The 106,848-nt window shown below is 39.1% G+C and overlaps 6 protein-coding genes across 6 annotated transcripts; 3 read left to right on the top strand and 3 right to left on the bottom strand.

The window, feature by feature from the left end:
• Positions 1–5,362: 5,362 nt before the first annotated feature.
• On the bottom strand, positions 5,363–7,654 carry LOC306772550 (homeobox protein six1b). The gene is made up of 2 exons (XM_079262075.1): positions 6,816–7,654; positions 5,363–6,049 (listed from the first exon to the last, which is right to left on the bottom strand). The coding sequence occupies exons 1-2, from the start codon at positions 7,373–7,375 to the stop codon at positions 5,755–5,757; spliced, it is 855 nt and encodes a 284-aa protein (XP_079118201.1). The 5' UTR covers positions 7,376–7,654; the 3' UTR covers positions 5,363–5,754.
• Positions 7,655–13,163: 5,509 nt separating this feature from the next.
• six4a (SIX homeobox 4a) lies at positions 13,164–20,375 on the bottom strand. The gene is made up of 3 exons (XM_079262095.1): positions 19,507–20,375; positions 17,273–17,964; positions 13,164–15,519 (listed from the first exon to the last, which is right to left on the bottom strand). Exons 1-3 carry the CDS (start codon positions 20,238–20,240, stop codon positions 14,900–14,902), a joined length of 2,046 nt encoding a protein of 681 aa, XP_079118221.1. The 5' UTR covers positions 20,241–20,375; the 3' UTR covers positions 13,164–14,899.
• Positions 20,234–55,136, top strand: mnat1 (MNAT1 component of CDK activating kinase). The gene is made up of 9 exons (XM_079262096.1): positions 20,234–20,333; positions 21,925–22,021; positions 27,039–27,191; positions 27,587–27,660; positions 28,216–28,319; positions 28,510–28,650; positions 30,867–30,998; positions 40,271–40,392; positions 54,969–55,136. Exons 2-9 carry the CDS (start codon positions 21,933–21,935, stop codon positions 55,087–55,089), a joined length of 936 nt encoding a protein of 311 aa, XP_079118222.1. The 5' UTR covers positions 20,234–20,333; positions 21,925–21,932; the 3' UTR covers positions 55,090–55,136.
• A 336-nt stretch (positions 55,137–55,472) lies between these two features.
• trmt5 (tRNA methyltransferase 5) lies at positions 55,473–60,038 on the bottom strand. The gene is made up of 5 exons (XM_079261837.1): positions 60,019–60,038; positions 58,869–59,455; positions 58,359–58,483; positions 56,700–57,339; positions 55,473–55,540 (listed from the first exon to the last, which is right to left on the bottom strand). The coding sequence occupies exons 1-5, from the start codon at positions 60,024–60,026 to the stop codon at positions 55,479–55,481; spliced, it is 1,422 nt and encodes a 473-aa protein (XP_079117963.1). The 5' UTR covers positions 60,027–60,038; the 3' UTR covers positions 55,473–55,478.
• Positions 60,039–60,340: 302 nt separating this feature from the next.
• slc38a6 (solute carrier family 38 member 6) lies at positions 60,341–70,816 on the top strand (the record flags this gene model as incomplete). Its single annotated transcript, XM_079261595.1, has 16 exons — positions 60,341–60,430; positions 61,980–62,110; positions 62,761–62,834; positions 63,196–63,248; positions 63,367–63,406; positions 65,301–65,379; positions 67,250–67,335; positions 67,427–67,485; positions 67,564–67,635; positions 69,122–69,178; positions 69,657–69,736; positions 69,836–69,936; positions 70,017–70,141; positions 70,236–70,380; positions 70,566–70,660; positions 70,736–70,816. 16 exons carry the CDS (start codon positions 60,341–60,343, stop codon positions 70,814–70,816), a joined length of 1,368 nt encoding a protein of 455 aa, XP_079117721.1.
• Positions 70,817–79,766: 8,950 nt separating this feature from the next.
• prkcha (protein kinase C, eta, a) lies at positions 79,767–103,977 on the top strand (the record flags this gene model as incomplete). The annotated part of the gene is made up of 14 exons (XM_079262351.1): positions 79,767–80,117; positions 84,843–84,906; positions 88,781–88,934; positions 89,028–89,062; positions 89,143–89,225; positions 89,825–89,954; positions 90,058–90,191; positions 90,277–90,414; positions 92,200–92,373; positions 94,579–94,733; positions 98,522–98,660; positions 100,435–100,623; positions 103,572–103,718; positions 103,828–103,977. The coding sequence occupies 14 exons, from the start codon at positions 79,767–79,769 to the stop codon at positions 103,975–103,977; spliced, it is 2,043 nt and encodes a 680-aa protein (XP_079118477.1).
• Between the last annotated feature and the right edge of the window lie 2,871 nt (positions 103,978–106,848).

Below are 106,848 nucleotides of genomic sequence, written 5' to 3' on the forward strand. Positions count from 1 at the left end.
GCATCTTGCAAAATACTTGTTCGGTGAGAAGCAGCAACAGAAGAAGGGAGCCTCTGAATAACCCCAGCAATTTTATTTTATTATGATTTTTGACTCATAAATAGGTGCTGAGTTTCTTACATATGTGCTTGTTTTGTTTTTCTGCTCGTTGTGTCTCCCACATATGTTTTGTGACTATTGTTTTTGAACGTCTGTGGCACAAACTTGAAGGGGTTAGTGGTTTCTTGTGGTAGAAATTGCTGTTTATTTTCTCCATCTGAAGCTCTGCCATGACTTTTTCTTCTGTACTGGTGACATATGTTCATCAATTAATTGAAATTTGTCTGCTGGTGAATGGTGACATCAACTTAGCTCTGTGTTGCTGTTTCTGTTTAAAAAAAATAAAAAAATAAAAAAAAATAAAAAAAAAAGATCCATCACTCCATTGGACCTTCTGCTTCTCTTCCTTAAAGGTGGAGTATGTAAGATTTTCAATATCTTAAAAATAAATTAACTAATAAATTAACTACAATCATAATTAGAAAGTTTTTTGAACATGTAGGTTCCAGTCTGTTCATATTGGATGCGTTATTAAATTACAAGTTTAATTAATGACAAATGCCAAAAAGCACTTTTTTTTTTACTGGTAGGCAAACATTTAAGAAGGGTCTTTGTCATTAATTAAACTTGTAATTTAAAAACACATCAAATATGAACAGACTGGAACCTACATGTTTAAAAAAACTATCTAATTATGATTGTAAGGATGGCTTCCTGACAACCACCCTTCTATGGAGACCATTTCTACATCTGTGAGCAGTAGATGGATTGACTGAAATGTCAGATGTGTCTCTCAGGTCTTATTAAGAAATTTCCTTTATTTTTTTTTTCCCTTTTAGGGACATGATTTTCAGAGTGATTTTCTAATTTTGCCATCCATCCATCCATCCATTCATCCATCCATCCTTCCAGTTCCTGTAGCTATATGTGAGAGGTGGGATACATCCTGGTTAGGTTGCAGTTTGTCCAGCTTCTTCAAATTGATCAAAAACTACTGTATATCACAGCTTACTGGTACTAATTTTCTATTTAATCTCTTACAAACTGTTCTTTCTCATTGTTAATAGACAAAACTAAACAAAAACAATATTTATATATATCTTCATAACATGTAAAGTAGCAAAGTGCCAAAAGAATTTAAAAATCTGTTAAATTTCTAAGCTGACTGTTATATGTCGATACGACACTCTTATCTCTTTATTTGGTGTGATCATTTCATGGATCACCGCTCAACGAATGTCCAGTTAAACCAGACAAGACTGAAAACTACTTAAAAAAAACTTTCAGTTTCTTCTTTTTTTCAAAACTTGATTTTATCCTTTGTTTCCTTGGAAGTGATTTGCAAATAAATGAAAGGCTTCTGCACAGAGCATGTAGGACAACAACTTTGAAGTAAATCCACTGTACTAGATCCTCCCACAGTCCACTGGCACTAGTGTACCAGTAGAGTCATGGAACAATGAGAAACCAGCTAATAACATTTCAGTACTTTCACTGGATTTGTTTAAAAAAAACAGCAGTTTTGTTTTTTAAGTTTTCAGTGTTAGAGCAAATACTGCTTCATTTTCCAGAGTTTGACTTTTTAATTTAGTTAAATCAATATTTCCTCATTTTTCCTTACGTTATACATATATGTATATATGTGTGTGTACATGTACACATTCATTCTCAAATATGACGTTGTTGAGCATCATAAAATCAAATATTAATCAAATACTAATCATGTTTCAGTTTGTTTCCCTGTAAACCTCCTTCCCATAACTTATTCAACATTTCTGAAAATGACAGTAAGCCCTCACAAAAATTTTCCAAAAACACCCCAGACTGAAGTCACTCTTCTGATCAAACACATGAGACTAATGCTACTATCATATTACTCTCCAAGCTCCAAAAATATAGATATCTGATTCTCAGCAACCAGAGCTGGGCTTTGTCTGAGGGAGAGTTTGTTATGTGAGCTTGTGCCTCCTGGCCACATTTTTTCTATACAAGTCCTTCATGGACAGTTCATGCAGGTCTTATCTTGTCTTCTGTTTTTTCCTCTTATTACACATTACAACATTTCCTCCCTTCATCAGGTAACGTATATGATGCTGGCCTTCATTTGACACATAACATGCTATTTAACACTGTAGTAGTTAGGGGTTGTATGCAGAGTCTCCCCCTCCTCCTCTTCATGTCTGAACTCCGGGTCATGCATCACTCAGAGGACTGGAAGAAAGAGATAAATATTTCTTTCAGCTCTGTCACATAGAAGCTTCCTGAATGGCTTCCTGTTCCTGAGAATGGAAGCTGTCTTTGGCTTGCAGCCCCTTACATCAGTGTAATTAACTTTTTTTTTTTCCATAAAGCCGTGTAATCTCTTTATTCATGTAAATGTAGAAGCATTTTAATATTAAAACTTTATTTTCTGTAAAACATATTGGTATGTGTATTTATGCACACACAAACACATGCACCACCTGTATGTGCCCCTGGGTTTGGCCAGGCAAGAGCATTGTCAGATCCATGCATCATTGGTAAGAAAATCTCTCTGCTCCCCCACCCTCCACCCCTCTAAGGCAGACCTGAAAAGATCCTTTTGTCCCTCATCACCCGCCTAACGCCCACCCCACCCCTCTCCCAATCGTCTCCCCTCTCCTCTTGAACACACCCCTCATGCAGCTTGTGGTCATGGATACCTGGGACAGTCTCGCACACGGCTCACATGTGCAGTAAAGCTACCTGCAGGCACCAGACCATGCCGAGAGGCAATTCAACCCAAAATCCCCCAGCTTTGGATTTTGTCCTCAAACAAGATTTTTGCAGACTCTTATGCCAGAGAAAACATTAACTCAGCTGAGGCAGACAGGGCAGACTCATGCGGGCTACTCTCCACGTTTATTTGAACACGTCAGGGCCCTTCCTGCTGTTGATTTAGAGCCACTGCCACTTATGCCTCTGACAAACGAAATACCCTTTTGATGACTCGCACACTGTTTGCCATCAGCAGCTGTTGTTACTGGCACCGGGCTGCTGTTACCCCCAGCTTTTGTAGTCTGGTCTATAGGCTGGAGCACGCTTTCCACTTGCACTTGTTGTATGGCTGATAAGATAAAAGCAATGAGGTTGGCTGAGCAGACAGAAGTATGAACCCAGATTTTGTCCCTACTCATTTTGAAGCAAAGGATTCGAGCTTGATTTAGAGAACTGCAAGAGTTTCCGTGTGGGATTGATTTTAGTCTCTTGTACATCCTGAAGGCGACTCTTATTGCCTCTGCCTGTCATGTGGCGCAGAGCCTGTTTAATCCCTGCAGTGTGTACTCTGCTGGCCATGTTGTCATTAGATTAACAGGTATGTGGAGTCTCTTTGTTGGCTTTGTGATCACCTGTTTGTTAATTTGTGAATTTTTTGTTGCACAATAAGCCAAGAGTGAAGGGTGCATGCTATTCTCAGAATGCTATATAATATGCAGAACTTCTTCTCTCTGCTGATGTCTACTGGAGTTTAAATACGGGCAAAACTGAGGAATAAATAGGTTCTGTACATTAACCCATATTTACTATGAAAGCTAAACAATTGCTATATGTTTTTACTTTCAACACACCAGCTTGCCTTACAGAGCCAAGAAAACAGCTCTATTGGAAAAACATTATGACGCATATACTTCAATTCCAGATATTACATCTTTATTTTTGCTGTCAATCATTGTTTTTGTTTCGACTGTTTCTCTACAAATTATGGTATACATTTTTGTTAATAAATGATGTGGATGTTTTTCACTTAAACTGAAAATTATAACTAGTTTTGGAACCATAATGAAGCAACTCAAGTACTTTGGGGGAAAAATTATTAGTTAGCTTTTTTTATGATCAAGTACAGCCTTGTATGTTTTCTGTCCCTGATTTTCATGGGTATTTTGTCACAGATTTTTGTTATACAGAAGAATTTCTTGTCCAATTTTGATATGTTTCACCTTTACTTTCTATTATAATTATAAGACAAGTTTATCTCATTAAAAATGGTATACAACTATTAGTTCTAGATATTTCATTAATAGAAACAATTTGATAGATTGGTAAAATGTGATGCACTGTCACGTGCACCAGTGATTCTTCCAATGATATTTAATGAAACCTGATGGAAAGTCTGCAAGGGACATCTTTTCAACTCTAAGCCATAAACTGTGGACGATGAGGCAGTGGTTGGTTCTAACATGATAAGTTAGGAGAGCAAAGAAGAAGAAAACTAGAGGCCTCTGAGATGCGGAATACCTCAAGGTCCTGCGCTGAAGCTGCGGGTGATGCAGCCCCTGCAGCCCTGCAATCTTCGCAATCAGACAGTAATGCAAGCAGCGACTGTTTCAGATTATGCTCAGGAAATCCTCGGTGCTCTCTGCTCAAAACAATTTACCCTGACATGAGCTGAAGAAAGCGTGGTGGGGGGTGGGGAACAAGCAAGAGGGCTGCCCGCCCCACAGTCCTATTCCCAGGTTTTAATAATAATAATATTAATAATAATAATAATAATAATAATAATAATTATTATAATAATAATAATGATAATAATAATAATAATAATAATAATAGTGAAATATTTACTTTTTATAGTTTTTAAATGTATTAACTTAATGTTTTTTTCTATTTTATTGGGATACATGAATATCATAACTCAGTAACCTTTTTTATGGGATGTTTGGTCATATTTTTCCTTGAAAATCCTGAGCTGGTAAAGGTTGAGTGGTGGCTCTTTCCCATGGCCCGGAACCAACAGAACAAACTCGGAGAGAGGAAAGAAAACATGAAAAGCCAATGATCCGCAGCATAAGGCTGAAAATGATGAAAAAAAAAAAAAAGGGGGGGGGGGGGGGGGGTCGCTTTAGTCAAATATATATTTCACAGACGATTTTACGTGGAGGACAGACTGGTTCTTGTGTACACAAAGCAGTCCTGATGGACAGCTGCTGATGTTGACTTTCGTTTGAATAAATCAACGTTTCTCTTTCTGACTTTTGGTTTATTGTTCATAAGCAAAGAACCCATATTGGATTTAATCTCTCCTACAAAAATAAAACATCAGGCCATTCAGATTCCCATAACTGGATTTGTTTACTTCTTTGCTTTTCCTCCATATAAATTCTATATTTTTGGAGCTCGATCAAGTCAAAACCAACATTTTCAGGAGAATAAATTTGATACAAAAAAAATCTTTATCCCTAAATGCTGGTTATAATTTTGTGATAATCCTTTAATTCATCTGGTTTGCAGAAGTATAGCGCCAGAACAATATGTTGCAGTATTACTGTTCCCCTTTGTTAATAGAAATAACACAAAGACAAATGCATCACCTTTTTTTTTTTATTGGAAACTAATTACCATGACTAATGAAAATGCTACCTCTTAGTTTCCATCGCAGTAGGTTGCTATTTTTTCGTATCTTAACAAAATATCATAAATTAAGCAAATGTATAGTCCTGTTAAGTGTTTTTGTCGAGTTAAGAGTTTCAAGAAGGTCCTGTTTGTGTGTTTTCATGTGCAGGAGATCAGAAAGTCCTCCTGTTCGAGGGGTTATGGATTAAGCGCATCAAGAGTTTTGTTCTAACCAAATTTAACGACAGACAAGTCAGTCTATTTTATAAGGTAGGCTACTATAGTGTTATTTCATACACATATTCAATCGGGTACACTTATCAGTCCTCGTCGTTTCTCTGGGATCGTAATAATCTGGCAGCTTCTTTAAGAGCCCAAATCCACAAGACTGGAGGTTAGAGGTCCCAACAAGGAGTCCTGCAGTTGGTGTGGATGTCCATGCATGCCGTGCACCGGCTGTGGGGCCCCCAACCCGGACATGGGGTAAGCGGAGGCCCCGGGATGGCTCATGTTGCCCTGAAGCAAAAGCGTTGAGTTCTGGTCTGGACTCTGGGGTGGAGAAAACTCGTCCTCCGAGCTGGACATAAGAGATTTTCCTCCATCCAAAGGAGACAGCTGGTTCTGTTTGTTGCCGCCTGCATTGTTGTTTTCACTATTCTCTCTACAAAAAGACAACAAAAAGGAGATATTAGAAGAAATACGGTCAGATAAGCATACGTTTATTAAATTTAAAAAATCTGAAAAACCGTCGAGAAAAACCTGACAATTTTTTCTTTTACAGCATAAATAATCCAAATTGACATAAAAAAAAAACAACTCCTCGTCTCTTTTGCATAAATATTCTTTAATGCCTCGCTTTGAATTCCTATTTGATAAATTCCCTGAAATTAATGTTTGGCTTTGTGCGTTTTTATTTTGCTGTAATATAAATACACATTGAAGAAACGTCTCAAATACACAGTTTTTACAAATGGGGAGGAGGTGGGATGTCAGTTAAACAGTCTTTCTCATCACTTATATCATCAACTTATTTTGGTTTTGTTGTGTTTAATTCCACAGTTTAGGTTTAATCATATTCTGCTGAAGGGTTTCCATCATTTGACATCAAGCTGCAATATCTTAACCACCTTCACTTTTCACAGGACAATACAAGACTGTTCTGAAAATGTCCACAATTAATAAAATTCAAAAGCTTCTGTTTGAAATGTATATTGTTCCATTTATCTCCTCAATTTGCTTTTAAGATGCTGTCACAATACTCCTTATTAAACTTTTTGTGTTCTTATTGCTTGTTGACGCGTTGAAAAAAATGTTCACATGACAACCCTTAATTTGCCATTAAATATGAAAAAATAAAAATAAACAACGAACTAAATTGTTGGCACTAGATTCCAAGCACCGCGTAAGGCCGTGACATCTGAACGTACCTCTCCTTCGCCTCTGCGGCTCTGTCTCTCTGCCGTCTGTTTTTGAACCAGTTGCTGACCTGCGTGGTGGTCAGTCCTGTGGCCTCGGCCAGCTCCCTTTTTTCCCGTGGGGACGGATACGGGTTATGCGTGTACCACTCTCTGAGAACACCTCTGGACTTCTCCTTAAAGCAGTAGCTGGTTTCCTCTCCGTCCCATATCGTGCGGGGAAGCGGGAATTTCCTCCGCACCCGGTACTTCCCTACAGCTCCGAGCGGCCGGCCGCGCAGCTTCTCCGCCTCCACGTAGTGCGCCTTCAGCCACAGCTGCTGAAGCTTCGGGTGGTTATGAGGTGAAAACTGGTGACTTTCCAGGATCTTATACAGCTCTCTGAAATTCCCCCGATGAAAGGCCACCACTGCCTTGGCTTTCAGGACGCTTTCGTTCTTATGGAGATGATCACAAGCGGGTAGAGACCACAAGAAGCGACCGAGCCTCTCCAGGTTTCCTCCTTGCTGCAGTACCTCGCAAACGCACGCCACTTGCTCCTGCGTAAAACCGAAGGACGGTAATATTGACATGATGTCCAAAACTCACTCCACCACCCAAAACTCTAATATCCAAACAGATCGCTGTCCGTTTATTGTGTGTATAATAGTTTTATAGCTTCTTGTCTTGGTCCAATCCAGCGCAACTCGTCCGCGTTGTAAAGGCCTATAAGCTATCCACTCCTCTCCAAGTCCTGATGCGCGCTTCAGATTGGGATGTTGATTGTTGGGACAATTTGTTCCTGTTGGAGATATGTCAGGCTTAAAGGGAGCCTGTGCGTTTCGGTGATTGGCTCTCCCTCTGCCCTGCACCCTGTACAGCATAGCAGGACTGAGTTTGCAGCTCCGTTTCCTCCCCAGAGGCAGTGCGTCAGGGGCTGAAATAGGAGCGCTCCCACCTCCCGCCCCCACAGTCCCTCTCCTGCTTCAGCTGAGGGAGCAGAGCAGCACCTAAACACTAATCAATTATTACAGAGCTCTTAAAATGCAGTATTAACATGGTCTAAATATCTTCTCAGAATGGCGACAACAGACTTCCCATGCGGGGTGAATCATGCATATACATAATATACAAAAGACAAGATCATTCACACAAAAAGAGTTCAGGCATACTTAGAACAGGAATTAAAAACCAGTCAGCTGAAATATAAGATACAGATAAAAACAACAAAATGAACAAAAAACGTAATACTCCGATCTTTTTCCCCATTGCAATCGCTATAACACGCCTGCTTGTTGTCTTACAGCACCACATGCATAATTACATGCAGATTTCAGTTTCTGTTGTATTCCCACCTTTGATAGTCCTTTAATTAGAGAAAGCGTTTATTTTATGAGGTGATATAATTTAATAAGTTCCTATGATAGTTTGGTCCATTATGTGCCATTACGCACTTATTTATGAGCAACCTATGGTACCTGCCAAACTTGTTATGGGCCATAGACCACCAGTAGGAAACCGGTCGCTTAAGTGTGTGTATGTGTGCACACGTGAGTGTGTGTTTGTGAGAAAAAGAGAGGGAGAGAAGTCTGATATGAAATGCCACATGGTTTAAGACAAATATTGAAATCGCCAAATATCTTCAGGACTTGGAACAGAATTTAAATGACCACAAATGTGGCAGCAAACAAAGCCAGCATTTAGTTGTGACTAAATCTGCTAAATTAACAAGTTTCAGAAAGTAAGAATACCCAAATATATAGACTCTGAATGCCAAGCTGTAATTCTGCTGTACCATGTAGATCTGAACATTAATCAGCTGCCGGGACAAATAATTTTGGCATGATTTTTCAGTTTATTTCTTATTTCTCCATGCTGTGTTTTTAAGGAGCTTCTTTCCGGCTTGTTATTCACATTTATATTTCAGAGATTAGACCGGCACCGTACTGGCTCCAGCGTTTTCTGTGGGGTGAAACACTAAACCAATCCATTAGTAAATGAGTTTTGTGTCACACTAGTTCTTGGTGGTGCAGTTGTCGGTTTGAGCCTCATAGATCACATTTGTCTGAGTCTGAAACTAAACTTCGCCTAAATGCGTTAAAAAATTTTGCTTAGAAAACGATTTCCAGTGTCAAACAGAAGATATCTTCTTTCCTAAAGCGTTTAACACACACACAAAAAAAAAAACCAACATGTTTTTGTGCTGCAGTACCTGAAAAACAGATACAAAAATGATCTTTTCTTGCATTTTTAATTCATTCGGTCAAAATATGAAGAAGAAAACTAAATACATTTTAAAAATTTTTTTTTAATGTTCCTAAATGTAGAACAAGGTAAACTAAAATCAGTATAAACAGAGCTGATGATGAGGATCAGTGTGGTTTTAGAAACCTGTCGTCTCTCTTTATTGGATTCGATAAAATAGCAGATATACATATTTCAAAAAGAAAGAAAGAAAGGAAAACACACCTTCAGACTAATCTTTAGCATATGCATAAACTTCTTTTGATTGTATTAATTCATATAAAGTTAATTTCTTCCTGAATGTGTTCCAGGCATCTTGTTATGTTAAAGCTGCAGGGGGAAAAAAATCACATAATTGCTTGAAATATACCTTAAAATCATCTTAAAATCAAATAATTTCGATTTATTTTTCCTAAATAAGGTCACTGCAGAGGAAGAGGTTTTCCACTTAAAAAGTGAGGAAAATATCACACTCATTAATTACAAGTTAATCAACTTAATTTCTATGTTTTCGGGGGGTTAGTAAGAGCTTAAAGATGGAGAGCGCTAAAAACTGAATTTCCATGTTGAAGTGGACACACAGATTGGGTGTATGGCTGTTCCTGGTGCTGTGTAAAACCTCAGTGCTTCAGTAAATGAGCTGTCTGATGAGCGGCTCTCGGGTTTCTCTAATATCTCTACCACATTGCGCCGCACCTCCTCCTTTAACCCGAGCAGCCCGGGGGGCCAGATTATTTCAAGATGTGGACCCTCCGCCTCCGCCTCTGTCACGGCCAGTGCTGGGCTCCTCATAACCCGACAAGAAATGCAATACTTAGGCAGGCGATCATTCGTTACTCGTTTAAAAAGGGACTTCCATGCAAAAAGGATTTTTTTTCCCCCTTTCCAGTCTTGGGTTCTTTATTAACTCCAAAAATCCCACAATGTCCACACTTGTACGATCAGGACTGCTGACCATGCTCATGTTCAGTTTCAGTGAGTTTCAGCATTTATTTAGGTTTTTAGGGGGGTCAGAATTCCAAGGCTTCCTTAAGCCCATCGAGAGGAATAATTTCTACATTGCTGGAGCAATATTTATTTTCACAATTAGGTTAAAAAGATTAAATATGAAGATGACACTCACTTCTCGAGACACACACAAAAAAGAAAAAAAAATTAAAATAAAGGTAGAAAGCACTCAATAAAAATGTCATAATCAAAAAGACTGTTTCCAGTTCCGTTTTGTTTTTTAGATAGATTGAAACACTAATTGATTCATTGAACAGATGGTTTTCCCTTTATCAGAATCTAAAGCACTATTTCAGCTGGATGGACTGGAATAAACCCGTCACTGGATAATAAGTGAGACATGTAAGATGGGTTTTCTCCAGCTGCTTCCAGAAAATAATTGCTATTTCCAAATCCCAAAATGAAGAAGTTTAAGATACACTTAATTAGCAAATCAGGCTTTCTGTTTATTGCTTTTAGACTTAATAAAAACGAATACATAATATTACTTACAGTGGAGGTGGCACTTTTTCCTGAAAGAAAAACCAAACAAACTTGCAGACAATGAATATAATTAAGTCTTTGTCACCGCCTTAGAGTTTGTGGTTAATTCAAGATGTCTTCAATGTGCGTTTGATTATTAAACTGCTGCGCGGTTTGTTGGGCGGTGAACGACAGTGAGAAAAAAGGCAGCTCCTTCTCCCAAAACAAAACACAACTGTTGACATGAGTGAGTTAAATGAAATTGGAGCTGCAATTATCAGCTTAACAGAGTTTCCTGTCATGTTGGAAAATTAGACTTGGTACAAGTGCGCTGGGGTTAGCTCTGCCCCCCCACACCAAAATCATTACGCATTTCCTCAGAGGACCACCTCCACAAATATGCAATTAAGGCCTCGGCTTTTACAGTGTTCTGCTCGGTAAACACACCCCGGGTGTATAGATGAGGACATTTGTTTTAAAGAGTCTTTTTTCTGGCTGCGGGACTTGGACAAATAAACAAACGAGGCAGCAGACAAACACATAAACAAAGAGAACTATGTGCAGTTACCATGTGTGCTTTCTGGCAGGGAGGGGGCGCCATGACAAAGCTGTCATACAAGTCAGAATGTAGCTTCTGAGAAGATGAGTTGTTTGCGTTTTAGACGTTGCACAGTTGTGCAGCAGCTGTGTGTGTGTGTGTGTGTGTGTGTGTGTGTGTGTGTGTGTGTGTGTGTGTGTGTGTGTCCATGATCTTCACTGGTCATTTCACTCCTCGCATACTCTGCTCATGTTACACCATGGTGTTTTTCTCTTTGGGAAATACCTTTGACCACTATAGCGTGGACTGGATGCTTCCTCCCAGCTGCTTCCTCTATGCCTGTGTGTCACAGTCAGAGTCACACATGCCCTCTTAAACTGTCCTCATGGGTTATGTTTTCTGTCCATGTCCAACAGAACAAACTATTGAAGCAAGCTTGTTGCATTTCCCCCTGAATGATGGGCAACAGCAGTCATGCACAGACCTCCTGCTCTACCAAGCAACACTCAAATTATGTCTCTTCTATTTTACATAAAGACTGCTACTGATTATTTCTTACCCACTGAGAGCAAACAGACTCAATTTCTGCTTGGACCCAGCTTGACCAGTAGTGGTGGGTCTAAAGCAGGCTGGTACCCACTGACCCCTGCCCTCTCATTAGTGGGATGTAGAGTGGTGGAGTACCGTGCTCCTCAGGTCATGTTACATATGGCTTGCAGTCTGCTGCACCGCATTAAATGTCAGCTTTGAAACCATCTGAAAGATCAGAGGTCAATGTTTTTAATAAGGCCAAAGTTCTGGGGGAGTCCCTTCTTATTTTTTGTCCTTTTTACTGCACAACAACGTTTTATTTTGCATGTCTTAACTCATGGGCAAAACGATCCACTGATACATAAAAACGGGGATAACTTGGTTTAAATACATAAACAAGGTAGTAAAACTTTTACATTTCTCAACTTTGTGTTGGAGTAGTTCTTATAAAAAACTTGCAGCATATCTGTGTCGGAGCAGTTGGGCTCCTTTTCTGTCTAATTCATAGGCACAATACACAAAGGTGGAATTTGTAGTCTTCTCTGGCCCCCACCTCGTGAGATCCACAGAGCATAGGCTCTTTCTGCAAATGGGATATTGTTCTGGGCTCCAACAAAGCTGTTTTCACCCTCTTCAATATTACAGGAGGAGTTACCCGATACCTAACAATCAGCTAATCCACTGCCCATGGCAACGAGGTCACCTGTGCACAGGTAACTTTATCCTGGTTGCCCGCCTCTCCCTCCCCTTTCCCGTTAGTCTGCCATTTTCCCCTCTTTTTTTCTCTTTGCCTCAACACTGAGCACAGACAAACAGCCTCTGTTTATTTAGGTCATCAGCTGGATCATATATAAGTCCTGTAACCAGCATCCACAGAGAAGACGACTCTTATAACCCAACGCAGACATGCTGTGGATAAAGTAATATCCCCCGCCGTTCATTCATATGTCAAACTTGGCTTCCATCTTATCTCCTCACTGGTTTGGTCAGCTGCCCACTAAGTGTTCAAGCATTGGATACAAAGTCACAAGTTTACAGAGAATCTTCTCAAGCTGAGGAACTAAGGCTCTTTTCTGAACTGAGTGACAGCCTCTCAGATTCATTCTTCCACATGTTGAAATAGCGGGGTGGTGGGATTTGGCCTTCGTTTGAGAGGAAAGGCCTTTGGATTGGACTGAGCTGTGGGGAGCTTCAAGCCCCCCACCCAAGAAGAGCTTTACCTCTGGAAATCTCATTGCTGTTTATTTGAATTACAGGGGCTGAGATGAGAAAAGGAGGCCTAATGAACTCCAGGTTGTCAGGCATGTGCAAACGATCACTGCAGGTTTGCAGAGAGCTGCAGCAGGCTTGCTGGATTACAGCTTGCAGTTTCCCCCCTCTATTCTTACAATTTGGCTACATGGGGCTTTTAAATGTTGGGAGGACATGTGCTTCATGTCTGTCATAAACCAACAGTCATTACAGGCAATAAAACTGTGTCACCAAAATCTCGGAAAAGATGGCTCTATAATGATGTCTGTCATCTTAAAAGTGAATTTTCTGTAAAGAATTAAAAATGTCTGTTTTATGTTTTTATAAATATAAACTTTTATTGCAGTAAGGAGATTTAGAAAAATACATTCACATAATTTCAGATAACAATCATATAATTCAAACTAAGATAAAAAAAAAAAAAAAAAGCAAACAAAAGTTGAATCTTTTCTAATAGTTTTTGCTTTATGACAATAAAAAAAACTAAGGATACGTTCACTGACAGGTCCATTCAAATATTCTGACCAAGAGAAGCTTCACAAGTCCACCGGTATACATGTGATAGATCGATTAATGTAAATAGTGTGAGCTGGCTGTAAGGTGTGCTGCTATGGTCATGTATGACGGCAAGAACCTTAACTCTCATGAAAAGTGCCAGACACCACATGACAAATGGGCTCCATGCTCTCTTTGTCTGACACCCAACAAATGTGCCAACAGGGGCGACGGTGGTAAATCTCAGAGGCTGCCTTCTGTGCACTGATGCAAGAGCTGCAGCTGAGCTTACTTTTAATGTTATTCACAAAAGACAAATAAAAGGCACTCATGTCCCAAAATGTTGTAATGCCGTGCAAAGAGAAACTGTTTTAATCTCTCTCTGTTTTATTGGCGACGCTGTTAGAAAATTCCCTCAGTTGCAATTGTTCCTTTGACTTTCAAGACATACACACTGTGGTTGTTTGCATCTGGCTTTATAGAAAAATATCATTCATGATCACTGACATTTGAGGAGACATATTAAAACATGATATATTACAGTATCATCACATCTAGTTAACATACTATGAGTTGCAGCGTTTTAAACAACATATGATGAAGGACATAAGAGGTTGCGACCATGGCTTATGTCTTGGCCTCACAGGTCGATGATGAGATTTGAAATTGGAGCCATTGCTGCGATAGTGTGCACTTGTTGGGGTGTGTCATGCATGACAAACCCTCCAACACAGAGGCTATTTGAAACATTATAATGTCATCATGGTAGTGCAAATGCCAAAACAAACCAATGCCATTGTGTATTTTAAGTAGCAGAAAGGCACATTTGTCTTTGCTTTTATTCCCCCACATTATACACCCCTTAATTTTTTTTTTTTTTTAATATATATATGATATAAAGCACAAAAGCAGCATTTTGCAATGACTTGAGAGGCATTCAGAGAATTTAAAGTGCTTACTGAAGGACACTTTTTCCTAAATCAGCAGCTTTTCTGTGTTAATGACCTATTCTCCGCACGTGTGTGCAGTCCTTCAGTAAAGCTGTTTAACTGACAACTTTTCATAGAGGCTCTCTCCCTCTTCTCCCTCCAGAATGACCTTTTTGGTTTGACCCACATGACGCATTTAGTTTGGAGGAACATCCTGGTCACATGACTTGAGGCATCCCAGCACCTGCTTCTGCAAATCAAATCCACTCAACAGGAAATAGCAGGTGTTGTCTATAAAAATGCATATTTAAACAAGGCTCAAACACATACAGCCACTTCTTCTGTTAGCTCATAACAGTCACAATGTTTCGTCTCACGAACGGGGGCTTTTTAAAACATGTTGCAGGTTGGTTTTTTTCTTCTCATTTTCATGACAATCTAATGAAGCCCACCCACAGGGCTTCTTTCTGACTAGAGTGCATTGAAAAAAGTCAAATGAACGCAAATAATTTAAAAGAAATTAATGCTTTTAAAAAACACACATACACACACATACACACACACACACACACACACACACACACACAAAGAATAAAAAGATTCATCATGTCGCTGCTCAGGTGGACATGAGTGCTTCTTTGAGGGGTGAGGTTATGAGGCTAGAGGTCGGCCATGTCCTCATCCATCTGCACTGTCTGTAGTTTGGCCAGCTCCTTCCCATCTGCAGCTTCCATCTCTCCGCACATTGCCCGTACCATTTCATTCATGCCTCCTGACCCCGAGCCGTCCACTTTATTCTCTGATAGGTTGATGTAGTTGTTGTTCATACCGGGACCCATCAGGTGTGAAGATGGGGCTACTCGTGGCACCTCATGGGTCCCGAGGTATTCTGAGGGCTGGAGGTGGTGGTTGTTTGGGTCTGTTTGAGCAATCAGTGGTGCACTGACGGTGAGGGTAGTGTAAACCTCTGGCTCGGGACTGGATGAGGTGACCACAGTGACCTCAGTGGTGGGGGTGGCACCATGGCTGGAGGAGATTTCCTCTGAGTTTGGGGTGGTGTAGCTGATCTGACCGCTGGGGTCAAGATGGAGCCCGTGATGGTATGAGGAATACATTCCCCCTTCCAAAGGCTCCTTCTTGATGGCAGCCTGACCGGTGTTGCTCATGCTGTAGAGGACGGTACTGTGGTGCAGAGATGTCATGGTTAGCTTGTCCTGCTGCTGCTGGAATGAGTTATCACTGGAGGAGCTCACTGCTACATTATTCAGAGGCATGTTACCTGTGGAGATGGAACAATAGATCAATAAATGTACTACAGCAGATCTCATTGTGATTGTTTGGACCCCGACCACTCATTTTCAGCAGACCTCAAAATTTCTTTATTTCTCACACACTTTTATTTATTTATTTGGTATAGTATAAGTAAATAAAGCATAAAAGAAATACAGAAAAGACAGCAGAAACCCAGAAGGGTGTGGGCAGAAGCCCATAGCTTATAAAGTGGCAAACCATTGCCAATGAAAACAGAGTTACAACAAGAGTAACTTTAAATAAAGAAGAAAAATGAACATCACCGCCATTGACAGAACAACTTATTAATTCATTATTATGTCATATCTATACTGTCCTTTAAATTATTTTTATAGTAGAGCTTGTTTTATGTAAGCAGATCAACTGTTCCAGTTTGATACCAGTGAGCTACACAATGGATCTTAGTGTTTGTCTGGACCTTTGGTTTGCGAAACGTTGGATTTCCTCTGAGCTGAAAACACTTTCCCTCTTCTCAAACAGCCTGGATACAGAATGACAATTAGTTATTATTAACTTTTCACATAATTTGAATTGAGCAGGTTTTGTGTTGTTTAGGCTTGACCCCAGCGTGTCCCTCAGAACTCACAAGAAAGCATATATTTAATATATATTTATAATGTATAGATTATTCTTCATTGTGGACAAGATTCTGTTTGATGTCAAATGAGATCCTGTAATGGTTTTTTCCCATGTTGACGCTTTTCATAGCTGCTAATAGTGAAAAATGTTTTCCTTTCCTGTCCTGAGATGAAGAGTGTAATGATGATGAGTGATGGTAACTTCAGGATTTGTTTTTATTCATCTCCAGGGCTCTAAAAGGACCACTACTTCTATAAATATACACATATGACCACCAGAAATGTGCAACATTGCACTAAAACCTTCAAGGGGTGCAAAGGGCAAAAACTAACCTGTTGTTATAAGACTGTAAAATCTATTATGTGATGTACTGCTACAGTAAATTAAACTAATTTGTTATGATAAAAATACGTTTTTTATTGTCATTTTAAGATAATTAAAGTTGCAATGATATTCTGGCAGCTTTTCATTGATGGAAATAGAACATTTGTATTTTATAACAAAAGCATCTTGGTAAATCTCTGATCTTATGTTTCTTTTTCTCAATAATTTACTTAAAGCTCCAAAAACGTATCATTCTTGAGTGCAACAGGGTCAATGCAGAGCTTGTAAAGCGGTCCTTTAAATTCAAATTCATTTTCAAAAACTTAGTGTATTTGTTATTTTTATAGATTTCAATCTATTTTAATCCCTCCTAAAAGAAATAGTGTGGATTAGGTAAATGAGTGGATTTCATTTGAAGTTACTTTGATCATGTTTATGCATAAGATTTTATATTTAATGTTTTAGTTTCTCTTCTCATTATGCTGTACTTGTCTTTAACATGTTTTTGTTGTGTTCATTTGTTAGGGCATCATCAAAAATGGATAAATAAAGATTACAGAAGAATAGAAGAATAAAAGACTGACAGAAAAAATAGAGCAGTAAAGCTTTAAGTATGCATCTTAATTATTGATGAACACTTTTAATATTTTAGAAAGAATTAAAGTTAAGTTATTCTTTTAAAATATGAAACTACCGTGTTGTTATTGCTCATTTAAATGCTGCATGGTTCATCTACTATAATCACATGTGGTTATCATAGTAAGTTTTTAAAATAAGCATTTTTTTTTTAAATATTGGAAATCATTTCCTGGACCAACCTTGTGTAATTGTTGAAGAAGAGGATGCAGAGGAGAGCTGCAGGGGAGGAAGACCTACATCGCTGTTGAGTAATGAGCTGCCATCACTGTCAGAGACTCCACTTGGTACCTGGACCAGACTGTAACCACCCAGCTGCAGAGCACCTGATGGTGAGGTGAACGTTAGCACAGACGAGCCTCCGTTCTGGCCAGCCATGGTGTGAACCCCTTCCAGCTTCACCTCTGCTCCATTCACACATCCTGAGTAGGGAGTGTACTGCAGAGTGGACTCATCAGGACTACCCAGTCCTTTGTCCTGTCCTGTCTGCATTTGCATGTCTGCTCCAGATCCTCCGAGCAACACCCCCCCAGGCGGCCTCAAAGGGTTGAACGCCAAAGGCTGGATGCCCAAATTGAGCCCATTGAACAGGATGTTTCCAGGTGAGTGGAGGTAAGAACCATTATGAAACACGGGGGTGGGCGTGTTACTAGTAGCTAAACTTTCATTGTAGAGGCCACCACTGCTGGATCCGGAGGACATTTTGACATCCCCAATCTGTTGGATTACGACTCCACTGTCCAGAGGTCCTGTTTGAATGGGAAGACTCCCATGTGTTATCACTCCATCTGAAGAATTGGAGAGAGGGCGAGGAGACAGTTCTTCCTGGCCTTTACTGGACTCATCCTCTGTGCTGTGGTTGCCATCAGACTCACTGCACAGAAAAAGGCAGAGAAAGAGGACAAATGGATTTTCATCAAATGATGGAAAACTAAACAGAAATATTTGTAACTAATGGCTGTTTTAATACGGCTTCAGAAAACCTCGCTATTAAACATCCTTCTACATTTCTGCAAAGGTATAAATTCAGTATAATTGTTTATATTAAAGACAAACTACGCAAATAAGAGGACATAAACTTATGGCTCCCATGTAATTTAATTTCCATGTAGCTGTCTTGCAAGGAGAGCTGCCAGTCCTACGTTTATTGCTGTTTTTACCCAGCTTTGAAGATCAGGCTGTGTTTTTGAACGACCTTTCTTGCCTCTTGGAAAGCTGCTCTGACAACAACCAATCATCAACAACAACCGTGTGACCATTTGGCGCAATAAATTCTGGTGTGACAAAATTCCAGTATGGCGACCTGGCAGAACAAATGGATTACGAGTCTGTGTTTGTTTCAGATTCTACTTTCTAATTTCTACTTTTAAATATGACGTTTGAATCCTTTTTAAATGATTATTTTCATTAAAAAAAACAAGCTTAAAAAACTTTTGCAGCTCTGTTTCGCTTGTTTTATTTATACATAAGCTCAATTTTGAAGACAGATTGAAACAGCTGCACCCACATACGCGCACCCGCGTGCGCGCAGACATATCTCAACCCACACTTCCAGTAAATATGACTATAAAAAAGCACCATTAATAAAGGAATTTCACGAGTTATACGAATACTATATCATTGTTGAACATTATTTCTCTTTGTTATAAAGTCCTATATAAAATGCGTGTGTGCGTACGTGCATGTGTTTGAAAGAGAGGAACCGAGGGGTCACCTCCACCAGGTGCGTGTCATCTTTGTTCACACAGAGAGAAACATGAAACAGCCTTCACATCTCAGGCTGTTTGTGTGGAGGATTAAAACATGAAGTGCGGGAGCAGATCCTCGCGCTAAGATTCCTTTTTAGATCCAGATGAGAGAGAAAAAAAAACTGTGATCATGAAAATGATCTATGTGCTCGTCTGTGGACACACGCACGTGCTTGTGTGTCCATGCCCTCAAAACTACAGATAGATAAGAAGAAAGTCAAGACCCCCTTTCAAGTCATCTTTTTGAACTTTATGCTATGAAAGTTGCCCCTTCTTGTGTCTAACAAAGCGCTGGTGTTTGTAATGCATTTTGTTGCCAATGGTTTCCACGACTCTTCAGCTCCGCTCTGCTTGAAACCGGATCTGAATGGCAACAGCTTCATATTTCAAAACATTAAAAGCGTGCTCCAAAGCTCCTTTAAAAACATTTTCTCACCAGAAACAGTTAATGGTTTATACTGTTGAGTCCTACTGTTTAAAATCAACAGACTTTGTTAAATACAGACACAGGAAATATTTTAATGGAATAAAAAAGTGGTTCCAGTTTATCAGAAAAGTTACAAATTTTAGGTTATTTGATTAAACGCGCCTTTTGAGGCAATATTTGCCATATTTTTATAGTTTTGGTACGACTTAAAAGTGTGCAGCGCGCCACTTTGTGTCCTCACCTTTTTGATTGTGCTTCCGACGGGTTTCTGTCTCTCTGTCTCCTGTTTTTGAACCAGTTGCTGACCTGGGTCAAGGAGAGTCCTGTTATCTTGGCTAGATTTCTTTTTTCAGCTGGAGAGGGGTACCTATTCTGATTATACAGATCCTTCAGTGCGTTTCGCGACCTCTCCTTGAAACAATAAACAGTCTCCTCCCCGTCCCAGATAGTCCTCGGAAGAGGGTATTTTCTCCGGATCCGGTACTTGTCCACGGCGCCCAGGGGTCTCCCACGCGCCTTCTCCGCTTCGGTATACCGAGCCTTGTACCAGAGATCTTGCAGAAAGGTGTGATTGGACGCACTGAAACTGTGGTTCTCCAAAATACTATACAGCTCCTGATAACGAGCCTGGTGGAAAGCAACGAGGGCTTGAGCTTTGAGGATGCTTTCGTTGCCCCGTAGCAGGTCGCTCTGTGGCAGGGACCATAGGAACCTGGCTAGCCGGTCCACATTCCCCCCCTGCTGCAACGCCTCGCAGACGCACGCTACTTGCTCCGGGGAGAAAGCCAGAGAGGAAGCGGCGCTCACCAACAGCTCAGTGCGCACCGCGTCAGTGTTGGGAGTCGTGCGCTCCATGGACAACTCCGCCGCTTCCAGCGCCACAAGCTTGATGCACTCCCGCGTATCCACCTCCTTCACATTTTCCCTCTTGATGTCATTTACTGTTGTGACCTCTCCGGCAGAAGAAGAAGACATTTTTTTCAAGCCTTCCTTGGCAGAGTCACTCCTCCCAGCTCGATCAGGTTACCTCCTCGCCATGCGAACGCGATCGGATATCTAACAGCAGCTGTAAGTAGATATCTCTCTCTCCCCTTTTCCTTCCAACGTGACTTTTACTCTGCGGGGACTGGAGCTGGAGGGAGACACGCTGGGATCTATCTGCATGAGAGCCACGCTATTGGCCGCTGAGGGCCCCCATAAGGGAGGAGCCAGCGGGACTCAAACGCGAATGTTTAGTTTCCAGCTGTCAGTCATGTAACTTCCAGTAGGTAATATTCCCTTGGTTCACCTGTGCAAGGTGAGAGCTTTTGTGATCGTGGGAACGGGAAATCATTGTTGTCTTGTATTGTCAGGAGCTGCACCGCATGTAGGTATTCGCCCAAGTGGTTTTATTCCCACATGGATGCAGGTATATCCAAGTGGAAAGTGATTCTGTAGTGCAGGTCATTATATCTCAAAACGATTACGTTAGATTTAAAAATCATTTATCAGATTTTTTCACTCAATAACATTTCAAATGCAAAATCCAACACTCTTTATGTTCACTCCTCTTATTTTCCCACAATTCCTTTATATACTTTAAAATCCAAAAGGCTGCCTTAAAAATCTATTTATTCTTTACAGGTGATTGTACTGATTTTAAGATGATCATAAACCACACACCAAACAGATCACGCCAAACTGAGCACATTTAGGCCTAATTCCTCTCGCAATGTCAAAAAGATTCCTACATTTAAAACGAATATATCCTTGAAATAACAAGAAAACGTCTTCTCATTTTACACTAAATTATAATTTTAATCAATGCGGCAGGCAAGATGTCTGCAGACTTTACAAAACTCCAATAATAAATTTGTTGAATAAGTTTCATAAAGCAGATGGTAGGCTATGAATCAATTGCCAGTGGTCATTTTATTATTTTTTCTTCTAATTAAAAAATGTATAATGAAAACGCCCATTTAGATTATGTTTGTAACTTTGATTATGGAACTAGAGTTGAACACCTTTACCATTCGCTTATTGGGCACCGTTTTAAATTATTATATTAATTTAACAAACAGAATCAGGGGTAATTAGCTGCACTTTGAAAAGGCGGCATGTTACACAAAACGAATAACCCAAACTGTCTCATGTTAAGGTATCCATAAAGTCTAATACCACTAAAATTAAAATCTGCCTTTACAGTTAAATCACCCTGAACGATACATTCAGAATTCATGGGTAATTATTTTCCTCCAAACCATCTACCCAGAAACTGTAGATGTCAGAAGCCCTTTACCAGGGAACAACATCTGGATTGATTTTGGTTTTAATTATGTTTCAGGTCAGACTTCAGTTCATGGAATATATGAAAGTGCAGCAAAAGCTATAATCAAAAACAGATATTTTAAACATTCTTTTTAAATGCAACCTTTGTGCGAAAATAAACTATTCAGCTTTTTTACCTCATACTCCCTGGGACTGTCCAGGGGCGATGGTGTGTGCCTTCACCGTTGCGCGCTCACTGGCCGTAGAAGCAGCCATTAAATAGGAACTAGCCTTATTAAACGCGTTTCCTGTCGGACCGCAATATGTGTGACACAGTGGTTCTCCGCTTTGAAAGTGACAGGAGAGCTGCAAGTTGATTTTTTTCTTAAGCGTGTTTTATTTTTTCTGGCAGAGACAGAAATGGACGACCAGGGGTGTCCGAGATGCAAAACAACCAAATACAGGAACCCGTCGCTGAAGTTAATGGTGAACGTCTGCGGTCACACGTTGTGAGTACTTAGATTTGACAGCTGAAAACAAAACAGTCAGGCTTATTTTCCCACATAAACGACGGTGGTTTGGCTTCAAAGTGCACAATACGACTCTGAATAACAGAAAAGTTCAAACCCAGAGCTTATGATTAACTTCAGAAAAGTCCACTTGCTTACATTTTGAGTATTGGTTAAACGTCACTCATAACAGAGGAGGTTTAATTTAGGATCCATAATCATTAAGCTAACCAGCTAATATGCTCAAGATGGGTTACATCTGATGCCACACTGACCTAACTAATATCATACTGACCTAACTAATATCATATAATCTATTTACAAGTCAAAATTAATGTAAAATCTACACTGACAACACTGAAGGCTGTAAAGCATGGCAGTCAGTTTAACATTACACTGAAAACATGAGCCTTTAAGGAAAATAAATATTCAGGAAGCCAGCGTTAAAAGTGATTAATACTGACAAATGTATTTGTCTGTTTGTATCAAGTACATTATGATTTATTAACTGTAATAATTAGTGATCATTAAAATGGCTAACCTCACTGTCTAATCAGATGCTCTCCAAACTGGTTCCAGTTGCAGCATGTGGTACTTTTAAAGAACACCGTCTAACATGTTGGTCTCAAATCTCCCATTGGTACTCAAATTGGTGAAGACTTAGTTTGATTACATGATTCTCATGGTTTTGATATTTTTAAAAGCATACCAGGATCCTGATGAAAAATAGATTACTGCAACCATTGTAGAAGAGTTAAATGTATTTCATTTTAGATACATGTGATCACGTAGAAAAACTTTGTATTGATTTCTGGTGACCCAATCTTGTAAGGGGGCAAACACAACCAAACCATGCCAGCAAAATACTGCATACAACAGAAACCCCCCCCTGGATCCTCTTACTGTAAAGGTCAGTGGGTTTTTTCTTTTGTTATATTTCACCCACTTGTAAAACCATATACATATACATATACATTATCCTTTTCTCTTTGTTTAAAGTTCTGTGGTTGGTTCAGTGTGGTCAGTATTTTACTCATGAAGGATTTGTGGTTTTGACGAAGGACAGAAAATATAAATCACACATCAACATACACTAAAGTAATGTTTAAGGCTTTTGATGTATGTTACATTAAAATTTGTTTTGATCAAACTATATTCACCATGTAATAATGCATTTCTGTCACTTAAGTGATAATTATTATTGTCTTCATTCAGCCACAGACATGACTGCATCATCTTTATGTCACCAGTTGGTAAAACTTGTCAGGTGTGCATTTTTTATTTATTTATTTTTAAATATTTAACCTTGTCATTTACTGAAAATCCTGGACAGTTAAACGAAGGGGACATGGTCTCCATGAGAATTTTGCAGTGACGGCGGTAGCCTGATGAGTGCATCTTTTTCGACCCTGTCTGTTTATTGACCGTACCATCAGGAAGTGGTCGTGCTTTGTCATCAGGTCAGCAAGCTCATAACTCACTGCCTCTGTCTGGATACACAGCTACACACAGAAAATTAAAATGATTCTGCAATGAAGCAATTTGGAGTGATGTCCTAGCCTAGGTCACCTTGAGTTTGTTCCTGAGAGCTGGTGCGACAGTGAATTTATGCCTCACTAGGAAACTGCTGTACTCACAAACTGTATTAGTCTTTTCATCGCTGATGTTGTGTGGCATTTGATTTGGGAGGAATCTTATTGAATATCTGAAGGTTTTGGTTCTTGTAGTTGAAAGTAGTTCTTGCAGTTTGAAAATGTGTTTCAATTTCACAGAGATTTCTTATTTGTGCAGTCAACAAGTATTGGCTAGCAAAAATCTAAAAGATAACAGCTGTGGGAAGCTGCATAACATATCAAATTTATTCCTCTCAGTCATGCAGTTAAAACAATACTGGCTTGGTTTGTTGTTTACTTTCACTATTGATCTGATAGTACAGCATTTAAATGTAAGATTAACACTCACCACTTTTTTTTTCTGTCTGAAAACGGCTGTAAAGTAGATTGTCTTTGTTTTGAATTCTTTGCAAGACAAAAAAAAAACAATATTTTGAAATTGAGGCACACACTTATGGGAAGCTTTTTTTATTTAACATTTCCTAAATAAGGGTTAAGCAAGCCATCATCTGATTCTCATTCAATTTAGCATTTATTCATACATTGTAATAACTAAGTATGTCTCTTCTATGGTGTGGTTGGATGTCTGAGTTGAAGAACCCAGATTATTACATCATTTTATCAAGCTTCTCTTTGCATCTAAATTTAAACTCCCACACAGCACATTTTGTATGCCTGTTACCAGTGGCATTTTATGCACATTATTTATTACCTTTGCAGAATGATGCTGGCCCCATGGCATTTAACACAGGACACAGGCAGCCAAAGACAAACAGGCTTAGGTGGCGATTACAGCATGAGCATAGTCAAGCTGACAGGATGGACAAACTTCAATAAATAGAAATGAAATTCCTAGACAACTTGCTCTTGTTAATATACTCGTTTTGTCATATTTTCTAGCAAATGAACAAGGCAAAGATTCACGCAGTGTCCCTAAAAGGTGGCGTATTAGTGGGAGAATGTCTTTGCTGAGCTAGGACCCTGTTTACCTTCCTATTAGCACCCGCTTCTCTGACCTGCTGACAGTTGCAGATGAAGAGATAGGAGCCTGGAGCTTTGAGCTGGACAGGTGAGAGAGGGAGGAGTCAGAAGCACTCAGTCAGCGGCAACAGCCTTGGGACAAAGAAATGGCAAGCTGTTAGTCATCTGTCTATTCACTTAAAGGACTTTTCTATAAACCAAGTAATGTACCGTAGCCATGGCAAGAAGTCTATGAGACCCCTTTTGATTACAGATCTTCACAGACACACATTTTGAAAGCTGGCACAATTCATGAGATGGAAAATTGACTCAAAGTCTCCTCCCTCCCTTTTAGATGATCACCCCTTTGCTCTACAGTTACACAGGATTTCCCCTTTGGAGAGTTCTGTTGTGTGGTCCATTTATGGGGCAGGGGGCAAGCTACGCCCCACTCCTTGCCCAGTGTTGATGAATGGGCTCTTTGTGGGCCTGTGGAAACAAGCTGAATCCCTCCATCTACCTCCATATGGCAAGGTCTATAGATCTCCTGTAGCCTGAGGCCACAGCGAACATCTGCCTCTTCCAGGGTGCACTTGAGTGGGGGCTCCTTATAGTTTTGAAGCGCCAACTGGACAGCATTCATGCTTCTGTTTGTCGTTCGCCTTTCACTTTTGATATTACTGCTTCATCAAAGTCAAGCTAAATCGACATATGATCGCAGTAGTGCTTTATGTCACTTTGTATCACATCAGATTTGGCAGGTTGAGCTTGTTTGCCCATATCTGAGACGCTAGGTGTAAACAGCCAAACTTCATGTCTCTGCAGTTTCATATTTAGCTTTTTGCTTTTGGTCTCGCTGACAAAGTGAAATGTCTTGCAAGATGATTCTGTGATGACTGTTCTAATAGGCTTGTTTTCTGGGAAACGTTCAGCTTGGCTCCAGTGATTTTTTTTTTTTTCTGAAAAGAAATGACTCAACCAAACCATTAATGCTAAAAAATCTGCCTTTTTCCCCTCATCTTTGCCATATTTATTGTGAATAGTGTCAGTGTTCAAAAGCAGAATTTGCCATTTGGAAACCAGATGTCTGTTTTTAAGGTGGTCACAAGTAGGAAGGTGGATTCCTGAGGAAATAAAGCTCCGCAGAGACTTGATTAAAAGAGTGCACTCCGCAAACGTTTATCCAGGCTCTCCACCCAATCAGGGCAGATAAAGGGACATTCCCATTGTCTGCAGTGTCCAGTCTTCAACTGACTGTGACTGATGGGTAAACGCCCACCTGCATAAAGGTGTAATTGATGACTAAGCTCAGGACAATGCCCTTAGGTAGACCTACTGGTGGGTTGCCACAGAGTTTACCAGGCAAACCTTCCAGTTTAAATGTGTACTTAATCTGAAATTCATAATCTTTTTGTTCTGAATCCATCCCTGCTGGAGAATCAGGGTTCACATGAGGAGCTAAAAGCCACCTGTAGAACTCATCATGAATGTGCCTCATATTTTGTCTTGGAAATCCATTAAATAGATTTATATAAAATATTTTAATCAATAACAGCCTAGATTTCCACATTATTTCAAATGAGAGCTTAATCTCTCCATAACACATGTTCTCTTTTTTCATCCAGGGGACTATGTCAGAAAGGATCTTTTATTTCAGATAGAGGAGAAAGGCTGAAATAACACATGGACTCATTGTTGCCTTTATTAAATGGTAAAATTCATAATAACTTAAAGTTTTAAGTACAAATGACTAGTTTTTTTGAACAATGGAAAATACAAAACTAGATTTCCATTTTCGTCCCACTTGATTTGCACAAGATGTAGTCTATTCTTGAAGGGAGACTGTGCAGTGACTCTCTGATCTGGATTTTTTCTCAATATGCAACATGGCAGATTAGCTGAGGTTTGTTGAAATAACAATAAAGCAAATCTTTGTCTAGTGCAGACAGACACTCCACTGATGGGGTGTCAGACTAATTTCCTCTTGTCTGAGAGTGGGAGGCAGCCTAATCGACATTCCAATCATAATCCAGCTATCTTTGAGCACTCAGAGGAAATATTCTCATGCCCCATTATCACCCATTGTGCCTGATGATGGCTTACATCAGGGTTGCTCATTCCAGCGGGTTTTCAACGTATTTGTGTGTCAACGCACCTGAATCAAACAGCCTATCAAGTTCTGCACAGTAACTCATTAGTTTGAGTCGATTGTGTTGAAACAGGGACTCATGGAAAACCTGCTGGATCGCGGCACTCATAGGACCGGGATGAGCCACCGTGGCTTACAGGCATAACAATAACACAAAATGCACTTTAAAGAAAATTGTATCTCAGCACTGCACACACTTGTACATGCATGATTTGTGGGGATGTTTGCAGTGGATCACCTCTCTAACATCCAGCATCGCTGAATTGTCATTTTTTTGTTGTTGTTTTCTGCACAGATGCGAGAACTGCGTAGAGATGCTGTTTGTGCGGGGCTCAGGAAACTGTGTGCAGTGCAACACACCTCTGAGGAAGAGCAACTTTCGTGTGCAGCTCTTTGAAGACCCTACCGTAGATAAAGAGGTGGAGATCCGCAAGAAGGTGATGAAAATGTGAGTGAAGAGAAACCATGAAGGTTAGGGGTGTGGCTCCATGTGTTTATGTGTCATACCATGCCTCCTCCCACTTCTTAAGCGGCCTTTGTCTTTCTCATTACACTGTTTGTTTTGTAGACAATGAATGTCCCCGGGGGGGCTCAAATGGGAAGGCTCTTTCTCTGCCAGATTTTTACTTCGCTGCCCCTCCCTGCCCTCTTTCTCTCCCTCTTATCTGTGTTTTTAATAGCCCCTAATTGACATCTAAAGTGTGTCTATGAGGAAGTATGCAGACCTGGTATTATAAAATGGTTGATTTAATGGATGCTATTAATGTTAGTGTGTATTTGTTCTCATCAAGTTTTGCTCTTTACACCATCATTTTCTTTTACTTCTTATTTATTTCTCTGCAGTTATAACAAGAGAGATTTTGACTTCCCCAGCTTAAGAGAATACAATGATTATCTGGAGCAAGTGGAGGACATAGGTAGGTGCACTAGAGTCAATTTGAGAGAAGTGTTATCGTTTCTGCTCAACTGGGTGTTTTCCAGGCATTAGTACAAACCAGGCGCATTGATTAGGAATACTTTCAACAGTGTGCAAGCCTTGGAGGACTTTCAGCTTGAGCGTATTAGTAGAGCAGGACGCGGTGTATTTAGCCCCCCTCGATGTTGATTTGATGTGCCTCCTTGATTTGATCTGATGATGATGATTTGAGATTTGCAAAATTTTCTCATGCATTCTTTGCACTTCTTAACCATTTAAAAGTATAATTAAATTCTACTTTAAGGTCTATGAAGTTGGATACTTTTTCACAATGGTGGTAGCATTATACTGTAACTCATATTACATCATTATTGAAATATGAATTTGAGTGTGGAGAAAAATCTTCCACTGTATTAAGGAAAAACATGTAAGACCCATATGAATAAACTTGGAATAAATGGTTACGCTTCAAAAAGTATTTATGAAAAATATAACAAATTTTAATGCATCTGTCCAGTTAAAAATGTTAACCTTGGCTGTTGTCTCTTCTATATAGTGTACAACTTGACAAACAACATTGATGTGGAGAACACCAAGCTGAGAATGGAGCAGTACCAGAAAGAAAACAGAGATGTCATACAGAGAAATAAAGCAAAACTTGTATGTACTTTAAGTGTGTACATGGCATGGTATACATGGCATTCGCAATAATATTTATTCTCTAAAATACAAATAAAATTCTTAAACTTCAAGACAGTTTTTTATGCATTTCAGCACTGCTAGAGTATACAGCCTTGTGGTCACTGCTTGACCAGTATTTAGCAATATTTTGTTTCTTTCTAATCCTCAGACACGAGAACAGGAAGAACTGGAAGAGCTGCTACTGCTGGAACAGCAGAGCAATGAGCAGCGGAGACTGGAGGTGCTGCAGGAGGAGCAGAGGCAGCTGCAGGCCAAGAGGAAGAGCAAACAGTCTCTCTTGGATGAACTGGTGAGATGCAAAATTTTGGCTGGTATTGTATTTGTGTGTGTGTGTGTGTATATATATATATATATATATATATATATATATATATATATATATATATATATATATATATAATATATAAATAAATACGTTAAGCTTTAAGGGTTCAAAGTGGGGAGATCATTAAGAGTTTATTACCAGTCATTGTGCTGTTGGGTGCATTGTTCTTCTGCTGTGATTCCAAAGCCTATAGGCTCCATTGTGTTTAGCTGTGGGCTTTGGAGGTTATTGTTCCTGCAGAGCAGCCTGCTGAAGGACCATCACAGATAGCAGGCTAAGCTGTGTGTTTGTTTGTTTAAGGCACATGGCCTGTTAACTGTAGGCAGATGAGATCAGCTCTAACCCCCCTTTGGGGAAACTCTCCTGAGCTCTGACATCTGTAGTCCTGTGGCCTGAAAGCATAAAGGGAATTCATGCTTTCTCTATCCATGTGCACTAACGGATTGGGACTGCAGACCCACATGTAGTCCTATACATACTATACATACATACATACATAGTCCTATACATACATACTATACATACATTTGAGGCAGCTATGCTGACACCTCCCATGGGTAGAGATGTAATCAGTCTACAGTTCGTTGTGAAGATGTGGATAACACAGATAAAGTTTATCCTCAAAACAGGTGTCCTTGTTGGTTCATGCCTCATTTGCCAGATATGTTGCCATTTGTACTAATGGAGACTAATGGACCTGGGTGGATGTGCGATCATTGTGCTGTTACGAATAATTAACAATTAATTTTTTGTTATCATTCTCACAGTCACACATAACATTTATCCACACATACTTTAGATTCCATATTTGCCTGTCAACATCACTGGGGACATTGAACACAACAGACTTTTTCTAATGAAAGTTTAAAATGATATAAATTGAATCACAATGATTTACCTCCAGTTGTGCTTTACTTTTGTATGAATTAGTGACAGCTATCTAGACTTGCATTGAGATTAGAATGTGTTATCCTGTGGATCTATTAAATAAATTTTGGTTCACTTTGAATTGCTTTTGATAAAACAAGCAACAAACTAGAAGCACTCACAGAGCAACCTCTACCAATTTCCATTGATCGTGCACATTATACTTTTCATTAGAAACTCAACTGGCAAAATTATCCCTATCTCTCCATGTGCAGCGGCAAACTCTCACAACACAGTGGTCACAAGTCTCAGTAGTTGGCCCATAATAAAATGGGTAGCTTCATGGTTTTAACTTTTCTCCATCAGTCTTTAATGGAAAATTATCCAAAACATCAAATAGTTATTAATACCCTTCATGTCAAAACTAAAAAAAAGATATGAAGCAGTAGGATTAAATGAGTGCCTTTATGTCTATCTTGAGAACCTCACAAAAGTTACCTATAGCCAATTCATTTCAGAGCTACTGGAACCAGCTATTTCATGGTCTTTGTAGCATCTATACTAAAACAGCCTTACATTAAAAAAAAGTAACATCATAATAATTGTTCAACTCACTATAAAAAATCAAACGCTATTCTATGAGGATCGACACAGAAAATCCAGTGGTGTTAACGCTTTAGCAGCCTGTTGTTTTCACTGCTGAGAGCCTAGATGTGAGAAAGTTCACAGATGTTCCTGTTTGTTTGTGCCTGTAAAGAATCCCCCCCCCCCAAAAAAAATGTAATTGCTTGTTCTTTATTCCATTTAAGGGATTTCCTGAAAATTTAATCAAAATCTGTTCTTTATGCTTTGAGTTATGTTGCAAACAGACAGAAGAACCAATGTCACTGAAAACATAACCTCTGACCTGGCAGAGGTGAAAAAAAGGACAGAACTTAGATATTGTGTCACCATTACTCTCCAACCCATTTAAAATGTCCTACCTTCTCAACTTTTTAAGCCTGTGTTCTTAGACCTCTGTCCTTGGCAACACTCCATTGAAGAAATTGAAACGTCTGACCTTGCATTTAATGGAGGTGAAGGCGGTACAGTGCACTTGAAGCAACCTCCCCTGCAGTGCCACAATTTTGTTAATATGACTCCTTCAGTTCTGTGCCAGCTTGCATGAAAGCATCATTTTCTGATGGTTATCTAGTTACAGACATGAAGGGTTTTTTTGCTTCTGTTCTCCTGTGAGGTAAAAGTTCTTAATGAGGCACTTTATTACATGTATCTAAATCTCATAAAATCCCAAATTCCATGTTTTTCTCCAGGAACAGTCTCGGCTTCCTGCTGCCATCTTACTTGCCCAACACAAGGCCCGTGCTGCCCAGCTGGAGACTGAAATAGAGCAGCAGAAACAGACTGCAAAGCCTGCCAGTAAATTTTCTACGGGAATCCATATGGTAAGTGGAAACACCAAAAGAATGATAGCTTTCTGACATCTTTTCACTGTCTGGCTGAGCAATTATTTCCTCAAGCTTTCTTGTGGAGTTTTGTCATAGAGAACTAAGAAATCTCACTATGATGGCTTCTTGTTTGTAGAACTATAAAAAAAATAAAAAAATAAAAACACTTTTTGCCCTCCATTGTAGCTGGACAGCTCTTTGTAGAGACCAGTACTTTTTTAAATACCCTCAAAGGGCCTGTTGCATGTTGGCATGCGTTCATCAGACTGGGTGTTGTTGCTTCTAATGAATTTAGATTTCGTACCAACTCAAGTAACCTTCCCAGTTCATATCCTGAATTATCATAAATGTCTAAATTTATACAATTGAGGAAAAAGCAAAAAAAAAACCCTCAAATTTTCTTTTAAGTTTGAACTGACATTGCTAAATTATTTTTGCAATAAATTATTTGTCAAAGTCTGGATTTGTTTTAGATCTTTCCAGAATATCTATCTATACCACAAAAACTTCTGTCACCAAAAGTTTAACCAATGAAATGCTATGACAACTAACAATTATTAGAAGTTGAGGAAAACACATATGTTCTTGTGTTTTTTGCTGCAAATGTTATTTAATGTTGTGTTAATATAGTTTTCTCATATGGCTTCTACATTTAGCTTTACAGCTGAAAACCATTTTTTAAAGGATTATTTTACTATAAGTTTATGAATCCTTGAACCCCTTTTTTTTTTAAAACAATTTTTATTGAAGGAAAGATGTACTATCATTGCATCATCATGCAATAATTTGTTGACAAATTCATCGATGCGAAATTTCATTGTCGACGTGTCGCGTTAACGCCCATAACGATTTTGCTCATGAAATGCTGCGCCAGCCAACTTAACGCCATTCACCAACCACGGCTTTTCAGACAGTTTCACGCTAAACCGAGTGTCAAACAGGTGAAATGTGTAGTCTGCCACACAGAGTTGGCATACCATGGCAGCACGACACTCATGCATGTGCATCTGAAACAAAAACAAAATGAGATGTTAAAAAAAATTTTTGTTTGTTTTCCTTTTGAGGCAAATTCTGAACAGCTTGGATATGACACTATAGTTTGAATGTTTCAAAATAAATTAATAGTAAGCTGTTAAGCTTAAATTTAATATTCAACCTGACTGACTGGGAATCAGGATGACGTTCATATGATGCAAATGAAGAGAGTGGGGTAAAACATACTGGAGACTGTAAAAAGAGCTGCGTCAACTGGAAGCACAGATGGTGGGCGGGACAGAAATAATCGTGACTAATCCAAAAAATGATTTACAGTCGACTATTGAAATAATAGTCAGTTGCAGCCCTACTGTTTAATCATTTGCAGTAAACATTTATTATTCTTCCTCATGTTTGATACATATATTTCTCTTGATAAGCACATGAATTATGTTGTCCTCAAGTTCTGTTTTTGTGAACTGACCGCATTCACCGGGCACTTTATGCTCACAACATATCGAACGATTGTGGTATGGTTAGCTCTTATTCATAACTTATAATCACAAAGGTATCTGCTGGGAGAGTGAATCTATCAGGGCCACTTCTGAAGTTTAGTGCAATCACATACACCAGCTTTTCCAAAGCTCCTACATTTTCAGCTTTGTTTATGTTGTTAAAAAGGTTTGAAGTTTTGTCAAACATTAGTTTTTTTCCCCTCTGCTCCAGAAAATCCATATCTATATTGCCATGTGTAGGTGAACTGGTTTGGATTAACACATAAATGAGAATATGGTTGGATTAGTTAAAGTGATGTCGATATTATACAGCTGTTCCCGAGTGCTAAAAGAGCAAGGGTTCTTTATATGATCATTTTCATTAAGTGTTTACTTGCACAAGCAAACTAAATTTAGTTTTTCAATTAGAACCTGGAGTGCAACAGAAAACTAAATAATATAGTAAACATAATAAAATATGAGCATTATAATAAAATAATGAATCAGATAAAAACCAAACAACTGTTGAAACAAAATGTTCCTTTGTGAACTGTGGTTTACTTCTCATTTTAACTTTATGTGGGTCGTTTGTTCAATGACTCAGACCTTCAAACGGAGCATCTTCCTTTGTTTCTGGCACTTACACAGCATGGAAACATACCCTGACTCCTTAAGTCATGTCGTCACATTCCTCTGAGGAAGCAGTGGGTCCCAAACAGATAAAGCATGAGGGCTCAGGGTTTTGGCTGCTCTGTTTGCAGCTCTATGAACATCATGTCTAGGGAGACATTCTGCTTGGCTGTTGTTCTGGTTTCCAGTCGTTTATTTTCATTTTACTGTGATGAGATAGGCTGTGTCATCATTCCCAACTCTTCCACAGCAACCCCCATAAGGTATGCTTGTCTTCTAACAGTTCAGTGGTGCGTGAGACAGATATCTGCTCCATGCTCACCTAAAGCTTAAAACTAGGTATTGACATACTCTTACACCACCACTGTAAAAGCACTGAATCGACTGAGATGAAGAATATTATGCTTTGACTTTCACCCTCTTGATATACGCTGTGAAGTTGAATTTGCTGATGGAGAGAGAAACAGCATGATTATGTTGCTTTTGGCTTATTCTGTGGCTGTTTTTCTTCACTTCTTTTTTTTTTTCTCTCCAATTTTTCTTAATCTTCCCATTTGAGCTGCTGTTGGTGGAGCAGAGCTCTCACCATACATCTGCACAGTTGGACCGAGAGACTTGAGTCAGGGGAACGTGTGGGTTTGGATTTCCCTTCACCTCAAAGTCCAGAAGAATTACTTCTGTTTGACTTGGAGGGGGTTTCAGCACAGAGCAGTAGATTCCTGCAGATTGCTGGAATTCATTTATCTGCTAGGTTGCAGTCTTTTGTGGCAAGCAGGGTTTTCTGTTTTTCTTCTGCAGAAATTAGGAGAGCAAATGAGAATTGAAATCAGAATTGAAATAGTAATAATAATTAAACACATAGATAAAGCTCGAATACACTTAGTTGATATTACTTTACAGCAAGTCATTATTGTCTTTATTAAGCAAATATTAATCGAGTAACTTTAGATTTTTCCTTTATCATTAAAAGGAAATATCTTTGGGATTTTTGCTTGATTTTATGAACCAAAATAATTTTGGGACCAACAGCATGTTTGGTAAATGAATCTTGTGGAGTCCAAAGTGTTTTTTGTCAAGCATGTTTGAGTACGTTTATTTCAGGTGTTGTTATTTTTGCATCTGGGTCCTTTGACTTGTAGAAATTCAAAAGTGTCAGAAGCTGAATTTTAGGAGCATGTGACTTCCCCTTCCCCACACCACAGCCTCCACTTCACTTTACAGCACTTCAGTCAGCTGCTTCACCCCAGGCCAAGGTGAGCACACACTAGCAGAATGACATGTCTGCTTGTCTTTAAGACATCCAGTCCATGGAACATGAGGACACCAATTCTTCCTCCGCTTCCCACGCATTCTAGACTTTAAAGAGTGATCTTATGTTGCATCTACTCGTCATATGTAGTCTGCTTTGAACATGAGAGGGGACTTCTCAGCCATGCTGGCACCGCTCAGTGCCAGAGTGGTTTTTATCTGAACTGCTTATGGGGACTCCAGAACAGGCCCAGATATTTCTGGCTGTGTGTTAACATTGGTGTTGAATGGACTGTAGAGGAAGTTGGCCAATCCCAAAAGAAAGTAGTCTTCGTCCAGGTGTGATGGGAGGTGGGATAGGCCTGGTCTTGCCTCAGGAATGGTTTGGAACCACTCAGTAATCCTTCACTTTGTAGGCTCTCTATTGAACCCAGAGAGACATACCTGTGTGCGGGTGCATGCACACACATAAATAGAACCCCCCCCCCCCCCCACCCACACACACACACACACACCCAGTCTAAGTACACATCCTTTGAAGAAAAAAGTGTCTTTTTAAAATGGATGTCCACTGATATCAAAAGAAAACTCTGTGTGGGAGGGAAGCAACGATTCACTGTTTAAACAGGTTGCTTGTTATTTTCTGACACAAGAGCAGCGTCACATCCAAGTATGATGGCAAGAGTCATGGTGACATGTCACCATATTTGCCACCTGCTTTGACCAAAATAGATATAAGATAAATAAAATCAGCATATGAATTAGGTGTAGTTTAAAAATGTTACTGACTGTGTCAGCTCCAGTGGTAAATGTGTCTGTGAAAAACAAGTCTTTATAATTTTCCGTCTAAAGAGTGTGTTTATGCCGTCGGGGATTATTCTCACTTGCTGCTGTGTTCCATTCCTGAAAGCAGTTGACCGATGGGGAATCTTTCCACCTTGGGAGAGCTTTCAGCGCCATCTTAAATGAAAGGTCCCAGGGTCCAGCACTGCTGGGGCCCAATCCACTACTCACAGCCGACAGAGCAGCTGACATACCTGACGAGGCCGGCGCGGGCATTGAATGAAAGCAGAAGGCAAATGTGCACATGAACAAAGTGCAATTTACACACACACACACAATCAGCCAGATGAGGGTGGAAAGTGTATCCCTAAACAATGATATGAAGCTGGCTGAAAACCCCCCGGGTTCTCTGGCTATAATCCGTTCTACACTTAGGCAGTTGAATTTGACTACCACTGAAAACACAAATGCATGTACACGCACACACATGCTGTAAGCTTATTTGCACAGACCTCTTTTTTTGTACTTGGTTCAGTCCTCTACAATGTGACCTCTGCTCAGTACATGCACTCAGGCAAGTTTTGCTTCACTTTGTTGTAGCAGACTCGCCTAACCTGTTTTACCGAGGAGTTTGTTGCTGTATACTCACTGCAACCCCCACTGACTCCTCTTCAGCTTTATCTTCATATCTCTTTAAAAAAGTAATGAACAGACACACAAAAACATCTCAAATCCAAAAGAAAGAGAACGGACATCCTTATTTGATGTCTTTTCCTTTTTATTGGTGTGCTACCATGCAGGTTGATGGCTGAAAAGGGTTTGGAAAGAGAGGCTAACCTGAATGTGGATAAAGAGAACTGTGAGCCTTGATTGGCATCGGCACATGTGGGCATTCACACCTCTGTCCCTGGCTCTGTCCGATTTAGATTGGCCTCAGCAAACCTTGCACACATGCAGGCTGGCCTAGCGGAAAAAGGAGTTGTCAGCTTTGGGGGCTTTGCACTATGGCAGCTGCCACTGGTCAGGCAGTTATATTTAAACTTGTAAGGCATAGAGAGGCAGCAGTTTTTACACTTGCTACTTGCTGTTCAGTGGGTCAGTCAGTGGCTCAAAGGTCTTTATCCATACAGAAGCACTCACAGTGTCGGAGCAAAAGAAGAAAGTTACGGGTGAGAATGGGGAGGTACTAGCTTAGCTCCTAAGTTTGCTTATCATTTTTACCTTGTATACAATGATACAATTCCCCTTTCCATTGTTCTGGTGATCAGTTTACACAGTAGTGAAGAGGGCCCCAGTCAATCCTGAGCAGTGACTCCCTAAACCCTTGGGAACCAAGCGGATGTGTGAGATTGTGTTTGTGTGCCTGTGTATGTTGTGGGGAGGTGCTGATGGAGAGGTTGGTCTCTGCAACCTTGATGTGTCCTGCTGAGCTGCAAAGTTAGAGGAGAGGTAGGGGTGCTGGAGTAGGCTGGTATTTGTCCTGTGTGTGGAGCATGTTTTTCCAGTGTAATTTTGAATAGTAACCCACGATAGAGTTATCAAAACTGACATTTTAAACACTGAGTAAGAGCTTTTTGTTTGACCAATTTAATCTGATATTATTTACTATTAAGCACTGAAAAATGCTTCATTTGGTAATAAATTGAAAAAAATCTAATTTTAGTTGATTTTCCAATTCAACTTATGTTATAGCACAGCCTAAAGAAGCATGACAATTTGATGGTACAAAGCATCAATGATTATTGGCAGGTAATGAGGGTATCGCATCTACAGAACTCAGTTTATACAAGTTAATGGACTCAGGCTTGCCGTGTCGATTAATACATTTGTAAGTTCCTTTTGAACAGACCTGGGCACTGCTGATTTTTGTTGCAGATTTGGCACAGTCATTGGGCTACAAGAGGGACAACCTCTTGTAGCCTGAAATTAATCTGACTTTTATTAGACCTCTGTTCCATAAAAGGTTGCTTGAATGTCTCTCACATCATTTAGTCAGATGTGCAAACCATGTTGCTTTCCCATGTGCTAGTAAGATGAACAACAGGATGAATAGATAGTAGTGTTATTGTGAATCACACCCAAATCCAGTCCAAGAGGCATAGAACAGTTTATTGAACCAGCACGCCTGCTGCCTTTCCTCCAACAAATGGAGTATGGGCACCTGTGACTGTTTCATTTGACCTGTTATAGCAGGCCTGTTTCTTGAAAGTGATATGGTGTTACCAGAATACTATAAATGTCTGCATCTGAGGCAGAGGCACACATGTAGGAATATTCCCCCTGGTATGATAATGATTTCCTTAAATCATCCTCCCCTGTGGTTTTATGAAGATTGATGGCTCCCAGAGTATTACTTCAGTGCCACAAGGGTAATAAAATAATTAAAATACCAGTAACATAGACAAACTTAAAATGCACACAATGCTGTATAGGTAGTAGGATGGGTGTCCATGATGAGAAAAACAGATGTTTGAATTGGCTGTTTCAGGCATGTTGTTCCAATGGCCTCTAGTCCTTTCACCATTTCTGCTCTGCTGGGTCGGGTTGGGGGTCCCATCTCTTTCCCCCTCTTGCTTTCTTTCTCTGGAGTGTTTTCAAACTAACATTCATATGCCGTAACTCAAACAGGCTTTAAATAGGAGGTGATGAGAACACGATTGAAAGTTTCAAAAGTATTATTAGTTACAATGCAGGGCAGTCCTGATAGAGCATAGCTTTGTGCTTACGGACACTCAGCTTGTCACCTATCAAAATAACTTTATATGTGATTAATTGTTTTTGTAAATATATCCAGGAGTTTTTTTTTTTTTTTTTTTTAAAGATTTTGTGCTGTTTTGTAATGTTGGATGTGCTGATGCCAGTTTTCAAGGTGGCCTTTCAAGGTGCCCTTGCAGAGGAATGCAACAACAATGTCTCCATACCGGGGGCTGGGTCTGTTCTGTCTGTCACTTAAAAATCTGATTTACTGAACTTCAGCCGTCTTCAGCTTCCAATTTGCTGCTGTCTTTCTTTATGGGTCCTACACCGTGGACCTTTCTTCTTCTACTTGTCCCTCCACCCCCTCGTCCCAGTTCATGTCTTTGACTGGCGCAGTAGGGCAGTTAAACAGTGCTGAAAGTCTGAAAGAAGATGGATGGAGAGACGGACAGAGTGTGAAAGAGAGGGAGAGTGACTGGGATTGCGCTTGCTGGTCTGGGTTTCATTAGCTTGTGCTGAAGCTCCTGTGTGTTGGATGGATGAATGGGTTAGGGCAACTGCTCACTTGTACCTTTAGGTTAAAGGTTGAGTGAATCCATAGTAAAGTGTATTTCTAGTGTTTTAATTTTTTAAAACAATAATGTAAAAGCCCACTTTCAAGTCTAAAGTAGTGTTTAAAAATTGGGAGTGCAGTTGTCTCTCATAGTTAAGAAGCATAGTTTAATTTATGTCGCACAAGGGCTGTTTTGACATAAGAGAATAGTGCTCGATTTTCTGCTTGAAAATGCATGGTAAGCAGGTGATTTGTGTTTCTTTCTTTTTTTTTCCCTTTTTTTTTTTTGTCATTTAACTTCCATAATTTCCTCGATGGGGAAAAACCCACTCTTGCTGTTAATGTGCTACCACTGTCACTACCTTTGTTCCTCTTCCCACCTGCACAAGCCACAAACCACTACTGAAAGCAGCAGGTTCAGACTTGTTCTGTTAAGATAGTTGAAAGTCAATCTGGGGAGTAGGAATGGGGTGATGTGAACAATATGTTGTATTAACTGTAAATCCTTTCATACAGTGATGGGATTTTCCTTTTTATGATATAATGCTTTTACCACCATATATATTTTGGTATTTGGCCATGTCAGTGATTTGCATCATTGCTTACAATGATCTATAGTATTACAAGGCATGAAAAGTTGGTAATTGTGTATGAATGACTTACATGGAAGCTACATGTAATTGTTTTAATGCGTTTTGCCTGAACTACAACTAGAAAGTGTGGGAAATCTGTTTAAATTTATCACTCTTCTGAAGTTTAATGAGTAAGTGTATTGTACTGTTACATTTTGTCTTTGTTAGTCAAACTACCCTGCATGATTTTCTGGGAATATGACATCTTTGGCTTTGTTTGTATTTACTAAAGAAGCTTTACATCTATCCCCAACTCACCGTGTATGCCCTTGGTGTTTTTGTAACATCAAGCTCAGCTTTTGTTGTGCTATTTCCCTTTGTGTGCGTTTGCATTGGCCAAAGCATGTGAGGGTGGGGAGGGCAGTCTTTGGCCACAGGGCACATGTTACTTGTTTAGTTTGGTTTTCATCAGCTCCCCTCTGTGTTCTGTTGTTTATTCTTCCCCCACAACTTTTTTTTCTCTCAACTTTCTCTTATCTTTTTTATCTTCCTTTTGTCTCAGCCTTCCTTTGCTGCTTTCCAAACCAGTCAATGCTTGCTTAAACATCATCTTTCTAACAGGTTTGTTACATGACTCCAGCTTGGTGAGTCAGCTTTAATGCTGAAGAAAAAAATGTAAAGTGCAGCAACTCAACACTGTGTAAATTTTCTCTTCAGTGGCAGAGCCCCAAATTTAAACAGGTCCACAGCATTCTTAAGAAGTCTTAAAATTTCTCACCCAGTGACCATAGTCAAGTTCATAAGCAGTTTGTGTAACTTTTAAAATAATATTAAAGTAAACTGAATTATTATCAGCTGAATGTTTCTGATTTAAGGAAAAAAAGCTAAAGTTTTCTTATCTGGTGCAATAACTGCAGGAGACTCTGTGTGACCTAATGTCACTGACATTCAGATTCACACAGGTTGCAGAGATGATAATGCCAGCATTGTTTTCTCCTTCTTGAGATATCGTTTAAGAATAATTTACTTATTCACAAAAAATTCCTCATAAAGAACATTCACGGTTATCATCTAAGTTAAGTTTGTTCACCAAACCAGAAGAACCAGGTGAAAATGAAAATGTTCAGAAGCCATTTTACCAAACAAGTCTGTCAACAAGTGGTTGCTATGAATGGTGCAGTTTGATTGACATTAAGCCTGTTTTCTTTTTTTTTTTTTACTCCATTTTTCCACACCAATAGTCTCCATTGTTGTACTCCCCTGAAACAGTATTGATTGTTGTCTTGTGTTGAATGCTTTGTTGTGTTTTTCTTTCAGCGTCAGACCGTGTCTCTCCAGCCGCTGCCCAGGATAGAGGAAGTTCTGTACCAATATAAACCTCTTCAAGTTGAAACCTATGGACCACCAGTGCCTGAACTAGAGCAACTGGGCAGATTCGGGTACAAAATTATTTTCTCAATCTTTTCTGCGGATCTTCTATGCAGCCAGAGTCATTTCCATGTCTATGACAGTGCTTTATACTTTTTACTGTTTAACCTTGCAATTTATAGTTATTTCTGTTCAATCTTGACAATGTCTTAGTTTTTCCTTTCCATTACTGATTCTTATGTCATTTTCTGTTCAGCATGTGTGAGACAGAAACTCTGCTTAAACTATGTGTTCGCTCTAGACGGAAATCTTTTTCTTATTTACTTATATTTGGGAAAAAAAGAGAATTATCTGCAGGGGAAAATGCAAATTTGACAAAAACAACCCCCCAAAAAAACAATGTAGTGCACATGCCAGGCCTCTAGTAGTGCAAAACTTTGTTATGACTCACCGAAGTGTGTGCCGCTGGTCTTCCTCACAAGACCAGAAAGCACAGTAACAGAAGCATTGCATGCTAACTACTAGTTTCTCTGGCACATGTGATGCTGGCATCTTTCCTGACCGTCTAAATGGTCTACCCAAACATGCTTTGTTTCAAGAAACCAAATAAATTAAAACAATGAAAAAGATTCTGCACCATAAGCATTACACAGAGGTTCATCATTGTTGAGGTTTTCACAAGTTAAACAAGATCTGTTTGCAGATGTGAAAGACGACGTGAAATATGTCACCGTCACCCAAAGATTCTGATTCCAGTTGACGGGACAGGACTTGTCTTGCATTTCAAGAAAATTTCACTGTGGAGGCCTTTGTCAAATTTAGGTGGTTTTATCCACGCAAAATTCTGTTTCTGTGTAAACGAGACTCCAGAACGCAACCATACATTTGCGTTTATTGTCTCAGTGTTGTTGTGGCGTGAACTGGGCCAGAGATAGATGGGGGTTAAATGCATGCATTGCATTAGCAGATTTCACAATGCTGGATCGTAAGTAAGTTACAAATATTAACTGTGAACGGGTTTCCGAACATGTGTTGGCAGCAGTTAATTCACCTGATCAGCCAACCGTTGTATGAACTTTGTGTAAGAAAGCTTACTTGCAGTCATATTCTTATAAATTTTCATTTTTGGTTGATATAACAACAATTCTCAGGTTACATAATGCAAACCTGTTTCCATAAAAGATGAAGCACTTAGTGAAAAAAATGGGGGTGGGACCTGATTTAAATGATTAATATAAATAATAGGAGGCTGTGTGATGAATTCATCTTGATTTATCGCATGACAATTTTTGCTTCCAAAAGCAGTGTTTTTTCAATTAAACGGGTTTTAGTGGACCAGTAAATCACATTAATTCTTTTATTAATTCTTAATATTCTAACTAAGCTCTAGGAATGTCTGGAAAAATGCATTTAGTTGCATTCTTATTGAAAACTGTATAAAAAGAAATAAAACAACATTTCTGTCCAAATCTGAACAGTATAAAGGACCATTTTTAGTACTTTAACTAACAACTCCAGCTCTTCTCTAATTAAGAGTCTACAACATGTCACAGTACTTTTAACTTTTTACATGTTTTCGTCCACACTCTTCATTAATAGACATTGATATCTAACAGTAGGTCACGGCAGGATGTTTCTTTTGTCAACATTTCATTTTCAGTCTGGTCATTGAGACAGAGGTGATAATCTCTGCTCTGATTGCAGTTTGGATCTGGTTATTACATGATGACTGGTGAGGCTCAAGCCTCTTGTTTGTGGTTTTGGACAGGGGCAAAGCCTGCAGCAGCGCTTTTTATTGAAAAGAGTAAATGATATTTTCTTTCATATCAGCGGTCAATAGTGTCCAGTGAGATCAGAAAAAGTAACTAGATTTGACTTTTACTACACTTTACTACACATTTGACTTTTTACACAAGAGTTACTTTTTTTTTTTTTTTTTTTAAAAAAAAGAAAAAAAAGAGTCGCTAGAGTGTTCTGGAAACTTGCTAAATACAGCGCTAAAGTTGCTAAATTGTTAGCATAGACTGTTGTTGACAGTTTTGACATGTTCACCAGTGTTATCGGTGTACCAGGAAATTGTGGACTGGCAAACATTCTGCTTTGTTTGGAATGCAGAATATTGTTTGTTTTTTTTGTTTTTTTTAACACATTTATTTTTCTACAATTAATTATTAACTATTAACTATTAACTATTAACTATTAATTATTAACTCAATAACAGTTTAGTTTTCACAGCAAAACTGGTTCATTAGCAACAGGCCAGTAAAAACAATTGCTGGATCCATGGATTTCAAAGGTTGGTCACACAATTCCTGGTGTTCTTAGTCCACGTGTCAAAGTTACTTTAGTGTGCATTATAGAGGAGAAAACATTGTGTAACTATAGAGATTTAATTACACATTTATAGGAACTGCTGGGGTGTGTGTGTGTGTGTGTGTGTGTATATGAATGTGTTTCTTTTTGGTTTAATTATGCTTGATTGACTGACAAATCTAGAAATGTGCAATCTAAATACAGTCTATTTACCATTTTAGTATTTTGTTTGTACATCTATGATGCAAAATATCGTTTGAGAATATAGAGAAATGTCTTAATGGAAAGCACAAAGCTTTGTCCATTGAAAGTCTCCGGGCTCTCAGTTCTGTCGTGGAAATCACTCCAAGGGTTTAGGAATGATTTTAAAAACCATTATAAATGAGCACCTTGCAAGCCACAGTCCAGTGAAGCAAGGAAAACTGGAAAAACATTTTTTTTTCCATACCTGCTCACTTCCTAAGCACATATAAAGAAAAAATAAAGGAGCACAATGGTAAATATATCCTTTTACCCCATTATACCACTTTTTTTTTTTTTATAAGCCTGGGAATGATGACTATTTATAAGATTTCTCACTTTCAGTATTTGACATGTCTTACTACTTGAACGTTTTCTGGTTTCCAGATGAAATAACAGTCAATGTGGACAGTTTCCCAGAAATCTTTTAGCAGATCTGGGTCCAGAAGGTAGTGAGTAGAAATAAGGTTCTGATTAAGATTACTTGATTAAAATTATTGTAAAATCATACAAAATAATTTAGATGGCTTGTACAGATTTATAATTAGCAGTAAATTAGTTTGAGGAATTTCTGAAGTTGAACATATTGGGGGGGGGGGGGGGGGTTGTTTTTTTCTCCAAAGATTGTTCTGCCAATGTACAGTTCCAAATAATTTCATTTTATGGAAATTATAAGAAACTTCCAAAAGTACATAAAACAGTTGTAAAATAAAATGTGTATCTTTGTAGAGTTTGGACACGTTTTTTTTTTCGGGTGAATTGTTATAGAGCTGCTTGAAGTCGTACTGCTTGGGAGGCCTGGCTCATTTCACTTGACTCTCCTCTGATTAACGGAGAGAGCAAAAGCAAAATATGGGGGAGGAGGACTGGAACGCAGAGAGGGAGTAACAACCATCACCATGCCACAAGCCGCCACAGTGCATCTGTAGGAGCGTCCATTAACACACACAGGAAGTGCTTTCCCCGACGGCCCCTTTGGGCCAATCAATCCACGACGCCATTGGTCCAGTCCTTACTGAATGTAAGCTATCCATCAGACAGCCCAGCGCCCAGCCGTCTGCACTTCAACTGGCTGGCACTATAGCCTACCCGCACACTGGGATCAGCCTGCTTTTATTGGGTGACAGAGGCAAAGGGGGTCATTTTAGCACAATCTCATTGACTTTGAACACGGCTTCACCCTGACAGTAACCTTCATGTGGCTGCAATGTGCAAATTGCAGCCACATGAAGCAGCCACATGATAATATCTGTGTGTCTCAAGATTAGCTTGGTTGTACTTTATTCTTAAGATTAGAAGTTGGTTGTTGCATGCTCACATTTGGCTTATTACCTGAAAAAAACACAAACTGCAAGTAAAATGTTTCAGAAGAGTTTAAGCTGAATTACAGGCACTTATTTGCATTATGTATTCAGTGAAGTGCTGAGGTCCTACTTCTTTTGGCCAGGCTAATCAATATGCAGATGAAACACATCTCACAATTTTTGCTGCATGCTGGAGCTCCGAGGAGGGAGCAAGAGGAGGGGCCCCCCATGTCAGCAGTTCAGGGGTCCAGGAGGACCGCTGCGAGAGAGGAAGGACTCTGCCACAGAGATAAATGAGGCTCTGTTCAGTGAGGAACACCAATCCCTTTGGTGCAGGCTGCAGGCAGCGACGCAGACAGGCTAGTTCACACAAACCACAAGTCCCACGATGCAATGTGCTGTTATTTAAAAGCAAAGAATTCTGCTGACATTTCTGCACAGTTGGCAATTTGTAATTCAGCAAAGTTTGAGATTTTCTGATATACATAGACAATCAAGCTAACATATTGCCTTGCATACCCAGTTCTCCTTCAGCCTGACATATATTTTGTGTCATATACTCATACTCACCTTTGTGATTGCATTGCCAGCATTTTAGCCACAATGGAACATGTATGGAGTGGTAAATATTCAAAAGTGTGTGCAGAGGAGTAGGAGTGCAGAGGGCATTCAGAAAGTGACAAGTGAATCCCCTGTGTAGAGAATTGGACCACAGTGCCGCTCCTGTGACCTGTGAAGGAAATATGTTTGAACTTGTGAGGAGATATGGAGGTGCCTGAGCGCAGATGAGGTGGAAGGGGCTGTGAAGGGTCAAGTACTTATTTTAAAACAGGGCTGTTTGTCTTGGTCAAGGTCCACTGTGACAGCAGCACCACTGGTGATTTGTCTTGGATGCAGCCGTCAAGTTAGACCGGAGCGTTGAGCTCACCCCTCCCTGGTGGCCCCTGGTGCTCTAGGGCTTGTCTATTGCAAAGGATGTCCAGTCAACACAAGACTGACTGGTGCCATATTTTTAATGTCAGCTTTCTCTCTCTTCTGCATACTTCTCCTTCTGTCTTGGAGTCTTTGTCTTTTTTTTCTCTTTTGCATTGCCCCCTCCCACCCCACAAAACCGCAGGAGCTCTGTACGGCTGCCAGGAAAAAGAAAAGCCACGCCTTTTTCACTGTCCGTCCCTCTCTTTCAGCTGTACCTGAATAAATATGGTCTGAGCTGAGCTCTTATATTAAAGACAGCTGCCTCAATACTGAAGCAAAGTACAAGCTGCAACGGGGCCTCCAAAAGTGCCATTCAGCTTTCACCCCTCACTCACTTACTCACTCACTCATACTCTCCTCATGTGCAAAGGTGTGTATGATTTGCCACTAAAGACATGATCCCAACTGTGTGAGGTTTTTATAGTGACTGTATAGTGCTGCTCATCTTATTTACTGCCATATATCCACAACTGTGCATGAACTTTAAGAATTATGAGTAGACTGTGAATCATCTTATACTCTAAATGTCCCAACATGGCTGTTTGCTTTTATGTGGAACAGTTAAAGGCTTTAATAAACAAAAATCAAAGCAGAAGTAAATACTGCTTTGGAGACACAAACAGAAACATATGCTGTTTACATTCACATGGCTGGTATATGAATCCCAGCAGACAGCACCTAGAGACTGTAGCAGTAGCTAATAGACTCCCGGCGCCTTGTGCTGACCCCACACCAGCTGATGGACATAACCTGAATAGAAGTACATACATCAAAATACTCAGCGCCTCAAAGTCACGCCTGCATTCCAGTTGAAACAAATCTGTTGGGGTGTCCTGTAGACAAATGCTAGAGACCTAAAAGAATTAAAAACTTCTATTTCTGTATCTGATGTAGATTGTGGAGCATCTGGATCTAAGTATGTTCTCCACCAGAATACTTTTAAAGCTCTGACTTTGTAGGCGATGAAAGACTGACTGGGATCTTGGACAAGGACAAATCATTTGGGGAGGCAAAAATGGGGGAGAGAGAAATTGGCTGCGGGACACTGAAAATTTCAACTCAAACCTCAAGTGCTGACAATGAAAGCAAGCCAGAACAGTTGTTTGTGTTGGCACGGGATGCCCTGAAATTAGCCCATCTTTTTCTGACAGAAGTTGCCCAATATGCTTTGCCAAATGCCAGTATGTATAATATTTTGAAGTTCAAGCTCTTCCCCACTCTGCATTGCTTTCTATAATTGGTGGAAAAAGTGAGGTTTTCAGTTGGGAGTGTTTGTCATGGATTCGTCTCTTGTCAGTAGGGTGAAGGGTAGCAGCTGAATGAATCAGTGTTTAGTCTGGAGCTCCTCTCTTGGGGATGCACTTCTATGCTCAAGGAAGTAGTTCAAAGAGCACTTTCTCTCACTAAGTCACTATCTAAGGGGTTAAATAGCTATGGATAGTTTGCTGTGACTTGCATTCATAAACAAAGAGGACAACCAATAATTTTCTCCCCCCAAAACTGTCCGCAAAATCTTCAGTTGAAGTGAATTAGTTTACTCATGGACACTCATGGAAAGTAATACATAAATCACTTGTGTACACATACATAGACTAGCTATGTTTAGCATGTACTTAAAAGACGCCTGCTCACTGTTCTGGTTGGGAGCCAGAGGTTAATGGGTCTCTGAGTGATGCTCTCCTCCTCTCTGTGTTCTTTAGCTTTCTATGCATCCCTTGGTGCCTGCGTGTTTATTTGAACTATGTGAGCATCTGTTTGTTTGTGTGTTGATTTATACTACATGTTAAGTGCTTTGGTGGGAGGAAAGGATCGAGGATAGTCAGTGGTGCCATCACATCCCTTAATTCCTGGCAGCTAGCTTTTCTAGCCTCTCTTTGCCTGGTTGGCCTGATTCCAAATCTGAACTCTCCAGTTATCCAGCTTTGGCTTCACTGGCCCAAAGCACTAGAACTGACCCTGAATTTTGCTCTGGGAGTTTGAAAAACCACTAAAATTGGTCTATGGTGTACTTTTGAATCCATTTCTGCCATTGCTAACTTTGAGTATGCAAGTTTCAAGCTGCACACAGGTCATTGTTTCCTTACCGTGCTCACTCTGTAATGGAAATGCAAGTCAATCATGATGTTTTTCTTTCCCTCATAACATGCAGAGGACAACCTACAGAAGGAATTTCTAGAAATGGTCACAAATGGCTTTACCATATACTCCAGATTCTCTGATCCCTGCAAGGCACACATCCATCTGATGGGCTTGATGAGTTTGGTGGAGCCAGGGGGTGGGTCAGAGGTCGCTGACCGTGAGGGACCTGAGGCACAGCACCAGGATGTCAGAGTGCTCGAACTGACAAGAGCAGAGTGATGGCACCTCAGAGAGACGAGTCTCGCACTATGGGCCACAAATACTTGTGCACTCTCACACTCTTTCTCACACAAACACATCTTTGATGCTTAAGTTATGAGCTGGAGAGTGAGGCGCCGGGTAGCGTGACCTGACATGAACTCTTTCAAGAGCAATGGTCTTTGATCTACTTTTACAACTATTGGACAATGTCTCAAAGCACATATCTTATCATTTATCCAAGTAAAATATTACATGCATCATTAATAGAAAAATTGTTTGTCTCTTGCATCACAGTAGGGCTTTCCCTCAAATAATCGGGGTTGCCACCATAACCAAGACCTACAGCTGAACTTGGTTTTTCAGTTACCCGATATCCCCTATTCTTCCACACAACACACTCATTGCACGTGTCTCTGTCTTGTGTTACTGGAATGAGCATAGCCAGTAACTATAGACTCCAGTGCTTCACAAACCATTTAAGTGTTTCCATTGCTTAGATCTAAAGGCTTGACTGCGGTCTTGGGTCACACAGATTTAAAATTTGCATAGCCAAAAGAGAGTGCTTGCACTATAAAAGTATGGAGGCTTGAGGCCATCTATTTGACTTGCAAACCTGTCTGCGTCAACAGGATGCCCCATTTCTATATACAGCATATAGCCATCACCTTATGCAGATACTCAATTTGTTGCACCAATGATGCTTACTCTCCTTATTTCCTTGGGAAACTACACCAGAAATGGAGCAAAGCGTGGCCATTGTCTGATTGTCTACCAGCCAACACCCAGACCATTATCCCATCTGTCTCAGTAAACAGACCATTAACAGACAGGGCTGGTGGAAGCCAGATCACTATTGTTTTCCCTCCCATAGATCTGTGCAAATATTGATCTTCTCTTGTATGAGTCAAAATAAGCTTGCTCTGTACTGGACAAGAAGCATTTTACATGTGGGTGAGTCATTTCTGACCCCAAGAGTGTGCAGAAAACAGATGGAGAGCTCCAAAATGACAGAATGGGAGGCCCATTTGTTGAGTGTATTCTGGTCATCTGTAAGACATCTCTTAGTCTTATTGTTTTCCTTTTGTGGGCTTACTGCCAAACAGATCAGCAATCTCTCCATGAGATGAACCCAGGCCAGACCAAACCAGGCTATTGGCAGAAGTCACTCCAGTAGGCAGGGAACTCCAAGGATAACAGCCTAGCTTGAGTTCATATATATTTGTATCACAAGCTAGAAGTGGCAGGATCAACACACAGCTCAGGATAAGTTGGTGTCTCCTGACTATTTTGACACACTGATCTGTGTGGAGGTTTGCAGCAGTATACTAGGGCTGCATGCTTTAATTCTGAGCCTGATGGCATGCATAACTATGCCTACACACAAACTAAATGTGTATGGTTAGGTCATTCACACAAACATAAACAGATTGAAACTCTACGCATCTCCCCTGCTTCTTAACCTTTAGGCAAAGGGCCGAGCTATGTACAACGGGATTAGGTGGCTCATTTTTAGCTGGAGAAACAAAACAAACTCCCATCAAGCAGGGTTTGGCTGTGAGGATAACTGAGACACACACACACACACACACACACACACACACACACACACAATTTTCCCCTGAATCAAAATATTTCCCAGTACTTGAGACACTCCAGTAATTGATACCTGAGGAGACCAGTCGTCTTCCCCCCCCCCCCCCCCCCCCCCCCCCCCGGGAAAGCTCTATTCTTCCTCTTTGTATCAGTGGTCTATTCCCTGAATGTTACATCTGACTGCCAAGGCTCATTTAGCTGTAAATGTATGTGTGTATGCATCTGTCTATGGGTGTGCCTTGTGCTGGCGGCCATTCTCTGGATAGCATATGCCTTACCATTGTGTACGACTCCATTTGGTTAACGATGACACTGATGTCATGTCATTATGTTCCTCCTCCTCTGCCTTCTAAAATTTCCAGGCTGCAAACTTATCAAGTGGCAGCTCAGGAGACGATAGAAAGGTGCTCTGTCTGTCAGGTGGTTAGAGAGAAGTATAATGCTTCCCCATGCCCCATGGCTGTTGCAATTAGGTATGAGGCCAGTGGCTTTCCAGTCATCCAGCCTCTACTGCCCCCATCAGGCTAAAAGATCACAGTGCACGGTGAAGAAACAAGCCCTGAATGAGTGATGACAGGAGATTGTAGGACCAGGAAGTAAAGTTGAATTTAGGCACAAGTTGCACAACATGCCTTTATCTCAGTCAAATCAACACTCTTGGTTTTGATCAACAAAACAAGCATGCCTATTGTTTTTTTTAATGAGCCCAACAAATTTCCTTCCTGAGGGCAGCTTATGTCATTACATGAATGTATTTCTGAGAGCGTTAATGTCAAATGTCACCCAAAGCTTCTGTTAACACTCTAAACTTGTTCTCTCCTTAAGTAAGTACGTGTTAGCAATACTCACCTCTCTCTCCTTCACTCTTTTGGGATGCAGAGAAGCAGACTCTGCCTGTCAGTAGTGATGATAAGACACATGATAATGGATAGGGGTTTTTAACCTAGCGAGAATATGACGTAACCACTCTAAGCCCCCCTCAACCACTCTCACAGAATACAACTTTAGATAATCTGGCAGGCAGTGGGTAGGCTAATAGCTGAGGATCTATCTCACACGCTTGCATGTCCCAGTGGAAGCAGCATTCAATGGAAAAGAGTGTGACCTATGACCCATAGTGATGAAAGACTGCTGTTGACAGATATAGTATACCTGTGAGAGTTATCTGTGTTTGGTTTGTCTGCAGGGATTTTGTTGCTGGACTGCAGCTTTGTACATTCTCTTCCGGCAAAATTTTGCACCATGGGTTCCTTTCTGGTATGGATACAAACAGCTCTGCTCTTAGATAAACATGTATTCACACACTTGAATTGTGTGGATACACACTTGGGGGCATAAGCACACATTGCACATCCAAACAATGCACTCAGTGTGCTGTGACTCTCACAGGGGTACATTTTCTCTCAGGGTAGAGTGTATGAAGGAGGGGCAGATGGAGTGGCAATGCTGAGTGAAACTGGAGAAGCCTAAGGAATGTAAGGGGGTGTTTGGGGAGGACTGGAGTGAAGTTTAGTGGGTAAAGGGGGGTTGACTTCAGGGGTAGGATGGGTGATTAGGGGGTGACAGCTGAGTGCTGACCCCTCTATAATGACAAATCATCTGGCAGGTGTGTGGCTCTGTACCCCATCCCTCCAGCTCTCATGATTCCCAGGCCAGGAATCCTTAATTGCAACTGGAGCATAGCGCTAAAGGAAGACTTCCAGGCATTTGAACTGTCATTCAGCAAGCTTATGTCCTTTTAGACAAACAGAGCAGCTTACGTTCATATGTACCTTGCTCTGTGTTCATCATTTGCTGTCTTTGCACATTAAATACCCCAGCACATGCTCCTATGCGTGATGAACTTGGCTAATGAGGCATCAGTCCTTGGAGCAAGTATGGTTTATTGATTTATCTTTACAGAGGTGTTTTTTTTCCTCTTTCTTTTTTCCTGACCCAAGTTACTTCAGCTGAATGTAGCATTTAAATTGCAAATGGCCTGAAAGTCATTGCAACCCTGTGTGGATCATGAGCAATGCTGACGAAATGCAGAATGCAGGAAGCAAGGAAGTCTCTGATCTTTTGCACAGTTAAGACAAATGCTGACCCTGGATCAGTGTGGATGATGTGAAAGCAGACAGTTACCTAGCTGAGGTGGTGGAAGGAAAAAAAAAAAAAAAAAAGACCTTCTACATCTTTTCCTAAACTGTTCCAGTGAAATGTCATTAGGTCAAGGTGATTTTATCATTCATAAGAAGAATTTACAGGGACTTTGTCTGCACTATTTTGTCACCATGTTGGCATTTATAGACCCAGAAATGATTACATTTATGCATTGATCCATGAAAACTGACTTTCACGAAAGCCAAATATATACTTAGATTATGAAATATAAATCAGTAAATAAATACAAGTGGGGAAAAAACAATAGCATGCTGATTATAATTTGTTGTGTATGTATTTGTATGATTTGTTGTTAAGTTATTATTTCCTTTCCTTGTTTAAAGGATGGCCGTTTAGTTACTGTGCTGAAAAATGTAATAAAGGTAGCGTTGAAACACATTTTCTCAGTATCAGGAGATTTTTCAACTCAACGTGGTTGCCATCTTGATTCTTCAGGATCATGCTAATTTAATTCAGGTTGGAGCCTTTGCCAATAAAAACTATGTGCAACTCCGCCCTTCATCACAGATCAATTTTTGAGCTGAAAGAAGCAACTGGGTTGGACATTTTGAGGACTCTCAGAAAAGATTGGGTTTTTCTTAAAAAAAAACAAAAAACGGTTTAGCTTTTATATATTTGTTTTAACTTGCTGGATTGTAAATAACAATGTCAAACTTTAAAGTATAAAAACAGACTAACCACATGTGGTCATTCTTTAGTGAGCTTTGTTTAAAACTTATTCGGATTGCTTCATGTACTGTGGGTCTACTCTGTGGTTTGCATGTTGATTAAGTGTCTACTTGTTGAAATAGCTGCCATAGCATTACAGGGCTCTTTTCTTTTCCATCAAGCCTTGGCCTTCATAGCCTTTCTTAATCCAATTGCAGCCAACACATGGAGTATAGACAAGAGGCCCAACACCGCCTGCATCTCTGTCTGGTATCTACTGCTTTTCCTTCACAGTTTTTTAGCCTTTCAGCCATTTTCTACAAAGAACCCAACGTTCTATATGCCTCAACAACATCACTGGATATAAACACAGAGACACACCACACTCTCAGCTGGAAATCACGTGGAACCCGCCGGAACATTTCACCACTTATCTTTTCACTTTGAATTAGAGATGGAGCGCTGCCGCGTTTTCCAGGCAGAAAGACTGGGGAATACTTCTGGGGTCCCTTCAGGAAAATGTCTGACTGATATTAGCATTAGCAGGAGACACTAAGTATTCAGCATTCCAGACCCAAGTGGAAATATACAGTTGGCTCAGACTGTTTTGATCCAACTTCTGGGGCACAGTGAGTTTTAAAATAAAGGATAATAGCAGATGGTAGGAAGAAGTGGGTGTAAAGTAACCCAAGCCACTATCATGATGCAAATTTTACACTGAAGATCATTTTGATTCCAAGAGAATATCATATCCAAATAAAGGGATTGTCCATTGGAGAAAATTACATATATACATATAGCAAAAGACCTGTCATATTTACTCATGGCAGTTTCAGTCTGACATGCACACATGCATACTGTCACTGAGTTGTCTTCATCACCTGTATTTGTCTTTTCCAGCTCCCCCTAAGCGACATAATGGGCCAGTCCAAAGTGACCCATATTTACCCAATAATACAAAGCTTTGAAAAGACCCATATCAAGTTGCAGCTAATGCTCCAGTGGGGCCCGGAGAGTGAAAGATGTTACCGGCCGAAACAGCTCAAGTTTCAGGTCCATGCGAACAAAAGGCTGTCCAGTCTGGAGAGGGAATAGGAGACTGAGGGGACGGGGGAGCTAACAGAGTGGGAGAGTGCCAGTGCACCCAGTGACACTGTAATGTCAGAGAGGAATGAACGTTTGGTTCAGACAAATGTTGCATCTCATTTTACGATTGACAGCTAGAGTTTTTGGTTCTTATTTTATCATTTGTTTCTTGTTATAGCGCGTCTTTAAGTGCGCCTTTTTGGATGCTGCCGCTGAGTTAATGGAGCAGAACTGAACAAACTTGTGGTGTTCTGGGTGAGCAGAGGACAGAAAAGGTTTGGTTTAAGAGAACGTTTATGGTGACGATGATACCCAAAGGTGACTTCACCTCATACATCCCCTCCCTCTCTCTCGTCTTTCCAATTCCTAGCTCCCACACCTACACTGCTACCATCTTCCTCTCTCTCTCCTTCATGTTCTCCTTTTGCTCTCCCTCTCCTCAGGGCAGGCAGGTATAAAGTTACACAGAGCTCTCAGCTTTCTTGGAAGGAATGACCACATGAGTAGCTTGGGGATTAGATTAGCAGGAAGAGCAGACTTAGCCGGGCTGTAAATAGCCCACTTTTTTTTACCATTAAAAAGGCCCAGTACAATATAATCAATGGATAGCACTCATCTGATGCAGGAAGCCATATGAGAAGACCTCCCTCAAGTGCTCTGAAGGACAGGCTACAGAAACTTGGGCCTAATGAAGTTATTATTAATCACTGGGCCTCCTATTTTGAACTGCGTGTTGTTTCTCGAGTGGGTGATGAGTGTTTTTATCTGATTAATATTTTGTGTCGTTCCATTTTCTCTCCATTTTGTAAGATTTTGGCTGTTTGCTATCAAGACTTTGGTTTTAATGTCACAAGAATGCCAGAAAAGTGCAAATGTGAATGGTTGTCGCTGTGTTGGCCCTGCAATGGAATAGTGACCTATCCAGGATGTACCCTGTCTCTTACCTTGCAAATGCTGGGATAGGCTCCAGCTTCCCTGCAACCCTAAATTGGACTATGTGGTACAGAAAATGAATGAACATGCTAGCAAGTATTTATTCTATATACTTACATAAAAGAAAAATGTAACAAGACAGCTCATGAAATCATAAAACACTGGAATCGTACCGAAATCTTTTTTTGCTAACAAGTACTCTCACCAACACCTTTTTCTCACTTATCCATCACCCATTCACATCCACTTCCAACTCTGTCTCTCTGAGCCTCCCCACAAGTGTTAGGTTACTCTGTAAAGCAGCTTGAATGGGCACAGAAATCACAGAGTGCTGTCTGTCCCCTTGATTCCTGTTTCACTTTGAAGTTTCCCCTGCTCGCAGGAAGAGGCCACAAAGCCATAGTCGTGTGAGGGCTTTAGACCTCTCTGCCAGGACTACAGAGGGGGAGACAGATGGAGAGCAGCATATTGAGCAAGGCTACGTGTTGTCTCTATTGCAAGAGGACTTTGCTTTTTTAGCTTTGTTGTACGAAACGACCACTTTGAGTGTACAAAAATGTTAGAGAAAGGATTAGTGTGGGTGGAAACGCAGGTCAAACACCCCTCTACACACACACAGCATAAGTAGAGGGACAGCTTTAACATGATGTGGAGACTAAATTAACAGCTGGACTGTTTTTTTTGTCCGCACACAAATGTGAAAATAAACAGTGACTTGACTTTGTGGTTTAGCCTGAAAAGGGGCTTTGGCAAGATACATCTGTAAGCACTTAGAAAAAAAAAAAAAAAGACATCTATAATACTTTAATAGAGCTATGTTGGTGAGGCTTTTAGGCACAAGGTGTTCCACAGCTTGTGTATGCATACATCTGTCTTTGCTGATCTCATCAAAGAGTCCAGCAAAGCCAGAAGTGCAAACTTAAAAGTGTGGCTTTATAGAGGAACTAAACTGAAGTTACACAAGAAGTACTTTAAAACCAGCTTCAGAGTGTCAGTCAACTTGTCAATATCTCACTGCTGGTACTGAGCGAAGCTTTTGTGTGTGTTCTCAGGTATCTGAACCACGTACGGGCTGCCATGCCTCAGGACACAGCCGGAGGATACACCTCGGGGTTGGCATGTTATCGAGCCGTCCAGGATGCTTTCAGCGGGCTGTTCCCTCAGAGAGGATGAGCCCATCTAAATATCCTCCAGTTATACCTGTGACTGAACGGACTATAAATACAACACAAATACTACCCAAATGCTGCTGTGGTGCGTCATGTTCAGACTTGAGAAGTGTGTTCATTTTTATGTATTTTGTTAAATCCATTTTTGAATAAAACAAACATTGGGTCTGTCCATCATTTTGAAATTTATTTAAAAATTAAACAACTCCAAATGTATTGTGTGCAGCCAAAAAATAAGAATAATGACAGATCTTGGAGCACAAAATTCAAGCAAGTTATTTAAGACAAAACTGAGATGCAAAAGATTATCTGCAGTAAGAGTAAAACTGACTAGAGAGGAAAAAAGATCTCTTCTCTTCTCGCTTTCCTGATACTTCCAGGTTTATGTGATTATCATGTTGAATATGTAGTTGCTTCACACTTCTGTCTCTTCAGTGCTGGCTCCTCTGAGGACTCTAAATACAAAAAAAATAAATAAAAATAGATCAACCTAAGATAGTTTACACAACAAAGTGCACGGTTAAAGCAAACATGGTAAAAACTATAGAAATCAATTATGAAACTAGAAATTTAGTTTGGTAAAACCAAAATAACATAACGGCATGAACACGTAACAGCAACCATTGAGCATGGTGGCTCAGGGTTGAGGATTTGGGATTGCTTTGCAGGATCTGAAAACCTTACAGTTATTCTAAGACATGAACTTTTTACAAAAGTAGAGTCAGACGTTTGACAGCTATAGGTTGCCTGAAAATGGGCCATGACAATGCAAACTTTAACTGAATAAAGTTTTTTTTCAAGAAGACTGGGCATATATTTGTCTGCAGCGATGTTAGAGACTGATAATAGTCATGGCTGATCACGGTGGTCCCATAAGCTGTTAAATCAAAGTCTACTGAGTTTTCCATGCACCGCTTTCACATTTTGGCTTAGTTTTTGTGAAATAATTACACAGTGTAAGATATTATATGTAATTCATTTTAAGTTGTATTCCTTATCTACTATATTTTAATCCTTTAAAATCTTCACTAAGAAAAAAGCAATGGATAAATATATATTTTTTCACTTCCTTGGGACAACAATAATAAACTTGATGTTTTGTAATATATAGTTGAGAAGATAGTATTATTGTAATAAAAGTTAAATGGTCAAAACTTGAAACACCCTTAGTTTGGAAGTATTATATCCACAAACCAAGTGGCAGAGATGGCTTAGACATATTTACTTCCACAATGTCTAAATAAAATTCATTAGAGCAGACATTTAAAGGGTTTAGACATAATATATACCAGATCTTTAAGTCCTGACACAAAGCCTTAAAATTGAAAGGGTTATTTCTTTATGACAGTATTGTCTTGCTTTACATCTGCATTTTCCAGATAATCATTTTTTCTTTATTCATTAATTGTCTGCACCCCTTCAGCTAATTCAGGGTCAGGAGCCTCTCAGCTGCTATCAGCCAAGAGGTGGGGTACATCTTAGACAAATTGCCTGTATTTCAGTTTTTTTTTTAAAAAAAAGCTTCATAAAAATAAATTGTGATGACGGAGGAAATGCAATAATTCCTACTCAGTTTACAGATCTTTCCTTACTGATTTACAAACCATTTCTTACCTGTGTTTTCATCCTTACTGTAAAAGAGGACCTCTTTAGGGAGTGTGAATTTTACACACATCATCTCTTTGTTGGGTGCTACATTACGCACAAAATGCACTGAGTAATTGTTCTTCAGAGGGTATCCGAGGCTGTGAGAAGCCCTTTCCACTATATCCATCTCAGGGTCGTCATCTTTAGAGAAGCCGTAGCAGTGCACCGTGGGGAGGTTTTGGTCACAGGGAGGTTCTTGCTGCAGAAGACCTTTAAAAGCATCCAGGAACTCCAGAGCCATTGCAGGCAAGTTCATCACCACATGAACACCAGCTTGTCCCTTCAGGAGAGCATGCAGCTCTTCCTTTAAAGGTCCTGTGATGAAAGCTCTACCATCAAGATTAAAGGTTCGGACTTTGCTGTCCACCTTGTTTAACTTGCAGTTGTGCTGCAGCCATCTGTAAGACTCTGGGTTGAGATCATTGGCCAAAACGTTGGCACCCAAGCGGGCAGCCGGGATGGCAAAAGGTCCAACACCAGCAAACACATCAAACACAGTATCACCACGTTTAATGAGCTGCACAACTCGCTGGTGCTCTGTACTCAGTCGAGGATTCCAGTACACACGAGAAAAATCAAACTCGTATGTCACCCCATTTTCTTTCACCTGCAACAAGGACAGATAACGAAAGAACTGTCAACAAATATCCAAATACACACTGTGAATCCAGTCGTGACCACAAAAAAAAAAAGATGATACTAAAATACTGATAAAGCTGAATGCTGCGATTTACAAGTCATTGACCACAATCACACACACAGGGCACATTAAGTATATATTAACTTCTATACACACATTAAGGCAAGGTTCGGTGTCTTGCCCAAGGACAGTTTGATATACAGTCTGGGGAGGCTAGGCATCAATTCACTGACCCTCCAGTTGACCTCATGACCTACAAAACCTCCTACATGCTGAGCTAAATGTTTAAATGTTTTATTTTGTGTTCTCCAGGCCAGAATTTTACAAAGTGTGAAGCAAACCTGTCCAGTGGGGTAGACGAAGTTTCAGTAGATGTGTAGAACTATGACATTAGTTATTGAAAGAATAACTAAAAGGTTTGGGATGTGCTTGAAAAGCTCAGTGAGATTAGCTCTGTAGGAATCCATGGTTTTTCCCAAAGTCAGCATCTCATGAATGCCTTATGACAGGTCAGTTATGGATTTAGTGTAGTCTGGATTTGCCACTCAGAAAACTATGGTTATCTTGGCTCATTTGCAAAGCGTATAAAGGATAAAATGACATAACTATGATCCTATAGCTATGAAATCCAATATCATGTAAAATAAAAAATAGGAAAATGTTTTGCTTTCAAACTTCAGCAGCTGATTTTCTAGGTTCCCTAACAGTGTTGTGAAAAGATGAGGTGATAAAACACAAATATAAACATACCCTTGTCTAAGCTTTTTGTTTAAATAGGTTTTGCCACTGGTTTCCCTGCTATTTTCAGTTACCTACAAAATCTTAAAGATTTATATATAGCTGCAATATATTCTTTATTGCATATTTACATTTACACTTTGTAAAGAGTCAGAGACTTTTAGGAAAAGAAGGTGCATATCTGAGATGAAACATGCAGCTTATATGTTCATATGTATGAATCATTAACTTGAAACAACTGCACATACCTTGGCAACCATGTTCTCCTCACCAGCCAAAACCTCCATCTTGAAGTTACGATAAGTTGAGTCAATTATGTTTGTCTTGTTCACTACACAGGTCACACCAGGGTTTTTGTCCATGATCACTTGACCTGCAGTGGAAGCAGCAAAGAATTAAATTTCCAATCCCTGATACTTGCTTGTAACAAACTCTATTCATCAATAGCCTGGAAAGAGTTCAGAGTATGGAAAAATAGGCACTAGATCCTTGTTGTAATCCCACAGTTTTAACTTGACTACACACTAGTAATACACATGAAGTTAAGTTTTAATTTAAACATTAAAACATGCCTAGCCCTTCTTAACAATTTCTGTGATGATTTAGAAAATTTCTTAACATTATGTCATCATGAGTAATGAGCCACACACTTTTTATGGCAGCAAATCAGACAAAAACTTCTGAACAATGTAAATAAATGATGTCACCAGTATGTTGTTTTGGAGGGAAATTTGTGTTTCAGTGTGTGTGCCTCTCACCAATGAGATTCTTGTATGGGAGCTGGTGGTCTCTCAGGTTCATGTGTGCGATATGTCCCACCCGGCTGAACCCTGATGTAACATCCTGACCCTGAGGGAGGACCGCCTCTAGCACTTCTTCACTCTTAAGGTTATCATAGGTCAACCTCAGCTCATAGTGGTGAAGCTCCTGTGCAATGCTGAAGGATCTGATGGCTTCAACTTCAGCCTCACTGAAGGAGCTTAGAGAAGACACTCTTTGAGGGTCCAGAAGTACTAACCGAAAGCCACTATCCTCCATTTCGTCTTGTACCACTCTGGGTACACCTGGGCGCTGGATGGCAGACTTTCTGAGGCTCTTTACTACTTTATTTAGGACCCCAGTGGGTACCCGAAGAGCTGGGACTGTAATGATCTGAGTAAAGGCATCTTTGTCCAAAGAGGTCATACCCCGAACCTCTGGAGGGGGCCGATACAGTTTGGACTCCATTATGGTCTTTGTGGCAAAGCCAGGACAAAGTGAAGCAGCAGAACAGACGTTCTGGTAAAGAGGGGCTTGTTTTACTTTTTGCTGAGTTTCAATAGATGTCACGATTCTGGTAAGAAATCTGTTAAAACACAAACAAACAAGATGCTGCTATCAGTAAACATAAAACTGTATAGGAAGGTTAAAATGGCTGGATTTTGAATGATTGAAACAAACAAAGCATACAAATATGTGTGGCTTTCATTAAGAAAAAACGGACAAAATGTCCTCAGTGCATCATTGTCTGTATTTTTTATTTAGATTACTGAAAAAAACATTGTGGTTTTGGATTGACCAAAGTAGGGAAGCATGGCTTGACTTGTTAAAAACCTACTCTAGTTAATGTGGATTTTATCAAAATACAGAAAAATCACCGTGACTTTCACTGTTTGGATGAAGGAAACAAAACAATTCACTTTATTATTTCAAGCTCTGGACGGAATAAAACATTTTGAGCAAAATTACACCGAATTATTTCTAAATGTGAAACAGAAGCGTTTAAACTCTTCTCAGTGAAGACTTTCGTTGCACAGGAAAACAGTTGTTCGCTGTACTGTATCATCGCCCGATTTCTAATCATGAAGAGACTTAATAGGGTTATATTTGTGGTACTAAACCAGACATTTCTGAAGATAAAACACTCACCTTAACATCCTGTCCTCAAACACGCTTGAATTGCGTCATCAGTGGTGGACGAATGCTGAATTGTGATTGGGCAAATGTCCGGAGAGTCGCTTTCTGATTGGTCACTATTTTCTTTTTGTCACGACAAATGCGACGGAACAGACAGGCACATGACACGGGTTATCAACAACAACAAAAGTAAACAGCTGACAAGCAGATAAGATGCGATTTTAAAAGTGTCTGAAGAAGAAGATGGTTTCATAAAATCCGAAGCTGTAACCATCGTCACGTCGCCTAACAGCGCTTTTGACGTCTGACACGGATCACCGCTGGAAGTCTGACGATGAGCGTCAATGGCCACAGCAGCAACTTTAACAGGGAAGGCTCTGCCGGGGACACAGAAGGGGGCGAAACGAGACCTTTATTAGGAAATGTAAGTTAGCTCTGTTGTTTATTTTACTTTAAAGTCGACTGTAACTTAAATTGGTGTCGTGTGGACTTATTTTTATGACGGACATCACATGAGCTTGACTTCACATTTTTAGTTTCAGTAATTTTGCTTCTGTCAGCACTTCAAGTGAAAGTAGATGACACTCAGACAGCTGTTTTTCCACATTTACATTTCTGTTCCGGGATTATTCTAGTTATTCAAACAGCAAATACAGTCTGCATGAAATTCAGGGTGTCATTTATTTATTTAAAGAGAAACTTCGCATGTTTTTAAATATCAGTGCTTTCCAAAAACTGCCTATGCAAAGTGGATTTCTTTCTTTCCTTTCTTTCTTGCAGTATGTCTTTTAAAGACTAAATAGCTAGAATCCGCCCTGTTAAGAGGGAGTTTTCTTTCATTTCCAGTGTAAAACTTACTCCTGACCCCTATAAGCAGGATGCCCCTGTATTAGTGTCAGATGTAGTTTGATAAGCACGAAACAGCTTTAAAGAGGTTGAAATAATAACTTTTTCTATTTATTTTTTTTTAAATTCAGTGTGGCTGTTGTCAATATGTCAGCACCTTTTTTGATCTTGTGGAGTACTTTAAGCGTTTTACACAGATTACATAGAATCTAATCTTTGACTGCTTATAAATAGGAAAAACAGTGATGCAGAAGCTGTTTTAGATAACATTCACAAATTAATATTGTATGCCTGTGTTCTGTTGATTTGTAATATAGTGACTTCTCTTTGTTAGAAATCGTCAAAAGTTATAGACGCAAAGAAGTGTGGAAATATGTGATGATTTTTAAGGGCTTGTCAGTAGCAGTGAATGCTTAGACACACCCCCCACACAGCTTTTTTACCAGTAGCAGAACTGGAGCTCAAAACTTTAGCACATTAACTAAAACTTGTTTTCAATTTAATTATAAAGTTGATTTAATTCAAGTTATAAAATAAAAAAAATTCCAGCGAGACTATGTATGCTGGGTTATTTTTTTGTCTATCTGTAACTCTAAACAGACATTACTCATCTGCAAGTAAATCTCTATTCATATTTGTAAAGTGCTATTCTTAGTATTTACAGGTCTTCTTCATTGTTTAATATTCTGAATATGCAGCCGGTCTATATTCCCATTCATGTGGTGTACTTCCTGTCTTTCAGTACTGTAACAGGCAAATCCAACCGAGCAGCTTGCAGGTCAATCCAAGCTTGTTGTGACACTGACACCAAAGTTGCTACTTGTTCTGTCCAGGATATCCCCCATTAGAGGGGTCAAGCAGCTTGGGCAGCTCCCCTTATCCTCAGCTCAGGCAGCTGTCCTGCAGCTAGCAGCTCAAATCCCACCCCATCCATTCCATTTCCATTCCCTGATCCCACATACCAGTGTTGTTTCATGACATCTATCATCAGGGCTGTCCAGTTGTTCTTGATGCTGCCTTAAGACTTTTTAAGACTCTTACAAAAATAATCAAATTTTGTCCTCAGCTGCTTCTTTGTATTCATCCTCAGTCTTATCCCCTGTGTGTTGTTTCTGCTCTGTATACAGGGATCAGTGCAAACCAGAGCTACAGGAGCCTCCTTCGCCTCCTCTGTGTTTAACTTGATGAATGCAATCATGGGCAGTGGTATATTGGGCCTAGCTTACGCCATGTCAAACACAGGAATCGTTGGCTTTTGGTAAGAATGTCGTCATTTAATCAGTTTACCTTTCAAATTCAATTCAATTAAATTCAGCTTTATTTGTATAGCGCCACTTCACAACAATGTTGTCACAGGGCACTTTACATACACATCATTTCAAGCCAATTCATACATAGCCTATAATAGAAACCAACTGATTGCATCGAATCAGGACTTCGATCCAATCCCCCATCCTGAGCATGCACAAGGCAACAGTGGGAAGGAAAAAAAACTCCCTTTTAACAGGAAGAAAACCTCTGCCAGAACCCGGCTCAGAGAGGGCAGCCATCTGCCTCGACTGGTTGGGGTGGAGAGGACAGGAAAGACAGATCAACGTGTAAAATTGCACTTATTTAGGAAGACCTGTGGAAAAAAGGAGAAATAAGTTAGAGAATGCAATATTGGCATATATTTATACATTAATATATTAGCGTAATAGAGAGAGGTACTTCTCAGTGCATCAGGTAACATCCCCATTGCTACATAAGTAATGGATGGCTAGACTAACCATAACTATAAGAGCAAAGAGCATAACCTGGACAGTTGGGTCCCGTACATGCAGACTCCAACTCAGGAGATGCTCATATCTTAACTATAAGAATCATGAAAAAAAAAATTAATGTTTGCTAATTATCTTTCTCCCGTAGTATCTTGCTGATACTGGTTTCCAGCCTGGCAGCCTACTCTATACATCTTCTTCTGAAACTTTGTGACCAAACAGGTGAGAGATTAACAATGAAAACATCGTCTAACTTGTGATAACATACCCATGTGACTGTATTTATGAGGTTACATCCAGACTTCACACCCTGATGTGTCTGTCTTCCTTTACTTTTGATCAAATCAGTGTCAGCTGATCTATTGTGTGTTTTTAAGATTGTATATCTTTTGTATTAAAGTCAGAGCTTTGTTCGAACTGAATCAGGTGATGTTGAAATAATGGTTGAAATAGGGTCAAAGGACCCAAAGGAGGAGATAAATGAATGCCACAAAAATTCCGTCTAGAGTTTTCTAACACCTGGGCCACCCTACACACAAATCTCATGTCTAATTCTAATTTCCATGTAATTCTTTTACACAAGGCATCAACTCATATGAAGATCTTGGAGGGAAAGCCTTGAAAAAAACAGGAAAAGTAAGTGTTGGCTTGTGGACTGCTGGGAGTTTGCCCAGTCAAACAGTTCAGACAATTATATTTTCAACATGACCAGGAAGCAAATTTATGCTAACAACCTTCTTAAAAAATTTTTTAGGTTCTGGTTGGAATTGCTATTCTCATCCAAAACATCGGTGGTAAGTCCGACTTCATTATATTGTGCAGTAACAGTCATTATTTCTGACATGTTGGACATAAACTGAATATGTGTATTTAATGAGAAGTGCAGCAGTAATGAAGGTGAGGAGTACTGAAGGGTCAGTTTGTTTATTTTGGAGGTAGATGGTGCCTCCTGCTGGCAATCACAAGCCTTTTTGCTGAGGTCCCCCCCCACCCCCTTTCTAAGGTTATTATTGAAATTCCCTGATAACCTCTGACCCCCATAGCCGCCGTCCCCTTCCCCGGGGCCTGAAACATGACTTCTCATCTAATTGATCGCTGATGGTAAACCCACTCCCACCCTCTCTGTGGTGAGTAATCTAATAGGACCCCTCCCTTTATCCCTCCTCCCCCACACCACTACCACCATCACCATCACTTCTATGTCCCACTACCATCTCCACTCGTTCCATGGACGGTGCTTCCCCTCAGACAGCTGGAAGCTGAGGCGATAGCTCTTCTGCCATCATTAGTGGCACGGCTGAGTGGATTACTGCTGTACCCTCTGGTATGTTTGTGGTTTTCCCAGCATGGGGCAGTATGTGCAAGAGTGTGAGAGCCAGCACTCCAGCATGCATCTGTCTATACTCCCGGCCCCTTTTATAAGAGTGCAATTAGCCTCACTCTGGGTAAACATTCATCTGCTCTGCCAAAGGCTGATGGGCCAATTGACCTTAATTACTGACCAGCCCCTGGCTCTCACAGCCTGCCTCTCTCCTTGCTCTTAATGAAATGAAAGTGGCTCTGTCTGATGTTGAACATACTCTCCAGCTATTTGCTAACTGCACACACAGAGTTTACCTCAATTTTCCTTGAAGCTTTACAAATGTTCTTATTAGTAAATCTGTTTTCTTACCACTTGGTCAATAACAATTCTGTTTGTTCACTTTGTTTTTGTTTATAAATGTAAGTATGATCCCACCAGGAATTTCCATAGAAGTGGTGTTGTGTTAATGTAACCATGTGCATGAAGCTAAACCACTACATTATACCTATTGTGTGATCCTTGACAGCCCCTTTATTCATTTGTATGAATTAAAACTGTTGTTTAAATAGTTTTTTTTCTAACAGTTTGTTTACATTGATGAGTGAAAATTGCTGTGGAACTTTCGGCTAACATACCAAAGCAGCCACTGCGTTTGAATAACCTCCTACTGACTGATGTTGGTACTTACAAATACAGTAGTTGCTCTCAGAGAGAATGTGCTTGTGTCTGTGTGGGCTGGAGGGTTATTGGAGGAATTTTCTTTTATAAACAAATACAGGATCTGAAGGATTATGGCTAGGATTATTTGACGGCGAGTGCAGGACCTGCCCTGGGGCAATAAGGGCCCAGCTAACTCTGCATGGGCCTGGCTTCACAACTCTGAATACCTTAACAATACTCTTCGTTATGATTAACCGACCACTGCACCTGAATCATTTTTAGAGACCAAGAGTTTTCTCTTCTCTACATGTTCTTTTCCCATTTTCCTTGTGGAGTGTTTTTGGGTTGACTTTCAGGAAATTACCCCGATCCTCTCTAGGATTGGCTGTCAGGGCATATCAGGAAGTATCCTGTTTCCTAGTAAGATGGGGAAAGGGTAGAAGTACCTGGATTAGCGTCAGAGATCATTATTGTTAGCATTCCTGTCCCCCCCCCCCCCCCCCCAACACACAGCTTAGCTGCTACTCAACCTTACCAACAGTTTGTTGTAAAGTCTGCTGGTAAAGCTACCATTTCCTCACTCATCAAAATACTCATCCGCATCATGTAGCAACTTCTCATGGCAGCATTCACTCATCTGCTGTGTTTGTGGTTTTGAAGAGTGGCATGATTGTCTGCTTTTTTTTTTTGTGTGTGTGTTAACTTGTGTCTCTTTCTCATCATAGCCATGTCATCATATTTGTTCATCTTGAAGTCAGAGCTTCCTGCAGCCATCAACAGCTTCCTCAGCACAGAAGACACAGGGTGTGTTCCAAATCCCACACAGCTGCTCGGAGAACCATTCTTTTAAATTAGCTGCCCTACAATAACAAATGCGTCATTCGTGTTCCCATGATGTTGTATGTTATATATTTGGCTTTTGATATAAGTTACCTTTACATCACAAAACAGTGCAAGCTGGAGTTAGCTAGTCAGTTATTTAATGTATGAATAAATTGGTGGGAAAGGACTTTTTGCAACCCTCAGTGCACTGCTACTAATTTCTCTACAAGGGGTCAGAAGGGATCTTTGTCTGCAGTGTATCATGAAGCTCACCCAGAGGAAGTGTATTTGTCAGTGAGGGAGTCATTTATCAACTATCGGCAGACTGTGTCTTTCATTGGCCTACGTGGATGAGCCTGCAGCTCTTTCCTCTCACAAAGAAGGCCAAGAATGTAACGTCTACCACTTTATTATTGGCCACACCGGTTTTAGCAAGGCTTGTAGCAGCTCTCAGCCCCATCCGTCAACATCTGAATCTTCCACACACAGCTGCTTTGTATTAGTGTGTTCCTTTCACCCCCAAATCTCTCACACATGTTCCCCAGAATCAGACTGATACAAGGGGATATCAGTTTTGCCATTCTAATTACAGCTCACTGCTGAGGGAAGCAAAACATTGCTGTTAATGAGTGGCTTTGGGATGTTAACAGACACAAACTCAATTCCATCAAAGCCTTAATAAATGAGTTGTTTTATATTAAAAAGCATTACTTTTTGTCCTCTCATTTATCATAATGCGGCAGAGCGAAAACACAAGTTGTGCTAAGCCTTGCGTTAAAAAGGCAGAGTAACCTGTTTTTTTCTGTGTTTTACATTCAGCAACCAGGCCATAAACAGCTGCAGGTTTTGGATTAAGCTGTTTTGGCAAGATTTGTGCTGATATTCATCACTGTGCGGAGATTGACTCATTGGCAGTCCTGCTTCGGCCTTAACTTTGTGCTATGCTCTGTCTTGCTGTAGCGTGAAATGTGAAACATTTCATGGGTCTTTTAGGTATCCTATACTTTTACAGTAAGCTTGGAGCCCAGTGGCAAGGCTTTTTTTTTTTTTTTTTTTTTTTTTTTTTTAACTATATCTGCTACAGTGGAGAAGGGGCCTAATTAAGCTACAGTCAAGTGCTTAATCTAAACTTTGTTTGTAGAAAGAGGCAAATGGACAGAAGATCACAAGTCAGAGCAGACATCTCCCTGACATCCACTTATGTGGCTGAAAGTTAGTAGACGCAGAGACAAATCCTTTAGCGCCTATGGTAACACCACAGCTGTGAAACTGCCAAACAGGGGTCAGTGGGTGTTGATGTGGTCGGAGCAGGTGCTGCTGACTCTGGAAGCCCCATAAAGAGCAGTGGAGCCAGTCCCTCATGACCCCACGCTGCTGTCCAACATACAGGCAGCACCCTTCTACCCGACCCTGACCCCAGCGGAGCCAGCATGCCTTCCACATGTGTCACCTCAAACACAAACCCCCCTTCCCCTTTCCTCCTCCCACCATCTCTTCCTCTTGCTCCCCAATCCCAGATAAACTTCCAAGGCTATCCTTCAGCAAAGGAAAATATTATTCCTCCTCCTGAAAAAACCTGCAAGTGAGATTTGGTCTCAGCTGAAGGAATGGCACAACGTTTGCATGTGAATTACATAACTGTTATGCTTGAGAAGAGCAAAAGCCTTTAATTCATGCCACATGATGAATCTGTCACTCTATATTTGAGCACAAAAGGAAGACAAATTTCCAGGGCTGGTCCACCTTACAGCGTGGAGAGTTATTTTTACTTTCTCAAACATTTCAGGATATAAGACATGATGATGACAAAATGATTTAATTCAACATAAATAATGCATGGTTTTTCTTTCAGAAACGCCTGGTATGAAGATGGTAGGTTGCTTCTGATCCTGGTTACAGTTTGTGTGGTTCTGCCTCTGTCAATGTTTCCCAAAATTGGTGAGTTCACTTACTTCTTGAAGCTTCTTGATTTTTTGCTCTGATTAGTTTGAGTCATCACTCAAGTGTTTTTTTTCTGTTGCACTCACAGGGTTCCTGGGGTACACCAGCAGTCTGGCCTTCCTGTTTATGCTGTACTTTGCAGTTGTGGTAAGATTTGGTTTAAACTTTCAAATAGGTATCTATTTTCTTTTACCCTGCTGACTTGTTGCGCTGTCTTCTCTCTAGATTGTGGTCAAGAAATGGTCCATTCCCTGTCCTCTGCCTCACAATGCCACTACCCTCTCAGGCAACCTCAAGGTAGGAATAAAAGTGGCCATTATTTGTTGGTAAAACCACAAAGAACTTCAATTTTGGACAGTTTTTCTATTTATTTATTGAATATGGACACTTGATAAGTCCAACTAGCTCACCCATATTGTTTGTCTGTTTGACTACTGCATTTCATGCATTTGCCATGTTGAAACTGAAATGTACGTGTCGCTTGATATCAGTCAGATTTCTGACAAAAAAATGTTCAGGAACTGCACCAGGAGTGGAGCTCCTTTAGTCATTTATGTTTCAGTGTAGGGACACAGTGGCATTATGGGGCTACTTCATGTAGCTCCATATTACCATACTACCATTGCCACCTCAGTGCTTCACTGTTGTGATACTGGTCAGAGTCACATCAAACTTTTTGATCCCATCTGAATGGAATAAATCTATATGTCTTATTTGACCTAAAATGTTTTATGTTCTTCAGTGATGTTAAATCTCATGTTGTTGGTTTTTTTTTTGTTTTTTTTAAATATATTTTTCTTAGAAGTTGGAACATATTTAGTGTATTACTACATACAGAAACTCAGGAACCCAGAAATGTAATAACATGATTTTCAGGGCTTCATTTTGCTAAATGTGCACTATTAGTGGTGTTATTTCAGGAACTTGGCCACTGCAGCATCGATCAGAGGTAGTATGACATGTTCTGTAGTTTTTGATTACTGCTGCAGTTGTGGTCCATCCATTTTTTTCTTCAGTCCCTTGGATGATCCCCCCCCCCCACCCCAAATGTAGCCACAATACAAACAAGATAGGTGTAACCTATTGTTCATAAACACAACTGGGACATTTCTAATATGTCTGTAACTATGTTGATGTAGATTTGCTAACTGCAAAATCACAAATGTGCTCAGATTCTTTTCCACAGTGATTATTACAAGGTTTTCTTACCTGATTGTCAGCTATCACTGGTGTACTTATTTTTGTTGAAAATATCACTATAAGTCTGCATTTTTAATTTTTTTTTAAAAAACGTGTTGCATTAGAGGAAATGCTGTACTTGTCTCTGGGAATTACTACTTTTATTTAGGGATAATGCAGTTTTAAATGAGTTTAACTCTGCAAGATATCATAGGTCCAAGGTAGATTCTCTGGACCAGATGGTTATGGCCACAAGGTTAAGAGGAAAACTCAGGATATTGAGTTTTCTGATTGTGTCAGCGTCGGCTGATGAGGACCAGAGAAGGTTTGCTGAGAGCTGTGCACGGTGAATAAAGCCAGTCCCGAAGGGGAAGGAAGTCCAGGTGGCCCTGTCTGACCCTGGAAATGAACTTTGCCCTTTAGAAATTATACACCATACTACATCTTCAGAGCTTATGTGGGTAAACTTCAGTGATTACTTTCTTTATAACTGTAAAGCCAAGCAGGGGGTTTTTATTTTTATTCAGTCACACTGCAGAAGTGATCTCTCAGAAAAAGAAAAAAAATAAACACCACTCTCCTTCTTTTCTCCTTGTTTCTCCAGATATCAAATGTCTCTGACTCCGAGTGTACACCCAAACTCTTCATCGTCTCCATTAAGGTGTGTATATGAGGATTTTTTTTTTTTTTCCTCTGCGCTCCATTTGCAGGACTTTTTGAGGTTGCGATGAAAAACTGTTGCATGCCAATTGTTTGCCTCTGCTGACAGGTCACACTCTCACCTATGAAACATTGGTCTGTGTATGTGGAACTCGAGCACCCCACTTTGCAGCTGCCACTCATATTTAAACTACATGTTAAAGCCATGAGTGCACATGGCTCCCATAATGATACTAATATGTAGCAGGAATAATTTTGCTCATGTTTACCACAAGAAACTTGTCCTTAGAATGTGTGAAAGATTTAGGTTCATTTAGACAGTAAGATATATTTTTAGTGAACATACAGGTCATTTTATGTCATCACAACCAGCTCAGACAATAATTCTCACTATGCAACTGATACTTAACCCACCTGCCCTCTCACTTCTGAGTAACGATGTAAGCTGATAATTTGTTAATGTCTGATGTGTGTTGCAGAGTGCCTACGCCATCCCCACTATGGCTTTCTCCTTTTTGTGCCACACGGCTATCCTGCCAATCTACTGTGAACTGGAACGGTTAGCACCGCGCCTTTTAACTTTGACCTCCAGTGAAAGTCATTCAGCTGCAAGTGCATAATGTAATGTTATCCTGAGTGATTATCTGATGTCTTTCAGACCCACCAAGTCCAGAATGCAGAGTGTCTCAAACATCAGCATTGGCCTCAGTTTCGTGCTTTACTTAATTTCTGCTGTGTTTGGCTACCTCACCTTCTACAGTAAGCCTACAGGGACACGCATGATTGGCTGAAAGTCCTGCTGTGTCTGTATTTTCATTCTTTATATCTGCTTCTTATAGATCATGTGGAGTCAGAACTGTTGCTTGGTTACGATGCGTACTTACCACGGGACATCATGGTGATGACAGTGCGACTGGCCATCCTGTTGTCTGTGCTGCTGACTGTACCACTAATACACTTCCCGGTTAGTTTCTGGACTTTTCTGTCTTGTCTGCTTTCTTTACATCTTCCTTGAACACTTTTGCTCAACTGAACTGTGATTTATGTGAAACCTGCAGGCCCGTAAGGCAGTAATTTTGCTGCTGTACGGAGGACGCGACTTCTCTTGGCTGATCCATATCATCTCCACTTTAACCATCCTGAGTGTGGTGTTGTTGCTGGCCATTTTTGTGCCTGATCTAAAAAATGTGTTTGGAGTAGTAGGTATGTGATATTTTGGAAATATAAAAAAAAAAAAAATCCTAATTTTGCCTCTAAATTTATGTCCAGCTGCAAAAAATTATAAAAATATTTTTCTGTTAATTATCTGTCACTCAAATCACAGAACGTGCTTATACATAAATAATGCTGCTGTCTAGCTTCAAAAGCCTCTCCCATTTTTCCCCCAGGATCAACAACGTCCAGCTGCTTGCTGTTTGTCTTTCCGGGCATCTTCTACCTCAAAATCAGTGGCCAGCCCCTCAGATCTGCTGATTGTGTTGGGGTAAGTTTGTGCAGTTAGTTACATATCACTTAAAGCCATTTTACTCTGTGCTGACATTGTACTTTTTGTTTCCAGGCGATACTTCTTGTGGTATTTGGGTTGATCATGGGTGTTATCAGTCTGTCTGTCATCATTGTAACATGGGTGAAGAGCTGATAATCCCCATATGCGCCAAATCAAGACCAAAGACCAAGAGCCAAAAAAAAGGGAAGCATACACCAAAGAGACCTTTCACATAAAGGGAACAAACAAACAATAAGCAGCATGAACTCAGGAAGGTAATTTATGATGAAGTTGTTCTGAACACTTGTTTGTTTTTTATATTCTGCCTTATAAACGAAAACTTGAAGATCAAACTCTACATGTTGATTTTTAATATTTTTTTTGTTTGTTTGACTGTATGAAATTCATGACTTAAAGAATAATGAAATTTACTCTTGGTGCAGTGTTCTGATCTTTTTTGTTTTTTAAATCTTACTCTCATAGCTGCTGTGTTGCTCTATGTGGACAATTGTGCACTTTATGTAAGCCAACAGCCACAGGTGTGTGGTAATGTTGTCTCATCATTGATTGTTGGCATTTCTTTGACAATTTTTCTTTATTAATTTTTTTTTTAATTGTTTTTTAAACTTTCTTGTAGTCGTACTATTTTTAACCTTAATTCCATGCTATAACTCATTTACAGTTCTAAATTCAGGTTTTGCTGCTCCTTTGTCTCTGTCAATGAATGAGGGGAAAACACAAGATAGTTAACAGATCTGTTTTTGTTTGATTATTTTATGAAATGAATCATTTAATGAAAGAAAAGTTGTCTGTGCTGTAACATGTCAATTTGTATATGTAACCACTAAAACGTCTTTATAAATCTACACATGTCTGTATGTTTGATTGGCAGGAACGGATGAGACCTGCTCGTCTGTGTTGTGCTGTGGGTGCAGCTCGTAGCTAATGAAACCCACATGCTTTGCACGTTTCTAATCACAATGTTGTTTAGATTGTCTTGATGCTGCTTCTGGAAAATGCACTCGGCTGCTGCTTTTAATCTCTAGAATTAGAGTAGATTGGCCCACCATTCTTGCAGAAAGCTGTCCCTCCCCTATTCCAGACTCCCCTCCCTATAAGAGGTTCTCTAGTCTAGGAAGTATCCTCAATTCCTCCATCTCCCAAAGGACAGGCCAATTAATAAAGAGTAATCCAGCTACTATCCATGCTGGAAATGGGTTTAGTGCTTAGTTAATTTGAAAAAAAATCAGTGTTAAGTATATTCATGTGCACGTTTCATTTTTTTTCTTCTCTTAATTAAAAACATCTGAATTATTTGGGCTTGAAACAGTTGCTTAACTAGAAACAAATGAAATGTGCACAGAGGACTTACCTCTTTAGTTAACACATCTAATGTCTACAAAAAAGAACAAAATATTGTAAAAGGACCAATAGCAGTGAAGGAGAAGAGTTTTCCATCATTGTCGCTCTTCTATGTGTCCTCATGCTTCCATGTGGACCTCTCAGAGGTAGCACAAGATTACCACCTAGTGTCCGACAGGTTTAAGAGCATGCCATTGTCATTTCATCAACATTCCTCCTCTGGTTTATGAAACTTTTAACGATTACAAGATAAGCAGATGCTTCAGTTTTCTCACAATGCTGTGTAAAAGTGAACACAGCTCCGAGCTGTTTTGATGGAGGCCTGATGGGGCCTGAATCCTCTGCCTGGGGTGGGAGTGTTTTTGTTTAGTTAAACTCGTTCACACCCTGGGCCAGTGTCCAGCAGTATGACAACACCATCTCCCAGGGTTAAGGATGGAATGAGGCAAGGGAACGATGGTGGGCTGAAATTAAGCCCCTGTTGGCAGCCTCTGCTTTTTGTATTATTTTAAAAGGTGTTGACTGTGTTCTCTGAAAATGATTTTCTGTTGTTGGAAACCAGGATAGCGGCCGGTTGTTATCTCAGTGTCCAAACATTGACCTTTGACAGAGTCAGTTGTTCTCCCTGCCTTTATGGAGGCTGCAGAGGTTTGAAACCACTGGCAAAAGGTTTATTTTCAGCAATGGGAGGATCAGAGTGCCAATACGAATCCCAATAAAGCCATTACAATTCAATCTGCCAGATAATGGAACCAATACAGTACTCTGTTTCCTCTTCCTGTTTGTGTTTCAACATCAGCCAAATGTGCTGTCACAGGTTATGGATATCAAACTGAAGCAGAGCTGAAAACATGCACATCTGCTTTTTGTTCAGACACATAATCTTGTTGAACAGGCATTCCTGACTGAAAGGTGCTTCAAGGGTCTTTTCAAATCGGCTTTTTTTAATGGTGGATGTCATGATGAGTGGTTTTCCTGGTTGGTCACGGTAAGGACTGCAACTCAGCAAATGCCATCAATATGCAAGTGTCATGACTGATGAAGTGCTCTCCGTTTAATTCTTTTTCTTCCTTCCTTTCTTTTTTTTTTGTTGTCTCCATTCACCTTCACTCCATGCTTCTTTTCTGCCTTTAATCAATTTCCATGCTCTATCAGTAAACATGCTCTTTGTGTCACAGTAACAACATTCCTCACTTTGAGAACTCTGTTGGAAACAACAGATGCTCTGGAAGTTATACTCAAATTTCTTGTGCTTGATATTGAATCATATTGGGGGGAAAAAAAACAGAATTTAAGAGTCTAGAGTTTCCATCAGATGAAAAATGGCAAAACAAAGCATGAAGCAAATGCATAGTGTTGCTTTTCTTCAGAGGTCTTTAAGTAAAACTGAAACCCATCATGAAACTTTACATTGTCTCCCATCTGTTGTTCCAAAAAGGCGCTTTTTTCTCCAAATCGCTTAAAGTTTGGACATTTTGTTGCCTTGCGCAACAACTCCTGAAACCAAGAAAGAATGACTTGATGCACAGAGACCTGTGCTCAACACAGTGACTGGAAGTGATGCTAAACTTCTGCAGATGTCCACAATCACATTGATGGAGTATAACAGATTTTATTTTGGTTACAGCTAAGTTCAAGGTCAAAAGTGAAAGGTATCTTCTGCAAATAAACAGTGGAAATGATCAATATTTGCAAGTATTGAAGTGCTGACATACTTTGACAGTTGATAATAAGAAGGTTGAGAAGTGAAAACTTAAGTAAAATTAATTAAAATTAATCCAAATATTTAGACCCTTGATTTAAATGAAAATATATTGGGGTTTTTTTTTCTCCTTGATACGCCAGGGTTTTACTCAATGAGGAATTACCATCATTTGAGCTCAAAAATGTGTCATTCAGCATTAATAAGGTTTTTGGACTGTTTGATGATTACTGAGCATACAGGACAGCGTAGTGACAAGCTGGATTCAATGACAAAGGTTTCTGAAAGGTTTTTGGAGCTCCTGCAAAGATTCGTAGTGCAGATGTGTCTTTTTGTTATTGAGGTTTATTTGATGTCCTGAAATCACCAATATCAGCTATCAGCCCTTTGTCTTATTTTGAGGTATTTCTCTGAAGTGTCTGAATGTTTTAATGAAAATTGACAAGCTTTCCTTTTTTATGCTGCAGGATCCAATCATGCAACTGTAAGATGTTAACTAAGTTTATTTATTTATTTTTTATATAAAGCTTTTTGAGTCTTTTCTGTTGCTATAGAAACATGCAACAGCTTAAACATGTTTAAACATTCAAAATAAGCAATTTTAAATAGTAATTTCTCTGAAAACAAAATTTTTCAGCTTTGACATACTATTGCTAAATTAAATGTAACATTTTATATTTGTTTTTTTTATTTACTTGTTACGGTGTCACAGCATTTTTGGAAATAGTGTTATCCTGTTTGAGGCCCATCAGTGCTCAGCAACAGAACTGGATTCAGTTTGTGTTTTTTACTGCTGAGTGGGGGGGTGAGCTTGTGTCTTTGCGATCCCATCAGCCCTGGGCTTAGCTCTTAATGCGGCCCTGACGCCTTTCTGGCGCAGTGGCCACACTGCCTCACATCTGGAGCCAATTATTCTGGAGGGGCTGTGACAGAGCCCCTTCCCCATCCTCCACAAAACTCTTTACACACTGCTCCTCCATCCAATTCAGCTTGCCCCTCTCTCACTGTTAAATTCCTTCAGTTTTCACAATGCCATACTTTATTTGTGTCAGTTCTTCTCCCCCCAATGTCCCTTTGAAAAGAATCATGTTCTCCATACCAACTGGATTCTCTTTTATTCAGTCAGAAGAAAAACTTCAGACTTAATGGATAGTTCATATTTAAAGATGTCGCCACTTCCTTGCAGATCTCATAGTGGTGGTGTGTAATCGCTGAAGAAGTGTGCCATCCTAAGTCCTGCTTTCCTGTGGTGGAGTGCTGGCAGTAAACACATTTGTGAAAGCACATTTAGTACCAAGTGTGATTTATGGAGTGTCTCTGTTTCCACACACCAAAACCCTGCAGATGTGTGTGTTCAGTTTGAAATTTTCCACACAACCTTACCTGGGGGGAAGTTGAGGTTCTTTGACTGGACTGTAGTTTGGGGGTAAACCCTGGTGCTTGGACCCAATGACTGATGGATGTAATTGAGTTTGTGGCAGTGCAGGAGGCGAGGTGGGGGTGTATAGTGGCCCCGCAGGAGTTCTCTCACCGAGGTCAAAAAGCTGGAACTGGGCTTTACCGTATCTGCGCTGAATTCCCACTCCCCTGTTTGGCACCAATGCTATGCTTCATTAGCTACATCTATAGGGTGCACCTGGGCAGGGAGCCAGAGGATTGAGCTGTTCTGGCTAACATAGACATAAACTGAAATGGAGACCGTGAAGCAAATATGGAAACTCTACAAGTGCTGAGATTAAGTTGTATACAGATAAATGCTCTGCTCTGAAATGTGGCCAGCATGTGGTAGGAAGTCTTGTGCTTGTCCACAATAAAACTTCCACATCAGATAATTGTATTCATGCCCATGTGTGGGAACAAATACCAAACCACATACAATAGTTTGCAGGTCTACTGTGGCGCTGAGGGTCAAGAGCAATCATTAGAACAAGATATTTCAAATGAAAACAGATTTATATGCAGCAAAGGCTCAACTGTGTCTCAAGACACTTCAACATCTCAGAAAACATAAAGTCTGGGAGAACAACAAAAATAGGAAAACTACATGAAATTTAGAAAATTAAAGTAAAGCAGAACGTTAAAACAATCAATGAAACAAATACATAACACTTAAAAAAAAAAAAGTACCAGCAATTTTTAGTGAACACATGAGACACAAATACAGTTTAAAAAACCAAATTTCTGAAAATTAAGCAAGAAAAAAAAAAACCCATCAAGAAATCATGAAGAAAAAAATATTGTAATGAAAAAAAGCTGTTTTCCTCAATAATATTAACAACAACATCAAAACAACAACATTATTATTATTATTATTATTATTATTATTATTATTATTATTATTATTATTATTATTATTATTATTATTAATAATAATAATAATAATTATTATTATTATTAGCAAAACAACACACACAAATTATTATTATTATTATTATTATTATTATTATTATTATTAATAATAATAATAATAATAATAATAATAATAATAATAATAATAATAATAATAATAATTTGTGTGTGTTGTTTTGCTTGAAAGGGGACTTGGTTGTCAGCCCTTGAATGCAAGCCAAGCAGTGACAGAGCTGTTTGGTCGGATTATAAAAAGAAAGGAATAAAGGAGGAAAACATTTAAATCTTTCAAGTTTTTCCTTTTTTCAGCATTTTCACTTTCAGTGATGAACAAGAAAGTGGAGGGCAGAAGATGATTTGAGAAAATGAATTAGGCAGTCTTTTCCCGCCCTCTGCTGGATAGCTTCTGTCAAAGTAGGATGACTCTCGGCCTTTTTAAAATACTGCGTATGAATAGCAAAGCCATTGAATTGCCTTAACTCCAAAGGCCTGAATAAAGAAATAAGAAGCGCTGCTAGAAGGACCATATACTAACATGTTTATTTTTGTCGGTCAAGGTAATCTGGAGAATGAATTTGGGTGCAAATGGTTTTATTTTAGTCTCACAGATTTGTCAGAAAGCCCAGCTCCTGATTGCCATGAGGGCACCCATGCTGCACCGAGGCGGTCTGCAAGCTGCCTGCTTTATCATTACGACCCTCTCAGCTCAGGAAGGTCATGTCTGAAAGGTTGTTTACAAGACAGTCTAGATCCGAGGGATGTGCAAGAAGTGGGACCCTGCTTTTTATTTATAACAGCTGTAGCAGAGAGATCTGGAGTGCTGACATTTGGCAGAGAGGGGTGAGAGGTCAAGTCTAACACCAATAAAGTGGAGACTTTGATCATGGCATTTATGGATGGAGCAGGCACAGCACCCACAGAGAAAGAGAAGTGGAGAGAGTGGCATTTAAAGAAAAACAAAACACAACAGCGGCAGAAAGAAAAAAAAGGAGTAATGTGGTTGAGAATTTACTTTCACTTCAGGGTTTGTACTTCACAGTTTCTATTGCTTGTACATTTACGTATAATGCACTGGATCATTTTATTTGAAGAGGCCATTTACACTCTGCAACTTATTTTAAGTCTCTTAGAAATCTAATAAGAACAAGCAATTAAACTTCTGGTTCAGTTATAACTGTAAAATGATTTTTCTTTATTAAGAATCATAGCACAGCTATATTCAGCTTTTTTTTTCTTTTTAAAGTCTAATGAATGACAAGACTTGTTAAATACTATTAATATTATAAAAACTCATTCTAATTATGTACATCTGTCTCACAAAATTTTATTGTACTGGTAGGACCAAGATGTATCTTTGCTGCAAATATATTTTTCTATATGTATCAGTTAATAAAACCCTAAGAAGCATATAGTTGTAAAAAAGCTTTAAGATGATCTGGTATAAGTCTTACTCTTGTCACAAACTGAGCTAAACTTCTTTTCTTATCAAACAGGTTAGAAATTTGTCTTTTTGTTTCATTCATTCATTCATTTTCTGAAACCGCTTAATTTGATTGAGGGTCGCGGGGGAGCTGGAGCCTATCCCAGCAGCCTTCAGGCAAGAGGCCGGGTACACCCTGGACAGGTCGCCAGTCCATCACAGGGCTGTTTTTTTGTTTGTTTATCAAAATATATTTTCTACTCTTTCATTGCCACCCACTGGATGAACAACAAAGTACATGTAAGAGTTTACGGCTATAATGAAGCTTTATGACAAAAGAAAGTTAGCACAAAAGGCTTTCATATCAAATAATAATCTTCAATGGCACTGTTTTCATCTCTCTGAGCTGTTTTACCATTATGTACCACTCTGCTATCAGATCAGCTGCCCATATGCTTTAACAGTCACTTACATTCACAAATCAGGAAGATTCAGCACCTTCTCATCTGAAATCATGAGCTACTACAATTCAGACAGCTTCCTAACTCACTTGAGAAACACCCCCTTTCTCCACAGCTTTTGGTGTGGTCTAGTTGTCTGTGATTTTAATTAAACTTTTGTCAATGTACTCTTTTATTCTAGTTTTCCATAGTTCTGATGTCTCATTCTTTCTTTAAGTTCTGCTTTTTTATATTTATTCAATCTATATTCCTCAGTTGTGCTGTTTAAGAATTTTTCATACTTCTATTGTACAGCATTGTAATCAGCTATTGTGTATATAAAATATATTATATATATATAAAGTGCTTTAGATTTTAAGTAGTATGGTGTGGTATTTTTAAAAAAATATTGGAACAAAGAAAAAAAATCCCACGTGCATCTTCACTTGGTCTTGATCTTGATCTTTAAGGATAATGAGGACAAAAAGTTAAAGTATTAATTTGCCACTCTTTGTATTTAGATATATATCCATTTATCTATTGATGCATTGCTGCTCTCCACAAGATCATTTCAGTGATGCTAGAAGATCCGGAGTGGAATCTAACTATCTCCATTGTTTTTTTTTTCCAGAAAACATAAAGTAAATGCAGAAAATATAGAAAAATATAGCACACCGCTTCAAGTATTCATAACAGCATTCGATACCAATTAGGTGCGCAAAACAAAAAACAACCACAGAAAAAACAAAAACGACAACTGGATACTAAAGAAAAATTGCGTTGTTGTCGTGCACTTCACCATATTGCCCAGCAGAGGGCAGCTTTTCCAAAATAACACCAGACAGGTGAATTGGCGCGATAGCGGGTCCGCTCCTTTATGAGAAGACCCAGGCAGAATTAAAGAGGAGAGGCGGAGTTTGTCACTTAAATGGAGGTGTAATCGTTTGCCATGGAAAGAGGCTTTGTCAGTTGGTCTTTCAGGACAAAACTGATCATAAAAATAACACAAATCCATATGTCTTTCAGGTTGTAGTCTGTAAATTGCAAGTGTCTATTGGATCTCTAAAAAAAATAAGGACAAATTGGATTTCCATTTGCAAATAAGCATAAATTCAGCACATACTGTTGTAGGAATTGTATTGATGCTAAGTTATCTGAGCTTGCATAAAGGCCAAACATCAATATTATTTATCAGGTTGCAACATCTTCTAAGTTTATCTGCAAACCGACTTATTCGTCTGTCCACCTGGCTCCCTGACGGACAACCTGGGTAATAAAAGGTACGGACCCTATTTCCAGTCAGTCGAGTGACGTATCAAGATCAATGTAGTCCTCTGTTCCAAAACAGAACTACAAATTCAAGCACGTGACACACATAACCCGTCAGTGACAGGTTGGGAGGTTTCGTCTTTTGTGTGTTCAGTGTGTGTGTTTGCGCCGTAATGCAAGTAATGCGGAACTAGAGCCGCACAGTCGGCATGTTGCTGTAGCTTCCTATTTACAGAAAGTTTTTGAAACGGGTTCACACCAAGACTGCCCGCAGGACTCTGCGCACTGACAGTTTCTGCTGGGAGCAGGTCAGCAGGTACATGACAGGATGACTTTAGCAATGCGCCGCGGTTGACTCCACAATGTAAACTAGAATCTTTTAATTTAAAAAAAAAAAAAAAAATATCTATAGGTTTAATATATTTGTATAACTGTGTTGTTTGGTGTTATTATGAAGTGGGCGTGATTTTTGTACCTTGCTTTTTCGTCTTTTCCACTCCATGTTTATATTTTTTATTTCTTTCTTTCTTTCTTTCTTTTATTTCTAAGTAAGCTGTGAAAATGAAGTTTAACGGCTATCTAAAGCTTCGCATCGGCGAGGCGCTGGACCTGAAACCAACAACCTTCTCTACGCGCCACTCTGTGATCTTCAACAAGGCTCCCCCAGCCCTGGACCCCTACATTGTGGTAAAGGTGGACGACTACAAAATTGGACAGACTCACACCAAACAGAAAACCAACATGCCCACTTACAACGAGGAGTTTTGCCTCAACGTGAACGAAGGAAAACAGATAGAACTGGCAGTTTTCCACGATACTCCAATCGGATATGATGACTTTGTGGCCAACTGCACCATCCTGTTCGATGACCTCATCAAAACATCCAACACAGGGGAGACCTTTGAGGGATGGGTGAGTATAAAAGTGAAAACTGGTGTTGAATGTTGGAAGTTTTGTGTGCCATACAAGGCCGTTTTATTATTTTAGGGTGTGCAGGGGGCACGCATATGAATATGGGTCTCAGCTCTTCTAGCGCCCACCCTCTGCAACTACATGACAATACTAACACACTGAGGCTTTATGATTAATTTAGAAACTTTTTCAATGTTTTACTCTGTGTAAGCAGAATTTACAGCTTCAGGTGGGACCTACAAGGAGGGAAACGAGGGTCTTGTGTTTGGCTGATGCTTTACTGTAATGGTAATCCAGTCTGGAAAGTAATCACTGATAGATTCATGGATGATTTAGCAAATTACAGTAATCCTTCCCCTAGTTTTTCAGTTAAATTTGATTAATAACTTCTTTTAACTTAGTACCATCATTAATTTTAGATTTTTAGAGCCATGACTGTAATGTCTTTGATTGCATATCCAACATGTGGTCTCGCTGGTCATTGAGCTTCACTTTTCCATTTGACCTAAACCACAGCGATTGAGTAATGTTTTGTCCAATTTCCAGTTATATTTTGCAACAAATAGCAAATAATAAGATCTTGCAAAATGAATACAAACAAGATATATTTTAGATAGAAGAAAAAAGAAAAGATATATTAATAAAATTTGAGCCGAGACTCAAAAATGTTTCTCGACTCAAATCGTTCACAACTATTGTGATATCACTTATTATATTGCACTATATCTTGCTTGAGCTCACTGAAATGACAGGAAAACTAGCAGTCTCAGGTAGCCACCCATATTTGAGTTATAAGAGGTTTGTCATTTTAGTGACACATTACTCATAAAGTTTTTCAATTGGCTACTGTTTAAAAAAAATAAGCCAAACAAAAAAGCTAATACATGAATTAAAAATAGATTAAAATCCATAAATTTCAGTTTTTACAAAGTAGAAAAACCTTAGTTTAATTTTTTTTTTTTTTTTTTTGGTCAAGTTGAAAAAAGTTTAATTGAAAAGTGTTCAACAGACCAATAAGCTTCAGCAGATCTGTATCGACACTGTTGGTTGAATATTATACATAAAGCTTCTCCAGATAAACGAGTACTTTCATGCAACTGTCTTTGTCCAGATGAATGGCAACTCCTTTAGTAATGTAAAACAAACAGATCATATCATTGAGACCATTCAAATATGTATTCATTTGAAAGTGCAGGAAATTTTAGTATCATCCTAAAAATAAAAAATAAAAAAACTGAAATTAATTTTAGAAACTTCAAGTAGTAGTCAAATACTTATATAATTTCCAAGCATACTATAGGAAGCATACTATAAGATACAGAAAGTAAAACTATCTATCTTTTGAATAATACAGTTAAAAAAATCAAATACAGCAGAAAATAAGGTAATTATTGCATTTGACTGAGTAACCATGTCTGTTTTTTATCCTGAAATATTCAGCCATCTTTTCTGCACTGAGCCGAGCTCTCTGAGAAAGGAGAAAAGATCTTAACAGCATCTCTGTGTCTGATGTTGCCACACTGACCAGGAACGCTTCATGTCTTTTACTTATTGGCTTAGAGGTCTTTGACTGCAATCAGGAGACAATATGGTGTGAAACCACACGTGTCACTGCTGTGACAAGTTAATTCTACTTAAGGACGGGAAAGTGCGTTAAACACACAGACAGTCTGAGCTTTCTCATTGGTTAGTTTTATTTAGATAAATTTCAAGTTTCTTGCAGAAGTTCCTCAGAGTGTTAAATTTAACCATATTTTCTTGTCTGAGGTTGAAAAGATTTTATTATTAGTGCCTTGAAGCACATGTTAAAGTAAAGGAAAACGGACCTTATTAAAACTTAAAATAGTGCTGTTATTTCCACTCTACTCTAGACATACATGAAAACTTCACCTTCAAACTGGAGTTCCCCTCTTCTGACTTACTTTCGTCCCTCCAGGACTTCACGCCACAGCAGGGGTTGTTTAATGTAATGTAAACCTGTCTGGGCCTGGTGCTGGAACAGGTTTTTTCTCAATGTACCACCACAGTCTCATCACATGCAGGGTTGTTTCACGTTTAAAGACACGCTGTCCTCCAACTGATAATCTCCTTATGTCTGTAAAGCACATCTGATTGGAAAAAGGCCCTCGTTGGGTACTCTTCAGTGTACAAGGAGGATTTTGCAGGAACTGGGGCGTAAAACTAATTAAGCTTGACCAGCATTATGCTTCTGAAACAAATTAAATGAGTGATATTGAATTGTCATTTTCAGAAAAAAAAAAACCCAGCTTTTATAATTTAATTTTACCACAAAGCGTACACCTTGAACCAGTGCACTTCATAGATTATCGTGAACTGCATTTTAAAAATGGAAAAATAACTACATCTCCTTTATCCAGAAATTAGAAAGACATTGTCTTGGTGACAACTGATCCCCAGAGCAGTATCTCTCATCATGACACTTATGATTACTTTGCAGACATTTTCACCAAGGGTTGTGGGGAAGTGGTGTAAAAGTGGAAGTCAGGCCAGTGTTGACTCTCTCACTTCAAGATAGACTCAAAGTTGTTATCTGCTCGATCTGAGTTCTGAAAGACTTTGTGTGTGCAAAAGAAGTTCAGGGCTGATTCCTTTTATACATGAGGAGCAAGCCTCCACACGCCCACACTGCTGTTTATCACATTTTTTCCCACCAGCTGATTGGTGCTCTAATGGTCTCTGCTCACAGACTCTTTCTGTTGTTTCTCCCCCAGCTTTCTGTCTTAACTTTCATCCACTTCATTCAACTCTTTCTGTGTGCACAGTTCAGGACCAATTCACTGCTGGATGTCTTCACTGCTGTTTTTAGGGCTGTAAAGTCATGTTTTGCAGAATTATTACAGAAGTGTTACTGCAACCTAAAGCATTTAGCACATGACATTTAGACACAAGAGGCCGACCTTTGCCTATTGCTTGCTGTTGACTACACCTCTCCTCTGTGTGTGATCTTGCTAAACATTTATTAGCAGCTTTTTAGTGTGAAGACTTTTCTCAGCTTTGAAGTACCTGTGTTATGCATTGATGCAGTGAAGTTTTTATTTATTTGTTCGATTGTTTGAAGACTTTTTTAGACAAGAAACTTAAAGTTGCTTGAATACATTTTCTACATCTATTGAACGATGTGCTTCTACGTAACTGACCAAACCAACAAGCCATGTTCAGTAAAAATGAGTAAATAACTACTTCCTCCTCTGTCATACAGCATTAAATGTTCTGCTTTTTAAATATAGAGTGAAGTGCCAGATGGGGCATACATCTACTTTAGTTCAGCTTTGCTTCATCTGTCTTAGAAGTGCTTACATGCAAATTAAAGTGGTTGGTCACTGTAATGCTTTAGTTCCCTGCCTAAAGCAATTAGAAATAAAAGCGACATATACAAGTGATTAACAGCCCTCATTACAAGAACTAATCCGAGGGCAACCAATCCCTCAGAACGGGGAAGATTTATAAAAAATAAAAAACTGCCAATTAACCCTTTCATGCATGGTGGCCCTGTAGTGGACACTTACTTTTTTCTTGCATATTCATGAATGAGGAGGGTATTTTTTATTAATAAACCACTTCAGTGGATGTTAGTGAGTTTTCCAATACGTTTCCACACACTGGAGAATAAATAAATATATAATATAATTAAACATTATGTAATAACGCAAGTTTGCGTTTGTGATGTATAGGAAAAGAAAATTATACTATATTTAATAGAAGATTTACATGATATAATTAGGATTATATATTATTTTATAAATATTCTATAGAATACATTAAAATAAATCATAAACCATGATAAATATTAAATATCACTAATTAACAAAAAAGTATAGTTGCATATGTCAGTAGAGGTAAAATACTGTATTTAAAAAAAAAAAAAAAAAAAAAAATATATATATATATATATAGCATTGTTTTTTAATTAATTCATGCATGAAATGGTTAATCTGACTCCCTCTGAGAAATTTCAGATGTTTGAATTCAGACTTTTAACTTAGCTTTTACAGGATGGTGTGAGACAGAAACAATCAAAGATAACACAGAGTCTTACAGCCAACTGTCTACGCTGCAGACCGAGATGCAGAAAATGAGCAGGTAACTGAAAACAAAAGCAAAGATGATTAAAATGAAGTGAAAAGGTCACCTTCTTCAAACTGTTTCAAATTTAGCTTCAACTGGGCACACTTGGTTTCATCTTGTTTTGATGCTTTTATACTCCTCCCCATAACTCATTCTTTTGCTGCATCAGTTTTTTCCAGGAAGGGTGTGTGTAGCATAAATAGATCTTGGTTTGAGCATATAGTGACTTAAGTTTCCATTCAGTGGTTGCAGCAGGAACTATCTTCCCTGACTGTCTCTGACCACCTCCAGAGACCTTCTTCAGTGTGTATGTGTATATATATTTCTTTCTTTCTTTTTGTTCTTCTAAATGGCAGTCACGTCTACGTATGAGATCATTGCCACCTGCCCAACCAGCCAGACCTGCTCTGCTGTTTCACAGTGAACACAGATTCCTTTAACATTGTATACACACAGCGGAATGGAAAACATACAGTGAATCAGCTGCATCTTAAAGAAACTGAGACTGAAACCCTGGAACAAAAAACATAATATTTCACATGCATTACTGTGTTTTTTTGTTTTTTTTTACTAGTATGCATTTTCTCCTCCTGTTTAAGTATTAAGACATTATTGTGTGCTGTGTTTATATGTCTGCAGATGGACTTGGAGCCAGAGGGCAAGGTCTTTGTCCATATTACACTCACTGGATCCTTCATTGATGGTATGGCCTCTACACTCCATTGCTATTCACCCCTGCCTTCCTCCTTCCACCCAGACATCAATATTGCACTTGTTTTCCTGACATTCCAGTGAGTCTCTGCCAGTCCTGTCTCCTGTATTGTTATGTAGAAAACACACCTGCCATTCCGAATAGCTATGTCTTGTTAGAGCAGCATATTTCAAAGCTTTATATGCACGCTTATATTAAAATAGCTGCTTATATGTGACTGTTTATTGGTTGGACTCCATTTAGCAAATATGTCATTATGAGGTCACTGTTAACCGTCTTCCGATGACAGCTCTGAAGATCTCAACCAAATGCATATGATAATCAAATTAACACGACAAAGCTATTTAAAGATGCTAAACAGAACTGAGTTTGTTAGTTTAAGATATAAGCTTTTTGTTCTGATCCGTACACCTTTTCTTTTGTTATTTCAGACCACACTTCCTAGACACAGGTGTTTACTTTACTTTTTTGTATGAGGTTTTATTTTCTTTCCAATTAAAAACAAGAATTTTCTGGGGTATTTGTTTTCAAACCAAATGCTGCAGTGTCACAAAACTACTCAGACTGTTGTAGGCGATCGTAAAGGGAGAAGAAAATGTTTTCACTTCATGGGTGTGGTGGTCATGAGGGATCTGAGCAGTATTATGGCCCTGAGTGGTCTGACAGCCACTGGCACCACCTTTTTCCTTCACCCTCCACATCTTTTCAGTGTCTTGCCTTCAACCTTTTTCTGGCTTCTTGTGTTTCTTCTTCTGGATGTTCCTGTCGCTCTGTGTGCCTGCCTGTTATCTCAGAAGCATTTTTGCAATGTCTGAAAAGCCTGCACCTCGGGTCCTAAAGGGTGTGCTAGACACCAGCCTCTATTACTCTTGTTGTCTTGTGCATCCATGTTCAGTGCCTCTTGGCTGTCTTTCAGACCAGCCTTCTGTAACTACTGTATTATGTGTTTTCTAGAGAGGTCTTGTCAGTGGATCTTTCTTTTCTCCGTGTTTCTTTTATCCTCTAACTTTCTTCTGCTTGAGGTGCACCCCTTATTACTTTCTCCTTGTATTGTTAATCATATTGATAAGCACCTGTTGTTGTAGTGTACATTGGCTTATTGGCAAGACAAATTTTGTATAGGACAATTCAACCACAGTGTGATAGGTCTCTGTGATGGTCACAGTAAGGATTGTGTGTAGTGCTGGATTGACATCTTGCAGATCTTTAGAAGATTCCTGTCTTTTAGCCTGAGCAGAAGGCCTCATTGTCTTTTGCCTTTGAATTGAGGCTTTCTAACAGGGCTTGGTAGCCATTTTCAGACGATAAGAATGACGATCCAACCCCCCCTGGCCCGTTGTCCTGGCTCCCCTTATTGTACCTTATTGTTGTTATTCATAAGTCTGTAGCAAAAGAAGACTCTATGTCCAAACGTAATACTGAACCAAGAAGTTGCTTCTTTGTTCTTAGTGTAAATGTTGGATTTGACAGTATTCATATTTATCTGTTAAATTCTAATTTCTGTGAAAAGTTTTTGATTAAAGCAGTGAGTGACAGGTGAATCTTTACTTTCTATAAAAGAAACTTTAATGTGAGGAGAAGTAAGGAGTGAAATAGGTGTGACTTTCCATGTAACACAGGGCATAACCTCTGCAACTACCTTTACGGAGTGAGGAGTCAAGTTCAACACTGCAGAATCGTAGTGCTTGCGACATTGACAGGTTTTTATTTTTAGCTAGACAGATAATGACATCAATTATGATGTACAGTGCACATTATAGATACGAAGTATACCACCTCCTCTTGTGTGTGTGTGTGCATGTATATGTGTGTATATATATATATATATATATATATATATATATGTGTGTGTGTATATATACACATATACATACATACATACATATATGTGTGTGTGTATATATACACATATACATACATACATACATATATGTGTGTGTATATATACACATATACATACATACATACATATATGTGTGTGTGTATATATACACATATACATACATACATACATACATACATACAATATGTGTGTGTGTTTGTTTTACGGTATATAATACCTAAATAATAATGGTAAAGATCCATGTGTGGAAAAAATGTCCAGTGATTGTCAATAAATATAAAAATAGATAAACTGGAAGCCCTCACCTCCACCAGCAGAGACCTCACCAGGCCACTGTTAAAAAAAAAAAAATAAAAAAATAAAAATCTTATTTTTTGTCAGTGTATGTGGCTATTACATTTTAGTTTAGAGTTCTAATGACAAAAGTTTCCCTATTTCTCCAGAGTAAAACTGTTTTGTTTTTTTCAAAGAAATCCTTCATCCATGTGATGATCTGTTTCCCAATTAATCACTTGTTTCTTATTTCATATCTAAGATTTCCTGAAAATGTAATCAAAATCTGTCCATAACCTTTTAAGTTATGCTACTAAGAGATGTACAGACAGACCAACCAACACCGCTAAATACTTGACATCCTTCCGGTGGAGGTAATAAACTGACTTCACGTGGACCACAAGAAGGCAAATAAGAAATATGCAACTGTTGGATACTTTTAATGTTGAAATGGAAGTTAACTGGATGTAAATGATGAGGATGTAAATTATATCAGCTTCCTTTTATGACTGTTCACCTTAAACAATACTCTCCCGCAAAAGTATAACTGATCAAAAACTTTATTGGTCTTGCAACACATTTTGCTTCTGTAGGTGGGAAAAGAGTTTTGAATATAGAAGAGGTCTCACTGTGTAGCCTGAATTCAACACCCCCTTTCATACCACCACCACAGATATGTGTCGTCTGCAGGGGCGATGTGTGGGCTCAGCACAGAGATTTCCGTAACACATGTGTGGTTTTCATTTCACAAGTATTTTTGCTATACTTACACTGTTAAAACCTGACACAACTGCACTTTGCATATATGCATAAGGGTTAAACAAATACTATCTGAAACGATATCAGATATATCCTTAAATCTTTAAACTTGTTTTGTTTTTTTTAAACAGATGTATTTTATTTCACATGGTTTCCTCTGGCAGTTGTTAATTTTGTATGACAAGCAGTGGAAAAATAATTAGCCTATTTTAAAGGAAGAAAAGACTGCAGCATATGAAAAGACCCTACTGTCTCTGGGATCTCTCGTGTTAAACTGATATGGAAAAATAATTGGATTACATATAAATCAACAAATGTGAAGTCATAAGATCCAAGTTTTTAGATGTGAGAATTCCTTTTCAAAGGAACCTGTGTAGCTGGGATCGGTTGCCAAGACAAACAGGAATTTTTGGGCCATCATATTGAAAAAAATACAAACATTTCTTATGTATTTTGGATTAGTAATAAAAGGGTTATTTGGTCTATGCCAAATGGTCTATTATTTGAAATATGGCAGTTTCATTATAAAGTTGTATTTATTCATTCAATAAGTAAAAATGCCAAAGATTTACTATTTGATAATGTTGCACTTTGTTTCATATCAGTGTTTCATATCTTTTCAAACTAAATGTCTTTACTTTTTTGGTTCAACAGAACAAGAGGTTTAGAGACGTTATCTTTAGTTTTCTGATGTCCTAACTATTAATTGGTGGATGAAAGAACAGACAGATTGGGGACTGGTTTGCTCTTGGAGGTTGCCTCAACTGGCTTTTCAACAAACCGCAATATTTAGTACTTCTGTGTTGACTCTATAATCCAGGTTGCTACATGTCTGTTAGCTTATCAAAACAATAAAGGATTGAAAACAATAGTTTTACTGTATTTACAAGCCCTAGCTGGAAATAAATGTGTTCAGCTGAAATTAAATAACAGCAGCGATTCTTCTGTGTTGTCTGATCCATTTTTTTTAAACTTTCATTTTATTGCCAGATGATGCAGTAGTCAAAGAGAAGACCTACAAGCAGTTTACAAGGACGCGGCAGGGGGCTTTAAGACGGAGGATCCACCAGGTCAATGGACATAAGTTCATGTCAACCTTCCTCCGTCAGCCCACATTCTGTTTTCACTGCAAGGAGTTCATCTGGTGAGAAAGCTGCACAAAAAGAAACCGCTACTGCCTACATTTATCCATGTGGAGTAGATCTAACAGATCTAACCATTTCTGTCTCTGTTGTAGGGGTGTTTTTGGAAAGCAGGGTTACCAGTGTCAAGGTCAGCAGACTTTTTCCTGTTTGTCGCTGTCTATCAACTACACATGGTTTCAGTTTCTGACTTCTTTTTTTCACCTCCAGTGTGCACTTGTGTAGTTCATAAACGATGCCACCAGCTTGTTGTTACTGTGTGTCCTCGCATGAAGAAGTCAGCAAAAGAGCAGGTATTTACAGCTAAAGCAGGGGTTCATTTCCTGTAAAGACCATCAGATCAGTAACAAAATAATATTTGTTTTTATTTCGGACACCTTTGTTATCACAGTTATTTGATCACATTTTCCAGCAGCCTTTGCAGAATTTCAGCATATGTAAAGATTACTGTCCCCTCCTACATGTAAACTTATCTACGTCTGATTAACACCTGCAGCCATCAGCAGGCTTTGCAGCTTCCTGTTTCTGTCTGTTGAGCACTGATCTGGAACACTGTACTAGTGTACTTTTCCACATGTCCTTCTTATGCAGTTTTTTCTTTATTTCTTTTTCTTTTATGACAGAAGAACATGATCATTTGGCTCTTTTTTTTTTTCTTTTTTTTTACTGTATTTTGCAGAATAGCGCAAGTTTCTCTTCCCTAAGGAAAAAAAATAGCAAATGTACTATGTTAACAAAAATGTGACTGTGATTACAAATAGGAACAGAAGTTACTGAGTGCACTCATTGTGGTAGTTTACTGAGTCAAAATGATGCCATATGCCATCAAACACAAGTTAAAACAACCACTGGTTTATTAATGGTATCTGTTTTCTGCGTTGTCTGTCTGCAGCCTACAAACCAAGGCTTTAGCATCAATGTCCCTCATAAGTTTAACATTCATAACTACAAGTCACCCACCTTCTGTGACCACTGTGGCTCTCTGCTGTGGGGAATTGTGAGGCAGGGGCTGCACTGTAAAAGTAAGGGCTGCATCAAAATTTGTGTTTGTGTTGTCAGATAGTAATCCGATTGCTCTTTTATTGAAATGTTTTGCTGTGGTTTTTTTTTGGTTTGTTTTTTCAGTGTGCAAAATGAATGTTCACATCCGCTGCAAAGGCAATGTTGCTCCCAACTGTGGGGTCAACAATGTGGAACTGGCCAATAAGCTGGCAGAGATGGGTCTGCAGGCTGGAGGACTCTCCAAACGTAACACGATGGTACCAAAGTTTAGCATTTTCTGAATGTGTTGCGATATTTTTAGCATAAATGTCAACTTTTAAGTTAATATTTTGGTGCTTTTAGGTGAAAGGTTCAGAACAGAGCAGGGCTTCCTCTGAGAGAAGGGAGAGTGTAAGCACTGACGTTCACCAAGAGGCTCCTCAGCTGGGAATTTCTGACTTCACATTCCTTCAAGTACTTGGTAAAGGCAGCTTTGGCAAGGTGAGCATGAGAAGGAAGGAATAAAGGAAATGTGTGTAGAAAGAATGCAGAAGTTCCTGGGCAGCACAACCTTACCGGTACTTTGAAAAGATTTGATTGTCATGCTGAAATGGTGTTTTGGGAAACAAGACTGTTGTAAAAATAAGTAATATAACATTTACCTGAATCTAAAAAAAAGACACATGCAAAAAGCAAGCCTTTCCAGTTATCCAGTAACAAGTAGTGATGATGTTGTTGTCCATATGAACTGTATTCATGTGTTGCAACATGTGTACTGGAAACAGGATGTCAACTTTTTGGCTGAGCATAATGCAAAATACACACTGCAGTAAAAAAAAAACAAAAAAAACAAAAAAACAACTTTTATTACATAATAGCAAGTGTAAATGGACTTCAGTAGATTTATTGTAATGAGAGCTTCACTTTATAGGTATAATTTTGGAAGATGAACCTGCTGGGTTTGGGCATTTGATCTTATTTAACCACTAGGCTATCCAAGTTGATACCAATTCATGGGCAGAAGCACAGAAAATACTACCACTGAGTAGGTGATGCGTTCTATTAATTCTGCAATGGTGCAAGTGGAGAAATTGTACACAAATAGTTTTCAGCACCAATTATTAAGCTGAAGACAAGAGTAGAAGTATTTAAAGCTCAAGTTTGTGTGCAAATGTGTTTTCATAGTTAAATTATAATAAAAGGCAAAAAGAAATTCACTCATTTTATTTTATTTTTTGACCTGTTGAGATATTTAGCGTTTTGTAATGCAATATTTTGATTGAATGAGCCGTCCTCTGATGGCAAATACGTGAAATGCAGACACTTGAGGGGATATGTGCAGTCGTAAAGTACAAAGGTTTTAAGAGGAAGCATGGCACAATGCCCTTAGGGGTCCTCCTACTCACTCAGCAGACCATTGGGGCATACAACAAGCACGTGGGTAGAGGTGGGTAATGCAATGTCTCCATTTCCCATGAAGAAGGCCACAAGATGTCCAAGAAAATATCTTGTTATGAAATGCTGAATAACTCAAAAAGTATAAAAGTTAAAAATACCATAGGATCTAACACACGTCTCTAGAGTAAGTTGAGCATTTTGATACCTGAAGGGTTGCAGCAGCACAAACAGTTAAGAAGTTATTAAGTGCCGAAGGTTTGCAACAGGATGACAAAAATAGTGTGAATGCATTTCTCACTAAAACAGATTTTGACTAGAAAATTTAACAGATGAACAACTATCTCTCTGTTTAATTTTTAATCAGTCATATTTCGGTTATTGGTTTGGAGATGGTTATTTCCCAAAAATTAATCTATTAATCAAGAAATTAGAATGCTTCCGGCACCAGCAGTGTCATCCATGTTTTTAGTGATTAGGTCCTTTCAGGCCAGCCCTTTCTAAAAAGTATTATAGAGCCTCAAAAGTCCATAATACATCTGACATTTTTTTCCTGGACTGATGAAACTAGGAATATAAAACCATAATCTCAAAGTTGAAGCCTAATTTAAGAAGCATTGTGATCCATGGCTTCCTGTGGGGACTTTCTTAACATTTGTAATCATCAAGAAAATAAATTTCCATGTGTTATTAAGATGTTTAAGAGTGACTTAAGCTGACAGTTGGTGCATGTTAAATGATGCAGCAGGATGTTTAACTGACCTTTTTCATAAAGTGTGTTAAGTTAAAAAAAAACAAAAAAAAAACAATGTGTGTGTTAAAAGCTGAAGAAAATCCCACTTTACCAGATAATGCTCAAAACTAAAGAAACTGTCATTGTCATGTCTGCAGGTGATGTTGGCAAGACTAAATGGCAAAGATCATGTTTTTGCCGTCAAAGTGTTGAAGAAGGACATAATTTTGCAAGATGATGATGTCGAGTGTACCATGACAGAAAAGCGGGTACTGTCGCTGGCTCGCTGTCATCCGTATCTCACGCAGCTTTATTGCTGCTTCCAAACACCGGTAGGTGGAGCATTGGCTTTCATGTTTGGTTTAGTTCCCAGTGTGTGCGTGGAGCAATCTTTGTATTTTATTGCACTTCTGTTTATATAAACTGTCTCGGAGCTCCACTCCCCCTAAAAAAAAAAAAAAAATTCATCTGCATATCAGTTTAGTCTCTCTATCATGTTGCACTTCCATACTTGACAGCAGGTGGCAGCAGATCCCCAATTTTTAATCTGAGCATACTCACCAGACAGGAAGAGCTCTTCCTGTAGTCCACACTAGAAACTCTTAATCTGCTATAGTTGTTTGGATCGTTCCTGACCTACTTTAAATAATGGATTGAGTCAGTGGTATAGCTCATCATATTGATTCAAGCCAGCATGCAGCCACTGAAATGTGCTTGCACCACACTTTGTTTTTAGTGTTTTACTCTCATCACCTGTTTACTTAGCAAATCGCTACAAATCACCTCATGAAATTTACCTTTGAAAGGATATAACAGGCCACAAGAAAAGAGTAAATTCAACTGTTTAAGGGGTTGCTATGTACCTTTCTCAAATATCATCCTAAGAAGGACCAAGTCAGTATGTACTGGTTATTTATGACCGAAGAAGCAGCTCAAACACTTGTAAGCAATGCCTCTTCTCATGACTTGTTGCAACAGCTGGTTATTGTTGGTAACGCCGTGGGGTAGCAAAGTTTAGAGAGCGTTATTATTATGAAATTACGAATTTGTCATTTGCCTTTAAACCGCTGGTCTTAAGCCAAAGGAACCCACTGCTGCTGCATGTGATTGTCTATTAATGGGACTGCAGAAATTCAGACTTGTCATGTTACAGGTTACTAGGTCTACAAGATTCATTCATTCATTCATTTTCTATACCGCTTAGTCCAGTTGGGGGTCGCGGGGAAGCTGGAGCCTAACCCAGCAACCATAAACGAGAGGCAGAGTACACCCACGACATGCTGTCAGTCCATCGCAGGCCCGACAAGATATTTAAAAAATACCCTGCATGGTCACTCAGACCTGACACCAATATTTTCAGTCATATAAATGGAAGTTTAGTGGTTCAAAAAGAGAACTAAAAGAAAATAGTAGGATGTAACTGCATTTGTAGTGGGTGAGTGGGCAGTACTTTCTTTGACCAAGTCATGCTTCAGAAGGATTATTGCCAGCGCAGCAGTTTGTCACCAGGAAATTGGATGTTTTCTTGCATGAACTATTGATGGTTCTTTGAACTTCTGGAGCTTTTGGGGAAGTTGTAAAACACATTCAGGTAACTAAACATGAAAAAATAATACAGATTTCCTCTTGTGGAAAGAAACTTGTACCAAGAATTCTCAGTTATATTTTTTCTAGGTAAAACAATTTTTAAAAAGTTTGGGCTTGATCCTTTGGTCTCATAGGTCAACGATTAGCAATACCGAATTCTATTGACACTTAAGTCAATCCACCCTAGTCTCGCTTTGAGACTGAGTCATGATGCATTTCCCATTGACATCTGTACATATCATAAATACCTTACAGTATTTATACTGTTGTTTGTTTCTTTCTATCACAGTTTCTTGTGTTTCTTTTTAATATCTTCTATTCTTTTTAGTTTGACTTCATTCTCCTTTTAACATTTCTTATGCACCTTCTTGTAATACTTTAAATGCTTTATGTAAAGAACTTTTTGTTTTCTTGTACCTAAAATGTACTATACAAATAAACCTGCCTTGCTTTGCCTACAAAGGCCCACCAAGACACCCTTTATATTGTGTAGTCTATAGAGATACAGAAAGATTCCTTGTAAAGGATCCTCGTACATGTGTAAATGCTGGGTGTAAAATAGATTGGCAGCTGTATCTGAATATTCTGATCACTTCGGCAAGCAGATCGCTCAGTCATGAAATTGTCTTCTTGCAGTGTTTTTTTTTTTTTTTTCTTTCTTTCCTTAAGCTTCCCATTTTGTAGATCGCTATTGGTCGAAGCCTGCATTGATATGAGAAAGATTAATGGGTTTGGTCACTATTTTTTTCCTCCTTATTTCAAACTGTGGTGGGTTGCATGGAAATCCATTAAATAGACATGTGAAATTTATGAGAAGCAGCTATGTATCATCCCTGAAGCAATCTCGCATTGTCCATGGTCACTGCTTCTTTAATAACGTGGGAGCCCTGGCAAGGCTGCTGTGGTCTGTGTGCACCTGTGTAAATGTCACCTTCTAATTTGTATGGCAGGATCGTCTCTTCTTCGTGATGGAGTTTGTTAATGGAGGTGATCTCATGTTCCACATTCAGAAGTCCAGGAAGTTTGAAGAAGCCAGGGCACGTTTCTACACAGCAGAGATCACTTCTGCTCTCATGTTCCTGCACAACAAAGGCATCATTTACAGGTTTGAACCAAATATAGTGTCACCAGTGTTGCTTGTTAAAGAATACACACAATCCATACACAAGAAACCTCCCATGGCCTTCAGGAATAACATATAATATAGATTTTATTTAGCAATGTCATATCTACCCTAGCTTGTGTGGTTATGTATTTTGAAAGATCTTAATCTTATATTGACAGGCCTTATATTTATTCTGATACCTTTACAGCAAATTAAGTTTTTTTTCTAAAGAAAAAACACATTAGAGAAGTTTAGCACTGAAAGTAACACCAGTGTTCATCTTTGCATTAGCTTTGAGACATTCAATATAAAATATAAAAATTGTATGTCTCAATGCTTTTTAGAAAATTCAGGTTGGGTAATATTGATGCCTGAGTCATACCAGGGATAACAAGTCAGGATGTCACAGCAGCCTCGTCTTTACAGACAAAGTTTGTGAACCTTTTGCAAAATAACAGGATTTCTGCATTGATATCTCATGAATCTCGTCTGATCCAGACAACTTCTCTATTTGAACTACACTCAGAACAACTTTAATCCAATTGTGCAAGGAGCATTACAATGTTGCATTAAGCTGGAAAAGGCCAGAGAAGTATTCCTGAACAGCTTCAGATAATTTTTTTTTACAGAGGGTAGTTTTTTTTTTTCTTTGCAAAAATGTGCATGGGATGACTGATATCTCATTCAAGCAGCAAGACATGCAAAAAGGACCATCATTGTGTGAAGCACATTTTCTTTGTTTAATCAAGATATCTCAGAAAAACATTTATCAACAGTTCCAAAATGCCTCTTCTGGATTGCATAAATGTCGTACCAAACTGCAAATGAAGGGGATTTTTGCCTAAAGTTAAGTGAGTTACTGTTCAGATTATTGAATGTGTTGAGTAGTAACTCTAAAAACACCACTCCTGTGGATTTTTAGGTTAACTGATTTATTTTTATCTATAACTATGACTTGGATGCATAATAGACACCATTGTATTGGCAGTCAACCCAGAGGCTCTTGTTATCTCAATGTCCTCTAACTACTGCTTTTTTTTTCAACTTTATTGAGACAGAACAACACGTTTGTGACATTGCATGCTAAATTATTGATTTGAAAACAACTGGTTAATCAAAACAATTATCATTAATAATAGATGTGTCAATAACATTGTTTTCCATGTGTCTGCTTCTAATGACTTTGCTCCTATCCCAGTGTCAGATAACTCGGTTTGTAGTTCAGGACCTTTTTTGTAGTGATTGCTTTCAGGGAGTTTGGTGGCAGAGCAGTGGGCTCCTTGCCAGCACTTGATGACAGGAAAAGGGGGGCATCATATGATCTAACAGCAAATTCTGAGATATATATAGCTGTCCATGTGTCATGTGTCTGCCTGTAGTACATAGCATGACTTTTAGCTTAACAGGCCACTTGAACCTTGTTGGCTTTAGCCATGGCAGTTTAAAGATCCCAAATAGCTGCTTGAACATCAAGTCTGTTCAAACAAATAACCTGCTGCTTTGTTTTGAAGCTGTAACCCTAAGTCACCAAGTCACATGCATGTGTTCTTTTGACTTTGCCAACCTCACCGTGTCTGTATTTCCTGTTCCTATAAAGAAGTGTGCAAATTAAGTGGATTTTACCTTTGGCTTATGATGTTTGAAGACTTTATTTAACAGTTTGAAGTGCTGCGTTACCAAAGTATGGTATTTCAGTAAGGAGTGCCTATTAAGTTCTAAATAATTGGGTTCAGCAGATGCACAGCAACACCCCCAGATACATGTTAGGAAATGGTGTAATTTCTGGTGCCATGCAAGGAGGAATGAACACATTTTGAGCAGTGAAATGCTATCATGTTACAATTTGAGCTCAAGTGTCAAGTTATTACATGTAATGGGTAAATTTTGATGGCTATCTTAGTGATGTAACTTAAGGCTTTTAGATTTAGTGAACTGTGATTGTTTTTTAGATTTATTTGTACCATATATGCACAGTGAAGAACATAAGAAAAAAAGCAAACAATTAATTTTGTGCATCATGACATATATGAGAACTTCCTCTTCATTTCTTTGGAAATTTTCTGATTAGTACAACTTGATTACTCAGCTGTTCAGAGCTCTTCTGTCTGTGCGTGATCTGTTTGCTTTTACTATGGATACCAAAATGTGTAATTGACCTAGTTTGCATGAAAGGTTCAAAGTGTAGCCTTTCTTTCCAGTATGTTGAAGGATGAAAGGTTACGGGTTTGTTTGGTTCTGTGAGTCTTTTGCATAGTAACGTCTGCTCCTGTGCTGCTTGGTAATATAACACCTGCATTTAGGGTGTGTTTCCAATTTGGCTTGTTACTGCCACAGAAACGGTGAGTTGTGGAAAGTCATGCACCAACAAAAGATCATATTCTATTGAGTCTAAAACTTAACAACTTTAACCTTTTTTTAAATTTTTCATGCAGTTTTCTGGATTTGTTTTTCCTTACAGTTTAACTAAGAATTATTCTAAAATCCCACTCTGTGTACTCTCCGGTTGGATGGGCATAATGCGTCACCAGTGGAGCGTTTTCTTTTTCGGCCAGTTCATTAAACAGAGTAACACGCACCATGCATGTCTGCATCGGTGTTACACAATCAGCTTAAAATAAAGAAAAGCTAATTAGATTAGTTCAACAAAATGAGTGCTTCATCAAACAGAATACCTCTAGGTATTCTGTTTTCCTGTCATCCTGTTTTATAACATTGACTCACCATAAATGTTTTTATTTATTCATTTTTTGCTGGTACAGGCATGAAATATAAATATATGAAATATATATAAAATATTATGCAGTAATGCATTTCCTAAACTTTGTATGGGATACTTGACATCAGAATGTGTCTCCTGTCTCCCACGAGGCTTCTTTGTATAATGACCTTTCTAAGAAGTTGGATCACCTGAACACAGATTACAGTTTAATGCTGGAGCCCACACTCAGCAGGTTTAATCTCTCTGTCAGATGAAGAAGCACTAGCTGACAGAAACATAGAGTAGGAGGTTTTTCCAGTGTTTGTTTAAGGAGGCATCACCATGCAGACTAGCCAGTAAGGCTACTTATTGGCTCAAACTGATGTGTCTGTAAAGTAGTTGATGAAGTAGTTGATAGTTGTGAAGTGGTGCTATCCAAATAAAGCTGAACTGAATAAAGTAAACAAGAGATATACTAGTATTCTGTATTATTGTTGTTGCTTTCTATGGTAACAAAGCAGTGTGACTAAAGTAAGTCACAAAGGAAAAAGCAATTCTGCCATCATACAGTTGTGAAAAATAATAGATCACCTTTCTTTTCCAAACAAATATACCTTTTGTTGTACAAGGCATAAAAAATGAACATGAAACTCAGGTAAACAAGGGTGATCTAATATTTTTTCCATGACTATTAGTTTTACAAACACAACTGACAGTTTATTTATTTTATTTACATCTACTGGATTGAGGTTCTTATCGGTACTTGAAATAGCTCAATAATATTTCCAGCTCACTTGACAAAAGGTCCATAAACAAATTGTTTGCTGCCAGTTCATTATAATTTTATAGCCCAAATATGTACTCTAAATTGGAATATTGACAAAAGAAAAATGTTTATATGAATGTTAAAGATTGTCTGTCTGTCTCTGTATTAGCTATGGAGAACACCGTCAGCAACTTTCTCTGTTAGTGTGTCACAGTCCACAGATTAAGTTATGTTATGTTATGGTCTTAATTTTCCTTATATCTTTGTATCAGCTGAATAAACATGTGTCAGATCTAGTATTTCATCTTTTGTTTTCCTTTTCAGAGACCTAAAACTGGACAATGTCCTCCTCGACAAAGATGGTCACTGTAAACTGGCAGATTTTGGCATGTGCAAAGAAGGCATATTTGAAGGTGTGGCGACTGGGACTTTCTGTGGGACACCAGATTACATTGCTCCTGAGGTAAGTTTACCTCCTTATACTAAATAACAAAACTGATTCGGTTTCATATTTTCCTCATCAGTGTGCACTCAGTTGTCCACAATGGTGAAGCTGTGTAGTTTTAAGTAGTCACATCCCTCACCTTGTAACTGGGTAAACCATTATTGGAACAAGTAAAGATTTGGCAATGAGCCATGTTAACATTTAAGCCTCACTAGACTGAATGGATCGCATCAGGCCACGTCCATTATTAGGCCTCTCTGAAGAATGACCACAGAATTCAGTCTCGGAAACCACTCGTGTTTTCTTGGTGCTTTGCTTCTCATTGTTGCCTTTTAGTCCCAACCTGACATTTTGCACTCTTAATAAATGTTTTCAACTGGGATTGGTCTGAGTTTTTAGCATCTATTATACCCTCTGACCTGACTGCTCTCCTAGTCCCAGTAATGGAAACCCCCCCCCCCCCCCCCCCCCCCATGTTTGATTGTTGGGGTGATAATAATAAAGTAATACTCAGTGCCTTGTTCTTTCCAGGAAATTTTGCTTCCTGTCATTTATGAGATATTTAGGTAACTTTCAAACAATTTACAATGGATAATGCATTAACCATAAAAGGCTGCTTGGTGAAAAGCTTCACCAGTAGTTGCCTGGCTATAAGATTCCTCTATGTCTGTGAATTCTGGGTCTAATTTCTTAGGAACCATTGACTTATTGGTTGTCTCTAATAGATTCCATCTGTCCCCAGTGACTCAGTATTGCTGAGTGGGCAGATCGGAGAATCTGTGATTCGAAACTTCTTCCACTAATAAACAGTGGATGATTTTGGCGTTTTAAAATTTCCAGATCTTTCTCCTGAATCTCTTCTTAATTTTGGCTTTGGGATAGGCTTGTTTAGCAGGTCATTGGACAATACTCTCACGTTCTTTACTCAGTTATGGCATCACTGTACAACATTACCTGTCAGCTCTTATGTTAACCTGACAGTAGATGTTGTATTTGCTTTAACGCTCTGCCCAGTGACTTTAGTTAGACCAGGTGAAGTCCGGTCAAGTTTTAGAAAAATCCCAAGTTTGTTCATTGTCCCAAGGTTCATTGTTCATTGAGGGATGCTCCAAAGATGACCAGCATCATTAAGGGCTGAAATATTTCCTTTTAATAAATCTCCAAAACACATCAAGGAGAGCTATATATGGACATGGCAAAAACATATGTAATATGATTGTACAATTAAAAGAAAAGAAAGTGGTGTTGCTTGTATTTTTAGTAATTCAGTTTTAAGTATGAAGAGTTTGCACACATACAATAGAAAAGACCAGCTAGATTTAGCTTCAGATAGCTTGCTGTCCAGGATTTCTGTGTTAAAATATATGCAGTTATCATTTTTTTCCATCATACCACCTTAGTAAAAACAAACGTTTTTGTTTCTTGTTGGCATTTAAAATTCCATTCAGACTAGCTGGAAGGATAAGCACATGTGAGTTCAGCTTGGTGTATCTAGCCATTTACATGAATGAACAACATGAACATGCATATCCACAGGCTTGCTTGCTTTTCATAATGAAGGAATAAGATGGTCTGTGTCCTCAAGTTTGCAAGGCTTGGAGAAAAATCTCCCAGAGTGCCCAGATTTATGAAAGGTTACTTCCCTGTCCTTAACAGGTACTCCTCAGTGTAGCCTCGCTGACTACACTAATCCAACACATTGCTGACTAAATCTCATGTAGTACATTTAAGTTTGGTAAACTCTCTAATGCTCTTTAAATACAGTGACTTCATTTACACACTCTTTCCACAGATCCTGCAGGAGATGCTGTATGGCCCGTCTGTTGATTGGTGGGCGCTCGGGGTGCTTCTGTACGAGATGCTGTCAGGACACGCCCCCTTTGAGGCAGAAAATGAAGATGACCTCTTTGAATCAATCCTTAATGAAGAGATTGTTTATGCATCTTGGCTCAGCACAGAGGCTGTCGACATTCTCAAAGCTGTAAGTCTGCCAACATTAGTTTTCCATGTAATTTGTTGTTCATAAAAAGTGAAAAATTAGTGATGAATGAAGCAGGATAAAGGCTGGAGCATTTACACCGCTCCAGTCAGCTTTGTCTGACTTTTATCATGGCATACAATTGCAGGAAATGGATCTGATTCTTTTCTGAAACAGAGGTAATAATAAAGGAAATCCATTTGTCAGATGACTTGTGACCTGCCATGCTGATTAGAAATGATAAAATATAACAAGGTTAGCTAACTGTTTTGCTGGGTAATGTATCTGGAGGTGTGGCACAGTGTCTGTAGTATGAAAGTTTATAGCAGTTTCTCTGCACTTCTCGGATCAGAGATTATTTGTTGTCCTTCAGACTAACTTAAATTCTGTCTGCAGACTGACTAAAACTCTGCCAGCCAGCTGTTTGGCCCATGTGTGCTACATAACTATATTAAGGCATGGTTCACTTGCCAGCTACAGCACATGAGCTATAAATATGAGGGCTCCTCCCTCCATTCCTCCTGTCCTTGCACACTGTTCACATAGTTCCTTGTTGTTATTCCAGGATACTCGAGAAAACGCCAAACCAGTCTCCCATGCTAATTTATCCTCAGTGTCACACGCTACTGTACGTGTTTGTGTGAATGGATTTGAAGGCAGTGGCTCTATTTATAGTGAAGGCTGATCCGTTGATAGGTTCTCCTTGTTCTTGAATGCAAGTTCAGGGAGCTCAGTTGTCAGGTAGTTTAAGAGATTGAAATGATTTCTTAAGCAAAATCAACTATGCTGAGTTTGTAGAAAGAAAGAAATTGGTTATATTAATCATAACTATAGGATGCATTCATTGTTTTGGTATAGGTTTTTGATCAGTTGTTTAGAAATGACAATTAATTAAAACTGTTAAAACGAAGGAAAACAAATAGTTATTTTAACATTTTTAATCTAAACTGTAAGGGAGTCATTTATTGGGTCAAATTTTACCAAAACCTGGCTCATAATTATGCATAACAGCACATCAGCATGTTTCAGAAGATGAAACCAACTGAGTTTTATCTGTGTTTGAAGTGTTGGCACTGTCTAATCACACTGGTTTAAATCTTTTCTGATCGCTTTTTCATGTAATGCTGACATGGCAGGTCTAGTTCTGAGCAAGCCACAGCTTACATGTAGCCATGGAAAGATGGCATCAGCTGGAGTGTGAAGCATTTTGTGGTTGTAGCTTGCGCCGATTAACTCCTACTAGTCTGACTGTCTTGAAGTTAATTCCTTATGGTCTGCTCTTCTGTTTCATGTCTTTCTCTATTTTTCTTTTTTTTTTCCCACAAACTACAACTTGCACAGTAAGAACTGTGCTCACATCTGCAACTCCCTGCATTGTTCTTCATTAGCAATAAAAAGTGTTTTCTGATTGCTATCCAAAAAGATGTTTCAAATTTTTGCAGAACTACAAATAAGTCATCCTGTGGCTTATCCATAAGGATCAGACACCATTTTTGAACCAGATCCATCGCTCATAAAAAACTATCAGAAACACAGACTTTTTCATCTTGTAATATAATTTTCATACAGTTAGTTTCTTGGATTCTGCCATATTCTGTTTGTAGCATTTTCTGTCCTTGTTTTCTCTTTTTTTCTATTTAAATGTGTTTTTAATGTACATTGCAATGTTTCTTCTGCAGTCAATAGTTTGCCCACCACTGGTGCCGACAAGGTCTATAATGCGCTTTGATGAGCGGCGGTACTGCCTGATGTGGTTTCGAGGATTAGTTATCCGTTATTCAATCAGTGCTGTCCAGAGTTGGCTTAAGATTTTCTGATCATGTGGACTCTGTTACATACACCTTCTCAGCAAATCCCAGAGATTTTTTTTCTTTTTTACTGGATTTATTACAAACTAAGTGAGGAATTTTCTGAGTAGTTTTCCTGACAGACATGAGCAACAGATGTGCTTCTCTAAGAATCAGATAACTAGAGATGGAAATTATGAATGCACGTTTGTTCTCAACGATTTCCATCAATAAATTGCCCTGTAGATCCAATTTCTGTACAACCAAATTTATAACAATACTTGAAAGATGAATTATCTCTCTTTCATCGTATATTGCAAGCAGTCCTTAACCAACAAAACAAAAAGTAAAGAATTATTTTAAGTAATCAATTGATTTAAAGAAAAGTCAATACAATTTTGAGGAAATTAATCTGTTTCCTCTAAAGTTTCTCTCAGATATTAAGTATATAAAAACATTCATATTCCTCCAAAGCCCTGACAAACACACACATCATGATTAAGTCACCCAAGTATATAGTAACACGGTTTGAAGCTCTTACAGTCAGATGTGAGTGTCTTTCAGTTAACTGTAACTGTGGACATATAAGCTCCTCAGTTTGTTTTGGCGTTATGTGAATGTCAGTGAGAGCCTTGAGGTGCACAGTGACTTTCCAGCCAAGAGAGTTTCCTAAAAACACACTGTTTTTATCCTGTTTGGTTCTCACAGGCAAGGCCAAACAAACCTTGTAATTTTTGGTTTGGTTCAGACACTTCCTCATGCTTTTACCCCCCACCAGTCTTTGTAAGTAGAAAAATAGGTGGGGTTCGACTGGTGATTCACTATTGTTTTATTGTATACAAAGCCGGGAAGTTGAGACACCTCTGTCATATTGCACTGCACCAAGCTGAACTTTGGCCAACTCAAGCAACATGGGAGGTGCCAGACACAATCTCGTGAATGTGTGTAAGAGGTCGGAGGTGGAGATTGGATGGATTCCCAGTTTTTTTCCAGCTTGGCATTCCTCCAGAAATTTCTGGTTCAATCTAGTTGAATACTTACATCACATTTCTGCATGCAGAGTTGAAATCTGCTGACTATAACCAGTATATTCTTTTTGTGCTTTACATTCACACTCTCATTTGTTTTCTTGGGTGAGTTCATCTGTATTTTCGGTGTTCACAGCTCCTGACCAAAAATCCAGTGCGGCGTCTTGGCTGTGTGGCATCAGAGGGTGGTGAGAACGCTGTGACCAGCCACATCTTCTTTGCCAGTATCGACTGGGAGAAGCTAAACCGTAGAGAAGTAGAGCCACCATTCAAACCAAGGATTGTAAGTCACACAAATTATTTTATTAAAGACACAGCGTAGATGTGCATAAATGTTTTTTTTCTTTTTAATCTTTCAGGTTGATTAAGATTTCTTTATTGTCCTTTTCCAGAAAACACCAGAAGATGTAAATAACTTTGACCCAGATTTCACTCAGGAAGATCCCATCCTCACCCCCATTGATGACTCTGTGATTCCTTCCATCAACCAGGAGGAGTTTAGAAACTTTTCCTTCACTTCGCCTGACCTGCTTGAGATTTAAGAACCTCAGCCTTCCTCTGCTGGTGTCATACTTCCCAGTTTATTTTAAGAGGTCCCCTGCCATTTGTACAGAACAACATTGCCACATTCCCCTGAAATGGGAGTTTGGAAAAAGCCAGGAAGTCTAACACAGCTAGTCAAGAAACTGATGCTGTACCTGAACCCCAAAGAATTCCAGAAAAATGGTGTTTGACCAATTTTTGAAAGTGAATTTGGTGTTGTCATGTGGCTTTTTAATTAATGCATTCATAAAAGTGTCTTAACGGTGTTTTTGATATGCTGTTGTGATTATTTTCCTTCCTTTTACTTAAAATGAAAAAGCACTTAAAAAAAATCACAAAAAATCATTTGTTTGTGTTCCAGTTTTTTCTCCACTCCACTGAAATCAAGAGCCAGTTTTAAATGAGCAAGAAAGAGATGCCCAGAAAAGTCAGTGCCGGTTAAATCCTGGAAACACTGAGTGAGCAGATGAAATAGTTTCTCAATGATGTGACCCTGCTTGGAAGACGACACAGACGCAATCCCACTGGTTAAGGGAGAATAAAATAAAATGTGAATTTTTTCCTAAACAGCAAGTTGAATTCAGTACTGATTAAAAGGTTGACACGGTCACAAAACTTTGCATCTGTCTCAGTGAATGAGTAATTTAATGAGCTGGAAGTTTAAATATGATGCAAGATTTCATCTGAGGAGAAAGCAACGTGGTGATCCATGCTGTGTGTGAAATATGCAAAGATTTGTTATTTCACCACACAATGCCAGTATGGTGTTTTGGCTGCACAGAATGAGTCAGGGTCCGGTTGTGTCATGTAGTTTGTCAAGAGTAACAGTAATTACTGTCTTCTCTTTCCTTACACTTACTTTCCTTCCCTCAGCAAACAGTCTTAGGATGCTGGAAGTCACAAGGATTTTAATTCCAAAATGCAAATCTTAAGTTATTAAATATGTACTGTTCTGAATACTTGTATCTTTGAGTAAACTGGAGCTAAAAGTGAACAAACATAGAGGACTTAAATCATAGATTTATATTACTGCAATACTGGCCAATCCTCTTGTAGGCCCCTCAGTCAAGCCTTTTTTCATCTAAACCAGTAGGGGATAAACAGGAAACCACACAGCGTCATTACTGTCGCCTTTGATGAAACAGGAAGAGAGAAGCTTCTAATAAGCATGTTTGTTGCATTGAGAAGTATTGAACACAGTACACTGTGTTCTACTTGTATGACTACACCTGCACAGACATGACCTGCACAATTCTGACCTGTCTGAACACAGTTATTTCCTGTCAGTTTGAAGGAGGAAGTCTATGGATTCCACATGTGTTTATCTCCTCAGACCCGTGTCCTGTAAAACTGGCAACCTGAGATACAAAAATGCCTCTGTACATTCTGTAATTGAATCCAGCTGTTCATTCACTAACCAAGTATGTTGTTTCCTTAAAAAAAAAAGATTTTATGTATAGCATATATTAAATTGTGGGATATACTTGCAGTGTTATAGGGTATTGTAGAAATGGGGTAGTGCCATAAATGTTTATACTTCTGCCTACTCCTTTTCAGACATGAAATGTGAAGATGTATTGTCAAGATGTACCCGTATGTTTTACCCACAACCCCGTAAGCAGCAAAGGTTAATGACACTGACTATAACCCAACCCCAAGTTATTTACTGTAGAAATCTTTTTATAGAACACATTATTTTATCTATTTATTTTAGATCTTTGTACATTTTGTCGATCAATAGAACATAAAAATGTCTTTCTTGTTATCAGTACAGTAGTCTGTAGTTTACTTTAGGTTGTGGCTGATCTTGGAAAGTTGGATTCCTGTCATGCAGCACACAAAGTCATGATGACATTACTCTTTCGTGTGCATTGCAACAACTCCTTTTCAGCGGTGGTTTAATGATATAACACTCCAGAAGGTCTTCATTGTATTTTAAGAACAGGCCTTGACATGAATAAAACAACACGCGTTCTCGCTTTCTCTCTCTCTCTCACGCTAATGTCAGTAAATGTTAACCATCCAGTCTTTGTACTTACTAAAGTGACCAACTTTAGATTACAATGTTTAAAGTCAGATCCAGACTCCGCTTCAATACATTATGAAGGTAATGAGGATGATGAAACAGAAAATGATCGATTCCGTGAACAATTGATTTGACTTGAGACTTGTGCAATCATCTTTTATGTTAACATTGACTGCTGGCCCAGCTAGCGAGGCAAGATATTCCAGTAAGCTTATTTACTCTTTATAGCACTGCCAGTAGGTCTATTGCAAAATGTAATAAATGGGGGCTGTTTTTGTGAGTTTTTTTTTAAATTATTATTATTTCAAGATCACACTTTTGCAGCAAATCTTGAGTAAAATCCTGCTTTCAGACCATCAGGTTTTCCACAAAACAAATAGGATGCCATGGTTCAAGTCCAAGTTTAGCCCTGCCATTATCACTGAAGTGACAGGCCAACCTACCAGCTCTTCTGGGAAATGACAGTTCAGGCTTTGCTCAGATGTAACTACTCACATGTGTTAATTAAGAGGAATTACAAGGTATATAAAGAAGATTACTTCTCTTTTATTTTAGTATTGATGAATTAGCTTTTTTGGGTTTTTTTGGTGTTGGATTTATGAGATATGGACCCTGTACAGGCTCTTGGTAAAAGCATTGATAAGATTAATGACTGGATGTGTCTAAACTTTCTTTAATAAAACAAAAACAAAACTGAGATGATTATCTTTGGAGCCAAAGAGAAATGATTAAAGGTCACATCAGAGCTTCATTGTACACACCAAAAGCCACAAACCAGGCCAGAATCTAGGTGTAGTGACAGACTCAGACCAAAATTTTGACAATGACACAAAAAGGAATCACA

Source organism: Telmatherina bonti (assembly GCF_933228915.1).
Source record: "Telmatherina bonti genome assembly, chromosome: 22".
Lineage (NCBI taxonomy): Eukaryota > Metazoa > Chordata > Actinopteri > Atheriniformes > Telmatherinidae > Telmatherina > Telmatherina bonti.

Bases quoted from the DNA above. Each gene is read 5' to 3' on its own strand.
- LOC306772550 (XM_079262075.1), bottom strand. From the start codon at position 7,375: ATGTCAATATTACCGTCCTTCGGTTTTACGCAGGAGCAAGTGGCGTGC. The intron at 6,050-6,815 runs GTACGTTCAGAT...GTCTTTTTGTAG, and splicing joins GCCGCAGAGGCGAAGGAGAG to AGAGAATAGTGAAAACAACA.
- six4a (XM_079262095.1), bottom strand. From the start codon at position 20,240: ATGTCTTCTTCTTCTGCCGGAGAGGTCACAACAGTAAATGACATCAAG. The intron at 17,965-19,506 runs GTGAGGACACAA...TTTTCTGTGCAG, and splicing joins TCGGAAGCACAATCAAAAAG to TGAGTCTGATGGCAACCACA. The intron at 15,520-17,272 runs GTTGGTCCAGGA...CCATCTCCACAG, and splicing joins TTCTTCAACAATTACACAAG to GTAACATGCCTCTGAATAAT.
- mnat1 (XM_079262096.1), top strand. From the start codon at position 21,933: ATGGACGACCAGGGGTGTCCGAGATGCAAAACAACCAAATACAGGAAC. The intron at 22,022-27,038 runs GTGAGTACTTAG...TTTTCTGCACAG, and splicing joins AACGTCTGCGGTCACACGTT to ATGCGAGAACTGCGTAGAGA. The intron at 30,999-40,270 runs GTAAGTGGAAAC...TTTTTCTTTCAG, and splicing joins TTTCTACGGGAATCCATATG to CGTCAGACCGTGTCTCTCCA.
- trmt5 (XM_079261837.1), bottom strand. The intron at 58,484-58,868 runs GTGAGAGGCACA...CTTCCACTGCAG, and splicing joins CCCATACAAGAATCTCATTG to GTCAAGTGATCATGGACAAA. The intron at 57,340-58,358 runs GTATGTGCAGTT...TCCTTGTTGCAG, and splicing joins AGGAGAACATGGTTGCCAAG to GTGAAAGAAAATGGGGTGAC.